This window comes from Tachypleus tridentatus, chromosome 3 (genome assembly GCF_004210375.1).
Source record: "Tachypleus tridentatus isolate NWPU-2018 chromosome 3, ASM421037v1, whole genome shotgun sequence".
NCBI lineage: Eukaryota > Metazoa > Arthropoda > Merostomata > Xiphosura > Limulidae > Tachypleus > Tachypleus tridentatus.
Genome location: NC_134827.1, coordinates 10,428,513 through 10,572,691, shown reverse-complemented (window position 1 = coordinate 10,572,691; position 144,179 = coordinate 10,428,513). Strand labels below are relative to the sequence as shown.

The following is a 144,179-nucleotide window of genomic DNA, read 5'->3' as shown; positions in this document are numbered from 1 at the left end:
AGAAGCATCATATTTCGAAAGATATCAGTATACTTTGAGTCTAAAAAACCTTACTAATTTACAGAAGAAAAAGGTTAATAAATCCTGAAGTTTTATTGCAAGTTCCAATTTCCTGGCAAGTTTTATAGTTTAGTTAAGATTTTCTAGATAATACGAGAATGTTATTTTGTTTTACTTACGTCATTCTCTGTGCCTAAGTGTCTTCATTTTGTTATTTATGTTTATTTGCACGATTTATTGTACTCAAAAATCATAGCAATAACTTTGGTCGAAACTTTATAATATTAATACATAATACAATAATAATGTAAGAAAGAATTAACCCGATGCATACCCGAATAGTTTATGATATTTTATCTACAAAAGATAAGGAATGAACTCTAAATCATTCACATGAAACTGAATATAGCTACTTTGCGTTAGTATGTTAAATAAAATTTTCGGTGTATGGTTTCATAGTTTTGTTTCATCTGTTATGAAATTCTAATTGTATCACAAGTCAAGTAAAGGGAGTAATTTCTGTTCAAACTTTAGTTTTACTGTATTTTCTCCATCGGTGTTATACGACTAATTGTTTATTTGTTGTTGTTTTTTTATAAATTTTTGGTTTTTATAAATGTTTGCTATTTGTGCTATCCATCCATAATTTAGCGCTGTAAAACTAGAAGGAAGGTAGCTAGACACTTCCCACCACAAACTCTTGGGCTACTATTTTGCTAATGAATAGTGAGATTGACGGTAACATTATAACGTCCCCACGGCTGAAAGTGCGAGTATGTTTGGTATGACAGGGATTCGTACCCGCGACTATCAAATTACGAGTCAAGCGCCCGAACAATCTAATCATGCCTGGGCCTGTGATGTTAAACACTAAAATATAACTACATTGTTTCATTGTAACATTTACAAACAAATAATATTAAAAAATCAGATGATGTGTTTGCTAAATTACTAATTTATGTTAACTTTTTCCCACCTTCTGTTACTGAAATCTAGTATATTTAATAATCGCGCTTTCCAAAATCCAATTTTACCACGTCTGCCGTTGCCCGAAACACTCACTAAAATAATTAGTTATAGTATTTTAATTAACTGCTCTAACATTACATCATTATACAAGAAAATCAGTTTGTTTACACGTTTAAAACAGGTGACCCGAACCTGTCATACTAACCCATAAACCTACTTGATGTGTATACATAACAAACTGTACATGCCTATTTTCAATACGTAAAGAAAAACATGCAGCCAAAACAGTGATTTAATCTAGATTCTCTGACTGCGGCTGTGTTAAATAACCTTGTAAGAATCGTCTTCTATGTACTGCACTATTTTTCTTATAAAGTTTTGCGTACTAGCACTTCAATTTCGGATACTGAAACAAGTTGAGGTCCTCAAACGTAATTGTACACATGCATACATTCTTTGCATGAAGCATATATGTATACATATATATACGGGTCAGTTTGAAATAATATATAATATACACATCTGTTTGTTTTTTTTAAATATATATTGTTTTCTTGCTATTTATCTGTAACCATGTGGACCAGTTGGTGTACGTGTGAAGAACAAACCAAAACGCCGAAGCAACTTGGAAATGTAAAGAAATAATACTATGTCCCATGTAATATAAGTATTTTGAAGTCGTTTATTATGTAACTGAACTTTAAATATGTTTATTTAGTATATATATTTTGTGATTTCAAGCACTTACACGTGCGGAGCTTATACTATTTATTATTAAAATATTTATGCGGCAAGTTAAATTCGTTATGACGAGAAACCCACTTGAAATTAAAATATATCTCAAGACAGCTAGAATGAGTATTAAAACTTTAATAAAATAAAGTGGAAAATACGTTTCGACCTTTTTAGGCCATCTTAAGGTTAACAAAGCGTTAGTTAAAGGCCAGTTAAATTGTTCTTACCCGAGCTAAACGGGTGACTGGCCGACAGAACTCCGTTGCTTGAAGTCAAGCACGAAGCTACACAATGGGTTACGTGTGCTTTGCTCACCATGGATATCGAACCCCATTCCTATCATTGTAAGTCCGCAGATATGCCATTGTGCCAGTCGGAGGTAGAATTTAATCTTAATACAACTATAATTATTTCAAATACGAAATGTTTCAATTATTTCCTGTTTTGTTTTGTTGTTGTTGCTGTTTTACACGCACACTTATTCTAAACTTTGGGAAGGCAATCGAAGCAATTACGTCATTGTCGTGTTTCGGAAGATATAATATGTTTGTTTTAGAATTTCGCAAAATGTTACACCGAGGACGCTCGTCAAAGGAAAGCATCTAGTCACCACGACCAACTTCTGACTCTTGGGCTAACTTTTTACCAACGAATAGTGAGATTTACTGTCACATTAAAGCGCTCTCACGGTGGCATGGAGGATTCGAACCCCCGACACCCAGATTGTCGTTAAGCGCCCCTAACCACCTGGCCATGCCAGTATAGATGTGGTATAGTTATGCTTTATCATAAAAATGATATATTTAATTATAATATCACAAATCTTACCACAATAGTTACCATTCTATAACACCCAAGTTTTACTATTTATTATTGTCTGTACTATTCCTCAGCAAGGTAGCTTATGATGAAGGTTAAAAAATGGAAATGGTAAAATTTTCAGTTCATTCTGAAAACAAAACTTCTAGTTTACTTTGCTTAATGTTTAACGTTTTCTCTTTTGCGAATTGCATTTTTACGACTTTTATAAAGTTGAACAAACTTATTCGAAATTTAGTCATAGCAGTTTTAAGGTATCTTCTCAACCCTATACTGAAGAACAGAAAAGAATACACAGCGAGATCAGTGTAATTCAAGTCATGATTAGTCGAGAAGTCCTCAAACCATTTAGTCAAGTTGCAGATGCTCTGAGTTTTGCAACAATAGAAATGAAAAGCAATTATCTGCTCGTTGAGTGTAGTTATGGAGTGAATTATAGAGATCACTGAATGTCATATTAGGTACAATAATTATGTTCCGGTTGTACTGTCACGAAAATTTACTTCTAATAACTTGTTTGGTTTTCCCCTCAACATGTTATGAACTGCTCGTGCGTAACCGAATTTTAATTGAATACCCCTTAGGTTTTTCATGATATTAAGATCATTAGAAACAGTCAGTAAACACGATTAATGTGTGTGTGTATATATATATATATATAAGCCCTTTCGAAATTTGCTCAATAAGTTATAAGACGGTTGTGGAACGAAAAAAAAAAACATTTTTTTTTTTTTATGGAAGCGTGAACGTAAGTGTGAGATATACTAGAATTACGGCGGCCCGGCATGGCCAGGTGGGTTCAGGCGTGCGACCCGTAATCTGAGGGTCACGTGTTCGCATCCCCTTCGCGCCAAACATGCTCGCCCTTTCAGCCGTGGGGGCGTTATAATATTACGGCCAATCCCACTATTCGTTGGTAAAAGGGTAGCTCACCCTCACTAATTTAGCAGGGTAAGACTAGAGATAAGGCAGCTAGTCATCACCACCTACAGCCAACTCTTGGGCTACTCTATTACCAACGAATAGTGGGATTGACCGTCACAAGATAAGAGCGTAATAGATTAAGTGATTTTTAGTTTTTATTTGTGTATATATGTGCGTGTGTCTATACATACTGGTCTTGCTTTTATTTAATTTCTTTTAATGAGATATGCTACAGAATTCCATCAGGAAATTCAATAAAGAAGGCCAAATAAATTATCCAAACTATTATTATTTTGCTTGTTAGGGAATAAAAACATTTTATGAAAAAATATTAAAATTAAATAAATGTTAACAAAATAAAAGCGAACTGAACAACAATGTAAAAGTTTATTGAGTTCACGCATTCACCATTACAACAGAATCAACTACATCAAAGATGGCCCAGCATGGGCAGGTGGTTAAGGCACTCGATTTGTAGTCCGAGTGTCGTCCTTTTTGCCCTGGGGTCGTTATAATTTGTAAATTAATCCCACTACTCTTTCGTAAAAGAGTAGCCCAAGAGTTGGTGGTGGGTGGTGATGACTAGCCGCCTTTCCTCTAGTCTTATACTGTTAAATTAGGGACGGCTAGCGCAGATAGCCCTCGTGTAGCTTTGCGCGAAATTCAAAACAAACCAAACGTCAAAGACTCAAAGATATTAGTATGTTACTCCTCACCCCCTCTAATTGGCTCAATGGTAGGTTTATAGACTTACATGCTTGAGTTTTTATATATTTATTGAGATCAGTTCAAAACAAAGAATAATACACAGAATTTAATTTTATCGAGGGACTATAAAGTTATATATTAGGACACTAATGTTGGTCGCAACTATCACGTGCTTCTATCGTATTAGTTAGTAGAGCCTTATAAGGTGTGATAAGGCATAAAATTTGAGAAATAAAAAGAAAACAGAGACCCACTGTGTCTGAACGTTCTGGAAAGTTTGTTATATCTCAGTCATCGGTGACGAGATTACAAACGGATAAGATCATCACCATATTAGAATGTCTGTGTATAATGACGTAAAGTATGACGCATTCCTGGGTAAAGTTCAAATATCGTGGCTTTATTATACGATGACCATACATAGGCTTGAACTTTTGTCTAATTTATAAAGGTTTCTATGTGTTTACGTACTTGTAAAAAAAAAGAAAAATCTTGAGGACGATAGTACCTATAAAACAGTCCATTAAAATAACTATTATATATATTTTTTGTTTTGACATGCCTTACAGCAAAACGAAGGAAAGACACACTCACATCATTCGATCATTGACCGTGGTTTTGTGTATACAAACTGAGAATAAGCGAAGTGTATCGGATAATAATTATTATTTCGCAATAACAGAAATTCGTAGAAAAACATTAGTGTATGTAAAAAATACTCTGATATATAACCTGATATGGAATTGAGACATTATTTGTCTGTGATTATGCAAGACATTTGCTAGCATTAGAAGATAATGCAATACTAAACTCATTTATCAAAGAACTGTAGTTCCTCAGGATACTGTAAATAATGGTAGTCAAGGTAAGGGAAGAGGGCATGAGCAATAGAATATGTTCTTCGGCGAAATACACACTTAGCACAGTTTGAGTTTGAGGCTTTTTTATGAGAAATATGTACTAAAACATACCAGATTGTGACCTTATAATACATAGGTGAGTTGGTTTCTGTGTACATAGATTCAACGTCAGTGACTAAAAGTTTGCAGGTAACTTTGCGAGAAAGTAAAAACTATCATTCAACACAGTATATATACAGTTAATAACAACAATACCGTTAATAACAACGGCAATGTCTGTAGATTCAGAGTTCTCTGTTACATACAAATACAATATACTTATATATTTTACATGCAAAAAAAATGAAATCTGTATTACTCTGAGTGAGTTGTCACATGGTATGTTTGTACAAAGTTTCATCTAGATTGATGGAAATATAGATACATAACAGGCTAGAAATCTTGATTCAGTCTATGGGTATCACAGTGTAAAATATTATCTCTGTCGTTTGAAATATAAAGAGATATCAGATTAAAAGCCCTAACACTAACTCTGCAATTATTTTAAACTTTGACTCCTGTAAAACTGTAATAAAAGCATAAATCTCACATTTCTCTGTTCCAATCTGTGGAACTTGTCGTAATGTACCTTTGTACAAAATCTCGTTTATTTTGGTCAAAATATAGAACAATGACAAACCAGAACCCCTAAATCTGCGATTTTTTGTTACCTTTGATTCCTGTAAAGTCGAAATAAATGTATAATCCATAAATCCGTCTGCTTTTTTCTATGGTGGTTATCGTGAAGTATCTTTGAGCCAAATTTCATTTTGATTGGAAATATAAAGGAACTGCAGACCAATATTTGTCTTTTGTAATGTTCTACTTTTGATCCTGTAAAATTGGAATGAGAGCCTAAATAAAATATTTATCTTGTTTATTGATCCAAGATATATACTCTCGAAGATTTAAGACGATCGGTCCATAAATAGAGGAGTGGTGAAAACTAATTATTGGGCTATTTTCTGTATCTATCGCGGGAATAGATACTCGTATTAGTGTTTCAAATCTGTAAATTTACTGCTGTCATATTGAAAAACATTGGAAACAAAAGAAAGAAACATGGAAAATACAATATGTTTCTCTCCTCGTGGGAGAAAATTTAAAACTCAATAAATAATGCAAAAAAGAAATCCCTAAAACTAATAAGTACATGGTCAATAGTATAAACCTCATGTTCCTTTTAATTTCAAACATGCTCACCCTTTCAGCCGTTGGTCGTTCGTAATACGATGGTCAATCCCACTATTAGATGATAAAAGAGTAATCCAAGAGTTGGCAGTGGGTGATATTGATTAGCTGCCTTCCCTCTAATGAGTTTAGTATATCATTGCTAGACTAGCAATGACTACCGCAGATAGCCTTCGCATAGTTTTGCGTGAAATTAAAACCAAACTTATTTATTAAATATGTTAAGTGAGAAGATTGTATATCTTTCCAAAATAAAAATTGTTAAAGTCACAATAAACTACAAAAGCAAAAGAGACTGCATGATATCTTGGTTCTTAGACATTTATGTCGGGGAACAAGACAAGAGTCTGAGTTAGAATTTGTATTTCAACCTCATGCAACGATTTTACCACAAAACTTGTTTGTAAAAGCATTAATATCAAGATCTTTTGTATAAGTGGATTTAACAATCTGCAACAATTCTTTTCAAAATTCTCTGCAAATAATCATATATAATGTTTCTTTATTAACGAGTGGGAAATATCCCCCTCCTTCTATAAGAGCTCTTATATAAAACGAATAGTCTAATATATGTACATTCTTATTAAAAATCACCTGCAATACCTATTATTTAAAATATTCCAAACTACAAATAATATGTAAAGTGCTTTTTTTATTGGTTGATTGATTATTATCTTTCAAAAAATTTGTTACCAATGGGCTTTTGGAACTGTATTCAAAGACTTTGGTTTGGTTTGAATTTCGCACAAAGCTACACGAGAGCTATCTGCACTAGCCGTCCCTAATTTAGTAGTATAAGACTAGAGGAAAAGCAGCTAGTCACCACCACTCACCGACAACTCTTGAGCTACCCTTTTACCAACTAATAGTGGGATTGACCGTCACATTATAACGACCCCATGGCTGAAAGTGTGAGCATGTTTGGTGTGACGGGGATTCGAACTCGCGATCCTCAGATTACGAGTCGAGTGCCTTAACCACGTGGCCATGCCGGGCTAATATATAGTTACAGTGTTAATTTGTTGAATGTTGATTTCTTTACCGTTAAAACTAACGTACTTGATAATGATCGCACCAGTCATTTGTGTTCAAGCATTAGCGTTGTCAACATCTCCCACTGACATGTCCTGTGCTACATTGGGTAAAAACATGGCAGAGGCTAAAAGTTGACAGAGTTTGAACGTGGCAGAATTGTCGAGCTGCAAAAGCAAGGTTTCTCTCAACGTGCCATCGCTAGGCGGAGTAAAACTGCTGTTGCAAATTTCTTAAAAGACCCTGAGGGATACGGAACAAGAATTTCAAGTGGTCAAGCCAAGATATTTTTTGCCAGTATTGAGCAGGAGGATTCGATGGGTTGTCCGGCAAGACACCAGCCGATCGTCGAACCAGATTAAAGTCTTTACGAACGCAGAATGCAGCTCAATAGCAATAAGACGGCATCTACGAGAGAAAAACTTTAAAAACCGTAAACGTCTTCAAAGGCCACGCCTCCTTCCACATCACGAAACTAGTCGGTTAAACTTTGCTGAAAAGCACCAAACATGGGACGTAAAAAGTGGACAAAGGTTTTGTTCTCTAATGAGGAAAAATTTAACCTGGATTGTCTAGATGACTTCCACGTTACTAGCGAGATAAGGATATCCCACTGGAGACATTTTCTACACGACACAGTGGAGGAGGTTCCATCATGATCTGGGGTGCTTTCTCCTTCCATGGAACAATGGATCTTCAAGTTATACAGGGGCGTCAAACAACAGCTGTCTATATTGGCATGTTGGAGAGAGCATCCTTATTGACTGAAGGCCCTCGCTTGTGTGGAAATGACTGGATCTTTCAGTAGGACAACGCTGCAATCCACAATGCCCGCAGGACAAAAGACTTTTCATGCGAATAACGTGATTCTTTTGGATCATCCATCGTGTTCGCCTGAACTGAACCCCATTGAAAATGTTTGAAGGTGGATGGCAAGGGAAGTCAATAGAATGGACGTCAATTCCAAACAGTGCATGATCTTCACCACTTGGAATAACATTCCAGCCAGCCTTCTGTAAACGCTTATATCGTCTATGCCAAAGCGAATGTTTGCAGTCATTCGCAATGACGGTCGTGCAACTCACTACTCGACCTCTTGTTGGGCATTTCCTACCCTGTTTAGGACTTATTTTTGGTATGGTCTTAAACTTTTGACCAGCTAGTATTTAGGCTAATTTCATAGTGTTTACATTTTACCTATTAAATGCTAAAAAAGTTTTTTATTTTTATTTTCCCTTTTCTTATTTTCATATTTCGAAGCTCTAATCAATTAAGTGGTTAAGCCTAACAACGCAAAATGCATATTTTTTCTTTATGTTCATTGGCCTTAAGACTCTGACCAGGAGTGTATATATACTCTGCTTCTAGCAGGTTGACCAATACGATTTTGTGTGGAATAGCATGAATACCTGTTTCGTTCTTTAGCTACTTGAGATACACGACAGTTGAGCAAATATATCGTAGAAAAAAAAATAGTATTTCGTACTGTTGCTGGGTCAAGTGGGCAGTTTCACCACTGTCTTTTGTGTTCGTTGCTTCTCACTTATGACACTTTGCTTACTACTACTAAGATACGTACGACTTATCGCAAGTCTCTTCTTTGACAGTTATAGCGGCCCAAAATGATCCATATTCTCTCCCTTGGAAAACCTAAATTCCAACTCTTAACTTACCTTTATGATCTGAGTGAATGAGCTTTTTAGATCGGAAGGAGCAGTTATATATCCTTGTTAAAAGTGATCAATTTTCGGTGCACCGAAACTACGTAATGTCGAACAATGTAAAGATATAGTGAATAACGTCTTTATCTCAGCTTTAGTACTCATGTGACTTGTTAATTTGCATACTTAAAATTTCATATAACTTACTCAACCGTTTGTAAAACCCATACATCAAGTTCTTGTGAGTAGTATAATCTTGTGTTTCTGTGTGTTTTTCTTATAGCAAAGCCACATCGGGCTATCTGCTGAGTCCACTGGTATAATCATACCGAAAGCGTTTGACATAATAATGCGTAATAAAGACTCACTTTTCTGTCTTCTTTTCTACGATACGTATTTTAAATCTGTTGTATTTAATTTCGTCGCAACACAATATTTTATCTTACTACATTTCACAGAGTTTACAGTAAGTAAGATTTGTTTCTAGAACAGGTACACGACTTTTCGTCTACTGGTGCGATCATTCTTAAGTATAAAACGTTTACGGTAAATAAATTTTAGTATTTAAATTAACATCCAGTAATATGACAGTGTATTCAATAAACTTCCTAAATATAGTATACACTACATGCACCGATAAAGAAGTTGCGCATTTAACTCAATGTTATACTAACGTTAAGCAGTTCTCTACTAAAATAGTTACAGAAACTTACAAAAATTTAAAAACACAGAGAGGGGCGCTTACCAAAAGAACTCAAGCACTCCATGAAACAAAGGAAACCCAATCACTTGTACTATCCCATATATCTGTGTATTTGAAGTAAAGTATAAAGTTACACAAGGAATTGTGTGAGCTCTGTCTACCACGGGTATCAAAACCTGGTTTCTATTGATTGTGTGTGCTCTGTCTACCACGGGTATCAAAACCTGGTTTCTATTGATTGTGTGTGCTCTGTCTACCACGGGTATCAAAACCTGGTTTCTATTGATTGTGTGAGCTCTGTCTACCACGGGTATCAAAACCTGGTTTCTATTGATTGTGTGTGCTCTGTCTACCACGGGTATCAAAACCTGGTTTCTATTGATTGTGTGTGCTCTGTCTACCACGGGTATCAAAACCTGGTTTCTATTGTTGTTTGTGCTCTGTCTACCACGGGTATCAAAACCTGGTTTCTATTGATTGTGTGTGCTCTGTCTACCACGGGTATCAAAACCTGGTTTCTATTGATTGTGTGTGCTCTGCCTACCACGGGTATCAAAACCTGGTTTCTATTGATTGTGTGTGCTCTGCCTACCACGGGTATCAAAACCTGGTTTCTATTGATTGTGTGTGCTCTGTCTACCACGGGTATCAAAACCTGGTTTCTATTGATTGTGTGTGCTCTGTCTACCACGGGTATCAAAACCTGGTTTCTATTGTTGTAAGTTTGCAGATATACCGCTGTGCTACTAGCCAGTATATCTCTATCAAAAATTTCGAAAATACTAGTACGTAAATATAACCTTAACATGAGACTAGATTTGTTTTGCACACCCGGAATGAAAACTAAACACATGCTAAGAAAATTAAATAACGTACCTATGCCACAAAGAAACGGTTATACGTGTACAAAGTTTAAAAGTTACAAGTGTTACAATAGCCCTGCCTCTTACACAAGTGAAACATAACATAACTTAAATATCAGGTTAAAAGAACACCAATAACTTTCCCAAGACCATGGACATACGAACAAATACAAACAGATTTTCTGAACAAAACACGCCACAGTACTGACACTGACAGTCTGACACTAACAGAAGGAAAATCAGACAAGCTTTATTAATAAAATTAACTAATCTCACTATTAACAAGTACGTCTATATATATTTGTCTTTGATCATTAATTCCTTCACATTTCCAGTATTATGCATAAAATGTTCCATACTTTTTTTTGTGCATTCATTTTTTGTTGTGTTTTTTTCTTTAGCCATACATAAATAACCTATCAAATTCACGCGGATTGATATGCACATGAACAAGTAATTACTATCAATTATAGTATTTAATTTGTTTGTTTGTTTGTTTTGAATTTTGCGCAAAGCTACACGAGGGCTATCTGCGCTAGCCTTTCCTAATTTAGCACTGTAAGACAAGAGAGAAGGCAGATAGCCATCACCACTTACAAGGGAAGTCTATAGAAATGGACGTCAATCCCAAACAGTGCATGATCTTCGTCAAGCCATCTTCACCACTTGGAATAACATTCCAGCCAGCCTTCTGCAAACGCTTATATCGACCATGCCAAAGCGGATGTTTGCAGTTATTCGCAATGACGGTCGTGCAACTCACTACTGAGACCTCTTGTTGGGCATTTCCTACCCTGTTTAAGACTTATTTTTGGTATGGTCTTAAACTTTTGACCAGCTAGTATTTAGGCTAATTTCATAGTGTTTACATTTTCCCTATTAAATGCTAAAAACGTTTTTTTATTTTTATTTTCCCTTTTCTTATTTTCATCTTTCAAAGCTCTACTCAAATAAGTGGTTGAGTCTAACAACGCAAAATGCATATTTTTTCTTTATGTTCATTGGCTTTAAGATTTTGGCCAGCAGTGTATATATATATATTTCCGTGCAATCAGGCAGTCGAAACCAGCGCTGGGAAACTGTTGATCTCGTACACTGGAAAGTAACCTAGGAGGAGGGGTCTGCTTTGAGCATGAAAGTCTTTACAACGAGTCTATTGTAAAGGGAACAAATCCATGGGGCTATCTATCTTTAATATACACGGTCGTCACATATGCATATCAAATGAACGTTTATCGTGTACCTTAAATTTGTGTTTAAGGAATATTTCAAGATTATAGAAGTATGCAATTATGTATATATATATACGTATAACTTTCCCTGGTGGTAATTGGTAAAAATATTACGATAATCATTCACTTCCAAAAAAAAAAAAAACACTAAATTAACATGTCTGTATTAAATAAGAAAATATAATTCTTCCAGTAGCATAAAAGTTATTACCACAATTTAATTTTCTAAAATACAATAGCACTCATTAGGAGCGTTACTGATGATTTACCCATAAATCTCATGTATTTCACAGTACCTGTAATATGTGTTATAAATATATAAAACACTTAACAAATCAATCAGGACTATAAGTATTATAACTAAATTAAAGTTGCCCCGTTGCTATAGAATTTTACTCATATGAACAGAACTGACAACTTTGATTACGACAACTGTTATAGCTGCTTCAGTGGGCATCAGTGTGAAACAACCCAATCAAAATATTAAAAAATAAAGTTGTTTTTAAGTAGAAAGTTAAGCATTGTTTCGACAGTTCTTCATGTTGACAAACAATTTTTAAAGTCGAGCGATAAATACGTGTCAACTTAGTAGGAGTCCTACAGGAGAATATGACAAAAGTAGAAAATTAAATGAAACTACAAATTATTATCAAGATAAAACTTACTGTTAAACTTACAAAACCCTGGAACGAAAACTTAAGCACAAATTAAGAGATTATGGATTATTACTGTTAACATAAAAAGACGAAATTTTATTTAAATTTTGAACTACATGTACAGTATTTTTTTGCCTTAGGAATTTCTAAATGTAATCCCCAGGTGGTACGGCGGTAAGTCTACGGATTTACAACGCTGAAATATAAAATTAGGGGGTCGTTTCCCCTCGGTAGACTCAGCAGATAGCCCGATGTAACTTTCCTATAAGAAAACACACATTATACATGTAATATGTAGGAATAATTTTAATTATTTCAGTCACTGTCACTCTCCAAATAAAGCAAAACTTAAATGGTAAAATAATTTCAATAATAGAATATTGAAACCATTATAAGCAAGTATTCAGACATCAAACTCTTAATGACAATATCATCTAAATTGTTCAATGAATAGCGATGGATTCCTCAGTGATTTAAACGATCCATATTTATCCAATGCTCCAAATAAATAAAAGTATAACAGGAATTTTGAAATATTGTAGCCTTGCAAGGTAAGACACTGGAATGAAATAACATAAATTCTCTCCTCATTTGCTTTTTTTTTAAAGGTGTGATTCGAATTGAAAATTGTTGTTCGATGGTCAATAAGCCTAAATGAACAGTTGGTAGATAAGGTCTTGCATCTTTCTAGCTCATGACATTCCACTTGAGTATGGAGAATGGTCACCTCCCTACATAGCAAAGACAGACTGTCAGCTAAATTGCATGCTTAAAATCACAGTGTTGATAAAGTCCTGAGTTATCTTCAACCAGTCCCCTGAGAGAGCTACTTTCAAGGCATGTTTATAATTTTTGGAGCCACTGGTGAACACAGCCAGACGAAGTCTAAATAGTTAGAGTGCTGCGCGGCGTGTCTAAATATGCTCAGTCCGTACTCAAGCAGTGAGGATGTTACAATTGTCTTTTGTTTGTTTGTTTACAAAATCGAAAATCTATGAAAATGACTTTCTCCACATAGCCATCCCTAACTTTGATCTGATAAACTAGGGGTTCGAAAACGGCTAGTCAAAATCATACAATTCCAACAAATTTTTGCCCAGTCGTATTTGACCATCACCTTCATAGCGCACCCTTGGTCCCAAAGTGCGAAGTGTTTTTTTCTTTCTTTCTTTCTTTATTTTTTACAGCAACTGATCACAAAACTTGAACCCTCATATTTAAAACCAGAGCATGTTGACTACGAGGTCTTCCCTGATACGTAATTGTGTTCTTCCATATTGACATGATTTGCTGATAAACTCCAATTAAAATGTACGAAGCCAGAACAATCTGAAAGAAGGCTCCAAAAATGCGAACGAAATGAAACAGAAAGAAACGCTTTACACACAAAATAATAACAATTTCTAAAATAGAATATATAAAACGAATCTCTTTGGAAAATGTTATCCTTTTTGGCCTGAAATATGTCCATTCGTACGGGTTTTACTTATTGTACCTAAAAGTGGTGATTATGAAAGCGCTACAATAAAGAAATGCAAATAACTTGTTTCTGTATGTGTAAAAAATAAGTCCATGAACCATTCATGGTGTCCTTCGCAACTCTGAGAATCTATGAAGATGATTCCTCATTGTTCCCTATTTTTTTGTTCCTGAACAAACCTTCTTAATTCACACTTATTGCATCCAATTCATTTTCTAATGTCAACGAACGAAGTGTGTTTTAACTTGCCTTTTACTCTCCTTTCTACGATTTTGTACATTATATCTGCTAACCTTCCCTCAAATATAATTATATGTTTATATCATAATAGCACATCTTACGTTTTCTAGAAGGCCTGGTATAACCAGGTGGTTAAGGTACTCTACTCTTAATCCAAGGATCGCGGGTTTAAATCCCCGTCACACCAAACATACTCGCCCTTTCAGCCGTGAGGGCGTTATAATGTGGCGATCAAACCCACTATTCGTTGGTGAAAGAATAGCCCAAGAGTGGTATGTGGGTGGTGATGACTACCTGCCTTTCATCTTGTCTTACATTGCAAAATTAGGGACGGCTGCCACAGATAACTCTCGTACAGTTTTGTGCGAAATTCTAAAAAAAACATACCATTTTCTACACTTATAAGTTGTATTTGAATATTTCACTAATTCCTTTATAACAGTTTTCCCCTTTTTGCTTATCCGACCTTCAGTATTCGTCTATAACACTATATTCCAATATTTCTAACTGTGATTTTGTTTCATTAGAGAGGACCTGAGTTTCCACCCCGTAAAATAGGACTGGTCACGTGTAACTTTTTCTTCCATTTTGTTTTGACAGCTCTCTTTGGTAATTTATTTAAAATTGATGAACATTTTCTATTGCAATCCTTCGCTTTATATATATATATATATATTTCTACATTTGCCATCCCTGCTAACTAATGTTCCTACCTAAATAAGAAAAAAACAACTTTTCTACTTGTTAGAGATATTTACATTCTGATTTGTTGTGTAATCTGAGAGACATCCAGTTCGTGAAGATAATATTCTCTTAGACGTGTTGGAGTTTATTCTGGATCCATCTACAGTTTTCCCTATATCAGTAAACCTAACAAGTAACGTTGTATCTCTCCTACAGATTCATCTGTAAGTGGTGTGTCATAAGTATACCTTTCGTTACAGATTCCATTTTTGGTTTAAACTTTATTCTTTCTGTATCAGAAATTTCCTCTATTCAACCACGCTGCTTACAGATTATATAATGTATGCCACAGCATGCTTAGTTCTCTATCAATTGAAACTGTTGCTTCCTTACTCCAATACAACATCGACCGATAGCTTAGCTGTAAGTCTCAGGGCTTATAACGCTAAACATTGGGTTTCGATATTCATAGCCGACAGAACTCAAATAGCTTATTGTGTTACTTTGTGTTTAATAACATATAAATAAACAAAATCCACTATAAATTATCTGATAATCGTATGATCTGCCCCAATCAGCTGCTGGATCTTTACTGAAGCAAGTTTTTCAATAAATAATTAAATTAGTCACTTAAATAAATAAATGTGGGAATTATTGAGAAAGAGTTTTGGTAAAATTAAAATTAAAACATCAACTTTCATATCAAAATGCTTGTAATTTATTTATTTCCTATGTAAAAAATGTTTCTTTACTCGTGTTTCTCGTTCCTTTTTGGTGATTAGGCATACACCAAAAAGTTTGTTTGTTTTGTTTGAATTTCGCACAAAGCTACTTGAGAGCTATTTGCGCTAGCCATCCCTAATTTAGCACTGTAAGACTAGAGGGAAGGTAGCTATTCATCACCACCCACCGCCATCTCTTAGGCTACTCTTTTACCAACGAATAGTGGGATTGACTCTCACATAATAACACCTCCACGACTAAAGGGGCGAGCATGCTTGGTGTGACGGGGACTTGAACCCGCGACTCTCAGATTACGAGTCGAGTGCCTTAACCACTTGACCATGAAGGGCCAACTACACCAAGGACTATCTAATTTTGAACCGACAGACTTAGAAAAGGTAGCTAACAAAGAGCATCCGTTTTCAACTCTTGGACAACTTACGTATGACTGAACAGTTGGATTTGACCATCGCTCTTATAGGTCACCTTCGGCTCCAAAGTGTAGAGCTCATTCTTATGGCTAAAGTAATCACATATCCATAACTGACCCAAAAGAGAATGAAGAACACAGTTTAGCAATAGTTATTAATATTTTATTCTGTTGTTGTTGTTTTGAATGAAGCACAAAGCTACGCTCTTCCCCCACAAGTATCGAAGCCCGGTTTCTAGCGTTATAAGTCTAGAGACATATAGTTGTGACACTGGGGGGGTATTTTGTCCTGACAAAAATATAAAAACTACATAATGAACAATGTGCAAATACAATTTTTTGCTAACTGTTTTTTAAGGGACTCCTCACTGACACAGTCTACTGACTCACACCGCTAAAAACCGGGTTTCGATACCTGTAATGGGCAAAGCACAGGTAAACGATTGTGTAGCTTTGTGTTTAATTCTAAAACAAACAAACAATTATTTAAGGGATAAGAGTCCGTCTCCTTATACATTTCAAAATTTTTTGGAAACATAATAACTACTCTTAAATAAAGGCTTTATATAGATGGTTGATATTGGAAACGACCTTTAATGAGTGCATAATTTGTAATATTCGATTGTATCTAACGTAAACATGCTTACATTTAACTCACACGTGTACACACATATAGCAGCATACATGCATGTATAACGATTTGGTAAATGTGTAAATGTATGGAAATAAATATCTTGATCATATCGGATGAGCTGGTTCCATTAGACAGCGCAATGATTTTCTCATCCATGATTAGTTGATATAGATAGTTACGAATTATCGCAATTGAAAATTTTTAGCTTTTGTCATCAAGGTATTAAAACAGGGATGGTACAAGTAGTGAAGTTTTCGATATATTTAAGGAGCCTAGAACAAAGTAAATTAAGATTTGAGTGTTGGTTTATTGAGAAAGTTTAATAAGACAGGCTGATTGCATAACATTCTTCGTATACAAGTTCTAAACTCGGTAGTCAGTTGTTGTATTAAATCCTGTCTTGGAAAACTGAAAACTTTGAATAATGTAGTATGCAAATTATGATGCACATCATCGTAAATTACCCAGTGATACAGAAACCTTCGTTAACATTGACTTTTAAGGTAACGGGAAAGCTGGAATAAACAGTGTCTCATTTCCTGTGAACTTTTTTCCTGAGGGGTCATTTTTGAAAGTGTGGTACTGTAGTTTCTGCCGTAGGAATGAATAATCATAATACACTTTGTAGCTTGTATTAAAAAAAATCCACAAATTGTGACTCTTAATATTTTTAGTAGGGAAGTGTCAATTTCGGGTTTACTTAACAACTAAAAACATTAATCGATGTAGTATACTAGCTGATAGGGACTGTCCACATGAGGTACAATCATATGCTAAAAATATGAATTAAAGTAATTTGTTTTTATTTTATAAACAACATTAATATAAAATTATAATTTTTATCCTATATTTCTATGCGCCTAATGCTTAGTAAACTAATTTGAATAACTGAATATAAAACCCCAACAAAAGGAATTTAGAAAATTGAGATATTTTTAAGTTTATACCTTCTAGAGGATTTTTACATCTTTATGATACAACCATCTATCCAGAGATTTCTGATTTTGAAGACCTTATGTGATATGGTGGTTAGGCACTTAATATCTTCATTCCACAAGTCGTTGTGATGTTAAATGTGATGTCTAATCTCACTATTCTTCTGTAACAGTTCAAGTAGTTCAAGGTTGGCGATGGGTGTAGTTAGTGGGTTTCCTTCTCTCTGGTCGCAAATTCAAAATTAGGAACAGAGGCAAGTAATTTTATTTTCCTTGCTATTAAAAAATAAACATTTTCCAATAATTAATTTAATTTTAAGTCAGTACATTTGTGTTTTATTCAATGTTTCAAGTACGAAATTAAAAATGCAAAGATCTATTGAAGGTCCTACTCAGTATACTCTTTATTCTTTTTTTTAACTGTATAATAAAACTTCCCTTTCTAGAAATACTGGGTAAAAGTGTTTACAATGTTATTTAATCAGTATTACAAGAATAAGTGGTAACTTCACAGAGGGCCCGGCATGGCCAGGTGGGTTAAAGCGTGCGACTCGTAATCTGAGGGTCGCGGGTTCGCGTCCCCATCGCTCCAAACATGCTTGTGGGGGCGTTATAATGTGACTGTCAATTCGTTAACAAAAGAGTCGCCCAAGAGTTGGCGGTGGGTGGTGCTGACTAGCTACCTTCCCTCTAGTCTCACACTGCTAAATTAGGGACGGCTAGCGCAGATAGCCCTCGAGTAGCTTTGCGCAAAATTCAAAAAAAAAAACAAAACAAAACTTCACAGATGAAATATCACTGAAATTATAACCAAAGTTGTATCCTGAAAAGTGAATATTGCTCTTAGTGTTCGTGGCCATTTTTATTATAACTGAAAAATAAACAATCTGGAACTTTGTGTCAGATTTTTTGTGTTTATTCTGAGGTTTAAAATATTCTTTTTAACAGCATTACTGAAACGTTGCTTTGAATATTCTAGAGTTAAAAACGACGAGTTAAATATTATTTAAATATTGTATGTCAGTCTTGTAGTTTCTCAAAGATGGAGATGTTTTCTTGCAAGTGTTCTCAGACAATGGTTTGTTTGAAGTTAAGGACAAAACGACACCGCAGGCTATCTGTGCTCTGCCCGCCAGGGATATCGAAACCCAGTTTCTAACGTTGGAAATCCGCATACATGCTGCTGTGCCACTAAGGGGAATAAAATCATCTAAGAATTGTTACAAATAATTTAACATTCATGTTGTTTCATTTTCGCTGTCTGCTTGTGTCTGTTTGAACCCACCCCAGGTTTTCGAATTGTCAGTCCGTTAACTCATTGTTGGTTTACGGAAGCGGGCATTTGTAGAATTGTATTGTGGGATTGTTTTTTTAAATCTCATGCGAAGCTACACGAGGGCTATCTGCGCTAGCCGTCCCTAATTTAGCAGTGTAAGACTAGAGGGAAGGCAGCTAGTCATCACCACCCACCCCCAACTCTTGGGCGACTCTTTTATCAACGAATTGACCGTCACATTATAACGCACCCACGAGCATGTTTGGAGCGATGGGGACGCAAACCCGCGACCCTCAGATTACGAGTCGCACGCTTTAACCCACCTGGCCATGCCGGGCCCTCTGTGAAGTTACCACTTATTCTTCTAATACTGATTAAATAACATTGTAAACACTTTTACCCAGTATTTCTAGAAAGGGAAGTTTTATTATACAGTTAAAAAAAAAGAATAAAGAGTATACTGAGTAGGACCTTCAATAGATCTTTGCATTTTTAATTTCGTACTTGAAACATTGAACAAAACACAAATGTACTGACTTAAAATTAAATTAATCATTGGAAAATGTTTATTTTTTAATAGCAAGGAAAATAAAATTACTTGCCTCTGTTCCTAATTTTGAATTTGCGACCAGAGAGAAGGAAATCCACTAACTGCGAGTCGAGTGCCTTCACCACCTGCCCATGCGGGTCTGTATTGTAGGAATAGAGCGTTAGTTATTCTCTGTTGAATTTTAGCTACCTGATAATTGGTAGGTCTTAGATATTGATGTCTCACTAAAGTTAGAAAACTGCTGTTGTGTTAAAAAAATATTTAGCATATTTATGAGTCAAGTCACATAAAAAAGGAAAGAAAATTATTTAATCACATTTTATTACACTGTATCTTTTCTTGAAACTCAATGTTTGTGTTTGGTTTGGTTTGAATTTCACGCAAAGGCTAAAGAAGGCTATCTGCGTTAGCCGTCCCTAACTGTGCAGTGTAAGACAAGAGGGACGGCAGCTAGTTATCACCACCTACTACCAACTCTTTTCGTTCTGGGTATGAGAACATTTACGTAATGATCATAATCGAAACTATTACATAGACATATACGAATTTTCAGTAGTGGATATGTTTCCAACAATAATTTTTTGTTTTGTTTTTTAATTTCGCTCAAAGCTACACGAAGACTATCTGCGCTAGTAGTCCATAATTTAGCAGTGTAAGACTAGAGGGAAGGCAGCTAGTCATCACTACCCACCGCCAACTCTTGGACTACTTTTTTACGAACTAATAGTGGGATTGATCGTCACATTATAACGCCCCTAAGGCTGAAAGGGCGAGTATATTTGGTGTGACTGGGATTCGAACCCGCAACCCTCGCAAAACAAGTCGAGTGCCTTAACCGCCTGGCCATGTCAGGCCTCAAGACTTTTGTGAAAACTATGTTATTAATTTTTATATTCATTATAAATTAAAACAGCGAAGCTCGTCTTATAATAAAAGTGGTAATTTTCTAAAATATTTTCTGAGACAAATAATATATCTTTCTCTGTAATTTTAAAAGAAATAAAGCAGCGTTAATTCGAAAGCATATAAGGTTATCTTATGAGTCAGCAGGCAAAACACATGTAACATATGGCATACCTCTAACCAGATGGTGAAAGTGAAGGCAACAGGAAAATAAGAGTCGAGGAAGGGTGCAGTAGGGATCGAATTAAGTCATTAATGTAATACTTGAAGAACAACGAACAATGAGTCATGTGGGGTATACCCAGCGGGTGGCCTCGACCATTCCATGTTTTACTTGTAGGTCACCAGGTCTTCAAAAAAATCTCGGTTAGGTAATACAGTATCCTTGATTTTTACTTTTTAAAGCTGCGTGTACATTAAGAGCTAAGAATTTATTGAGAAAATCAGCTTTCATCCTGACAAGTTTTCGAATTTGAGATATGTTATTGTACTTCACCGATGATACTTACATTATAGGTATTCCCTACTTATCCCCTTATTTAATTACTATCTTCGTATCATCATGAAAAAGCATCACGTTTGACCTTTTATAATACAAACGTGTTTGTGATCTCAATAAAGAGCCCTCATAATTACTTATGACCTTTTTCTGAATGAAGTGTGACAGTGTTCTTGGTGGGAAAGGGGGAGTGGGACAGCATTATAAACAGAATTATAAACAGTTGTTCGTTTTGATCGACAATTAATTAAAATTAAAATAAACAGTAACTTCTCCAGGATTTCTATTCTAAAATACCATAACGCACAGCTTATGCATATTTCCTTATTTCTTCATTATTAGTTATTATTTAAAGATTATATTGTATCTTTTGAACTAAGTTTTCGTCTTTCACTTATTCGTGTGGCCTGGTGGCTAGGGAGCTCGACTCCCAATATGAAGACCGCGGGTTTTAATCCCCGTCACACCAAACATGCTCGCCCTTTCAGCCGTGGGGGTATTATAATGTGATGGTCAATCCTATTGTTATTTGGAAAAGAGTAGCCCAAGAGTTGGCGGTGTGTGGTGATGACTAGCCGTCTTCCCTGCTAAATTAGGGATAACTAGTGTAGATAGCCCTCGTATATCTTTGCTCAAATTCAAAAATAAAACAAAAAAATTTGTAAAATAATTACAGATTTGAATAAATATGAAATAAAACGATGTTTTCATGTGTTTTGCCGAAACAAACAAACGTAACAGTGAGCCTTCCAGGTTTTACTGTGTTAAAATTTAGGATCTATTAATTTTGGAGGGCTCAGCAAGGATAACGATCATGTACTAAAACAGCGATCCTCAAACCTTTTCTTCTTCACAACATTCGGATGAGGCAAAAGTCCCCTGACTCACCTATTGATCCTACCCAGCCTGTTCTGTTCTTTCGTGCACGGTTTCACCCATGGCGTTTCGAGTCAGTAACTTACATTTTGGACCGGCCCTTTGACCACATAGAGGACCCTCTTAGCCCACCAGTAGGCTGCGGACCACACTTTGAGAGTTGCATCGCTGAAACTGCATGACGCACCAGTGAATAACGTGCTAAAAAAACACAAATACTTGACCTCAATTACTGTAAATACGATATTACATTTGCCAGCTCTGGATAGGGAGGTCAAAGTTCTTGATCATTTTAATTTTTTTTTTTTTTTTCCGAAGCAACGTGGGTATTTTGATTCTTATCCAGCCTGAACCTTTCTTTCCGATAGCAAAAAAGTTACCAAAAATGAATGATAATTACTATAAATCTAAAAAAAAACAAACAAAAACAACAAATATACATCCATTTTCAAAATTTCTAGCTTGTCCTCTTTTCTGCCGTTTGTTTAGTTTTGTGTTTAAAATCGCGCATTGCCGTCCCTAATTTGGCAGGGAAAGACTAGAGGGAAGGCAGCTAGTCATCACCACTAACCGCCAACTTTTGGGCTACTCTTTTACCAATGAGTAGTGAAATTAACCGTCATATTATAACGCCCCCACGGCTTAAAGAGCAAGTATGTTTGGTGTGACGGGGATTCGAACCCGCGACTTTCATATTATAAGTTAAGCGCTCTAACTATCTGACTATGCTGGGTCTCGTCAGATATAAGTACGAGATGTTCTACCAAATATTATAAATATATGTAAATGGCACCATCTTTCCCTGGTGGTTAAGTGGTAAGTCGTAACGGCTTTTAACGCTACAAATCTGGTTTTAGTATTTGCTCTGAGTAGAAAATTGATAATCAATTATATAAGCGTTTGATGCGGAAAAAACCTTGATTAAAGCTCAACTCAGGTTTTTTTCTACTCCAACTTAATCCACTTTATCGTTTATTTTATGTGTAGTATCATTTCTTTTGGTAAGAGTTAACTAACTCTGAACACACAAGATGTTATTTCTTTTGCATAGAGGAAAGTTTTTTTTTTGGCTTTTCTTTGTTTGATGTTCACTCGCTTTATGACAACCCATAGTGTCATGGGCTTCTCTTAGTTCTATTTATTTGAAGAAAAAAAAAGCACCTAAAAGCACTTAATATATTACTTTCATTAAAATCATCATTCGATGTGTTATGTTATGATTTCACGTGTTATTTTGTTTACATACCGTGAAGTCTATAGTCAGTCTCAAATGTTAATAAGCTACGACAATATCACATACCACACTTTTTATGAATTTAATTTTTTTTTTATCAACACTCACTTGTTTGTATTGAACAATATTTTCTTAAATAGTTGTATTGAAAAGCGTTGTCTTAAGCTCGCCCATGAAATTGTTTATTTAGGTAGGTTATTGCTTTTATTATTTCGTTTTTAATACTTTAACTGGTTAAATTCTTCAACGCGTACTTAGCTTGATACTATCGAGTAGAATGAAGCGATGTATATATAAGTAACATTTAAAATGTAGTTTAGAGTGTTTCAGAACCTTATTCATTTTCTATCCCTTGTTTCGGGTGTAAAGAACTGAAGTAATTGAACACAATAAAAGAAATAAAAAAAAAACTCTTGATGACGACAAACCCCCTTGAAATAAAAATGTATCTCAGAACGGCTAGTATGGATATTAACACTTTTACTGATAAGGATTTTTTTGTTTGGGAATTTCGCACAAAGCTACTCGAGGGCTATCTGTGCTAGCTGTCCCTAATTTAGCAGTGTAAGACTAGAGGGAAGGCAGCTAGTCATCATCACCCACCACCAACTCTTGGGCTACTCTTTTACCAACGAATAGTGAGACTGACAGTCACTTATAACGCCCCCACGGCTGGGAGGGCGAGCATGTTTAGCGCGACGCGGGTGCGAACCCGCGACCCTCGGATTACGAGTCGCACGCCTTACGCGCTAGGCCATGCCGGGCCACTGATAAGGAGAGAACGACGTCTTGACCTTCCTAGGTTTTAACCTTAAGATGACCTAGGAAGGTTAAAACGTCGTTCTCTCCTTATCAGTAAAAGTGTTAATATTCATACTAGCCGTTCTGAGATACATAAATAAAAAAAACTGTTTCCGCCGTCTGATGGGTTTTTAGCTTACAGTATTTAATTTTCAGAGTGTAATAGCCGAGAAAAATAAAATAGTAAAACTATTTTTTTCAACTCATCGAGAGTTAGTTTTCTATTTATTGGTAAACACAACCATCTGTTAAAGAGAAAGTAAATAGAGTGCTCTGTCATCTATATACTGCTTGCTTTAATACTTGCTGAGGCCCGGCATGGCCTAGCGCGTAAGGCGTGCGACTCGTAATCCGAGGGTCGCGGGTTCGCGCCCGCGTCGCGCTAAACATGCTCGCCCTCCCAGCCGTGGGGGTGTATAATGTGACGGTCAATCCCACTATTCGTTGGTAAAAGAGTACCCCAAGAGTTGGCGGTGGGTGGTGATGACTAGCTGCCTTCCCTCTAGTCTTACACTGCTAAATTAGGGACGGCTAGCACAGATAGCCCTCGAGTAGCTTTGTGCGAAATTCCAAAACAAATACTTGCTGATTTATCGCCTAGCTGGTGCTGCCATCTTCCATAGATAGTATTAATTAGACAGCAAGAGTGAAATTTTATAACAGTTTTTGCTGTCAATTCATAATTTGTGTTTTCGTTCATCAAACTTTTACTTCCAATTAACTGTGTTACTAAACCAGAAAGTAATCAATTGAATTATTTGCTGTCGCTTTATTTCTTTTTTACCAAACTTATAAACACTTTTCATTTTGTGAGTGTGGACTAAACGCGTATTTCTATTCACACAGAGACTAATTTACCGCACAATTTTGTCAATTCAAGCTAATCGCCGTGTGGCGCTGACAATAAATAAAATGGAAAAAAATCAGATTGAAACTTAACTTTAGTTTCCCTTAAATGCAACGAAATAAAATGTATACTAACCTGCAGAAACAACAATTCTAATGCGACAATTTTATGAATTCTCGCTGCATTAAACAAAGAGAAAATGCAAGCTGACATTTGCATGATTTCTATTGAACAAATCAAAAGAATAAAAACAGATATGAAAATCTGCGAATGTCTCTGAGGAACGTTTGTATCAAATCTGCCTTCCCAATCACTATTATTAGCTTAATTATACCACTAAACTTTGAAGTTCCTAGTACAGGAAAGCATTAGTTGGTTTCTTTGTTATGTCTGACAAACACATAGGTTCACGAAGTCTTAATATCAAAGACCCTATAATTTGAGCTCTTTTTATAGGTTCGGCCATCATTCCCAGTTTACCCCTGAAAATGTCCCCCACTGGTACAGCGGCAAGTCTACAGATCCACAACGCTAAAATCAGGGGTTCGATTCACTTCGGTGGATTCAGCAGACAGCCTGATGCGGCTTTCCTATAAGAAAACGCACACACACTCCTGAAGAAGAAAGGCGGAACCTATCCAAAGAGCTTAGATTAAAGGGTTTTTATCGTTTATATAAATGTGAAATTAGATTAACATAATAAACTACATAAAATTCAATATAAAATTGTATTAAAGAAAGAAATGTGCTGTCAATCGGCCAATAGTTGTTTATTTAATTAGAACAATAATTAGTGTATATTCCATTACAATGAAACATCTGCAATCATGCATCATTATTTGTGGTATGCTTGGTGAAGATAATGGAAATAAATTCTTAATATTTATTCTAATGTCTAACGCTGTCTTATATTTTAAACAATTGACTATAAATTTAGCAGTTTGCTTGGCAGAGTGACCTTTTAAGATTTCACTGAACTTTAAGTTAAAAATTAAAATCTTGCATCTGTTGATATACTCGTAAATGGTTAAAACCAGCAATGTAATTTTTACAAATAATTGTTTTTTCAAATAGATATAAAAAATAAGAAACTATAAACTACCATTTCTCCATTATGGTCTCAACTTTAGTGATACCACCAGCAAACGGACCCGGCATAGCCAGGTGGTTAAGGCACTCAACTCGTAATCTGAGGATCGCAGGTTCGAATCCCCGTCAGCCAAGCATATTCGCTCTTTTAGTCGTGGGAGCGCTGTAATGTGACGGTCAATCCCACTATTCGTTGGTAAAAGAGTAGCCCAAGAATTGGCGGTGGGTGGTGATGACTAGCTGCCTTCCCTCTAGTCTTACACTGCTAAATTAGGGACGGCTAGTACAGATAGCCCTCGAGTAGCTTTGTGCGAAATTTCAAAAAACAAACAAAACAAATAATAATATGAATATCAATAATTAATATCATTAATTATAATAAGAGCTCTCTCTTGTTTCCATTCTGCTTATTTTACGAATCATATGTTTTTACTTTGTTGGTCGGCGGGAACCCTGTAAAGCCAGGACCTTAAACCTAGGCCTAGGTGTCCTATATGTCCAGACTTATAACATTAAAATGTGGCGTTCGGTTTCTCAAGGCGGAAACAGCAAATAGCTCAATATGGCGTTGTTCTAAGCAAACAAGCCCGGCATGGCGAGGTGGATTAAAGCGTTCGATTTGTAATCTGAGAGTCGCGGGTCCGAATCCCAGTCGCATCAAACATGCTCGCCATTTCAGCCTTCGGGGTGTTATAATGTGACGGTTAATCCCATTTTTCGTTGGTAAAAGAAGTTGGTAAAGCCCAAGAGTTGGCTGTGAATGATAATGACTAGCTGCCTTCCCTCTAGTCTTACACTGCTAAATTACGGACGGCTAGTGAAGACAGCCCTCGTGTAGCTTTGGGCGTAATTGAAAAACAAACAAGTATTCTCATAATAATAGAACTCAACCATCTTCTTCTTGAGGGTGTTAACTGAACAAAGTCTGAAAACCCAGTTTACACCTGTTAGACCAGTCACATTGTTTGAGTTAAAACTAACCTCTTTTATAAATGTTCTTAAAAAATTACTTCATTATGTGTAAAGCCACAAGTGATAAAAATATATTAAAAAGTTCAAAAGTCTTGCTTATGACTGAAAATCTTTGTTTCCACTTATCTTTTCAAAGCGACCAACTTACTGCGCTTCTTTATATATCAAAAACTGAGTATTTGTCGAAAACAGTGATTCTATCTAGTCTTCAAACTCATGTTGGTTCATCTCAGTGGGTAAAATATATTCAAAATACCATAAATAGGTAGTCATCATGCTATTATTATATTTTAAAATTTAAAATATAAATCGTAACAGCAGAAAACTCAACTAATCTGGTTTGATAACACATGTAACAACGAATAGTAACTTGATCAATATTTTTGGATTAGAAATATGTATTATTTTCCAATCTTCTGTATATACTTCATGCGAAAATACAAAAGTATTTAAATACATGTTGTATATAGGCCCGGCATGGCCTAGCGCGTAAGGCGTGCGACTCGTAATCCGCGGGTTCGCGCCCGCGTCGCGCTAAACATGCTCCCATCCGTGAGGGTGTATAATGTGACGGTCAATCCCACTATTCGTTGGTAAAGAGTAGCCCAAGAGTTGGCGGTGGGTGGTGATGACTAGCTGCCTCTTCTCTAGTGTTACTTTGCTAAATTATGAACGGCTAGCACAGATAGCTCTCGTGTAACTTTGTGCGAAAATCACGAACAAACAAATAAATTTATTGTCTTTCTGTTTTCTGTTGTTCATTCCTCTCACTCTAAAGGGAAATGAAAATATAATAATTACTTGATAATAACTCTGCTGTTGCATTCTTATTTCACTTTTCCACAGATGTGACACATTTTTAACGCAAGGTATTAGTATTTTAAGACTGAAAAATCGAAAACAGTTAACATAATTTATTTATTCCTCTTATGTTCGGTAACAAATTAATTTAAAAGCATATTATGATCTCGTAATACTCGGTAGTAGACGAGATCGATCTTTTATATGGAAGTAGGGAAGTACTACAGAAGTGAACTCGGTAGGTACTGGATGAAATCTGTTTTCATCAGATAATTCATATACTTTTATCAACGTATATATGTATTTATTTAGTCATAGAAAGGTCACCTGTATTATATTTATATATTACTTCGCGTTTGATCAAATGAGTGCTTGATGTGCTAACGTATTTGAAAATTGTGATTGTAGTTTTCTCCTATTCTGAATGGTTAGGCCTAGTAGTTTGATGCTTGTTTTTTCTTGTATAGTGTTAGACCACATGCATTTACAGGTTGTCGTTAACAGTCACATTGTAAAAGTAATTAAAACTCAGCAGTAAACATAGATTCTGTAATTTCCTATACACAACCAATTGTGGGTACTAGCTTGTTGGAAACGTATTTTACTTAGCTATTTTAGTTGTATTCAAAAGCATTTTCACATATTTATGGAGTTACACTGTTAAGAGTATGAAGTATTCGTTTAAAGGCATTCATATAACAATAATTTATTAACTAGTAATTTTGTTATCTTTTTCCGAGAGATAAGATGCATTTCCTGTGATCCTTTAACAGTTTCAACAGTTGCAGTTATCACAGATATAGCTAATGCAACATCACACACAAATATCCTTTGACATCTTTAGTGGATATGTCCAAATCACGTAAATAATAATTATAATTAAATGAACATTCAAGTCTATACATTAAAACTGATATATGTTTTACAACTATATGAATCTACTGAAGTGCTTTGTATTTGGGGAACAACGTTTATAAATAATTTTTCACTTGATTATCAAACTTGTTTATCATTTTGAAATAAAAATGTAAATATTACAGTGAAAAGTAATTATATAAACATTTGATGAATATTTGATTTCACCCTTTTGCAGCTCTTTTGGTATAATATGCAGTAGTTTGTATACATGTTTGCATATGTTAAGTATTTACACTACAACTTTTAATACAGTATATGTATCTTCACAAAATTTGGTAGACTTTTAGTATATGTTACTTTGGTAGACTTTTAGTATATGTTACAAGATTTTTGTACACAAGAAATTAGACTTTGTAAGGAAATATTTTACTAAAGATTTGTGTGTTAAAATATTGAGTGTTTTATTACAAGTCTGTGTGTGAAGTGATTTCATGTTGTGATTAAAACATTTCTTCATCCCAAAAATCTTGGATGATTGTGTACTCTCTAAAACTTTCTAAATACATTTCAAATATTTGTTTTCAGTAAGACTATGTTTTATTTTCTATACTCAACCACATGGGGTCTGTCAATAGACAGACCTTGTAACCATGATATTTATATATAAGAAAAGGAAATACAAATCATACTTTTTAGTGCTAGAATGATTACATATTATAACGTCAAAATACAAATGTTTAATCTAAGTAGCTTAAGTCTCATAACATTATATATTTTTTGTTATATTGATTATTTGGTTGTGCTTATCTGATATTGCATAACTTGTATTGATGTGGTGCATGTACACTCATTGTTACTGTATCAAATATAAAACTGACTTAGTCTTTACAAAGTGACCCTGTGAGACAGGTTGTGTTTTAGTGGACTAGTATTTTGTAATATATAGTCATTTCAGTTATTATACATATGTACATAGGACGTTACTATTTAGAAGTATGTATTTGTTAAGACTAAGAAAACAAATTCTTGTTAAAAAGTAACAGCAATCTTAAACTTGTATAATTTTTTTTTTTAGTGTCAAAATGGGCAAAATTATGAAATCGGGAAAAGTAGTACTTGTCTTAAATGGCAAGTATGCTGGACGAAAAGCTGTTATTGTAAAGGTAAGGAAATGACTACAAGATTCATATTTATGTATTTTTTAACTGAATGCAAGAGGTTGTCCTTTATGATCATTTAATTTGAATCAGACTCTGGAGCATCTTTTTAAGTGGTGAGTGCACACTTACATATCAAATTTTTAAAAAACTTGAGGCAAAATAATAATTTTCACTGTGTTTAATAATTTTTCATTTACAAGTAGTACTTTGTAATTTATTTAGTATAATTTTCAAAGAAAAATGGGGGGAGGGTAACTTGCATTTTTGCACAGTTCCAAGGAGTCTTTCCTGTAAACAAGGCAATTAATTACTAGACTTTTTCTGTTTATCCTAAAGCATAGATGTTTGTTTACTAAAAACTGTTATCTCTAGAATATACGATTTAACTCTTCTTTTTTTTTATTCTGCAGGTAAGGATGTGTATGTCACTGTTTTACAGAATTGTTCTCAATTTAATTAACATATAGCTTATAAATCAAGTTTTAATATTACACAAGTTTTAATTTCTGAATTTTAAAACAAGTATTTCATCCTCCCCTCATGTGAGAATCATGACATTTGTTTTACTCATTCTATAGTATATTTACCACTTCTTTCTCAGGTACAGAGTTTAATGTAAATTATTTAATACAATGTAAATACTGTTAAGGCTAAATATAATTTTTATAATATTTAATTTTTTTTTTTTTTATGGAGACAAATTGGAAATTTAGGCATGCTTGCTCTGCTCACCTCTTGCATCCTCTTTCAAAAACTGTCTAGCTTTCTAACTATATTATGATCCATTATAAATTCATCCAAGCTAATCGTTATCTTTCCTATGGGAACAAAAGAGAAATTGATAGTTCTGTGTTCAGAACACAATGCATTATATATAATATGTCATTTGGTAGATAAAAACCTTGGCTTTCTGTTCATTACAGAATATATAGATTTAAATGTTTGAGAACTATTAATAAATGTGTAAGAGAGTGTAGTGACAGGGATTGGATTTTCTATTTGAGGGCATTGTAATCAAACAAAATTGAAAGCTATAAAAAATATTTTGAGTAGCAATGATTTTGGAGTGGGTAATTTATAATGAATTTCATACCAATTGGAGGGGCAGAGAATGAAATAGAAAAGGTGGGATGCCTGCAGAAAATTTGTCAACTTTTTCATACTTAGGGAAATTCTGGATTTTTTAAAATAGTCTCATAAAATGAAAAACTTGCAACTTGTATACCATTAAATATGGGTTATTATTAGCTATGATTTTATGCTATAACAGCTGGTGTAACAAATAGTATTTTATTAAAATTTTGAATGTGTGCCACTAAAATCTTGGCCTGCTGTAATGATGCCTGAACAGTTTGAGAGGCTACACAAATGAGATTTGAAATGTTTCAGATAAAAAAAGTATTATTAATTTGAACATGAAAATCAGTTTGCAATCTAAGAAGTTAGCACTGTGATTCCATGTATTCATGAATAAATGTTTAGTAAATGTTATAATTAAAAATTATTTTTTGGGAACAAAAGATATGTAATGTCAACTGAAGGCTTTCCTAGTTTCATAAAGATACATAAGTATATTAAAAATTATACTATAGTATGGAAACTGATGGTTGTTATGGTTTTCAGGTTGGTCTCTTAATCTGACCCTGTATTTTCAATTTATCTTTGTATCTCTTTTGTATCTGTTTTTTTCATATCAGCCTTTCTGAAGAAAACAAAGGATGTTTGTGAAAAGTTTTTTATTATTATTATTATTATAAGATCTTTGAACATTCTTTTTGTTCCCAAAAATATTGTTAACTTGCATTTATTTAAAAGCTACTGAAATTTTGTTTTGTAGCAAAACATAATGTATGTCTAGTTAGGTATTAGAGATTAGGTAAAGGCAAAATATTTTGATGATTCAAATCTTTGCATATTAAAAATAATTATTAGTTAGATATTGGTCTTGATCTCATTTTGTTAGCAAAAACATTGTTACTTGTGTCCTGATGCCATTGTGGCAGATCAGGTTATAGTTACTCAATATATCCTTTCAAATTTCAGAATGTTTTTTTTTGTGAATTGTAATTGTTGATTGTTGCTATCAGCATACTGAAAGTATAAAAAAAAATGTGTTAATTCTTTCACAGAGGGCTTGTGATATTATCCACATTTGCATATTAAGTATTTATGCTATAACTTTTGATGCAGTATGTTTATCTTTACAAAAGTTGGTAGTATTTTAGTAAAGATTACAGGTTTTTTTGTACACAAAATTTTTTGTAATGAAGAATTTTAACTAAAGATTTACTAAAATATCGATTGTTTTGATAATAGAATGCAAAGTGATTTTTCTGTTATGATTAAAAACTTTCTTCTCAAAAATCTTTGTGTAATCTCTGAAACCTCCTAAATACATTTCAAATTTTTGTTTTCAGTATGTCTGTTATTTTTATCTACCTAACTATGTGGGATCTGTCAATTTGATCAACCTCATAATTCATCACAAAGAAAGTAGGAAATAAATATAAACTCAGCTGTTTTTTGTTCTAGAAAGACTACAGATTATAACACAAAATATACATTTTTAGTCTAAATAGCTTAAGTGTCATAACATTGAATGTTTATTATTTTTTATTTTATTGACTTTCCAGTCATGCCAAGCAGATATTATAGAACTTACATTGACTCACTGTACATGCTCTCATGTTGCCAGTTTAATATTATTGGATATGACCTCTAGCCTTTACAAAGTGACTCTGTCTTGGATGTGTTTTAACAGACAAGTAATTTATAATATACATTCACAATTCAATTTATACTTTATATATGTATATAGATTATTACTATTTAGAGAGAAGTTATGAAATTTGTTTTTCTTAAAATATAGAATAATAAATTTATAAAATTTCATTTTCTTTGTAATGGTTATTACTAAATTACCATTTCTTTAGGTGTAGGTAACTAAAATAGTCTCAAGATTTTATCATATAGACTTTATTGGTATTTGTTTTTGGTAAAATGTAATTAATGTGTACTGCTGTAATCATAAATTTAACAATTACTTTTTATTAATAACAGAGAGGGGTCTGTTTCTAACTGCATAACAACTAAATTTTTAAAAATGACTATGGAGTATTTCTTGGATATACTTATAACTGGAATCATTTGAGTTCATAATTTGCATTTTAACCCTTTCCAGGCATGTGACAGTATATTGCCATTTGGTCCTTTGCATTAATAGTAATTAATAACTTATAACTGTCACCATGTGTGAAACATAATATAAAATATAAAGCAATCTAATCATTCAGTATTTCTGAATCATGCTTTTGTTAAGTCTAAACTTCAGAATGAAATACATCCATCTAAATAATGATGTGAAAGTCAGGTTTAACATCTTTCTTGCAGTTTTATGAATTAGTGATGCTGTGTAGACTTTAAAAGTCATAAGAAAAATTCTGAATTGATTTTTGCTGTAAGAAATGTCAAAAATTAAGATTTTATATAAAAGTAAACTACTGGTTGATAACTATAAAAGCTACTTAATGATTTACTTGTTTTGCATTGCCTAATTTTAAATTTATAAGTGAATATAGTAGTTTTCTGAAAAAAAAAAAGCATGTCAAATGTCCAAGTTTGTACTATAGTTTGGAATACATAGGCCTATATTTCAAGATGCTTCTGAATGATTCTTTAAAGCACTGCACATTTTTGTGGATGAACTATTTATGAAAATTATTGTTAATTTTCTAGTTAGTATCTTTTACAGTTTATTTGTTTAATTAATAAAACATTTGTCTTTATCAGTGTACAATTGAAAACCAGATCTAGCATGCACTCTATCAAAGTGTGTAGTGTGATTGACTTGCATGTTGTACTATAGAGATTATAATGTTTGAAAATGAAATAGTTAGGACCATTTTAATACATTTTGATAGTGGTACAAATTTTACTTTGATTTGCTGGGGATGCTGAAAATCATGTGTGTGGGGGTATGACAAATGAGATGCCTGAGGTATAATTTGGTAAACTCTTTAATTTTATAAGTTCATGAAAAATATTTAACCAGTATTAAAATCTAAATTAAAAAAAAGTATTTAATTATTATTAAATCATGGTGACTATCTTTTGTTGTACCCAACTTCTGTATTATGTGAATATTTTTTGGACATATGCTATTTGCCTTGAAGGTGTCTTGATTTCTCTCCCCTCTTTTGCCTTAGCCTCTCCATAGTTCAAGGACTGCACTAGTCCAGTCACAGCTTAATGTTTTGTTAGCTCAAATTATTCAGAAAATATTGGTGAAATATTAAAACCAGTATAAGTAACTAGCATGTATTTATATGTATATTTGGTTTAGCAACGGTGTAAAAGTGTTTAAAAACAGTTGAATGTGTATTTTATGTTAAAAAAAGTTTTAAGTTATTGGCAAGCTGGTTTCAGTAAGTATAAATCAACTAAAAAGTGTTTGTTGGCAATCACAAAGATTTTTATGTTAAAGGTTTAATATCTGTATGTTCAAAAGATAGCTGCTGTCGTTATGCTGACAATATGCCAAGTGGTATTAAACAGCAAAAGATGAATTGTTTTCTGTTGCTAATTGGCTTATTGAAAACTGCCTAGTTTTAAATATTTGTAAGGCACAATGTATGAAACAGATTAATGCCCATTTTAATGTGAATGGATATGTTTTATCTAAGGTTGATACAGTTAGGATTATTGGATTCCTCACCAATTATCTTGAGACCTAACTGCAGTGAAGTCCATTATAAGATTCATTAGCTTCACAGAACTAGTAGTTTCTATGAAATACAAAGCAACTGATAAGAAATTATTTCAATAAAATAAACCTTTGAAGGTAAATTTATTATCCTTGTTTAGTATACAAAAAATATAAATGGTATATTTGGAATATATGAAAGCATGTAGTAAAGAGAGGCCTATGTTATAATAAATTCAGAAATTTAAATTCTAAAATGTGAAGGAAAAATAATATTACAGGTATTGTTAAAAGGGAAATAGGGCTAGACTATGTATATATTTATGATTGAGATACTGTTAGAATTTGTAAATAATGAGGGAGTTCAGTGGGATTTAGTTTTTGACACTACCAGATTAAAAATATGTACTTTTTCCAGTTATTTAATGCTTTCACAATGACCTTGGTATAATATACCAAGCCAATATACCAATATATATAGTATTTGCATAATAACTTTACAGCATGTGTATCTTGACAGAATTTGGTAACTTTTAGTAAAGCTTACAAGTAATTTGTACAAAACAATGAGGTTTTTTAATGAAATATTTTTTACTGAAGATTTGTTTGTGGAAAATAGTCTTATTTCATTACTAATCTGAGTGCAAAGTGATTTCATGTTACAATTTAGAAAACTATTCCCCATTCCAAAAATCCTAAATATTTGCATAAACTGTAAAATCTGCTAAATATGTGTCAAATATTTGTTTTCAGCAAAATTTTATATTCTGTTTTCTATACTCTATGTGGTGTCTATCACTTAACCAACCTTGTATTCATCATAAAAAAATTAGGAAATACAAATTATGCTTTTTTAATGCCAGAATGACTGTATTACAACACAAAAATACAAACGTTTAGTCTAAGTATCCTAATTCTCGTGACATATGAATATATTTATTATTTTTTGTATTGATCTTCTTGTCATGCATACCTAACATTACATAGCTTGCATTGATGGGGTGCACATGCACTCGGGTAATGTATCCAGTAATATAAAACTGACCCTTTAGTCTTCCCTATCTTGGCTTTGTTTTAGTGGACTAGTATTTTGAAATATACAATTATATTTAAACCATTATACATCATATATATATATATACACACACACACACACGTAGAGGTTATTACTATTTAGAAATAAATTATGAAACTTGTTTATCTTAAAATGTAAAACCATAAATCAAGAAGTAAACAATTCTCTTCTTGCTATGACCTTTGAACCTGGTTGCTGTTGGACATAGGATGCCAAACCTTTTAAAATTTCACATATGATGGATATCAAAAAAAAAAAAAATTTAGGCTTTATGTATACAGTTGAATAACCAAAAAAATAAGTAACTGCACTGATACCAGAGAATTCCACTATAAAATATTAAGCAGATTAAAGACTAATTAAATAATTGAATTATTGGATTCAAAGAACTTTGACGTGTTTTCAAAGATTAAAATTGCATGGGATATTTTAAGCTGTTGATTGGTTATTCACATGTCATGTATTCAAGTTAGTGTATATAAGGAACCGTTTTAAAAAAATGGAAAGAGTTAAATGGGGCCACATTGTGCAGTTGAATATGTAAACCATATCTCAGCAAAGTATAAAGATATGAGATTCTAACTATATATTCTAGCTTGATAATATTAGTAAATTGATATCATAATTTGTGTGAAATTATAGATTTGGTAATTTGTCATCATATACGTAATTTTAAACAGTGCTGCATTCAACATACCATGTGGCTCACTGAAATCTATATTTAAATGTTCTTTTAATATTTACTTTTAAGAAATTAACTCGTATATAATAAAAGTTTGAATTAAAATCTATAATTTTATTCCAAAGTTATTGAATAAATTCATAAAATAGTAGTTTAATAAAATTTTCAATACAAGTCAAGAAGCACGATGACATGATCTTTGAACCTTGACTTGACTAGAAATAATGAAGTACAAAAAAAGTAACTGATCAATATTTTGTATATATGAAAGTTGCAATTAAGGGGAGTCAAAATTAATGTCATTTGTTTGGATTTTTTTACTCCTGTATTAAAAGCAAATGTTAATATAATTTATATGAAAATAAAATTCTAGATTTTAACAATTTGATCTTTTTTTTTAAATATAATAAAGTAGAATTTAGTGCTTGTGTCTCACAAATATTGTAATTTGAGTAAATAGGTTCTGAGATGCTAGAAAAATCAAAACTCATCCATCTACAAATGTGTCAAGTGATATTGCTCTATAATCATAAGTTCATCTTATTACATCTCCTCAGAAAGTACATTTATTTTTCTCTTAAGTTATGAGGTAGGTTCTGTGATATTTGTTGTGTTAAGAGTGCATAAATTTTTATATGCTTTAAAGTTTCTTGTTTATCTGGATGTGTGAAAAATCCAAAGTAATGTGTACCCCAAAATAAATAGTAATGGTTTAAGCTCAGGAGACCATGTAGAATAAATCATTTGCCCACTAGGGAATGGAAATTTATTTGTATTTATAACTGGTTTTTAAGAGTTATTTATTGTCAAAATCTGTTTTATTAAAATATAAAATGGTATCAAATCACACTTTTTTTTAATAAGGTTGTGAAGACCCTTAACACTGAAGTGGACTATTGGGTGTTGTTTCTTTTCAGTATATAAATAACTTTTATGATATTCTTTTCAGAATAATGATGAAGGCACATCAGATAAACCATATGGCCATGCTTTTGTGGCTGGTATTGACCAGTATCCTCGAAAAGTGACTCGAAGAATGAGTAAGAAACGACAGAAAAAATACAATAAAATTAAACCCTTTCTAAAGGTGTTTAACTATAATCATCTTATGCCTACAAGGTAAATTTTATTAATGTCTTGTTAACAAAATGTATAATCTTTGAAAGCCAAAATGTTTTCTTCATGATCTGATATGTATTTGTTGTAATCATTATAATATTGACCAGTGATTCATATAATTATTCTATACAGTTACTTGATTTAGTAAAATTTCAACCATTGATTTAAATTTTTGCAATATATTTTCTTGTGTGTGTTTGGTTGCAGGTTTTAAAAGTTTTAAGTATTGTTTTACTCGTGCATTTTTTCTTTCAAAATGTTGGCCATCCAATGTGTGGAGCAGTTTTGATTTTAAGATCAAAAATATTTTTATTCATCAAAACATTTTCAAATTTTATATGCAGAATCTTCATAACACCTAGATAGTTGTTAAACATTTTTTCAGAAAATACTATTTTATCTGTTATTTTAACTATTGTATCTATATGTCTTGGTCAATTTGCCTAACTTTGTAACCACCATAAAAATTAGGAAGCGTGTAAATTATGCTTTTCTTGGTTCTAGAATGACTAAAAATAATAACATTATGTATATACACACACACATATGTATTATTTTTATTTTATTAGCCATTAAACTGTGCCTGACTAAAATTACAGAAGTTGCAGTGATGTGGTGCATGTTATAATATCCAAGAATACAAAACTGGCCTCTACAAAAGTGCCTGTTCTGACTGTGTTCTGATAGACCAGTATTTTGTAAAATAGTCACATTTTAATTATAATGCAGTGTATATATTATTAGTATTTAAATTCTTAAATTTTTCTTGAAACATAACAGTAAGTAAAGAGCAATAGAAAACATTTCTCTTATAATTATGAATTTTATACTTATTTGCTGCTTGTCATAGGTTGCTAAGCCTTGTCAAATTTTGTACATTGATGAAACAAAATTATTTTCAGATTTTGTTGCATGAACTACACTGATTGATTTTTTTTCATGTGTAATAGCTTAGTTTCATGTGTTATAATACTTATAATACAAGTTGCAGATATATTTTTTGTAATGTGTAAAGTTGTGTTTTATGATGTGTCATCCAGACTGATTCCAATTAGTCTATTCTTTAGTGTTATTAAAGTTACTATTGACCAGATTTTAGTTATGATTATAGCAGTGAAATCTGTTAAGTTAACTTTAAAAATAGGGACAACTTATTGGGATTGCTGAACACCAGTGTTTATTTAAATAGGAAAGGGGTTGTGCATGGGAGAGGGTCAAAGTGTACATGCCCTGACCTTGTACAGACTGACATTTAACATGGTATAATGCATTTGATCTCAGTTATTAACATTTCATACTATCATATGTTGCTGATTTTAGAGCCTTTTGTGTTGGAGAAAATACTACGTAAGGTATACAGGGATAGTGAAAAACTACATGTAAATTTAGGATATTGTATAGGTTAAGCAGGTACAATTTGTCAGTGGTACAATGGATGAAAATATCTTAGTTCTACACCTGAATGTCACTTTGCACTTAGACTTGTCTGAATTGGTACTGGCATTTCATAGACATTTTTAGTACAAAAACTTTTAACACATCTGAATTTTCATGTATATCAGATTTGTACTGTTGATTTGCTCTTAACATTTCACGAAGATACAATTGGTAAATTTGGAATTACAGTAAGCTTTTTTGTTTCCAGTATAGTGTTGAGCTGACCCTGTGCTTACTTGGCTATAAGAAAGCAAAAATGGATTGTATATTTATCTTGATGGTAGGCATCAAATCATTATATCTGAAAATCTTAGACCATTAGGTTATGATGTCTAACTTTCAGCTTACTAATGAGTTACCAGAAAATCATTGTAGTGGTTTAGACCATTACAGTCTGAAGCCATACCTGCATTTTTTTTTTCTGGTAATTCACCACAAAAAATAACATTGGTATTATTTTAATATATACATATATATATATATAGAGAGAGAGGGGGGAGAAATAATTTCAATGCTTGGTAAATTTGTAGAGTTACACACAAATTTTCTTCTTGGTTTGGAAACATATATTGTTTTAAAGTTGAATAAAAGGTATGTATGCAGTACTATTTTTGAAAATGTCTAATAACATAATGTATACTGTTTCAGGCTAAATTCAGAAATGTAATGATTAATGTCAAAGCTTTAACACTTCGTGAAACAAGTCTTTGACATAGTCTGGATTGTGGTATTTCTGGGAATAGCAGGTCAAATGTGCATTAAGATCTAATTTTTAGCATTTCAAAACAGTTTCTAAATGGAGATATTTTTATTGTACTTCAGAAAGAATTTCTTTTGAAAAAAATTTCCCCCAAAACACCTTTCTGTGTGTTAGATGAAACATTTCTATTTGGCTGCAATATTTTTTAAAAAATTGCATCATTATCATATTTATGTGATGTTATTTAAATGCTATTTTAGAAAAACTTTGAAAATTTATTGTATTTTTCAACAGATATATGGTAGATATACAGTTTGACAAATCTGTAATTAACAAGGAAGTGTGGAAAGACCCAGCAAAGAGAAGGAAAGCACGTCGTGAAGTAAAGGCAAAATTAGAAGAAAGGTAATTTTAATGTGTGTATAAAGACAGCAAGAAAAATTAAATTAAGTGTGGAGTTACCATAATTTATAATTGAAGTTTTATATTATCTAAGTTTTAATTTCAGAATGAAATATTTAAGTAAATTTTCTATTAGCACTTCTCTGAGCCACATTATTTTGTGGCATTGTAGTGTCACATCCAACTATCATAAAAAGCAGGGTGGTCTCTGTGTGACTTATTAACTTTAGGGCAACTGTGTCATTACTTTATGTGCATGGGAATGACTGCAAATTATAACATGAAATCACAATAAATGTTTTTTTTAACTTACAAACTTTATCAAATTTTGCATATGGAGAATGCAAGACAAAATATTTTTATAGAATTTATATATGCAAGTTGAAATAACCAAATATTATAAATTACTCCTATCAAAATTACAGAATTCCAGTGTAATTTATCAGGTTTACCAACTAAATTATTTGACTAAAAACTGATTTTGGACAACATTTTCAGTTACGTTGTCCTTTTGAGATCTGGGACAAAAATATTCTTGGGTGCTTCCCACCTTCTATAGTGAGGGACATTCTGAACTTTGCTTTATTCACATGTCATGACTCAAGTAGGTGTACCTAAGGAAGCAGTTTTTCAAAATGGCAGAAGTGGGTGAGGCCCACTGTTTGATTCACTAAATGTGATGACATCTCAACAAATAAATAGGTGGTTATTATTTTAAGTTTTCACTTGTCAGTATTGGTAATTTGAGTTTTTAATTAATAAGAATCTGTAAACTTTGGATGTCACAAACATCTTATATTGAACCAACGCTGCATTCAAAATACCACATAATACTTAAAAATTAATGTTTAGGAATTATATTTTAATATTTACTTTTAAGTTAAGAAAGTAATTAATGAATCATATTAAAATTTGAATTATATTCTACAATGTGGTACCAAACATAGGTATACATTCATAAAATAGTAGATCAGTAAAATTTAGAATTTAAAGTTTGTAAACATGATGACATGCCCTTTGTCTCCAACCATAAGAACACCTGTAATGAGAGGATTAATATGTGCATAATAAATGTGTAATGTGTCTTTTGAAATTAGTACAAATGGAGCAGTGAGAATACCTAAAATGAGCAGTTCTGAGTAAAAAGGTGTCATGCGAGATGAAGTGAAAATTGATAATTCATTGTTTATTTTCTTTTGAAATCCAGAAATTAAAACATATTCATATTTATTGATTACATTTTGCTAGTAAAACTGTGTAATTATATTTTGAATGTTAACTATAAGAAAGTTGTGACTTGCACACTTTTGACATATGTATATCCAGATGGTTAATATCCTTTAAAAAACTATTTTTATAACTGAGCACTGATAAAAGTCTAAGTAGTTAAGGCAGCTATCTTACAGATATCTGGCTACAGTATTTTTTACATACAATTTTGCTTTGTTCAGTGGAGGATTTACTGTATTTTATCTTGCAATATTTGGCTATTGTTTTTTTGACATTGTGAAATTTTACAATTTTGTTTAAGGATTAAAGAATTCTAGTAGGTTATAATGTGTATGATTGATTGCTCAAACCAATGTGATTTCTTATTTTAAAATTAACATTTCTGTAGATTTGCATTTTCTAATTATGTTATTGGTAATGTTTTCATAATAATCTATTTTGACATTGTTTTAGGTACAAGACAGGAAAGAGCAGATGGTTTTTCCAGAAACTTCGATTTTAAAAAAGAACATTTTTTTGGAGTTAAAGAAAATTGTAAAACCCTTGATAAATAAATAAATAAAAAAAAGATTTTGTCCAGCCTATAGATACAAAAAATATTTTCTCTATTTTTTTTAAACATCCTAATTCAATTTAATTTATATCACATGATCTCTGATTCCAAAATATAAATTTCAAATTGTAACAACAGTCAAATGGCATAGTGAAAATATTATCAACTACTAACAAAATTTATACCTTTGAAACATACATTTGATGTCCACCATGTTTTGATTCATTAATTAAAATTTAAGATTATCAACAAACATCTATTTAAATATCTTATTTTGAGAGGTTTGAAACAAAAATACTTCATTGAGAGGTAAACAAAAAGTGACTTCATGTTGCATAAACTGAGAACAGTTTAGTTTGACTGTTATGTTTCATCAGCTCTGGTTTTCCATCATTATAGATGTAACAGAACCATGACATTGTCTAGATCAAAAATATAAACTATTACATCAGTGAAAAAAAATTGTTCTGTAATAGTTAATCCTATTCCATCATCTGCTGACATACTCTAATTTTTTATTTTAATATTTCTATGGATTTGCACATATTATTTGAAATTACTAGGCTTTTCCAGCAATTGTAGCACCAGGTAAAATTATTTTAATTCATACATGTCATTTTCTATGGCTTTATACCTAACTTAAATTTCAGCAGGAATATTTGTTAAAATATAAACATATATGGAGAAAGCAACTATTTTTAAAAAGCATTTTCTTGAGTAAACTTATGAAAATGCATTTTAAACATCAGTTTCACAATATTATTTTGATTATTTGCTAACAATGAAATTCACATGGTGTAATTTTAAGTAATATCACACACTTGTAAACAGCTGACCAAACAAATGGGTAAACATTCTCATTTTTGCTTTTAAGTACACAGATCCCAGTAGTAGTTAATGGGATTAATATTAATACATATTTTTGTGGAGCTTTTATATTATGAGGGACTTTGTAACAAACCAAATTGAAGATGCAGGTATTTAACGCATAAATGGTTCAGAAATATGTTTTTTGAAAAGCTGATTGGACAGTTTTAATTTTAAACCAGTGTTTGTTTTCCTTTATTAAAGTTTTAAAACAAACCTTTTACATGTAGTAGACATGTTTGTATATATTTTATTCATTAAAATTAAATTACCAAAATCCAGTGTATATTTTGCAAACTATGAGTTATCCTTGCTCTAAATTCACATCAAGTTGAATACAATATGGGAAAGTTTTCAGATATACAAGTTGCTGGTTTTTACTGTTATATGTTTCCCAGAGAGATGATTAGACTACTGGGGCAGACAAACCTGGAAAGTATTTTGGAGCTTGTTAAGCATAGAAAAGTGGCCATGTATTATCGGTCATATCAGTACACTACAAATAAAATATATGTAGAACGAAAGTTAAAGTTAACTTGAAAAATGTATTAGTTACAAACACTGATTTTGTGTTTTCGAATTACATAATTAGGCCTAGATGTAGGCTTTTTCAGTAGCCAAAATGTACATCTTTAATATAGGTGTGCTTCTAAGCTTTTCGATCTAAGCGATAGTTCGTAAGTATCAGTCAGTAGGCCTAAGTATACATGCAAGTATCGTGGTAACAAGATTATTCTGTGACTGCATGTTTACAGCTTTCAGGTTCACGTAATCAGAGATTACCAATTTGCAAATTAAACAGTCCACATAAGTAGTTGCAAAAATCATCCCCCCATTGGGTGTAAAAAATCTATGCCCCTGATATGAATGATGCATGAATATGGTGGATTAGTGAAGAATGTTAATGCAAAATCTCCAGTGAACAGTCATTTAAAATCACTGAAAGGGACTAAAACTGACAGACATTTAATTTTAGGATGGGGGCTAAACAAATTACCAGTCAGATCTCTTATCTTTGTAAAATTAACAAAAGAAACAGCTTGTAAAAATTCATGAATGTACTGAAAACATGAAGAAACCAGTTTTGGCCACAAAAGAAATAAACGTTTGTGTGGAAATCTGATGAATATTTTAAAGTGTTGGAAGAGGAATTTACTGTTCTAAGAATTCTGAGTTAGTCATAAGGTTGATTATTGTTTGAGCTGTTTACTACATGAATGCATGGGAAAGAACTAATTAAAAAAATATATGTGTAGTAAAAAATTTGCTCATTTTTTCACAAACTAATTTGGAAAGTGGGTTTTCAGTAAGTTGATAAACATCTTCCACAAAGTGGGGATGACCATCTAAACCATGTTGGTGATCTCTTAAAATACTTTCACCAATGACTGGTTGTTTTGAGCAGCTTGGGGAAACAGAAATGAGAGACAGTGAAATGTAAATAGGAAAGTTTTGTAAGAGACTTGCAAAGGTTCAAGAAAACACTAGTATATAGAAAAGGCAGTACATGCAAATCATATTACTTCATTATGAAGTTAAATTTCTTGTGAATAACTACAAAAAAGAAGAAATGTTGACATTAATATTGAAAAGTTATGGCAAGAAGTGAACATTGGATTACTAATAATTAATTCCAAGAAGACTACCTATGAAAGCTATCCATTTTATTTAGTAAAATTCATTTTGTAAAATGTTTGAAAATACATTTCTGCATTATTTTTTCGTGTGATGTTCACAGTATTGTTATACTGAAGAAAAACGTGATGGAAAAAGTTTTAACAGGTAATTGAAAATGGAGAAAAAAAGGTTTTGGAATTAGCTGAGCCATGAAGTATACAAACCCTGTAGGATTTTATTTTTTAACAAAATGCATACCAGAGAGAGAGAGATTTAGTAGTTTTAGTTTTACATTTCTTGGTGTCATTTTTACTGCAATGTGTATTGTTAGTATTTCCTAAGTGAATAATTATATGGTTGATTAAAAACACTCGATTTGTAATCCAAGGGTTGTGGGTTCAAAAAAAAAAAGGCACTATCCTTAAAAGTGATTTAACTCTAAACAGTTTTAATTTGCAAGGAAATAAGCCATATACTTTTACTAGCAAAAACAAAAGGTCAGTTGTTTAATTTGCATGTGCATGTAAATATGCATACATCACAGTCATGAATAGAAACTGACAATGAATATCAGGTCTTCCTTCAGTATGTAATTGAAAATTATTAGAAACAATAGTGTAGAGCAACTGTACTGGGGTTAAACATGCAGATTTTAAGGCAATGTGAAATTTTGATAGTAGTTAAATTTATTAAAACTTTTTTCAATTTTCATGAGTTTTTTATTCTCTTTCTCACTTTGTTTTTATATTTTTGACATTGTCTGTAGCCAAGTTTGAGGTAGTACTTTTGTATAAATTATTACTCTTCAGAATAGTAAGTCTACACAATGAATGTTTGTTAGGAAGACACCAAAGACAAACAAATTTCATTGTTTATGCTGATTAATCTCAGTAGGTGCGACTCAGAAGAGGTTAATATAATATTTTGTTTTTTTGGTGCAACTACCTATTAACAAACCAAAAGCCTTGTAATAATATAAGATCTTCCATGAGCCTAACTTATACAGAAAAAAAAATCAATTTTATGCACAGAGTCATGGAATCAAATGATTGATCATATCAGCACTCAATTTTATTTTAAGTAATGGATATTAACACAGATTTGCATGATGTGTAGAATATTAACTATTTTATAATACATTAAATGAAGACATACGTATATATATGTGCTATGAATGAGACAAATCAGCATTCAGTTCTTATTAAAAAATCTTAAAACTTCCAACTATGTAATCTGAAGTATTACCTAATACACATAAAAGGTATAAAAGAACAAAATGTTTATCACAGAGTACATGTTACCTGTTAATGGGAATGAAGAAAGTCTAGTATATTTAAAGACATCAATAAACATGTAAAAGTTATGCTGAATATTTAAATTTTGAATATGGTTTTGTAAGACTGTGCAACATGATTCTATGAAGAAAAATTACCACCAACAATTTTAGTAGAAATTATTTTTATAACTGAATTAAAATGGATGAAAACACATTACATAAAATAATAAAGATATTTTTTCACATTTACATTTCTTACAAAGGTTTGGTAAATTTACAAATACAAGTCAAATTTATTTGCATTTTCTTCAAACAATATTTTAATTGTAAGTAACTTTATTATCTGTTGAGATCAGTTTGAATATCACCCTCACATTTAATGTGTGTGTGTGTTTTCTTGATAGCAAAGCAACAGTTGGGTATTCTGCTGAGTCCACCAAGGGGAATCAAACCCCTAATTTTAGTGTTGTAAATCCATAGACTTGCAGCTGTTCCAGCAGGGAACTCTCACATTTAATGATTTTCTGTTGTAGCGATGTATATCTACTAAAGATATATCAGGGTATGAATTATGTGCTGTACAGGTGTTTGTTGCTTGAAGTGTGTATAATTAAAAAATTTTACAAAACGTGAATGAAGCTTATAAAACTACAAAATGTAACTTCCAATAAAATGAATAAATATAATTATACATAAAATATACCAACATAACATAACTTTGTTTTTAAATGTTGGGCCATAGTGGAAAGTGACAGTGTGCATGAACTACTTGCTAAACATTTAATTAATAAAAACCTTTTAAATATTATATAAAAATATGTATATGTGACCTACAGTGATAATATGTACAAATTTAAACAGTAACAAAAAAACTTGACAGATTTCCAGATGAGAATTTTTGCAAATCTTTGTCCCCTCAATACTATTCTACTCAACCAACCCAGAGTTACTTAAATAATGTATTATGAATACATATTTACAATATAAGCAAGTAATCACTAGTAGTATTTCTGAATATTAAACATATATGTTTAAAAATATATTTAGCATTAAATAAAATCCTTGTAAAATTTACAAATAATATAAGTTGTAAACTTACTATTTACTTATAGTTTGACACTACTGGTAGTTGCACAGCATTTAAGAGATTTATCATAAACAATTTTCTGTCATTTCTTATATCATAAAGTTTAGAAATTAGCTTGAGAAATAAGTGCATCAATCTCATTTCTAATAACACTTTGTAAGGTTGTATTTTACAAGTTTTTGCATAAAACTACATAATTACTTCTTACAATTGGTGGAATTATGAAAAATTTTTTGGTTAAACATGTAAAGTTTTCTAAGCTGTTTTTTTCTTTGGTGACATGGTCTCTCTGTTACTTAACCCACAACCAAAAAGTTTTTTTTGCACTGAACTCTTTTCTTGCATTTTCATGACTTGGGTATTTGAAACTATTGCATCATTCCTTTTATCTTCTATGCAGGACACTAAAACAACTTGATCAGAAAATGTTACACATTTTTTTGAGGCCTGTTTCTTTCTAGGTAATATTAAGGAGTGTGAAATACCATCACAGGTAGAGAAGTAAGATATTTTACACTTTCTACTACTTTTTCCTGGATGTGGATTTCCTTTTGAAACTTTGTTACCCAAAGATTGTATTCCATGTTTTTGTTTGGTTTGATCAGATAACTTAAGATTTTTTCTATGATAGTTGGAAACAAACTGTGTGTACTCTGGTAACATGTTTTTTAGATTGGAAACTTTACTCGTGCTTTGTCTGCCTGTACACATTAAAAAATAGTTGCATCAGTTGATGACCATTTATTTTGAAATAATTCCAGTCGTCTAAGAGTAGTTTCGTAATCAGGTGGTCCATCAAATAATTGTTTTTCTGGATGATTTATATTCTGTGATTCAGTTTGTTTTGACATTGTAAGTGGCATATCACTTGGTACTGATAGAATGATATCACCAGTCACTTGAAAATGTTCTGCTGAACTTTTGTTTTCATCTCTTAAAATACTTTCAGTTTGATCAGAAGGCTTGGTAACTATTTCAGTTCTTGATGCAGGGTCATTTTCTCGCTGAAAACATTTAACATATGATGTATATGCTTGATTCCTTTTGATATTTCTATTAAATTCCATCTTACTCCTTTGTAGCAGCTGGTGAAAGTTCTTAACCTGGTCAGAAAATATAACTCATTTTGAAATACTAACAATGTTTTTTATGTACATTTTCATATTGATAAATAAATAGCTGATAAATTTGCATTGTATATTACAGTAACTGCAATAAGCAATTGCTATAAAACTTCTTTTATGTAAGCATTTGAAATAAAACTATAAATGGTCTCAAACAAAGCAGGGAATTCTTCGTTTAATGTTTCGCCAGCTTATGAATTAATCAACATTGATTATTTATTTCCTGATACTAATGCATTATAAGCATCTACAGTGTATATTAAGAACAAAAGCATGAGCAGTGTAGAAGAAATTTCTACTCTTTGCTGTGTATTAGTCTGTAGTTCATAAATCTGGAAACTATTTTTACTTTATTTCATAAAAACTACCTTTAATTTAAAGCATAAAAATGCTAAAACTATTCAAGAAAACATTTTAAAATGAAATACTCAAAAATATAATACAATTATTTTAAAGTTGAGTGTCTTACTTCAGGAGTTTTCTGTGCTTCTGATAAAGTTTTGTAAGATGACCTGTTCTCAACAGATTGTGAATCCTCTACGGAATAAAAGTGACAAAAATAAAAGCATTTAAATTTTTGTGAATGTACCAGTAATAGTTCAATTTAAGCAAGTTTTTAACTTTTAACAATTAAACATGTAGTTTTTAGAAAACATAGATAAAATATTTAATTCTCTAGATAATATTTCATTTATTACTGTTTCCCTAATGAAAGAAAACATTGGATCTAAAAGTAAATAAGTCACTTTAATAATGTTAAATCAATGCAAATAAAGGGTGAATAATGTTTTTTAATCCTGCACAGAAATTACAGCCAAGACAAAACAATTGTCACTTGAAATGCCATGATATACATTAGGAAGCTTGTAAGTTTTCCATATTGCATAATGTATTAATGAAAACCTGTAATAAAAGTAAAATAATCTTACCAAGTCTAAGATTTCTATAAGGCCGAAGTCGTCTTTTCTGCAACAACTGAACCTGCTTTTGCTGTAGTTCTTTAAACCATTCCACTTCATCTGATGAATGATTTCTAAACAAGTCCTGTGGAATGGTGGTTTTCATTTCTTGATATCTACTGAGAGGTCCCTTAATTTTATTGTTGAAAGAAGTGATGAGCTCTTGCTGACTACTTGGAAATTTTGACGGTATTTTCTTGGTACTGTAGTTGTAGAACTGTGAACATTGTCTATCATTTTTCTGACTTTCATTAGTATTAGGCAAGTACCCAGAACCCAAATAACTGGATCTGTTTAAATGGTAAGAACATTTACTTGTTGAACTTTTATCTTTAGTAAAATAATAATTGACATTTTGTGAAGAATTACGTACAGATGCTAAATGATGTGTAAACAATGATTTACTTTCCTCTGGATAGTAATTACATTCTGCCATAGATGTTTCTTGTCTTTGTAAAATTTTGTTACTTGTGCTAATTTTGTTCTCATGGCTATTTTGATGGGAACTTTTACTGTCTGTTGGTTCTTGAATTCTTGTTGGAAAGTCATCAGGAGTTGATATTTTAAACTGTTGTGAGTTAATGAACTGCAGTGTATCAGAGATGTCAGAATCATCAAGTGGATTAGTTTGGACATCATCTTGAGTTGTTTTTTCTCTCAGATCAGGAAGGCTATAATTTTTTCTTTGCATAAATCCACTAAAACATTTCCGTTGTATCTTGTGTTGTTTTTTTCTAGGTTGACTAGCAAATGTCCGATTGGCTATATCACTACTTTTTTCAAAGTCATCATTCAAGCTAGTAGAGGGCACAGAGTTAGTTCTTTGAAGGGAACTTTTATTACTTTTTTTTGTACTAGTGAGAATTTCATTTTTGATAGATATCTGTTGATTAAGTAATTTTGATTGATCTGTTTTTTCTTGATATGATCGCTCTTTGTCAGAAATTAAATTGGTTCTCTTACTGAAATTCTCTGTTGTCAATCTGTTATCATTTTGTGATTTGGGGTGAAATGAAAATGATGAAATATGACACTTTGCAAGATCTTCTAATAAATTTTCACTTAACTGTTGGTTAACAGTTTCTTCAAAAACTTCACAATTATCATTACATTTTGAACTTTTCATTGGATGTGGTTTACTAACCTGAAGAGGTTTATCAACATTTTCATTTACACCTGTACCAAACTGTTGAGCTCTTAAAAATTCATTATTGTTCTTTTGAGGATTTACTGCTCTAGAATGTTTTTGATTTGCAACTCTATCTGAGTTTTTACTGTAATTTGTTTTAAAGACAGCATCCTTGTATTTACAGTCATCATTTCTTAGTTCTTTTGGATTTCTGTGAATAGTTGAAGATCTTATTACACATCTTCTGTGTTTCATTTTAGAAGCCATTGAAGATTTAAGATTGCTGAATGTAGCATCATTTGCTTTTCTGGCCTTTGCTACATCAATAAACAGAAATATAAAAGTTTCACTACACATATTAAGCCATTCATAAATTAATTAGTACATTAAATATTTGTAGAAACATACACCAAAATCTTGAATTTTAATTTATTCTATAATATAATTCAGTTTCTTCCAAGAGTTTTTACACACATTGAATCTAATCACATTAGTTCATAAATACTTTACAATTTAAATTGTATATTATAAAATGAATACCAAACTGACACACAAAATAGAAATGCAAAATAAATATCAAAGTGTGTTTTTAAATAATAGTAGTAAGAATGAAAGATTACAAAATTTATTTAACGTATTTAAAGTGAAAATAAACTTAAGAACAACAACTGAATTTGATGTACTTTAACATTGATGTTAAAATAACACAATTACTCTTAGATGGATGAAGTTTTGTCTTATACAAAAGATTGCTTACACCAGCCCAACACACCATCTCAGAGTTAAAAACTTAAATGTGGAAGGTATTAGCAAAATGTGGCAGAGCTATGGTCTCACATGACTGGTTAATCTGTTGGTTCATTCTAATTCACGCTGAATACAGCAAAAAGTTTAATTTGCTGAAAGTAAGAATTCTAGAACTATGTTTGTTTCAGGATAGATTTCAAAATCAACAACAATGTGAAGTTGTGATTATCAAAATACCAGTCTTTCAGGAACCTTATATTTCCTGATAAATCTGTATTGTTTGTTTCTTTGCAAAGCTACACAGTCCTGACTCTGTCTACCATGAGGAAATCAAACCTTGGATTTTAGTGTTGCAAGTCTATAAACTTACCACTGATCCACTGAGAGACCTATATATCTATAAAAATATGATCCTTCAGTTAAAGTCTAAATATAATTGTCTAATACATCAAACTCATGCTCGCCACCTTGATATGCATGTCAGACTTTGGGACCAATGCATTCTTTGATTCAATATTTATTGTAACAAACTCAGCTTATCTAAAAGTTAACCTATCATTATTCTCTAATGTCATTGCATATTAAAAGTCTGGTGTATCTTTTGTTCATAATAGATGATAACTGATTATTTATTTTTGGAAGTGTGATCTCTGTGATTTTGCAACTCTTCTTACGTTTCATTTTCCATTGGATGCATGCAACTGACTCAGCCCTTTGTCATTTAGTGTCAAAGTAATGAAATCAACCATTAACAACCACATGAAATTTCCATCTAAAATGGTATTATAACTTCATATGCTATAATTAAAACTAGTGTTTCTTCTTTTTACATTAAGCATAATTTACAAAATTGCATAATTCAAGTTCACTTGAATTTTGTTACTAGGTTCAACTGGATCATTGTACCCCAGTTAGTATTAGATATTGCATTAAAATGTTTAATTTTGTTTCTATTCTTTTACAATCCTATTTTTTCTATCACATTTACCTGACAAATGGTATCTATTATGATTTTTGTTCACACCTATTTAATAATGACAGTATTGTGTTTTGCACTGTTTATGCCTTATTACCAAGCCTGTTTAATGATATGTTTGTTGATAAATACTTGGTGCAGTAAGAATAGTTTTTATTGTTTCATACAGTAATTTTAAATGCTATATTTTAATGTTGTCGGTACACTGTTTTTACATTAACCAGAAGTATTTCTTTTTTTTCTCACTATAATGACATTGGTGTTTTTACTTTATCATGGCATTAATGATACATTTATAAACTGTTTCCTAAACATAAAGTAAACCCACTTGATGTTAATTGAGATAATAACTTTATTAAAACTAAAAATCTACAATTTCAGCACAGTTTTCTTGGTTTTCTTATAAGTGTGCATAAATGTGTGAGTGTAATACCTAAAACATTATATAACCCATGTTTTGCAAATTCATAAACCTTACCAGCTGCTACATCACTTGGCAATATGGCTACTTGAAGCTGGCCTTCTTTTTTCTGGGATTTGATCTGAAGAGCATCTGCTTGCACACAAAGTTTATTACAGTCATCTCTAAAAACTAGAAAAACATTATTATGATTAAGTGCTGTAGAGTTGGATAAAGCACTTTCATAAGACACTCTATGATTAATTTCTGTGTTAGATATTTTCATAAAAATTAAAATTATTTTATAAGATTCAATTACTATTCTAGATCATTGCAATTATTGAAGATGCTTATGAGTACCACAATTACTTTTTCATGCTTACACATTATTTTAGTAATTACAAATATTATATATAACAATTAAGCTATTAATAAATTTTTACAAATGTTACTGTCAGCACCAGCAAGCAATCTAAAATAAACATTAAATTAGCATCATTTAAACTAAATTAATTTTTACATTGGTGTTGATTACAATAAAAACTTATTTTTGTAATAAATATACATTTAGATATATATTATTTGTTCAAACATGGTTGGTCATGGCATGTAGTTGTACTTCAAAACAATTATTTGCAGCAATCATACCTAACATCATAACTAAAATTAAAAGTATTTAAGATTTTTGAAACTTATCTGACATATATACATAATGATTACAATACATTTGTTTTTATAAATATTTTTTTACAAAAAGAAAAATTACTCTTAGCTTGTTGTTGTCTTAAAAAGCATTTTTCTGAAGCTTCTACATTATCACTCTTAGGAAAATGCATTTGCTTGTCTTCATCAATTTGAATCAATTGGGGTTCAGGTTTTTCACTGGAGTTTGTTGTTGCTGATAGGCAACTCTCAGTACTTGAGATAGAATAGGAGTCATATCCATGGTCCCCTGCTCTAACCTGACCTTTGGAGTCAACATAAACTTGTTCCAAGTTCCCATATGCCAACATGTTGTTATTTAGCCTGTAATGCAAGTTTTTTTAATCCATCAATTATTTTCTTGAAAAACAAAACATATTTTTAATGCATTTATCAAATTACAAAAATGCAGATATGTTGACATATCCATTACTTTTAAATATAACAATCAATTATTGATACATGTATGTTAGAATATAAACACTTAAAACATGTGCTGTAATTTCTTTCAATCTAAGAAAAGAGAAGATATGAACTAACAGAAATGCTTAAGACCAATTTTCACTTTCAGTGTTTTATCTTTACTGATATTTGAATAAAATTTCAATGTCTGTTTACAAAAATATTCATGATTATAAGGACTTGAAACTGAGAATGCTCATGTTCCTAAGGTTTAGAGCAAGATGCAGATTTTGGAAATTGATGAGTATGCTTTTGGTGTGATTGAAATAGAACAAAAAAGCAAGATAAATCAGATATTTTCCTGTGTATTATTATTCAGAAGTGATTTTTATCAATTTTCATAAATTATGTGTTTAATTAAAAATAGAAGATTACATTATACAATATATATCTATTTCTCACTATATACATACCTACTATTTATAATCATACCAGGAAAGCCGTTATCTATGGATGAGGTACTCATTGAACTGGCACTGTGACAATCTCCACTCCAATTTCCAGAATCACGTCTTTCAAACGTTGATAAATCAGGAATGTCAACTTTCAATGTTATATCATTAGTTGTTGCAATTAGGTCTTGTGGCTTAAAAGTTCTATCACAGAATGTACTGGAAAAGCTGGTTATTCCACTCTTTGATAGGGATCTGAAGCTTTCATTCATTGTCTTCTGCCATTGAAGTTTCTGGGCCTTTAAAATGCTTTCAACAGCTTCCCTTCTGATATAAGTCTTCCCATTTTCACTTTCAGCATAACTAGAATGTTGTGACATTGTGTGTGAAGTAGGACAACTAATTCTTCTAATTTCTGGTTTCATTTCTGGGATTCCACCACTAAACATTTTATTTTGGAAGGATGAAATGTTACTTCTACATTTGAATGTTTCTTCAGTCAGCTTACATGGGGAAAAAGCTTCTAGATGAAATATTCTATTACCATAGTGTCCATCATGTTGATGCTGAGGCCATACTGAAGTCAGAGGATGTTTCAAATGGTTTTGAAAGGAGCTGAACATACAAGATGGATTTGCAGTAGAGAGATAAGGATGTTTTGAGGATGAAACCAGATAATTTGTGTCTATCATACTATTATCAAAGGAACATTGTGTTACTTGAGAGTCAAATTCATTCGTGTAAGATAACTCTCTACTTGGGGTTATAGCTCTTCTTGGTGGTATGTTGCTTAAGTTTTCACCAGAAGTTTCAGGGTTTGGAGTGAAAGCCCTTCTTTGGTTTCCATTAAATTGGTTTAAATGTATTGGAACAGTACAGATAGTTTCTTTGTCTTCTTTTAAGCCTTTTCCTGTAAAGAAAAATAATAATCAGATTATCCAGTGATATACTGTAATAAGTAAATTAGAAATCTGTATAGGTCACAAACATATTCATTCTCAATGCATTAGAAATTTTAAATGCGTGATAGAAATAACACTTTTTCTCAATTCAGTTATTAAAAAAATCAGAATATGACTTAATTTTGTTATCCACTTCAAAGACATTAAGTAATGCTGCATAACGAGTAAGCTAGATAATCTTAACAAGTGGTCAATGAGGTACCATCAGTGATGGTGTTTATTAACCTGGTCTAGCTGCTCCATTAAAGTAAAACTTACCACTTGTACACTTACTGTGGCCTGTAATTACTGTTACAAGTTTTTGAGCAGTTTCAGATGAGACAGGACTTCCATGTGGGTCAGCATACAAAAGTAAAAGTGGCTTAAAATAGCCTCTATAACATTTGTCTATTACCTGTTCCCATCTTGGTCCAATCTGGAAAAGAAACATTACTTGGTATTCATGGTGACAGAACTGGACCCTCTTTCCAATGTGGTGAATATTTTAAATTTAATATGATTAGTTATGAGGAAATATTTGTGTGTAAAAGTATGAAGGTTGGAAGAGCATAATATTGCAAAGAAAACTGTTTTTTAATCCTTCTATCATAAAGGTGCATTTGAAACATTTGTTAATGATAATGAAGTTAGGTTTACATACAACCACAATGTAATAAAAAACCTCTGATACTGCTTGGACAGTAGATTGACCATGAGTTAGAGAGTGGTATGTGTGTTGTCACGAGTCACTCTAAAATTTAAAATTTTTAAAACACCATCATAGTATATCATGATTAACTGTTCTATCCCAACAGCATTTCAGATCATAAAAAAAATCACGTTGCTTTATTATTAGATTGTTTGTGGTATCCAAGATGCATTGTTTCTAACTTAAAAGGTTTTAGTGTCTGTCAAAATGAGTGAAATTTATGGTGATAGATGAAGTGACATGGTTTTTATGATAGAATTACAGCTCAGTGATATAAATACTTTGAATGTATGTTTTGCTAGATTGTAATGGTTTACACCAAAAACTTACCACTGATCCCGCAGAAGGACAATATTAAAGTTATAAAAAAGCCTATAGTGTCAGATTTCTTGATTTACTTTTGTTTTCAACATTTTACTTAGTAAGCCTCTTGTAAACATTCCAGCAAGGACTGTGGTTAACCCTTTCACATTGAACTCGTACAATTTCCAAAAATTGAATTGTAAAATATTACTTATACAATAATACACACAGTAACTCTGAGATTTCTCAACTTATCCTCTCAAAAATTGGTAAGATTTTGTTAATGATCAAAAGTATCTTGTACACCAAGAATGACATTATTTTAAATAAAAATATGTTGTTTATTTACTGTATTTACTTGCACCGAAACTCTTAACAAATAAAATGGAAGATGATTTTTAAGTATAAAAATACTTTTCTTTATCATATACTTTTAATATTTCATTTGCATAATCCCTAGAACCTCCTAAAAGAATATCAAACAGAAAATACTGATAATTTTAATGCAATAGAGATTACAAGTACAAAAGATATGAACTTTAATGTTGAGGCATTTGATGAAAGAAAATTTAAGTGAAAGAAATACATTAATAGCATATTGATGAAGGTTAGCATTCAAAATAAATATGTATATTTGAATATAAAAAATATTTTCACTTATTAAGAGTAGTACATTATACTCAATTACTGTAACTTAAAATGATCAATTTCCTATAAATGATTACTGTACAAATTGGTAGTGTTTTGGAAATATACCTACAATTAGATAAATTGAAATCAATAATGTTTTAAGAATTTTTACTTCAGTTTTCTAAAAATTAAAGATATAAATATTTATATCAGTAATCATAAATAACTTGCATTACCTCAGAAACAGAAGCATCATCAAAATAAAGCCAACTCCACAGCTTAGTATGGAAGAAAAATGTTGAGTAGTGTTTATCATAATAAGTGACAATCCCTACTAACTGATGGGTGGTGCTATTAGCCCATTTATGATCAATCACAGAGTGAAACATCTAATAGAAAATAATAAAGTTTGATATCAGTAAACAAATTACATGAAGTAAGGTTTATATCATTGTTTACATGATGGCACAGTGCATATGAAAGTCATTTTTTTGTGTGAAATTGTAATTTGTTAAAATGTTAAACATGCTCAAACAAATCAAATTTATTAATTTGGCATTTTACAAAATTTTGCTCAAATGGTAAACATTTTTTCATGCTTAATAATTCAATAAAAGTCCACTACATTTGCAATGAGGATGTTTTTTCAAAATCTCATCTAAAATGCCAATTAATATAAATCTTCAATTGCCCAGGCACAGTAGGATATAAACTATGGATCCTTGGATTCAAAGTACATGGCTCATGTCCTTTTGTGCAAACTCATACACACTTCACATTTTGGGACCATAGGATCAAATTCCACATTTTGATTAGAGCAGCTAGGGACTTGGTAGTGGTGCTCTTGACTAGTTGTTGTCCCTCTAACTGGTGGTCCATGAACCTCTAGCAGGATGAGTGAACTGGAGGAAAAAAAAATTTTTTTTTCCTCCATTATTTTGTGTGTATGTGTGTGCATTTTCCTGGGGAGGGGTCCATAAGCTTCAAATTAGATTATCTTTAGTCTATCAGTTCTAAATAAGAGATGACTATCAAGGGTAGCTGTAACGTAGTTTTGCATAAATATACAAAGTAAAACAGTCAAAAAGCTCTAAAGTCATTTTATGGCATACATACACTTTCTGGAATTTATTATTTATCCCTTACTGAAATTAAGAAATAAAAAAAAAAGCTTTAGGTTTTTATTTCACTTACATCTTGTAGATTCACTGTTAAGCCTATTGTTTTGATAACATTCATAATATGATCTAAAGTTGGATTTTCTGACTCCCAAACTATTCCAATGCTCACTGTAAGAGAAGAAAAATATTTTTTATAAAATATAGCTCCTTTAAAAATGTTTAGATGTATTAATCATAAATGCACATATAACCAAAATAATATTTTATAATAAACAATACAACAATAATATTTTGCTTATTTAAAGCATGTAGTAACACAAGATTAACATAAAATCAATATAAATATATTTTTTTTATAAACAATAATACAACACCTGGTTATTATATAACCTAACAAGTATTCCTACACCATTTTTGTTGTTTATGTTACTGGTTTTGTGGAGATAGCAGAATTGTGTGCATTTGCCATGCAGGCCTACTAAATATTGATATAAAATATTCTATAAGTTCTCCTCAACTGGACAGCATCTTCATAGCAGCATAACTACTTTCAATATATTATATAACTTGTACCTTTAGGAGTCTTGGAGTTATGGGCCACACCCAAGAGCCCATTGCAATTACAATTTAAGAAGTAGGCTTTAAGGTAGTACTAGTAAGGAAGAAAATTAATATGGCTGCCATACTCCTAAATATGTAAAAAATGCATAAACCAGTAGCTTTAGAAATTTCTCTTGAGTATACTAAAAAAACCTGAAAGATCTATGATGATCAGAAGTCAGAAAATTTCAATTAGTGGCAGACACAGAAAAGAAAGTACAATATAAAGCACTTTCATCCTAGTAAGCTTTACAAATTATTACCATAATAATAGTAATTTTATTTCTTCATTAATTACTTTAAGTGATCTAATGAGGCATATAAATTGAATAAAGAAAAAGGGAGGCAGTTCTGAAAGAATTTATAACGTGCAAGATTTGATGCATATAAATACATTTCAAGAAAATTCAATAAGCTAATACATGTTTAAAAATTACACTCAATTGTAAACAATTATTTAATACAATTGCAATTTCTAGAAATATTCAGAACCATGGCATTATATACATGTAATGATGCAAGCATTTACATCTGAGGAACTCAAGTTAAAGATATATTCAATTAAAGTTTTAGCTACATGTATTTATTTCATTAAAAATATAAAGCTTATTGTTTTTAAGTTTCTAAGAGAAGTGAGTTTTAACGAAAAATTTACCTCTGTTAATTAAAGAACAACAAAATACCTTCCTTTCTCTCCACACAAAAAATATTTATATTCTCACTTATACCATAAAAATAAAAATTGTTACCAAATTAAAAAGGGCTAAAGGTAATATTTATATGTAGTAAACAATTGATGTTCTTGAACTCTCATGCTACTTCTATATTTCTTAAATTTGCCATTCCATTATCTCACTTCCTAAAGTAACTTTAGCTTTTTAATTTGAATTTACTCTGATACACAAGCAGTTGTTTTTTAATTTACCACAGTAAATAATTTTTAGCTGGTAAATTAGGATGTGGAAGTAAATATAATTTTTTATCTATAAACTACTGAGGCTGTATAAAGTATTATTATATCTATGAATACTAAAGACTTCAATAGAAGTTTCAGTTAAAATTTTCTCCTATTTTATTGGTGTATAAAACTTAACCCTACAATGAGGAATTCTACAAACAGATGGTCTAGCAATGGGATCACTATTTTCTCCAGTCCTAGCAGACATTTTCATGAAAGACTTTGAAGAAAGAGTCCTCTCATCTACAAACATATAAAACCTAGTTTCTATAGACATAATGTTGATGACACTTTCGTTATTTGGCCCTATGATCATGAAAACTTACCAATCTTCTTAAAACATCTTCATTCTATAGACTAAAGAATCCATTTCACCATGGAAATAGATAATTAAAACAGTATACCCTTTTCTTTACATACTCATCAGCACATGATAGATAAAGAAATCACTACAGCTGTAAATAAAAAGCCTGCCCAAAAGAACAGATAATTACACTTCCAGTCCTATAATCCAACATATAAATTAGAAACCAGAAAATGTGATAAGATGTTCATCAAAACAGAATGCCAAAATATCATAGTGTTTTACATAGAATAATTACACTTCCTCCTCCTTCAAAAACACCATGAAGAAAACCTCAACAGAAAGAAAAGATAAGTAAAACATTACCATTATTATCATTTACTTTTCATACCTGCAAAACTTCAATGAAAAACTCAAATGAATAACCTAAAAATTCAACACAGACATCTGGTGAAAATCTTGGAAGATATAAAGATCCATTGTGGTGAAAAACAAACAGAAACCTACCAATGAGAAACACAAAAATGTAATTTATGAAATACTGTATTCCTGCAATGTAAGATACAATGCAGAAATGGGAAGAAGACTCGTGACAAAAGAATATAAATACAATACAAAAATTATGAAAACACAAAATTCAGCCATTGCAGAACACACCATGCTAACTGAACACAAAATAAACTTGGAAAAAATAGAATCATTAACACAAACAAATTTTGGAAAACAAGAAAAAAATCAAGGAATTATTTTATATTAACACAATAAAACCTTCACTAAACAGAGATTCCAGATTACAGGTGAGTAACCTTGATTACCATTGGCTGAGTATACATGAAATCTCTCTATCATTCAAAAACAGGGATAAAACAACCAATCACAATACAATCTCTACAATCCACTAGAATAATATAAAGAACAACTACTCCATACGTACAGTAACCTGAAAATGAAAGGTAAAAGACTTTCAAAATGTTGTCCTCTACATTTGTATTTTTACAACAGGCAGTTGCTGTCCATTCAACTAAATTTCTATATGCAAGTTGTTTATACATTTCTTAATTACCCAAAGATTATCAGATGAGTTACCTATTTCTGGATGATTCATCAATGTTTTATATATCTGGATTTTGGCAACACAAGAACTCTGGAAATGATAAAATATATTTTATTCTGAGTGATGTAAATATCACATTAAACCCTGATATATATATATATATATATATATACATTCAAAACAACAAGCTCACATAATAACATATTAAAAAATATATTTATAAGCAATGTTAAAGTACACAAGTAAAGAAAAACTTTTGGAAAAAAGAAGTAAATATAGGAATGTCTAATTATCAATCCTTCAAAAACAATGCAAACAAGAGAGTAGGAATGGCATTTTTGTAATGCAGTGTTTCAATTGAAGGTTGTATTTATAACCAAATTCCAAATACAATGAAGTTCCAACTGTAATATTTATTGTTTATATATAATTAGCTGGTAATTCCTGCCTTGTACTCAAGCTAACTTCAACGGGCAATAACTTCATTTACATTAGAAGAATTAATTTTTTTAATTACAACTAGTTATTAATAATACTTATAAAAGTAGAATGACTCTTAGAAATCATGTCACCTCAATAAAATTTGTGGATGCCATTGCTTTTATTATTGAGTTGTGTAATTAAAATGAAGCAAAAGAAAAAAAAAAAACTCAAGAAATTCAACCACTTTGCTATTATATTTATATATTAGGTTGAGGAATAATTCGTGAGCATTTTTAAATAATTTCATTCAAGCATTACATGCAAGACTATACAATACTTTAATGCATGAACACATTACACCCAAAACATTTATTATGATACTTTATTTCATGTAATACCTAGGTATATAGTATGCATTGTTTTAAACGAAATTGCAAGAAATTAAATGAGAAAAGCAGCTGGTGTCGAAAATGCTCGATTTTGTCCACTTGACAGTCCATTTAATGAGCTGAAAATGAAAGCAAAAATTAAAGACATATGAAAATCAAACACACCTTCTATTAGAGCAAAAAATTATCTACCAAATGACATGAAATATTTTGCGAAAGCATTTCATTTATGAATATATTTGTTTAACTTGAAAAAATGCTCACGAATTATTCCTCAACCCAATACATTCCCAGAAATTGTGACTTGGTCATTACACAGATAATGTTATAAAAGGAAACCCTATTTAGTACTGTAAAGTTCTGATGGCATATTGAGGAGATATATATAAAATACCATTTCAATGAACAAACCAAGCCATCCCTACAACCATTAACTTGATAGGTTTTAATGTATGATTAAATCAGAATATAAATTTCACAGTAAGGTAACTAAATGTTTTATAATCTAAGAGCAAATATTTTAAAAAATGAAAAATATGATGTGTTATTCAGAAACATGCCCACACTTAATAAAAGTGATATTGATAATAGTATAATTGCTTCTTAAACATTAACAGAAACAGTTAAAAAATAGGTTGGGTCAGAGGAACTAATTAATAAGTACAAGTGGTTGACAAAGACATTTAAAGAAAATGGCCATAAATTAATTTGGTCAGGAATAATGCCCAGAATTAGCTGTGGGGATGAAATTATAAGCCAACCACTAGAGCTAAATGCTAAGCTAAGGTTAGTATGCGAGAATGAGCAGATTGGCTGGTTGGACTTGTGGGATCAGATCAGTGAAAGAAGGGAGCTTTTTTGGAATGGAAGGTTTACTTTTAAATAGGGTAAATGCTAGTTTGTTTGTCAAGGCTATTAATTCAGTGGTAAAGGAAGTCTTAAAATAGGACTAGACAGTGGTGAGGGTCAGGAAAAACTAAATGCAAAAGCAATATAAGGCAGAGAATAGCTTAGCATAGGAAATGAGCATAGAAGTAGTTATAAGGATAGATTTAGTTGTTAGATGATTTTAGGGCATTGATAGGAATAGAGGATTTTGATATAATGGGAATGCCTGAAATATGGTTAAACACAGATGTTTTTTATGACATGTTTCTCTGAAATGCAGGTTACATAATAGGAATACAGTATTAATGGTGTGAGTTACATCTTGTTAAAGTTGAGAATTTCAAAAAAATTAGAAAAGAGATTGAATCCATTTGGATTTCTACTAGTGGATATAAAGGGAAAAGGCTTTCAGTGAGAATTTGTTGAAGACCACCAAATGATATTGATGAAATTAGTGAGAAACTTTAGACTGAGATTAAAATTTCAGCTGTTAATGAAGTTATAATTGTGGGCAATTTTGATTTGAGGCATATTGATTGGGACTGATAGAAAGAAACCACGAGAAACAATGGTTTTTGGAAGCTGTTCAAGATGCTTCACCAATTAGTCAAGAAACTTACTAGAAACAATGCTATTTGAAATTTATTATTAACTTATAATATAGAAATCATCAAAATGGTAGAAACTGGGGAAGATCTGGGTGCAAATGATGAATGCTCTGTTAGGTTCGATGTTCTACTGCATATAGAGATAAGGAATAATGATTTTGGTTATAAATTTCAAAAAAGCAAATTTTGAAGGGATGCAACAAGAATTATCTGCTGTGGATTGGGCAGCTGAGTTAGTTGAAGACACTGATCAGATATGGAAAAAGTTCAAGATACATTTTTAAATATTCAAAGTAAAAATATTTCTCATAGAAAACAAAAAGTAGCTACAATTAAATCCAGGCTGGTTCACAAGGATATAAAATTAATATATAGCATAATAAATTTAAAATGTTTAAATTGACTGGTATGACAGGATATTTAGAAGATTAAGAAGGTTGAAGAAACAGGAAATTAGGACATCAAAAAGGATGTATGAGAAGAGGTTGACTGAAAATATAGAAATTAAGAGTAAGTATTTCATTAACTACATTAAGGGTAAAAAAATGTTAGAATGGAGCTAGGACCCTTGAGAGATGATAAAGAAAGGCTAGTATCTGATGATTATGAGGTGGCTGAGTTGTTAAATTTTACTTTTTCTTCAGTTTTTACTAACAAAGATTTAAGCATTATTCCACATCTCGAACAGTTGATGAATGGAAATAAGAACAAATAGAATGACTGCATTAATTCTGAGCTATATAAGAGAAAAACGAGGAAGTTTAAAAAAGGATAACCTTCATGGGCTAGATAATATTTCCTCAAGGACTTTGAGGGAGAATAAAGATTGGATATGTGAGCCTCTTACTACTATATTTTGTCAGTCCTTGAACAGTGGGCAGATATCAGAGGATTGGAAGTTAGCTAATGTAAATCCTCTTTTCAAGGGAGGTGATAAAAACTGTCCCAGTAATTATAGGCATATTAGTCTTAGATCAGTTGTGGGAAACGTTTTGTAAAATCTGATGGACAGAACTTTGCAAAGTTATTTAACAAAGTTCAGAATCCTATAGGATAGTCAACATGGTTTAACTAAGGGAAAATGCTGCATTACAATTTTTTTGACATTCTTTGAAATGGTTACTGCTTGTGTAGAAGAGGGTACAGGTGAACATTTGGTGTATCTGGATTTTCAGAAAGCATTTGACAAGGTGCCACATAAAACTAATAATTTTGTGAATCATTGCATATTTTTTATAATAACAAGTACTTATTTTGCACATAATTTCAATGACTACACTATCACTGTACATTTCATATATTATTTTCAATAATATGAGGTATAATATTGGTAAAACTGTTATACATATTATTCACAAATTCCTAATTTGTTTTATAATATGAAATGTATTAGTTGGAATTTGAAACAGAAATTTAAGGAAGGATTAACTTACTTGGCAGTTACGTATCTCTCCCATGCTTCCAGCTCGTTGTAGTAAATAACCAAAGGCTTGAGTAGGATCCCTTTGCTTTTTAATCATGAGGCTTGCCTCAGAACTAAGAAAACAACACTTTATTTTTATTACAATCTAACATTCAGTCTTTTTCAACTTTATATTCTTTTTTCTTTCTTTAAACTGCTATTTTCTTTTAATTAAGTTTCTAGTATTAAGATTGAAAATTGTAAATCAGATGTTTATAATCACAAAAAGTGATATTTTTACAACAGATTCTCATGCAGTAAACATACATTAAGTTTAAAGATAATTTTTAACTACTTTAATCATTGTTAATGGTATTTCTGTAGTAGCTACACGCAGTGATACCTTTCACTCTGAAATTAAATCTTTTTTTTTTTAGTAATTTTAATGATGGTCCTCTATGAATGATTTTCTAGTGTGAGTGAACATTAAGCTTGTACTTTGTTTATTTATTGTTAAGCGCAAAGCAACACAATAGGATATTTGTGACGTGCTCACCACGAGTATTCAGAATCCAGCCTCTAGACTTACTGCTACTGAGCCACTGAAGAGCAGGCCTGTTACATTGTTAATAGCAATATCAGCAAGATTTGAACAATTTCAATAATATTTCAGTACATAAATATTACAAATAATTTTAAAATTGAAGCATAATGAATAGAAAACCCTCTCCTGCCTAAAGCAAACATTTAATATGCTATGTCTCACAATGAGAAAGAGGTATATACAACAATTAGCTAATTAATGAAACATTTGTGTTCAGAGATGAAACGTGGAGCTATAAATAGAGGCAGCCTTAGAGCACAGCGAACAGAGGTGAGGTCCCACTTACATAAATATATGATATATGTATATATGCAAATAGATAATAGATATATAATAATAACAAAGAACCTACATATATATATGTATTTATTTTAGATGTTACCAAAGAGATTACAAGATACTGGTCAGAACTACCTCAGTGGTAATCAAAAAAGGAAGAATGCTGCAGACTTGAAACTGGAACTTAAAAATATGTGAAGATTTTGAACAATTTCTTCAAAAACCCAAGTAGACTGAGTCTGACCAAGAAGAAGGTGCAGTTAATAAGGATGAACAGAATAACAATGAAGGATAATGTAATGAATGATGATTGTGTAGTGTTGACAACTTCCTGAAGAAGGACCAAATGAATGATGAATAACCACATGATGCTACTATAAACTCAACATTCTGATCTGAGTTTACTGATCTAGACATTTTGCACTTTGACAATCCTGCATGTTGGCAAAAGTATATTGATATGGCTGTTTAAAATCTTCTAATGAGTAAAGGCCCAATAAGAAGAACAATACAATTCCTGAAGAGATTGCAATGGATGAAAGTTTTCAAATAGCAACTTTAAAAGAAAGACAAGTTTATTCTACATCAAAGAACTGAACTTTTTGCCTCTGCTGCAAGCTGTTTGGTAATTCCAACAATGCTTTAGGATGTGATGGATTTTGTGACTAGGTAATTATTAATTTGTGCCTGTCTCAACATGAACAATCAAACACAAGTGACTCTTGACAACTACTCTTCAATGAATGGAACTTAAGCACCATGGATCAAATTAAATAGAGTTATATCATCAACTCTGAAAAATGTCACTGGAGAAACATGTTTGATCAACTTCTAACTATAGTGCAGTACCTGGCTGAATACAACATGGCATTTGAGGATCTGTTGATAGACTATCACTGAAACAATGGGAATTTTTGTGGATTGTAGAATTATTCACAAAATTTAATCCAATTATGCAAGAACATGCGAGAAGATGAAATTCATAATCACTACCTAGGGAAACAAATCCAGAATTAATTTATCTCAATTATGGGTAAAAAGTGTGGACAACTATTGTAGAAACATTAAAAATGATAAAGTATTTCTCTGTGATACTAAACTGTATACCACATATAAGTCACAAAGACCAAATGCCATTATCTATCTAGTAAGTCTCAGATGGACCATCAGATATTTCAAGTGGAATTTTTGAACACTTCAGAAAGTTTATTGAAGTTTTACTGAATGAACTTGAAGAACTGGGCTTGGAAGTTGGTGTCAACTGTAAACAAGGTCATGACAATGGTGCTAACATGAGAGGGCACATTTTGGATTTTCAAGCACAACTCCTAGATATGAATTCAAGAGCATTCTTTAATCCTTGAGCATATCATAATTATAACCTGTCACTCAGTGACATGGGCAAAAATATGACATCAAGCTATCATTCTTCAGAGTAATTCAATGCTTGTAATGTTTTCTTTTCAGGCTCAATACACAGACAGATAGTCTTCTACAAGTATGTTCATGACTTCTCTGTGAAACCACTAAGTGAAATAAGACAGGAATGTTGTATTCAAAGTGTGAAAGCTGTTTGATATCAAACTGCTGAGATCTATGATGCTCTTATTCAGATTGATGATACAGCAAAAGATCCTCAAATAACAAGAAGAAAAATCACTACGAATGAAGTTGAAGGATATAAAATTCATCATTGCTGTTATACTTTGGTATGACATCATCTTTGAAGTTAACTGTCTTAGCAAATATTTGCAAAATGATAGTAAACAATTGATTAGGACCATTCAAAGTCTGGGGAGGACAAGTAAATGGGTGAAATAATACTGGAATAGTGACTTTGTCAATGCACTGACTATTGCAAGAGAAATTGTAAATGAACTGAAGATTGAACCAGTATTTACAAACACTAGAGTCTATAGAAGAAAGAAAACATTTTCCTATGGAGGAAAGAGATCAGCCAGTTGGAGAGGCACAAAAAGACATCACAATTTTCTGCTTCAACCAGATTATAGATACTGCAAAATCACTTTGGGTTGATGTTTCAAAAACTTCAAGAAGATAATGAAAATAAATCCAAAAATTTCAACTTCAGAAATCTGTTGAAGTCAGAATTGCAAAAGCATTCAAAAGATCTGGAAATACTATTAGCAGCTTTTTAACACTGCAATATTGATGGCTTAATTCTTGCATAGGAGACAGAAACCTTAAACACATTCTTCCTAACAAAATTCAAACTGATACTTTGAAGTTTTTATTTGTGGACTTTCCTAACTTCACCACTGCATCACATATCCTCCTAACTATTACAGTTATTGTTACTTTAGGAGAAAGAAGTTTTTCTAAACTTAAGCTCACAAAGATTTCTTTATAATCAACAATGCTGCAGAACTGATTGACCAACTTAATTATCCTCTTCATTGAGAATGATACTGATATAACTTTAAACCTACAGTAATATCATTTCAGAATTTTCATTCATTACATCTAGGAAATGTTATTTTTTACATAGTTACTCAATATTAACTACATCTGAACTGAAGTGTTTATCTGTATGTGTTGCAATAAATTGTTCTCGATATAATATTTTATTCTATATTTTTATTCTTTATTCAGTACTGAACCCTGCTTTTAGACTAGAATAAGCACTGGCCATAAAAACATTTTTGAGTATGTAATATCCTTTTGTATGAATGAAAAATTAATCTCAGCAAATACCTTCCACTCATGTATAATATTAAATTGGAGACTATAAAGATACCTTCAATTACATTGTGATGATTGGTCATTTCTTTTGTGCAACAAGTTGCTAACAACTGACACTTAATCATTTAATCAGCAGTACTTGGATAAAATTACAAATTGGACAAAAATTTCTCCAGAGTTTTTTCTCCAGAATCTAGTTTTGTTGTATTTCTTGTCTCTCTCTTCTTTTTTTTACTATTATTCTGAAATTTTGCCAAAATGGTATTTTAATGTTGAACTTGTTTAGATATGATATGAGCCACTTTTATCTCATTATTGGTAACCTGGGCATGGTGTATAATATGTGTCATCTTATTGTAGGGGTCTTCAGAGTTTTGTTGTTTTTTTATCTTTGTAACTCTTTAGCCTTTTGTTAAAATACTTACAGTCATCTAATTTAATTAGCTTCTAATTTTAACTTCTTTCTACTGTACATTTAATTTTGAATCAGAGCATTCCTGCTCTATACATAATGTTCTTAATATGTTTGATACACTGCATGTAGCAACCTCTTCAAATCATTCCAACTGATGTTATTACATAATTTTTTGTCTGGCCAGAATTTGCACTTAAGTCTGAATCTGTATCATTCTAATATAGTGCAAATAAATATATAAATTAGGAAGAAATATGCTTCATACAGATAACTTGCACTTCTAGGTACAAAGTGGATGTATTGTCCTATCTCTGTTAAGTTCCATAACTTAATGATTTTGGCAAACAGCAGTTTTAGTGAAAATATTAGAATAGTTTAAATGGTTATGTTCTGTGATGAATTTATTTAATTTAATATAAACTTCAACTAAATGCTCATTAGTTTTTTTAAAAAAGTGTTTTGGATAAATATAAAAATCATGGTATTATTTTTTTCACAATATACTTTTGAAATATTGTAAGATTTGAAAATTAAAATGAAAGATGTTTGATATTATGGTGTATATCTAGAATACCAGAAAATGTTTAGGATTACCAATTGAAATGGAGTTCAAAGATCATCCTATACAACACCAATTTCAAATATGGTTAATTTTTTGTTTGTTTATTTCAAAGTAGAAAGCTACACAATGGGTTATCTGTGCTATGCTCACAATAGAAATCAAAATCTAAATATTTGCATTAAAACATCCTGTGCCTACCAGTGAGCCACAATCAAAGATCAGTTGACAAGTAATTCTGAGAACATAAACCAATTTTGCAATAATAATATAATCAGTTATGTTAATCCATTAGTTTTCAGGCCCAATGGTCAAAATTTTTGCAATACAAGTTTAAATAAATAAAAAATCATAGGTCTATGATAGATAAATGCAATCTCTAATGAAAAGTTTAAAGAGTACATCTTGGCTGGGGTTTGAAAGATCAGCCACCCCTGATGGTTTGATCTCCTCTTAAATACAAACAGAAATATTTGAATCTAATTACTGTGTACAGCTTATTGCACTGGCTTGGTATTCAAGATAACTTTATTAACTGGAAGCTTTAAACACATTTAATGAGTCTGGGATATAACCTTTTCTTGTCATAGCACTATGGAGTAAGAATCTTGAAAGCCCATTCTCTCAGAAGAACTAGAATCCTAAATCTAATACCAATACATAAATATGTGGGCTGTGCAACTAAAACTACATATGCATACAAGAAAATAATATGGGGGGAAATGATGATAAACATTATCTACCCATTCATGAGAAACTGCAACCTTTTAGGTCAAATCCTGGGGTGTTTTTATCATGAATGTTTACAAATTTAACCAAACAATTTAATGTTTTAATTGTTGAAAATACATATACATCTTTGGACTATTAGGCCTTCGAAATAATGAGCCCTCAGACTAATGGACAGTCACCATTCATATAGCATATTCAATTTCAGTACCACTTTAATTATATTTTTTTCCCTTTAAGATAAGCCACATTACTTTTTCTGCATAAAATGGGATAAAACAAAAAGATTATATCAATTTTTTTAAGAGTGAAAACTACCAGTTTTCATGTCTCAGTAAGGAAACTGTAAAATTAAAACTACTGAAATGAAAATGGATAGATATCCCTTAAATAGTTTAACTCTTCTATTTTAATGTTGGAGAATACCAGACCAACTAATAGAGGTGTGTTTGAATCCCAATGAACTTAAAATTACAATCTTCAAAATCAAAATCTAATAAATACAGTGTGCAATTAAAATATGATAACATTCACATTGACTTTTAACTGTTGTAGAGGAAACTAGGCTAGCAATTTTGGTATATGTGCAGTATTTTATGTCTTTGTTTAAAGAAGCAGATGTATTATATCTTACTGAATAAGAATAATATGCTGAGATGCAGCTCAAAGATCTGAGGTTTGTATCATGCAGCTGCTAAATAAACTTTGCATGCTCAGCTGTAGGTACTTTATAAGGGTGATACTGTTAGATTTAAAGCCACACAAAATTTTGCAGTGACAAGTTCTAATGACTGCTTGCCTTTCTGCTGGCTGATAATTCAAAATTTGGGGCAGCTATATCTGAGCTCAGGGTTTCTGTCCTAGTACTTATCCCATGTTCACATAAAAGTGCCTTTTCGATTGAATGTATCAAATACTAAAAAAAATAATGCTTTATGAAGTTAGATATAAATATATTTAAAACTCACCACAAAGCAGAAGATGAAACATAATGTATCAGTTGAGTGAAAAGAAGTGGTTCAGAAGTTGCTCCACATTCATGACACACATTCTGAAAAAGATGTACATACTGGATATAATCTGAACTATAGTTTTGATATAATAATGGAGAACTATAGAAAGCTTGTATCAAATATCTGGTGTGCTGATGTTATAATCCTTATGGTAAAACTAGTGTTGGTGGGATGTGAGGAGATTTGACAATAAAGAAATGCTTAAAATACATAAATTTGATAAAAGTAAAGGTTGAAAACATTAATACTAAAAGATGAGATGAGTAGAAACAGCTTCAAGAAACATACAAGACTTTTTTGGAAGTATACAAACTTTCATTTGTAAATTAATATCAGGTTGTTGCATATGAAATGTTGGATTTTTAAAAGAAAATGTGAAACAAGTACATCTTTTTGAAGTTTAATTTATTTATCAAAATAAGCTTATTTAGACTCAAAACACCTCTGCCAACAAGTTGTAAGTTTATAAATGTCATCTTTACAGAATTGGACATTCTTTGATGCAATGAAGTATTCAAAGGCACTTTCAATTAACCTTTGGTTTGCAAACGTTTTTTTCCTTTAACAAATTGCCCAAATGTTTAAAAAGTAATAATCTGTATGGAAGAGAACAGGTGAATATGGTGGACAAGGTAAAGTTTCATACTGAAGTTCATCTAGTTTTTGGGCAGTAATGCATGAGACATGAGGTCAAACATTGTCATGAAGAAGTATGGGTCCATTATTGGTGGATGTTCTTGTGACAACTTTTGATGCATAATATCAAACTCACAGCAGTATTTCTCTGCTTTGATTGTTTCTCCTGGTTTAATAATGAATAGTGAATTGTATCTGCTGATGACCACCAAACATAAACTTCTTATGTTGAAGAGCTGGTTTTGGAACAAGTTTTAGTGCTTTTGCATAGTTAAGCCAATATCCAGATAGTTGTCGGTTGTCATAAAAATCCATTTTTCACCACAAGTGACAATTCAATGGAGAAACTGGTTGTTTTTGTTGTGAGTAAGGAGTGAGGAACAAATTTCAACTTGTCTTGTTTGATGATTTTCAGTCAGTTTGTCACTACCCATTTATCAAGCTTGTTTAGCCTTACCAAATGCTTCAAGATGTCAGGAAACTGTATAATGAACACTAAATTTGTCAACAAGTTTTCTCATGGTTTGGCAGGTATTTGCTTCAACAAAGGCCTTCAATTCTTCCTCATTGAAGGAGACCCCAAGGTTCATTTTCAGGGCTTGCGACAACAGAGCAAAATCTCCTAAACCAACGCTTAGCTGTGCCATCAGCAAATGCATGACTGATATTACGTGCTGCAGTATGAAAAGCAGGCAATGACTGAACTAACCTGATGAAGGTTATGTACTACTGATCCAATTAAAAATATCAATACAAGACTTGTCAAAAATTGTTAAAAATAACTGATTTTAGTAATAACATAGCCATTTCTTTTTTGCCTATAAAAAAGCAGACTAAAATTTTTACGTTAGATGACTCTACTAGATTGTTTACATGAAAGAAACAATATCCAAACAGCATTACCTGTTCTATTAAAATCATTGAAAATTTTTGATGAGGAATACAGTGGCTTGCAGTGCACATGTCTTCAGGTTCATGGTTAGCTAGGTGAAAGTGGATTCTCATCAGGATGTTCTCCTAACAGTTTAACAACAATAGCAACAAATTATAATTTGGAAATATTTATTTATTCATAGTAAACTAGAAGGGGGACTTCTTTACATTTATTACTTGTTAGAAGTAGATATGTTTTGAGTATTGTTTAAGCTGTTTAAGTTTTATATAAAAGATTCTTTCTAGCAGTTTAAGCTTAATATTTATCTGCGTGAGACTTCAGTATCAAATTTCAGACACTACACTTTTCCCAACTTCTATATACAACTTGATATTTAAATTATAACTCATGACAGTTAATTCTTGACTTTTATGCAATTTTAGGTAAAATTAACATTGATAATTAATCTTATAATTGATATGTAACTACTTACAAAACATTCTAAAGCATCATCCATAAAACCCAGCTGAAATCGAAGCTGGTCAAAAAATGTTTCAGCCAAAGCCAATCTTAAAGCATCAGGTGGAAGGACAGACTCTCTACTACACTGGAACTGGATAAAGAGTTCCTAAACAGAATTCTTAGTGGCTTTTATTTTTTAATTTATTTGAAATTAAATACTTAAGCTGTGATATTATGATACAGCTTAACATTTTCACAGACGTAAACATCCAGGATTTAGATAGAACTAATTTTGTAACTTCCTTTTCAAAATCATATTATAAATTGAATCTATAAATAAATTCATATAACATATGCTTAATAAACCAGGAAATATAAGATAACTTATTAGGATCTCATAACTCTATATTTGTTTTTCCTGTTAGACTTTTAGCTTTAGCAATTCTTCATGGGTATCACAATGTAAAAACATAATTTAATACAAGGCTTAGAGTGCTAGATTTGGAACATGTAACTTTCAATCTAGTACATTGTGAGACTAAGTATGCAGAATTAACCATTATTATATTTTTGTAATATTTACCCATACACACTGCTCCTTAAACCCTGTTAAAACAATATAAAAACTTTGTAAAATTAAAGAATAATGCAATCATAAATGTAATGTTACAGCAGTATTTGGTCAAGGACCACTCCCCTGTTTAATGGGGTAAAATTTTAATTTTACCTTTTTTTTCTTTATGTATGTGGGATTGTTCTATGACAGTCACGAGGAGCATTTTTGTTCAGTTTTTATTAGTCATCTATTATCATAATGTAAATTGTGAGATCAGACTGAGATTTCACTTTTAAAGAGTTAAGGCTTGCCAGTGAAGTTTAGTCTTTGTTCTACCTTTCCTAAGCATTTTCTTTTCAGACTGCTGATTGGGTACACTTTCACTTGCAACTGAATTAACAGTTCTCAATTTACTTCTATTTAACTTTACATTTAAATACACTTTATTTCTTCTACTTTTAATCTACCACAATGCAATATTTGTGATATTCCTTATAAAGTAAATTATCAGCCAATGCGTAATCCATTCTTTCAATAAAATGTTTCATTTCATTTTTCTTCGTTCTTAGTTTTGTCTCTTTGTCTACTAGATCTGCAAACTTCTTATTGGGCTTGGTTCATCCTTATAATGCTACAAAGTATTCTGGTAGTGTTGAAAACTCATCATTAAGCAAAGTTAACAAATTTTGTTCAGCTTTCAAATTACGTCTCCAAAAACAATGTGCAAACATTAAATTATTTTCAAAATGATGCCAAACCTAGAGATAGTTGTATGAGTATGCCTTCAAATTTCTATTAAGTATTAAAGTAATGTTATCTATTATAATTTATGTTGGCTGAGTCTCCGATTTATTATGTTACGATTTCAAACAGGTTGAAACATGAATTTAGAAATTGATTGAAATTTATAATATTTGCCAACAAGATTGATACACACAATTTTCATTTTTAACACAAATATATTTAAATATACAAAACAATGATACAATTTAATAATAACGGTCATTACAAGTAATGGGTTATATACAAGCGTCTTATAAACTTACAAACAATAGTGAGTCTTCTATCTGGTCTGGAACTGAATCTTTTATCAACGGTTCAAGGAGTGTGAATTAATTTTATGTTAATACACAGGTCTCTTGATGGGAAAGTTAGCTTGTTCTATTCTTGGCTGGCTGGTCTCATGCGGTTTATAAGCTCACTTTTCATCAAGGAAGATATCTAATATTATCATATGAATACTAACCTCCGAAGTTAATTCTCTGAAGTTCAACAATTTGTAATGTTCGAAATTATAAAAAAGTCCTGGTCAAATATTTGTAGTTTTCCGACTAATAAGCATTTATTACAATTATGATTTCCGAGGTTTGTACTATACCGAATGTTGCAAGCCAACAATATTATAACTGGCTCCCCGCGTTGCGTTTGGTCACCTTTTATAAGCTCGAGAGGAGATTTTCTAGAAATTGTAGCAAAGACAACAATACTGATATTTTACATGCATACCTTGTATATTGTTGATTCTTATCTTGCTCTCGAGAATCTATATATTTAGAATACAGCCGGGACTTTTGCAATACACATTTAACAATATAAGTTACATATATTTATAAATATATATTAAACTAAAACAAACATAGATATTAAAATAAATATATTATATTAAATCCATTACAGTAAAAAAGAAAAAAACGCATAATTTTGTAAACAGTAATTAGAAAAAAACTAAAACTTGATAACAAAAGTTAAAGCTGTGACATTTACCATAATGCAATAAAAACCAAGAGATTTTTGAAGGTTTGTCATAACTTTAAAATCTTACCTTTAATGCACAAAATATACAAGAATCTGACGTACATGTATGACCTTTAATATCTCGAAAACTCCTAAAAATATCCAAATGCCAAAGAACCTGTAAAGAACAAATGAGGGTCTTTTATATTAGCTAGGTGATGCTAAAAGTACCAATGGTATTTAAACAATGATATTTTATTATAAGTATGAAAGTGCGACCAAAGAAACATATATTTAGTTTTAAATGACAGTCTTTATCATGTCTCCTACTATAGATAGTTCAAAACTTCTAAAATGAGAATAGTTAACAACTATAATAGTATACAAAACTCAAATTACCATGCACTATTTTAAAATAAATACAAGGAGATGATAAAGTTCAAATAATAAAATTAAAAGCATAGACATAATTGAAATTAAATGAAGTTCAGCAGGGTTCTAAAAACTTTTAGTATGAGCTGTGATGCTGTGTCATCAGTTAATATAATTCCTTGGCCTGTGAAGTTATTAGAAGTAATAATCTGCTGTCATTTTTTGACATATAAATGAAAGTATTACTTAGAAAAAGAAATTGACATGAAAATAGAAACACCTCGTTTTCTTCCACAAGAGAATTTAAGTAGTACACAAACTACAGTGGACTAAATAAACTACATGAATGCTGTTTCAAATACAAAATTATGGTAAAAGAACAGCAGCAAGTTAATACAAAAGTACGTATTTGACAAAACATTGCATCATCGCTGCTTGCACATGCAAATCTGTGATCTAAAACACATTGGAGATATAAAAAGTAAATATCTAGGTTTAAAACAAGGACTGGAGGACTAAAAAACAAATCGTGGCAGGTATTCCGATTTAACACTTTGCGCCTCAGGATGAGAGGCAAAGCAATAGAGGGCTCTCAAAAGAGTCCTCCTCTTCGCCCTACTCACGAAGTTAAATTTGATGCTGGGCTCGTGATTCAGAGCTAAACCGAAATAATTTTAAGTTTACGAGATTGTACTGTAGGCTGGTGACACAGGACCATTGGTGGTCTGTGAGAGGTTAAATAGTGACCCCAAAAAAAAAGAAAAGAAAAGAAAACAAACAAGAGGGTAGGAATCTGTAAATCCTTATTCCCGGCAATTTAGATGTGGGAGAAAAACGTGAGTATCCCGAGAAAAACCCACTTTCACTAACCAGATGCTCTATGATGTATCTGGTTAGTGCCTGAACTGTAGACAAAAAAGATAATTAAACATAATAAACATTACTAAATTGGTTTAAGTGTATCAAAGGGTCAAATGTACATTTGCCAAGAGCAGTGTGTGGGGGGTCCGTATCATGGGCTTACGTGAGATATCTTGTTTAAAAATAAAAAAATATTCTATCATTAAAAAAGTACAGGAAACATGCCACCCGCTTCCTCTGTGAAAATTACCACTTGTCCAACAATCCCATTAATTTGATGACAAAACAATATTACCGGTGAAATAACACATCTTAGTATGAAAGACCTTACTTGCTTTGTTTTGAATTTCGCGCAAAACTACACGAGGATTATCTGCGCTAGCTATCCCTAATTAGCAGTGTAAGACTACAGAGAAGGCAGTTAGTCATCACCACCCACCGCCAACTCTTTGGATACTCTTTTTACCAACGAATAGTGGGATTGACCATGACATTATAACGCCTCCACAGCTGAAAGGGCGAGCATGTTTGATGTGACGGGGATTCGAACCCGCGATCCTCAGATTACGAGTCGAATGCCTTATCCACCTAGCCATGCCGGGCCACATTTACTCAGTTTTGAAACTAAAGTTATACAACCAAGTGTTTGTTATTTTATTATATAAAAGCTGTTTTAGATTTTTTTCTATTAACTACGGCAGAAAGTAAAGCATAATATTTTCTTAATTTAAAATGTATTCTTACTTACAAATGACTGGTACAGAAGTTAAAAATGTAATTCTACCCATTGAGAAAATGAAACACTCGCATCAAATAGAAGATATCCTCTCGTTTTTGTGTTGTTTTTCTCTGTGATTTATTTTAAATTGTATAGGACTGAGATTTCCGTATTGATCAAGAACGCGGTTTAGCTTTGAAGAAGATCTCTGATTTCCTCGCTGGCAAATTGCGTTCGAATCCGTGCAGTATCACAAAACACCTACCCACTTTAAGCTACGAGAGTGTCAGTGCCAACCATTTAGCATGGATGATAAGTGCTGCTGACCGATTATCTACCATCTAACCACTAGGTGACAGATTGCCTAAGTAAGTTCGTTATGAATTCAAAAATATTACAATAATTAAAATTATCAAAATAATTTATAAAACTATACAGAAATAGTGGAAACAAGTAATAATATTAATCTGTAAAAAGAAAGATATATAGAGAAATGAATAATGGCTGTACTGTGTTGTTGTAAACACATGTTGTTTTATCATTGTTGTTTGTGACAAAGCTCGAAATATAACTTTATTCTATTGTGTTCCTTCTGTTTTGTACACATTTTCTCTTACTATACTTCGTAATTATATGTTATAAATCCGACCAACAAACACAAAGGTTGTTTGGCTTTGATTGATTTAGACAGGATTTGCCCTATTGCAAGAATAGTGTTTAGCTTACAAATTATTTAAATTATGGCAATAGTGTATTAGAATATGTGTATATATGGTGTTTCTTTTCCTCAACACTTTCAAGGTAAAACCATTTTTGTTTCTCCAAATGCATGTTAAGCTATTTGTACAATTTGGCATTAGTTAATGAGGCGCTGTTTCATCATATTATAATAGATGAGCCGATGAAGACCAATTGTCTCGGTTCGATTTTTCACGAGTCACAAATGATTTTATTTAAATTCCAAGTAGACAGCTATGCAGGTAGCTAAGTGAGAACACAGGCTTCCAACTAAAGGAATTTACGCGTGAAACAAAAAATCGTCTCAGAGACTGCTGATACAAGCAACACACAGTACTTTATCCTACACCCATATCTAAAATATCTAAATATTCATTGATATAGAAATTGTATTGGAACAGTTCTGCATCAAACATGTCAAATCCTACGTTTTGCTCATGTAATTGTTGATTATGTAAACCTAACACTATATGGAATAAATTATCCACTAAGCTGTTATTCATGCACATCCCAGTTTAATTTAGAAACTTATGTGTAACATAATATACTATACGCTGTTAGACTAGAAAGGATGTCAGATGAAACTTACAAAGAGCTTGCTGGTTGAAAACGTTACAGTGACTGTACCACTGCTATCTTCCTCACCATAATAATCTGGTTGTTGGCTTCTTTTAAGGGAACTGATGTAGGTTACCTGGCCTCAAGAAACGCCGGAGAGAACTGGTACAGGTTCTTTGGCCTCTAGAAACGCCAGAGAGAACTGGTACAGGTTCTTTGGCCTCTAGAAACGCCGGAGAGAATTGATTTTGGGTCCACAGAATATTATACTTTGTAGTTTATACATACCTTCAGGTGTTATTGTAATTTATCAAGTAGCATTGCATGTCCAGTTTACAAGTTGGTCCTTCGTCGAATTGGCTTAATTTTGCTGAATAACTCCTTACTACTTACTGTTAAATGGCTTCTTCTTTCACGCATCTCTTTTTTTGTTTTTGTTTATTAGTTCACTTTCTATAACTTTTCCCTTTGCTACGATAGCGTCTGTTTAGATGAACTGTATAATGTCGCTATTCGACGACATATCTCAGTCATTTGTTTAAAACTTTTTCCTTATTTGGACAATAGTCTTTATGAAGCTTCTGTTGTACGTTTGTTCAATGTGTATATTCTCGCAACAACTAACAGGTACGTATGGCATACATAGACTTCTCACTTTTTATCCTAGAAGCATTTGTAATTTTTATAAAAATGCCTCAAATGGTTCAATATACATTTTCTCGTCCAGTTAATGATTTTCTTTTATCCATCGCAACTGTATATTCTCAGTTTAAATTAACTCACCGAAAAAAAAAGCAATATTTAGATACACACACATATACAATTAATCAACCAATATTTATTGCCTAAGCTAAACTAAGGGGTATCTGTTTAGTTCCATGATACCTGATGATCTTGCAGAGGCTAAGACATTTCAAACACCTCATAGAACATGATAATTATAAGCGAAAGTAAATATATTATTTCTGTTACTTTATTAATCGTATCTGTAGTTTCGTTCTGTTTGCTTTAGAGCAAAGTCACATTAGGCTAACAGCTGTGTCTATTGCGAGGAATCGAATCTTGAATTTCAGTGTTGTTAGTCCATAGACATCTAGTAAGCAAAGATCTCTCTTGTTTGTACAGAATTTGTATCATTTAACTTCTCACACAAACGACCAAATTCCTACCTTTATAATCTGTTGTTCGACGAGAATATTACTTTATTATAATGTTCTCCGCTTGTAATGCGGTAAGTCTACGGATTTACAACACTAAAAGCAGGGGTTCGATTCCCCTCTGTGGACTCGATAACCCGATGTGGCTTTGCTATAAGAAAACACACACACATACTTTATTAGAAACACCCAAATAAAATCTAGACAATGTAGCTGATGCAATAACGCACCAGAGATACCAAATAAATGTTTTATTTAAGTGTATTAAACATATACACTCCTCTTGTAAATTCTGATAAAATCAACAACCAAACCAGTAAAGTTAAAGTTTCAGGCGTCAATCTAGAGCAGTGGTTCTTAACCTTGTTGGAGGTACTGAACCTCGGAAGTTTCGTACATTCACTGAACCCTTTGTAATTGGAAAAATAAAATATGATTTTTTCAAATTCAAAACTTAAGTAGATATTTTATTAGTGCACAAAATGAACCATGCATTAGTTGCACACAATATCACTGTGTTCAAAGAACAAAACCAACAAAACATGAATTTCACACAAAAACAAAAACATAACTCAATGAATATTTACTGGAAATCAATGTGACTTTTACTGTTGCCTTTCAGAGACAAGTTCAGAAATGCGCGGCTTCACCTTAGCAAGTGCCATTCTCATATCATTTTCGCAATAAAGTCTGTTCCTTTTCTTCGTTTTTATGTCTACCATCCTCGAAAAGAATTGCTCGCAAAGATACGTTGTAACAAACGGTATGAGTATCTCAAAGGCTTTCTTAGCAATAAGAGGGTACGATACGATTTGGTGACACCAAAACGTTGAGAGCGTTGCAGTTGTGAAAAGTTACTGTTGAACCTGGCTCTGCTGAAGTTCAATGATTTCGTCGAGGTATTCATCATTGACATCTGCTGTCGCAACACTAAACGTGAACGGCTGTCTTACCCATGCTGGATATGACTCTCTGGTGAAAAAGTATCCGTTTGCTTCAGTTCCCTGGGTGCATAAATGTCTTCGATTTCAGATACATCTTCGAGCAGGGGAAAGTTTGTAAGGTTATCATTCTCTGTTTATCGTTTCCATAACGGTAGCTTTTTTTAAATAAACCTTCAGGTTTTCTTCCGCTTCGATGATGTTGACTCCACCGCCCTGCATCTATTGATTGAAATGATTGAGAGCATTGAAGATATTGGCCATGTACGCCAAAATGAAAATGAACTCAGATTTTTCGAAGCAATCTGCATGACAATGTTGGTGCTCTCGTAAAAACAGGGATAATTCCACACGCATGGCAAAAACACGATTCAGCACCTTTCCCCGGGATAACCACCGAACGTTAGAATGGTACAGAAGTACCTCAAATTCAGAGCCCATTTCATTACACAGCTCTTTGAAGATGCGGTGCTTCAGGCCACTATTTCGCACAAAGTTCACACATTCCACTACAATTTTTAATACTTCTGCCAGTTTTGAAGGCAAGGTTTTTGTTGCCAACGCATGGCTGTGCAGAACACAGTGCGTTACAATGATGTGTGGTGCATCGGCTTTCACCAGCGCACCAAAACCAGTTTCGTTCCAGCATGACTGAAGCTCCGTCCGAACAAACTGCAGAAACGATATCCCACGAAAGATCGTTGTCTCTGGAGAAGTCATCCTCAAGTTTCTTTACGTCGGCTGACTTAGTTGTTGTTGTAGGAGGCTTACAAAGTGAAAAAAATCTTTTATCTCATCGTTCTTCACATAGTGCACGAATACAACAAGCTGGCTTAGATTAGAAACGTCGGTGATCTCGTCGAGTTGAAGGCTGAATTTTGCTGGGCTTGAAATCAATGCAACTACTTGAGCCAAGATGTCATCGCTCATGTCATCTATTTTGCTGCTGATGGTATCATTTGAAAGAGGAATTTGGGATAACTTATTGTCAGTAGCTTTTCCCAGCATGATATTCGCCATCTTCAACGCAGCTGGTTTTACGAGTGCTTCACCAATGGTGTGTGGTTTGCCCTGCTTTGCGATCAAGTACGCAACTTCGTACGATACTGTGAGGATTGGTTTCTCGATGGGTACAAAGCCAAGAACAGGTACCTGGCTCTCTTTACCTTGAATTCAGCAAGCGTTGTGTTCTTGTATCTCCCATCTCCATGCAGCTTTAGGGAGTGTTCTCTCAGCTTTGCCGGTGCTAGACAAGAATTGCTTAACTTGGCATTGCAAAACATGCATTGAGGACACTGACTCTCATCATGTTCCGTTATACACGTGAATCCATATTGTACGTATTCGTCCGACCACTTTCTGTTTTTGCTCGACATAGTTAGTATGAAGGGATTGAAAGATTAGGAAAAAAATCATAAATGACGCATCGCATGATTACTACAGTCACAAGTCGACTGCTAAGCGCATGAAGTTTCCTGCAGTACAGATATCAAGGCCAAGTGATGTGACGTGATCAGCCGCAGCCAATGATGGCCAAGTGGAGCATGACGTCAAGAATCATATGAGTGGGGTGAATGGAAAGGACACATACACAGTGTGTGTGTCTTGACCTCCGCCGAACTCCTGAGACTGACTCACCGAACCCCTGGGGTTCGATTGAACCCAGGTTAAGAACCACTGATCTGGAGATACTTGGAAAGATTGCTCTACTGTCTGTTAACATTTTTAACAGAAACTTTGACAATTACACAGGCCCCCACTGGCACAGTGGTAGGTCTGCGGACTCACATCGCTACATACCGGGCTTCGATACCTGTGTTAGGCAGAAAAGATATAGCCCGTTGTGTAGTTTTGTGCTTAATTCTAAACAAAGTTGCCTAGTTTTCGTTTCATACATTATAAAAAACACAACATAATTTTCTTAGTGAAATTATTTATTATAAAATAAAGTATTTTTTTTCAAAACTGTTTGAAAAATGTGTTTACAACGTAATATCTTATTTTTAAAAAAATTGTTTAGGGAAATCAATAAATACAAACACTGAAGCAGATCTGAAAAAAATTATTGCTCTCCTTTCAAAACAGTGCCTGGCATGGCCTAGCGCGTAAGGCGTGCGACTCGTAATCCGAGGGTCGCGGGTTCGCGCCCGCGTCGCGCCAAACATGCTCGCCCTCCCAGCCGTGGGGGCGTTATAATGTTACGGTCAATCCCACTATTCGTTGGTAAAAGAGTAGCCCAAGAGTTGGCGGTGGGTGGTGATGACTAGCTGCCTTCCTTCTAGTCTTACACTGCTAAATTAGGGACGGCTAGCACAGATAGCCCTAGAGTAGCTTTGTGCGAAATTCCAAAACAAACAAACAAACATCAAAACAGTAGGCGCGGCATGAACAGGTGGGTTCGACTCGTAATCTGAGTTCGAATCCCAATTGCACAAAACATTCTCGCCCTTTCAGCCATGGGGGCGTTATAATGCGATGGTCAGTCCAACTATTCGTTGGTAAAAGATTAGCCCAAAATTGGCGGTGGGTGGTGATGACTAGCTGCCTTCCCTCTAGTCTTACACTGCTAAATTAGGAACGGCTAGCGCAGATAGCCCTCGTGCAGCTTTGCTTTGCGTGAAATTAAAAAAAAACACAAAAAAACAAACCTTTCAAAACAATGCCTTCTGGTGGCTCAGGATTAAGACTGAGGAATTTTAACTTTAAATATCAGGTTTCTGTATCTATGGTGAGTGAAGAACAAATAACTCATTGTGTAGATTTGCGCTTAGCAACAAACAAACAATTCAGAAGAATGAGTCACATTATAATGATAGAAAGTACTACATTCTTACAGAAATTGGCTTAAATGCTATAATAAGTGTATTTAGATGTAATGAACTGTATAATGATTATACAGTACTGTATTTGATACTTTAACTTTTTCCTCAACCGTGTCTATATTAGCCATTATTTCCTATAGCTGAACAACAGAAAGAGTTGTATAACCTGGAATATTACCATTTTTGCCAAAAGCAATGTGAATACCGGAATGTAATATCAGATTACACAACTATTTCTGAAGTGGCTTTGTGATAAGTGTAATTGTACGTGGACATCGTATGATGCACATTTGTCTCTTGAAGTGCATAGATAAAATTATCTTATCATCAGATCGCTGCTCAAATGTATTCTGTTACCACTTTTGTTTAGCTTTTGTTTTTATTTGGTAACCGACGTGTCTGTATGCGTTTTGTGGATTTAGTATTTTAACACATTACTCTTGTCACACAAGTTAGTCTTAGAGTGCTAATAAATACTCTTTAATTTTTGTTTGTTTGTAACTAAGCACAAAGCTACATATTAGGCTATCTGTGATTGATTTCAAGCATTTCACTTAAACTCATTGAAGCTGATTAATAAAAGCGACCTACCTAATTAATGAATGAATATTTGCTGTAACACCTTATCAATGCTCTTTATTTCACAAACCATTAAATGGTAAAATGGCGGTATGTATGGTTCAAAAATATCATAATAAATTTCACATCGCTTATAAACTTTAAATTGTGTGAATTCACTGTACGTACGCACATACACATACATATGTGTAACGCATTTCTTCGTATTATCTACTGAAATCAAGCATGAAAGAAAATTATTGTTAAAAGTGCACTTATATTCTGTTACGGATGGGTGACAACAATTAACTTTTTTGTAACTAACATAATGTATGACAGAAGTTTCACAGACCATCGCTGCATCAACTAATTGTAAACTTCAAATGATAACCAAGTGTTGTTTTGTTTTGCCAATAACAATAGGGCTACCTGTAGTCACGTTTTTAGTCTTACTGTTTCAAGCTAGGTTAATGAAGTACTTAATATTTATTCAATTCTGTGTGCACCTGTGTTTATGAAACAGCAGAAGGGGATTGTTCTGTTCTGTTGAAAACCTTAAGTTTTTTTCTGAATAGGAAAATATTATATCTTCACACACTCGGATTATACAGCCAATGTAATATCTTTTAGAGTTAATTTCATTTATATGCACAGAAGGATGTAAATATGTAAAGTGAAACAATGTTAAACTTTATAGCAAATTTTTACGATTGTTGTTTTTAAAGCAATTCACAATAGGATATCTGCTATGCTCACCGCGAGGAATCGAACCTCGTATTTCAAAGTTGTAAATATGTAGACACATCGCTCTCTCATCGGGGTACACAATTTTATGTTAAACTTTATAACAAAATTTTACCTTTGTTGGTTTTTTAGAGCAATCCAAATAGGATATCTGCTATGCCCACCGCGGGGAATCGAACCTCGGATTTCAAAGTTGTAAATATGTAGACACATCGCTCTCTCATCGGGGTACACAATTATTTGTTAACAAAATTCTCTTATCGATCAGAAGTATATTACAGTGACACTACGAGAATCAGGACAGGGTGAAGTCTGACATCAGAAATGGATTAAAAGTGTTCTGGAGTTTAATGTGTTAATAGTGGCATCGACTTACAATTTAAAATGGAGTACAAAAACTTATCTTTTAAAACATTGTCCAGTTAAATCTTAATTATATAATCTTCATAATTTTGAATATTTTATACAAAGCATGCCAAGACTGAAGCTTGAGGAGAAATCATACTTCTCAATGGACATGTCCTCAAAATGTGCGCATGTTTTACTATTAGTCCAACATAACCACGTTTGCTATAAACATCGACTTTAGAAAGCGGATTTCTTAATTCTTTGAAATGCTGTACATTTATGTTTTAGAACCACATCACATAAAGTTACACATGTTTCGCAAAAGTGAATGCAGTTCCATAAAGTTAATTAAAATGTGATATTACAAATGTATCATCTAAAGATAGTGTGTTGAAGAGTCAGTTGCCAGGTCTAAAAACTCAATCAAAATGCATAAAGTGTTATAGAAAGCATTTAAGTGCGCCGGTGTAAAGTTCTAATAACAAATGAAGCTTTTAAAAACTACAAAACTGATGAAAGTAGCACTATATTCTCTTTAAAGTCCTTAAAATCAGGACCATACTTTGAAACTTATCGTAATTTGTATAAATACATCAAACACACACACATACATATGTACATAATAACAAAACACTAACATTATATTTTTTTTCTGTTTCTCTTTAATAATTTCTTCAACCGGTTACGTAACTGCAAAGGTCACTTTTTGGGACATCTGTTGCAGAGAATTTTATTGTCCTTTTCATAATTCTTAGTAATAGAGCCCACAGTTTCGCAATTTCAAGTAACTTTACGCAGCCACTGCTATTTTTGCCTTCTAATTTCTATTAAGTAGAGCAAACAAACAAAATTCCGGTTGAAGACATTAATAAAGAAGAGAAAAAAAGCATAATAGTTTAATATTCTGGCGTTTTTTAGTGATTCTTAATAAAAATAAATGAGTAAAGATATGTTAAACAGTTGCCAATGTATCAGCGATAAGTCTGAAGGCTTACCACACACAAACAAACATTTACAATAAGATATACTAGATTTTATATCGAAATGTTTTATTGATTATTTATACTTATAGTCACAACTGGCTTTTTTGTTTGTTTGTTTCTGAACTATATTATTAAATGGTTATTCATATAATCTCAAATAGTTTAAACATTAACAGTCTTAGTAAAACTCATTCGAAATGAGCCTTTGAACTCCTAGCCTATCTTAAGCAAATGTTCCACTTAATAGCTGTTTGGTTGGGGTTTGATGGAAGACCTTTGCAACTGGTTTAGCTCACTTCTGGTTAGACAAGCTTTCACAGTTAGAAGCAAAATAACATACTGGGAAATACTCTGATATTACAAATGAATTTGTTTCAATTATCGACCTACTTAACTCATAGTTATTGCTTGTTTCGTTATCTGTCTACAACTGAAATGGTATAAAGATTGACGCTTCTGTAATCTCGTTCGGAAAACTGCGCGTTTGGGCCCTGAAATTTTTAAACACACTGTTCTTTCGTAACGTCGTTATCTGTTGTTATTCAATACCACAACAGGAGACTGAGGCTTGTGAAATCATATTAAAAAAATTGAATGTTGGGACCTCTTTGCAGAAAAAAAAGCTACAGAATAATGAACAATGCAAAACTTTCCTTTAAAAAAAAGCGCGAGTTTCAATATTTTATGTGGACCAGAAATCTAGAGAATTTTACAGATATGAATATTGTAATTTTGAAAAATTTGACTAATTTTCTCAGTAAAACATTGTATACTGGTATTTAGTTAACAGATGGAGAGAGGCTGAATACGCTATATTAAAACTATTTTGGAACTTTACTGCGTCGAGTCATGATCTGTGTGTGAGTGTGTGTTTTCTTATAGCTAAGCCACATCGGGCTATCTGCTGAGTCTACCGAGGGGAATCAAACCCTTGATTTTAGGGTGTAAGTCAGTAGACTTACTACTGTGTCAGCGGGAGACGTCATTCTCTATCAGACAAACGTGCATTTTGACAAAACCTTGCAGCTTCGTTTCTGTTTCAAAGGGTACCATCGTAAAGTTGCCATGGCTTCCTCCCTCCTAGTTTACTGTAAGCTTTTTGAGGACGACAGTTTTTAGGCGCCTGTTTTAACAATAAAATCAGACAGAAAACTAGAGGTGCTATTCCAACGTCTTGTCCGGTACGTCTTTGCAAGGAATAAAATAAATACTTGTTTCGTACTCCAGCTGAATGAGGTATGTGATGGTTGAACGGATATGTCATAGAAGCAAGTTGCGTTGTTGTTGCAAATTAAGGACACATGAATTATATATGCTGAATCAGTACTTAGCCCGAGGTTGCGTGGACAGCTTTTGCCGCTGACCTTTGTGTTCGTAGATTCTTACCTGCTCCCAAAATATCACACTCTGCTTACCACGACTGTGATATGTCTTGTTCAGGGTTTCTCTTTCTGGATGGTCCTGGTGATCCAAGTTGATCCATATTCTTTTATTATCCAATGCCGTTAAGTAATATGGATACCCCTCCCCGCTTTGAAAATTCTAAATCCCCAGTCTGAACACTGATCTGATTGTATGAATATTTTGTGTCGGAAAGGGCTGCTACTTACCCTTCCCAAAAGTGATCAATTTTGAGTGGCATCATACTACCTACAGACAAGGTCAAAATGTAGTTATGATACATGTCACTCCTTCGAAACTTTGTAGCGGATGTGACTGTCACGTGACTTGCTGATTTGCATACTCAAAAATGTTTTATTACAATGTATTCAATCCATTGCTTAATATTTTTTCCTCTTAAATTCGCCTATTCTCTTTGTACGATGCTAACAAACTTGTTTTGGTTTACATATTTAGTTTCACACACTCTATATATTTCAATCGATTTACTCAAATTCGAATAATTGGAAATAATTCGTTATATCGTTGCAAAATTCAAAACACGTGTGTATACTTAATCTAGCAATGAATATTGTGTGAATTCCAAGATGTTATACTGAAATAAGAACCAATCTAGCGTCTGTGCTTAATATTTTCCACTAGTATACAAATGTATCAAGCTCATTTTCTAAAATATAGGACCATATACAGAATATATATATATACATGCATAGGATTATTTTAAGCATTGACTCTTTCAGTTAGTTTGTTTGCTTTGACTTTTGCGCAAAGCTACACGAAGACTAACTGCGTTATCCGTCCTTAATTTAGCAGTGTAAGACTAGATGGAAGGCAACTAATCATCAACTTTTGGGGTACTCTTTTTACCAACGAATAGAGAGATTGATCGTTACATTATAAACGCCCCCACGGCTGAAAAGGCGAGCATGTTTGGTGTGACGGAGATTTGAACCTGCAAATTTCAGATTGCGAGTTGAGCCACGACTATTTTATGCTTGCTGTCAGTGTATTAATTTATTTTCATTCATTTAAGACATTTAAGTAAAACTAGAACTTTGATGTAAGATACACTTAACTGCGATTTATGAACATTGGCAAAATTTTGAGTCCACAAACAAATGTCAGTTGTTGCTGGGTTGTTTTTTTTTCTGAGAAACTTTCATAAATGTTTTAGAATGTATATTTGTAATTCTATTTATTGACATCAAGAGACGAAACTAAAGTGTCAAAAGCGTACATTGTGAATGGAAGTCACGTTATAAGTGGTCAAAGTTCTCTGCATATTCTGTTGTTCAACTGAGTAACAGAAGTAAATGGTACAGGAAAATTTCTATTTTTGATCCAGGTTTTGTAGGCATATGAAGTAGATAGCATTTAAAGTGAATTAAAGTGATTTACAAAAAGTGCCGATATTCAGGTATTTAGTGATTATTTTGTACTTACGTCTAGAGTTTATGACAAAACTATTAAGGCCATCTCCCACTATCCATATTTATTGCCATCCCTATCACTCCTATGAAGAATTTGAAGTACGTATGTGAGGGAATATAATGTGGTATCGCACGGATTCGAACAGAACTCATCAGCTACGAAGTTAAGCGCTGTAACGCAGGACCAACCCACGTCTGTGTTTGTAGGGAGGGGTGGGTTGGTGTTTCCGAGGGATAAGGACAGTGACCTCAGGTGAAACATCTTCACTATATAGTTGCAGAGTCATTAATTAAAGCCAAGTGTATTTTCGTGTGAAACCAAAGAGAGTTCTTGCCAGTATATCATTCCGTCATATTTCGTCTTATAAATATACATATATATACACATGTCTAAATGGAGACGCACACACCTGTGCATGTCTCTTTCCTTCCTTTTAACCACTGGAAATAAATAAGATGAACACCTCGAAAACGAAAAACAAAATATCACAGTTTATGCTTAGAAGTCTTTACAGTAAAGCACTTTAAGATAACAATAAATAAAAAATAAGTCAATTCCCTATTTAGGATTTAGATTTGAAATAGATGTGGGGGATAGAAACTGAAAAAACGAAATTCAGCTTTTGTTACTTCTACTCATAACAAAGCAAGTCAAACAAACACAAAGTTATATTATGCTATCCAGGGTGAAGATAATTCATATTGTGTACGTGTTTGTACCATCGTTCATGCGTCTTCCCTAAGAAACAAATTAGGTAAAACCAGTTAACACGCAAAGTAGTTATACCACGAGTTTATCACCAAATAAAACGGAAGGACAATGACCATCGCACAAAAACAAGTTACTAGTGATTTACATATATATGCAATTAAAAATACTTAATCCACAGAAAGAACTAGCTTTAATACTACTACTAATAAAGTACTAACTTCAGCACGTAATATTACCTGTACAGCACTGATGAGGAAACAGTTATTCTGACAATACATATTGAGAAGTCCTTCAGAACATAGAACTAAGTGAAGCCATTATTCTGTCAATGCTCCAGGCCCTACCATCTTCAGGAGAAATCAACACTGGAGTCATTATTTGCAGGAGTACTTGTCTTTTGTCACGTTCACATGGCTTTATTTATTATTTATACCTAAAACGGTTAAAAGTGTAGAATTGAAAAAGGGAAAAGATTGGAAAAAGTTCGAAATTAGCTTGATTAACTAAGACACCTCTTTATTACATAAAAATGGTTTGTTTTCTTATTAATTTAGCCATTAAATTAAATTAAATTTTCCATTTTACACATTGATTTTAAAAGCAGTCCAAATTACTATATTCAGATTTCATTACATGTTCCGTTTTTCTGTTGTTGTTGTCTTCCTTTTTATATATATTTTATCTCAATACACTTATAACGCATTAAAATCAGTACACAGAAACTGGTTAGTAAAACCTGATAAGAAAAACTAACACTATAAATTATAAAACAATGTTTTAATATTCTATTACAATAATAAAATGGATGTTTAATTACATAATCAGTTGAATGTCTAACTAAGGTAGAGTGGATGCAAACATCAATTAAATAAACTTTAAACTATTGAAGAAATTCATTTTATGAAAATTAATGTTTTTGACCATTTCAGCACTCCAAGCAATTAATATTTCCATATACCACTCATTACACACGTAGTTGTCTCTAAATCAATTTCCAAGTAATAATTTGTTTGTTTGTTTGTTTTGAATTTCGCACAAAGCTACTCGAGGGCTATCTGTGCTAGCCCCTAATTTTGCAGTGTAAGACTAGAGGGAAGGCAGCTAGTCATCACCACCCACCGCCAACTCTTGGGCTACTCTTTTACCAGCGAATAGTGGGATTGACCGTAACATTATACGCCCCCACGGCTGGGAGGGCGAGCATGTTTAGCGCGACGCGGGCGCGAACCCGCGACCCTCGGATTACGAGTCGCACGCCTTACGCGCTTGGCCATGCCAGGCCATTCCAAGTAATAAAACAATTGTGTTCACGTATTACATTAATATCATATTTTGGAGAGATTTTAACGTATTTACTAAATCAGCAACTTACTTATTAGCCTACACAGAAATGTATATTTCTGGTATTCATCTGAAACAAACATAATGCTGGAAAATACTGGCATTTTCAATAAGGGTAAGTTCAGGAGTGTATTTAGGTAGGGGCTAGAGGTCGCTCAGCACTAGGCCCCATGATTTTAATGGAGGTCTATTGATAATTTTATTCTATGTAAAATTACAGGGGATGTAGAACCCACAAAAATTATTAGCCTCTGGACCCACATAACCTTAAATCCGTCACTGAGTAAGTTGTAACGAAATTGTAAATATTTGTTATTCTTCGACTTCATGCGGGTTATTTAGTTAAATATGAATACATCTGCGTTGCTTCATGTGTAAGCACACATTTACAAACAGTTAGAAATGTTGAAAAATACCACATCAGTTAGTTCATTAAAGAATTTCCCAAAGTTCCTCTCTTTCTTTATCTCTCGAATATGTTTAATTTCCTGTGGTATAAAAAAAGTGAATGATTTATTTATTCTGTGAAGTATTATTATTTATTTTGTAAAATGTTACAAAACTTACACGATTACTATGGGGACATTGCACACAAACAAAACCTATTGATTTTACATTTCTACTTTTCTGATATGTCTAATTCCTTAAGTTAAGTTAAATATTATAATAGAAAATGAACATATCACAGACATTCAGTGAACGTCGTTTATCTGCCTTACCTTATTATTCTCTAGTGCTAACTAATCCCACCATAACGTGACTTAAAAGTTTAATATTGTCCAGGTAAGATGAAGTGTGCGACACTAATATATAAATTAACTAGAAAATCACGATTTGAAGTGCACGTGGCACACTTTTCTTAAACACACGATAACGATAGAGACTTCTCGCAATAGAAAAAAAATATTTAAGGAATTAAAATTTAATATAATAATAGTGCAAAAAGTTTCTTGGGATTTTAAACTTCAATATTCAGTTTTGCTAATTCCCGCCGCTGTTATTACAAAACCCTTTTTGCCGCTGGTGCCCTCTAGTGAGACGCCAGGTAGGACCTAAGACACCTGATGATAGGTTCAGGGTCGTATAATATAAGAACGAACTGGTCCAATCACAAACAGCGTAAAAAAACAACAACAAAAAAACAACGTTATACAGTATAGCTTGATTTTTTGTCTTAAGGCAAATGTGTACAGGTATAACTTCTAGGTTTTGACGTCGACAAAATAGCAAGAAAACTTAGGCTTTTCGTTGTAACTATTACGAGCTGAAACGACGCACGACTAACCTAACAGACATTCGCAATTTTGAAGACATTTTGTAGCACCTCAACAGTTTTACTTAAGGGTAAATAAAGGTTACATAAAAAATTATGTATGCCAAACAAAATCCAAAAGAGCTTCTACTTTGCATACAATTTTAATCTCGTACAGATAAATAGTTCTTATATAACTGAATATTTTTCTATGTATACCTATATTGTTTGAAATTCGAGTCCCTAATTTCGCAGTGAAAAACTTTGGGAATATAACTAGTCATCACCATACACCACCAACTCGTGGGTTACTCTTTAACCAACGAAGAGTGATATTGACTGTGACTTTATAACTCCCCGTAGTTAGAAAGGCCAGCATGTTTGGTGGGACGGAGATTCAAACCTGTTATTCGAAGACTGTGAATCGGTCGATCGCCTTGAATACCTGACTATTCCAGGCCCGAGCATTATATTGTAATGATTATAATTTTACCTCAAAAATTTGTCGTAAATTAAAAGCCTAGAACTTTGAGATCATACTGATTTCCCGCTTCTCAACTATCGAACTAAGCCTAACTTTGATAATTATTTCAAAATAGACTCGAACTAACGAAAACTCATTCACCGCACAATGTTTCAGCCCATTGACTGAAATATCTAAAACAATTTTTTAAAGTATTCTAGCCACACTCAACACAATGTCGATTAAACAAAAGAAATCGTAGTTCTTATTTTGTTTAAATTTAAAAACAAACAAATAGATACAAGCTTTTAAAATTTGTTGAAAATAGTTGAACAAACATACTTTAATATTGTACATATTGATGCAATAAATATATAAGTAAACAATATAAGTATACCAATTTTATACAGCTTAACTTACAAATATACTAAGCAAAAGGTGACTCGTTCATTATTGGAAGTTTAGTTTCATAAACTAAGATTGATCGTGAAAGGTCGGAAGAGGCGTTGTCTTGTTCGTGTGCTTTATTAACGTACTTGTACCTCTGCGAGTGTTTAATAAATGATTAGAACGCAAATCAAACTAGACTAGTGTTATATCCTAAGAAAAATTTCTGGTGATGGAAGGTGTGGTCTGAATACACTCTTTCACAAAATGAAAAAGTTATTTCTTCTTTCATCTTACTCTGAACAACAAACGATATACCACATCCAATAAGGGTAAACGGCATATTTTTACCAAAACGACACTAAAACATCCTATAATATCAATACAGTATCCGGTACTGGGCTTCTCGAGTCCAAGCGTAATCTCTTTAACATGCAGAGAAAACGAGACGGTTACGTAAGTGTCGTTCTTGCGTAACTTGTTTGTTGCCAAGGTACGTGAACCTATTGCTAAACTCAAGCAATAAAAAGTGGTCTGCCCAGAGCTTCCATTTGATAAGCACCTTGAACTCTGATTCATAAGTAGGGGCAAGATAACTTTGACAATTTCAAAACAAAGAAAACGATATCAGCCAGAAACCGTACGTACTTGTTAGTGTCTGAATGAGTGTTTTGTCGAACAAAGATCGGGTTACCGATTAGCAACTTGGCCAAAAAAGCACCAAATTATTATTATCCATAATATTATTATTAGTAGTAAAGAAACTTAATTATAATTATTTATTTAACTAGTTTTGTTTTAAATATAGGGAAGGGCTGTTTTAATTTTCACAAAAGCTGTATTAAAGCCATAACTTTAAAAGATATTATTATATTTTTATAGTTATTTAAGATTATCGCCATAAAGAAAATAATTCTTCATAAATACTAGCGCCCTTATATTTTATGTATCGTCAGGTGTTACAAGGGACGTCGACTTCAATTGAATAGTAAAGAAAGAATTATTTAAGAAAACTATTGGATGACATCATTAATTATAAAAAAATAAAAACTTACAGTGACCAACAGAGGGGGTCGTTTCACATATTTTTTTCCATACCTTAGGCAGCTTTGATTGCATCTAATAAAAATTGTTTGCAAAATTGCAATCTTTAACGAATTTACTATTAGATATTTATTTTAGTTAAATATATATATATATAAAATGCATGTAACTTTTATTGTTAAATGTGTATACACAAGTCCAGCGTGTTCTCTAAATTTGTAAAAGATTTTCGAGTGTAAGAATCGATAATGTAAAAAAAAATTATGAATCGACACACCAAAGACAGTTATAGAATATTGTTTGGTCACTACAGTCAGTATAGTATAAACCTCGAAAGCTATAACTGTGATAGGTGCTTATTAATCGGAAAGTACAAAATTTCACCAGTAACGTTTATAGATTTTGAACATTACAAACCGTTCAACTTCAGAAAATTAACTTCGGACGTTAGTATTTTTACGAGAATATTATATATCTTCCTCGGTCAAAAGTGAGCTTATAAACCGGGTTAGACCAGACAAGAAAAGAGCTAGCTAGCTTTCCCGTCAAGTGAAATGTACCTGTAAATTAACTCAGAATTAATTCACTCATCGTGGATCTGGACCGTTGATAAAATATTCAGTTCCAGACAAAAGAGAGATTGAATATGGTTTTTGAGTTTGTAAATTGTTTGTATATAAATCATTATTTGTAATAACCGTTATTACAATTTGTATAATTATTCGTTTGTTAAAATATATTTATGTTAACAAAGAAAATTGTGTGTATAAATCTCGTTGGCAAATATCGTAAATCTGATACATATAGACATTCAATAAACTTTTAAATTTAAATTACAATATATATATATATATATATGTGCCATTTCAACTTCTAAAGATGCAGGTAGACACTTCCCCGTTGCTTAAAGTGGGTAACTTATGGTGCTACTATCATTCCATACTATTTGTTGGGTATTGGGAGAACTGTTGGTTTCGTCACTACATTTTCGCTACTATTATTAAGTATTTTATTAATACGTTTCTACCCTGTCTTTAAAAATAATTGTTTTTCATGTTATAGGTTATTGTTATTTATTGAACATAAAGCTGTATAAAAGACTCCCCGTGGTATGCCCATTACGACTATCGAAACCTGGTTTCTAGTGGTATAAGTCTGCAGACAAACCACTGTGCCACTGGAGATTCATGGGGAAAGGATGCGAGATTATTTAACAAACTATAATAATACTTAAACAAACTAACAAAAACGAGAAACTGTTAATATTTATATTAAAATACCTTAAAGATCTCTTTTTTATGAGGCACTCGTGGTTTTTCGCAGCATGCATTAATTTATTCATATTAAATTTGAATATCTTGGAAGTGAAAATTCTTATCAACTTGGTAGGAGACAAAGGACTGTTAATCAGTTTATTAACATTTTAGAAGGGAGTACGTCTATTTTAATACCTACGCTTGTTTCCGTAGTTTTCTTTTTTGCATGTGACGTATATTTCTATTGATTGTGTATTGCAAAAGTCCTGTCTGTTCTCGAAATTTGTAGAAGATTTTTTAGAGTAAGAATCAACAATATTTGTTTTATGAAAACGCTCTAGAACATTGTTGAAACTTCAATAAACTTGTGTTATTTGTATAAAAGTAGCTAAGCGAGAGACAGAAGAAGAATATTATTGGTTAACTATAGTCAGTGTGCTGTAATTGTGATTAACACCCAATAATCGGGAAACTGGGTAAAATTCTTCGATAGTTTTATCTTTACAAAATTAGGGATTAGTTTTTCCTTTCTGCACCGTTGGATGAAATAAATGTCGTTTATTCTATTGATGATTTTTTTTATTTAAGTTTCTTAGTTTCGTTAGGATTGCACGAGTGTGTACGGTTAACAATGGCGTAATGTTCAAGCATAATGAAGTTTAAAACAGATACACAGTACACAAAAAACACAAAAAAATTACACTTCTTCTATAATCACTGCGGTGAAATAATTCTTATGATGAGAAACCCACTTGAAATAAAATGATGACCGTAGGAAGGTCGAAACGTTGTTCTTTCCTTATCAATAAATGTGTTACAACCAGTGGTGGGATTCAGGGGGTTCGCAGGGGTTCGCGCGAACCCGTTCTTAAAAATTTTTGAGCTTAGCGAACCCGTTGATGGCTTCAATTATACCGTCGAATTGTTGATGTCGTGGAAACATCTCCTTGAGAGAACCCCTTCTTAAAATTTTTGAATCCCACCACTGGTTACAACCCATAACAGCCGTACTGCGATACATTTTTATTTCGAGTGGGTTTCTCGTTATCAAGAATCGGAAAACTACAGAATTGGGCCAGTTTATAAACGTTTATAAACTTCGAACAATTCAAATTGTTCAACTTCAGTGAGTTAACTACGGACTTTAGTATTTTTACGATGACATTAAATATCTTCATCGGAAAAAAAATCAGCTTGTAAGGGTGTGAGGCCAAATACGAATAGAGCTAGCTAGCATTCAAGTCGAGTGAAGTTACCACTGTATCAACGTAAAAGTAATTTGTGCCTCGTTGACCTGGATCGTATATAAAATATTAAGTTCCAGATCAGATATAAGACTCAGTGTTGTTTCTAAGTTTATAAAATTTTTGTATATAGAACATCATTTGTAATAACTAGTAGTAATAACCGTTATTATAACTTGTATTGTTTATTGTTTGTTTATATACTAAAATATATTTGTGACGAAAAACAAAATTGTGTGTATCAGTCTTATTGGTAAATACCATGAATCTGATAAATATTAGCATCTAATTGACTATTAAATTAAAATTAAAATTTCCGGTTATTTGAAATAGTAATACGTTAACATAGTAATATAATGAATCGAAAACTCGTCTGAAGCAAATTATAGTACGTAACACGCGATACACTCTTATTAAAGTTTGAATTGCACTTGCTACATAAACAAATGACAATAATAATAAAATGTAGTTGTAGTTTGATAAAAGAGATTAATGCAATTACTAGCGAATTATAAACTTTACATACATAACATAATAATTCGGAGACTCATCCGAAATAAATTATGACACGTAACAGGGGTTAAAAAAGAAAAAACAAATAAGTTATTGTATTGTGATAATATTTAAAGAAGATTTTAAAGTGTTTAGGTTTTCTTTAAAATATTGAATGATTACACTTATAAAAAATGTTACTCTAACATTTTAATAAGTAGAAGTTATGTTTAGAGTTTGGATTGTGTCTTGTTAGGAAACGTTATTTTTAACGTTCAAGAGTCTCAGGTAACTAAATATAACCGTTCTGTTTCAACGGTTCCATTCTCTAAACTAAAGTAAAACTATTAAATAAATAAATTAAAAAAAATCTTAAAGCCAGTCCTTATGATTCATACAGTTATTAAATGTTTTTTTTTTTCTTAAAATCACTTAATTTTACTGCATCCACAACATTCAAAGGAAACCAATTTCAAAGACCAATCACTCAAGGCCAATTATTTTAGAAAATAAAACTATTTTAACCGAAGTTGACTCCTACTTTACAAAAATTTATACTTGTGTCAACTAGCCCTACTGGTTTCACTGTTAAGTATGAAGAAAAGATGATACATAAGTATGAAAAAACAGACATGCACCAACACTATCAATTCCCCTTACAATTTTAAATACCTCAATCATATCCCTCTCTGACTTTACTTTTTCAAGAGAAAAAATTAAAGATAGCAAACCTTTCTTGCATGACAACCCCTCCATTTCAAGCGCTATTCTAATAGCCTTCCTCTAGTCTAGGCTTGTTTTCCAATAAATCAATGTCTTTCCTAAGATAAGGAGTCCAACACCATACTTAAAATGAGACCTCATCAGACCTATAAAATGAAATTATAACCTCTTTAGACTTTTTTGTAATATTTCTGTAAATACAGCCTAAAATCCTATTTTTCCTACTACTAGCAATAGCACATTGCTTGAATGGCCTAAGAGACTGATCAACTATTACACACACATACATAACAACGTTTCTTTATGACACAGTTATTTCCATTCAAATTATACTTATAATTCAAATTATGATAGTCCACATGAATTATGTTGCATTTATTATAATTAAAATCCATTTATCATTTATTTGCCCAACTCACTTAATGATCTTAATTCTTTTGTAAATCAACAGAATCCTCTTCACAGCTAGCAACACCCAAGACCTTAATATCATCTAAACATTTAAGTAATTTATTGACAACTCTTTCATCTGTGTCACTGATGTGAATCAAAAAGAGCAAAGGCCCTATTAGTATTCCACTTGTATCATTAATCCAGTATGACTGAAGCCCATTTATAAAAACCATCTTCTTCCTTATATCCATCCACTCTTCGATCCAATTAGTTAATTTATCCCCAAGTCCCTAAACATCATTTTTCACAAGCTCTTTATGTGGCGTCTTGTCAAATGCTTTTTAAAAATTCAGATATGCAAAATATACATCCTTGTCCTTATTTATATAAACAGTAATATTTTCAAAAAATGTCAAAAGGTTCGTAAGGCAAATGTTTGTTTCAATGAGACTATGTTGAGTATCTAAAAAATAACTTTGCAAAGCACCTTTTATAAGATGCTCCAAAACGTTTTCCACAATCGATGTAAGATTACTGGGCCTATAATTACAGGGGCAACTGACTAACATATCTAATCCCTAGTCTTCTTCAGAACCCTTGGGGAAATATTATTTGACCCAAGAGCATTGTTATTTTTATAAATATTTCTTAACTAGCTCAGAATTAATTCAGTCATCTTGTTCAATTTCATTCCCATTTATAAACTATTCAAAATATGAAATACTGCTCAAGTCTTCGTTAGTACAAACTAAAAAGGGCAAAATTTTATAACCTAGTCTTTTCATAATCATCAGATACGAGCGTTCCTTTACTAAATTCCAACCTCATCCTAACGTTTTGTTCGCCCTAAATATACGTGAAGAAAACTTCACTGTTATATTTTAACATTTTCGACCAACTTTTTCATACACTCATTGGCCACTTTATTAGGTACACCTGTCTTGTACCGAGTAGGACCTTCTTTAGCCTCCAGCACAGACTGAATTCTTCTCGGCATGGATTCAACAAGGTGCAGAAAGCATTTCTTAAGGATTTTGGTTATGCTGAGTCAATAGCATCAGGTAATTTCTGCAGATTTGTCGTTCACACATTTATGCTGTGAACCTCTTGTTCCACCTTATTCTAAAGGTGTTCTATGGGACTGAGATCTGGGACTGTGCAGGCCATTGGAGTACACTGAAGTCATTGTCATGTTCATGAAACCAGCTTGAGATGATGCTTGCTTTGTGACTTGGCGCATTATCCTGCTGGAAGTATCCATTGTAAAATGGTCAGACTGTGTCCATAAAGGGATGCACAGGGTCAGCAACAATGTTCAGGTACGTTGCGGCATTCAAATGATGCTCAATGGTATTAAGGGTACTAATGTGTGGCAATAAAACATTTCCTGCACCATTATACTACCAGTAGCAGCCTGTACCATCAATATAAAGCAGGATGGATCTATGGATTCATGTTGTTTACACCAAATTCTGACCACACCATCCACATGCGCAGCAGAAATCGAGATTCGTCAGACTATTCGATGTTTTCAAATCTTCAGTCGTACAGTTTTGGTGACCCTGTGACCACTTTAGCCTAATTTTCCTATTCTTAGCTGACAGGAGTGAAACCCTGCGTGGTCTTATACTGCTGTAGCCCATCAACTTTAAAGTTCGACACGTTGTGTGTTCAGAGATGTCCTTCTGCACAACACTGTTATATAGAGTGATTATTTGAGTATTTGTGGTCTTCCCCTCATCTTGAACGAGTCTGACCATTCTTCTCTGATCTCTCTTAGTAACAAGGTGTTTTCGCCCAAAAACTGCCGCTTACTAAATGTTTTTATTTTTCTCACCATTCTTTGTAAGCTCTGAAGACTGTAGCGCGTAAAAATCCCAGGAAGCCAGCAGTTTCTGAGATGCTGGAACCACCATGTCTGGCATCAATAATCATTCCACAGTCAAAGTCGCTTAGATAACGCATCATTAATATGCCTGCAATAGCTTTATATTTACAGCAACTAGTGGCAGAAATTTATGAAGTAACGATACATTTGTTGCATACTTGGTGAGAATTACCAAATGAGTCTCTTATCCTGTAAACATATTATTGACCATTGGTAATGATGGGTAATTATTATCTGGCCGTTGGAAGCATGCTACTTTTTATATAATTACAAAATATTCACAAATGCCTTACAACAGTAAGTGTGTTATAAACCCTTGACAGGCATAATTTTCAGAAGGAATCTGAAGTGTCAAGTCCAATTTGTGCTTTGGATATTATTACACAAATGAGTAATACTTATAACTTTGTTTAAAACTAAATTCCAGTTTGATACCGAATTTTTTGTGAGGCTATCAAACTGATGGTTACTGTTACGCATTTTAGAAACAAATTTTCTCTGATGATTTACCTATACGATGAAAACACTGCAGATAAAGTGAAAAAAAACTATATGTTTTACTTTGACCATTTGATATAATATTCGTGTTAACTAGACAGAATCTTCAAAGCGATTTATTTGGGAAAAAATAATTCAGGTTCATATCCACAAGTTAGCTAATTTTTCAGATAGAGTTCGATCATTTAATATCATTAAACTTTACCCTTTTGTAATTAGTAAATACATCTTCATGAGAATATATTCTTCTGATGAAAAAATAAAATATATGAACTTTTTAAAATGTAGTAAATTAAATCCATAGTCATCAGATGTAGCATGATCGCAAACATGTACTAACCCTTTTACATAAGGAAAGGTTATAATTAGTAGAAGAGTAGCCCAAGAGTTGGCGGTGGGCGGTGATGACTAGTTGCCTTCCCTCTAGTCTTACCCAGCTAGCGCAGATAACCCTTGTGTAGTTTTGTGCGAAATTAAAAAATAAACAACAACAAATTCATCACCTCTCTCACTCTCTGATAATAGCTAACATTTTTTCCTTCCAATACAATATCTTACATTTATTAAGAGCTTGGGTATAGCTTTGTGCCTTCATCTGTGAGAAAATTAATAGGAGTTGAAGTTTCGTGGTACAAGACTCACGAAGTGAATTCGTGTTTAATGCTTAAAATTAAACTAGGTTTATCTACTACTGTTTAGTTTTGTACATGAACGACCCATAGACTGCACTTTGAAACAAAATATTAAAATATTTCTCATAACATAAATTATACTTCTTTATCCATAAAATGGAAGCACTTGTCTCATGAGTAGCTCTAAAAATAAGAGATTTCTGAGATAACTCCTGCGTGACACATGGTCTGATACTGTACCACTAATCTTGAACAAACCCAGGTTTTGATGTTGGCTGGTGGATTCAGCGATGGTATACTAGTGAAAGCAGTGTTCAGAGCTGGAGCTACTTGTATCAACCACTTGTACAGTACACAAAAGGAGGTTGGTATGTGTATTTTGATACCTGGAGAAAGTGTAACGATGTAATTTTTCCACCAGACACAGTTCTATTAACACTTTATTTTCACAGTTTTAGCAGCTAATGTTTTTACGAAGTTGAGTAAAGTGTTGGTTATGATGTATCATCTCACAGTCTGATGGTTTATCACAATAGGTAATACATACGATCAGTTGGATACTTGCAACGTTTATAAATCCCAACAAAATCAATCGGAATGACAACTTATCATTCATTATAGTGGAATTTCACGATGTTGGTTGGGCCTTTGTAAAACTTACAGGAAATACAGTTAGCAGTGGATGTGATGTATGATCCACTCTTAGAACAGAAATTCTGCAGTGCTCACAACAACACATGTAGTTGTTAAGGTACGCATTAGCTTATGCACGTTATCAAATTTATATACTACGAGAACTACGCTTGTTTTGCACACTTCTTGATTCAAAACGAAATCAATTTTAATTTTTGTAATTATCTTTTCATTTTCTTCGAAAGCAGCTGGCAGGTTTCAATTAAGCACATATAGTCATCTTGTAAGGGAATCAATTCTGTAAGTTACATCGTTCAATCAGTTAAAAAACATGACACGCATCAACTGCGTCACTGAGTGCAGCAAATATGTTCTTTCGCAAAGGCATAAACTACCGAAACGACAACCAGAAGTGTAATCTGTTACCTTCATTGTTCAGACTCTACCAGTGTATTCTAACTTACCTGGAAATGATGTTTATGTTAAGGTAAGATACAATAACGAAGGAGGAATTTTTAGAAAAAGAAAGCACAAATGAGAATTAATACTGTGGTATTAGGTATCTGCTTTCTTGTTCAATAGCCATACTATTAGAATCATTCGATTGTTTACAGTTTGTACGTTGCGTCAAAAAATTACTAACTAAAATTTATTCTTATAAACAAAATGTTAGTGTGTTTTGTGGTGTGAACTTAGTTTTATCTTAATTCATTGTGGATATCGATGTGTAAAAATTAAGAGATCAAAATTAGATAAATAATTATGTAAGAAATTAACTGAACTAGCGTAGTAAACAATGTATCACAGTTCGGTTAATTGAGACTTAATATTTGTGGATGTTTTCATTGTTGTAGTTCCTGACTTTAGTATGTACTTAGCACTTATCATTATAATCGTTCATTTCATTTAGTTATAATGCAATATTACTAGTTATTATTTGGAACTGTTCTTCCTATTTAAACCTCCCCCTCCATTCGTATAGTGGCAAATCTTGAAGAGCTTCTAATGATAAAAATCTGGTTTCAGTAGTCGTAACAAACAATGGTTAAGAAACAACATAAGACCGCTATGTAATATTTCGAACTGTACAGTCCTTTTAACAATAATGATAAATCACTATTGATGATATCAAAAACCTTATTCCATTCAAAGCCATAATGAAACGTCACTTATTATTATACTCTATTCATGATTAAGTACCACTGATATTAATATCAAATGCTTGATGGTTTTTTTAGAATAAAGTACTTAAGATGAATATTTATCAGTAAAATTTCTTTGAATAAATTTTCAAATAGCAAAAACTTAGGATTAATATTAACTTTACTGCAAAAATACTGTCACCATTTCTAGACCACATGTTGAAGAATTAAAGTTTACTTTCTAACTTGTTCGTGGTTTATTTAACTATATTTGAAATACTAGCATAAAGCATCCGCACTTCTCTGAAGGATCTAAAGACACTTCATAATTAACAGAGGTCTCAATGTACCAATTAAGCTCCATCAGTTTCCCCAATTACTTATATTTCTATATCAAAGAGGGCTAGTTCCGAGACAACCGTTAGGGCACTAATCCATATTTGAACACAGTTCTGACTCACTAGCTTGTGAGATCCACGCTAGTACAGTGGTAAGTCTACGGATTTGCAACGCTAAAACCTGGGGTCCGATTCCCCTCGATGGGCTTAGCAGATAGCCCGATGTGGTTTTGCTATAAGAAAACACACACTAACTTGTGAATAGCGGATTGACCACAGTTTTAAAAATGGGATCTCGTCGTTGCCAGGAACACAAACTCTGACGCAGTGTTTGAAATCAACAACAATGCATATCCACTCCTAGAATCTCTGCATGACTAGATGGTCTTCTTGCCTGTGGAATTGCCTTCTATTCAGTAGGCAAGGCTATAGCTAGTCCAAAGAGAGTTCATAACCGAGAAACTCGTAAGAGCACTCATCCGTGGTACCTTAGCACGTTTGCTAAGACTATTTCCGCTAGCTTGTGGGCGGGAGTAAGAACAAATTTTTAAACAAGGCACTTTTTAAATCCCTAATGGAACTACGCACATAAAACCGACACCTTCTAAATCTTCTTTTAGACACCTTTGGTAAAAGGTTATGTCTTATAGGAAATGACATCTTATAGTTAATCCGATTCCACCTGTCACATTTGATCTTTAAAGCTCCAAAACTGTTAGAGTTAGCTAAAATAAAAAGAAAACACAACAAAATCACACAGATGTGAGTTCATGTGCGTTGCAAATCCATATATGTCGTATATTTGCGGGTTAAAATCATGGATTATGTTTGAAATGATGAGGTAAAGTTTCTTGTTTATAAATGTACTAACATACATCTCAGTTAATTACAATTCCTTTTTTTGAAAATTTTCTTTACAGGTAGTAGGTTGTTCTGATAATGTATGTCAAAACCAAGGTTTCTGCGAAGATAATCTTAATTATCTGTACATGGCATATTGGTGTTTTTGTAGCCAAGGCTACTGTGGAATGGACTGTGAAAAGGTACATTTAAATGAATTGTTGTAATATTTTAATCTAACGTTATACAGAATCCAAAACGTTTAAAACTATGAAACTAAAAAAATTAAATTAATCGCTTCCACGCTCGGGCGGTTTGTTATGTATATCATTATGATGTCCCATTTGATACTGTGGAATACTTGATACGTTCTGTGGGATAGCTCTAAGTCTGCGGAATTGCAATGCTAAAATCCGAATTTCAATTCCAGACGGTAGACAGAGCAGAAAGCCCATTGTAGCTTTGTTATAAAGCAATCAAATAGTATGAATAATAGGAACCTCAAACATATTTTAAATAATTAATAAAAATTATCACTACATCAAAAATAAATTGAATTACTCAATAAAACGTCCAACTGTCAACCTCCGCCGTGGGTCAGTTTACTGACTTACAATGCTAAAACGTGGAGTTTGATTCCCCATGGTAAATGGTGAAAGAGCGTAGATAGTCTAATATAGAGTTTTATGATAAAAACAAACAAACCTAACATTTCAGGATATAGCCTTTTATATTTGGTTTGTTGTGAATTTCGTCCAAAACTACACTATAGTTATCTGCGTTAACCGTCTGGAATTTAGCAAGAAAAGAATAGAGTAAAGGCAGTTAGCTAGTCATTACCGCCAACTCCTAGGCTACTCTTTTACCAAAGAACAGTTCGATTGACCGTAGCATTATAATGCCAAGGTAGCTGAAAGAACGAGCTCACTTGGTGGGACGGGGATTCGAACACGTAATCCGCAGATTGCGAGTCGAGCGCCCCAAACCACTCAGCCATGTCAGGTCTAATTTTTATGTAAGTTGACTCTTTTTGCATACAATTTATTCTAATATGGTTGTTTTTGTACATCTAAAAAACGTTTTGATCCGATAATATTATACAATTTACACTCTCTGACAAATTTCGTGTCCCCTTACCACAAAATCTCGTCTCACACTTTGAGTCAGTGAGTGTTTTCCAAAATGTACGATTAAATCTCGCTATTCGATTAAAGTGGTGGCAAGTATTGATGACTATTTTTTATTTCCTCTGGCCTGTCTGTTTAAAATTACAGACGTTAGTTTTAAATTTCCCGCAAAGGTACTCGAGAGCGATCTGCGCTAGTCGTCCTTAATTTAGCTGTGTAAGACTAGAGGGAAGGCAGCTAGTCAACACCACCCACCGCCAACTCTTGGGCTATTCTTTTACCAACGAATAGTGGGATTGATTGTAACGTTATAACACCCCCAAGGCTGAAAGGGCGAGCATGTTTAGTGTGACGAGGATTCTAACCCGCGACCCTGTAATTACGAGTCGAGTGCCTTAACTACCTGGCCATGCCAAGCCATTACGGACGTCTAACGCAGACACCTTTTGGTGTAGCTTTGTGCGAAAATCTGAAATTGTAAAACTTGTCTTTTTTATTTTGTTTACGAAAACAAGTGCATTATTTTATTACAATATTTTCGCGGTGTTTTTCAGTTCTTGTTTTTACCTAAACTGAGAAATATTTTCTCTTTTATTTTTCAGAAAATTAAGAACCTTCGGAAAAGAAAAGTTGGCGTAATCATGAGCTACTTGGAAAATCAAAGAGTAGATTATCCTTGAAAGAATGTGTAAATTACTGCTTGACTTTAGAGGATTGCAAGTCTGCTGTCTTTGTAAGTGATACTGATAGAGGAGTAAATAACCAGTGTAGAGTACATAGTGAAGCCAATTACAAATATAATCCTTTGGAAAATAAAGATAATATACCGACATATATTTATACAAAGGCTTCTTGACACAAAACGTTTTTTTTTTTTTTTAATAAATGAGAAAACAAAATATTTTGCTTGTTATATTGTGTGCTTGTTTGTAATGAGATTTCATTTGCTAAATATAACACTTTGTGTATGTGTATACATATAAAGTGTTGTTTAGATATTACGTTTTGTTAAATTTGTGTGCCCCACATATTAGTATGGTTGTACTGAAATTTATTTATCAACAGAAATTGGGTTAACTTTTCTCCTGAACTCAAAGCAAGTGATCTATTGAATAGATAAAGGTTATAAAAATGTTAATATTTTAATGTTTAATGTAGATTAATTTTCAGTGTTTGTTATTTATTTACTGCATTTTTTAAACTTGTGGCTAACGAGTCATCTATTATTGTGCTTTTTGAAAAAAAAATGTTTTATCGCAATTTTTGAACAATATTTATAAATATTTAACCATGTATTTTGATCTGTTAATGCGTGAGATATCTATACGGGATTTTGTCACTTAAACAAAAATGTATATTGTATGGATTCTCAAAATTGTGTAATATTCTTGCCAATGTCAGAGGGGCTTCCAAGCTTTCATTGAAAATAAACAAAGATTCCTTCCGAGTGCCATATTTTGTGTATTTATATGTGCATGATTTTCTTCATCGGCCCGGCATGGCCAAATGTGTTAAGGCGTTCGACTCGTACTCCGAGGGTCGCGGGTTCGAATCCCGGTCGCACCAAACATGCTTACCCTTTCAGCTGTGGGGGCGTTATAATGTGACGGTCAATCCCACTATTCGTTGGTAAAAGAGTAGCCCATGAGTTGGCGGTGGGTGGTGATGACTAGCTGTTTTCCCTCTAGTCTTACACTGCTAAATTAAGGACTGCTAGCGCAGATAGCCCTCGTGTAGCTTTACGCGAAATTCAAAACAAACAAACAAAAATTTTCTTCATCGACTAGTGTTTGTGCTGTTGCTTACATGATTATTTCTTAGCTTTCGATCAACCATAGATCTATTTTTAGGATGCCCATGAGATAATCATTTTATAGAAAGGGTATGCTATGCTATGAGGAAAAGGCACTGCTTTGTGTTAAATGTTCATTTAAGAATGGTAGGTACTTTGCGATATAGGTGCATGCTGTTCAACAATTAAATTTAAAACGAACGGTCATTTTATTGACAAAAATGAAGACATTTTCAGGAGTGTTAATTCTAAAAGTCTTCGAATAGAGCAAAGAAGACTGACCTCGCAAGGACCCCAATTTAGCTGAGGGCCATATGCTATGATTTTACTAGAAATGTTTCGTAGGAACTATCATTTGGGTTCCCCATCCGAGTTTGAGCGAGGTTACCGCCTCCCTTCATCACCCATAATGATACACCTGAGAATGTTTAGTACAAATGAAATGATGATTTAAGTAAACAGTACATGGAGTTTTATGTTACTTTAGATGTGGAAAATGGTTTGTTTAGAGTTTTAGCTACTTATCCATAAATATTAAATTCAATCAGGTTACAGTACTTAACTCTGAAAAATGATTTTATCGAAACTAGTTTTTGATATTTAACATCGTATCTAATTTAGTACCTGTTAAAAGCTTCTATAATTTGATTACACAACTAACCTTACTGTTTTTGAATTTAAATTGACTTTACTGAGACGAGAAGAAACTACTAGAGCTGAATATCCTCTATTTTGCTGTCGTTATTTCGACACATACAGATAGATGTAACTATGTCTATAAAATATGTCAAGCCATTTTCCATCTAAAGTCGTACATAGAACCATTGTCAAAGGTAGTTTAGCAGGTGACAGTTGAAGGTTCACAACCTGACGATGACCGAAGAAGGTTGAAACGTTGTTCGCTCTTCTATGTAAAAGTGTTTTCTCAGCCCAAACGAGCCGTTTTTGCATATAAATTTCTCAACAAGTGGGTTTCTCGTCATCACTGATTACAACCACTACACTATTTTCTTCTCGCTTCTGCGAAGTCATTCTGACGTGTTTTAGAGCATGCGCATTTGATTTGAATAGGTCATAGCTACGGATATTACACTCCACGTTTCGGTGAGAGTTCCTGTATTGGTACGGATATATGTCGTAAGCACTCTTGTGATTTCAGCTTCTTCGAATTTTTTTTTTTTGCCACTAAAAAATTTATTTTATTGTGGAGCTGAAAATTGGAGCCTTTTGTTATATAAATCCTACAGAAATTTTTTCCAACTGTGGACATAAGCAACCCAGAGTTTGTTGAGACGTTATTGCAAGGTAGTCAACAAAATTTTCTTCAGAACCTTATCTATTGAATTACTGTAGACTTCTAGAACACGTATTTGAAAATGACAACCAAACCAATAGATTTCTACTATTTGCCGATTAGTCCTCCATGTCGAGCGGTAGAGATGGTCGCCAAACACTTGAACGTTTCTTTGAACAAGAAATTGGTGAATGTGATGGCTGGCGAACACATGAAGCCAGAGTTTCTAAAAGTAGGTATAATTTCACTTTAATTATCATTGTTATTGGAATGAAGTTATGCTTAAACGAAAAAGCGAACATGTATACAATATTTTAGCAGCTTCGTAGTTTTAATGTCACTAAAGTGAAATAGTAAAATTTTGTGTTATTGACACAAACATTAGTTTTTGTTATTAGACTTTTCTAATATGCTATTAAAATTCCTAGATCAACCCAAACCATACCATTCCAACAATTGATGACAACGGTTTCATCTTATGGGAAAGGTGAGATAATGTTTTTGATTTATAGAAACGTCTTTTCGAACTTTATTTAAAATCTATTAACACAGGCCTCTTAGTTATTAAAAGTTGGCGTTAAGCAGATCAGAACGCCACGTGCGGGTATTTGACGTACAAAGCTGTTAACCTCCTGCACAGTATTGGCCCACAAACAAATATGTATTATGATCCTTTTATGATTAGATTAATGATTAGATAAAATAATAATTTTCTCAAATATATACGTTTAGATTCACTTAAGTTTTTGAGTATTAAAAAGAAATATTTACTCATCTCTTACTATTTAAATAACATAAAATATAATATAGATCAGCAAGCCATGGTGAAAACTATATTATTAATAATTAACCATTACCTAGTAATTAAAGTGCAAACCCGGAGCTCTATAGACCCAGTGAATAAACTATTACTAGGCCATCCGTTTTGGAAAACTTTGAAATATTAGCTATCCAGTACAACGTTTTATTTAGTGCATCCTTTATACCAGAAAAGAAAGAGTCGCGATCTCGTTTGACACGAAACATTCGAACAATCTTGGAGTCGGGTAATTTTGCGCGAGTAAAGAGTTCGACATATCCATCTCTCCCTGATCCACCTAACTATAGATAATTAGTTTCAGTATTAAGCCTGTGCGATGGAAATCAGTTTTTGTATAGAATCGCATGTTAGTCATTGTAGTTCCTTTAAAGGATTTCAGTTATTTTATAGTATTGTTTCAGTCAGGGCCATATTATGAGTGGAGAAGGAAAAACTGTACCAGGGGCCCTGACCACCTGTTGGCCTCCAACGAAAATATATTTTCAATTTTTTTGGCATTTTATGTTCTTGTATTTATTAGAGAGAGCACGTGCTATTCTAATGTCCCAGGCCCTAAATTACCTAAATTCGACCCTGATTTCGGTTCCCATTGAACTCTTGTTTCGTATAACACTAGAATAGCTCTCCTTAGCGATTTTTTTAGCTGGGGAGAGGGCGCTGGCTTCCCCTGGCCCAGAAATACTTTAACAATTCTGTAGTTTCTTTAACAATGAATGAAAGTAATAAAGCACTGTATTTCTCGGCGTCAAGGACTTTTATTTTTTCCCAAAAAATAAGTAAAAAATTTACACTGCGTCTTCCAGGCCTATGGTTACGTTGCTCATAGGCCTGAGCCAAGAGGAAGCGTTTCCACACTAGACAGTAAACCAAGCCCCTCTATATGACCCAGAATGAAATGTATAACTTACTCAGTATTAAATAACAAATAAATAAACAAGATAATCATAAATGATCACAAAATTCATTGGCACTTCCGCGGTAGGTTAAGGTAAATCAGTCGATGGTCAAATTTTTTTGTTTTCCATCAAATAATGGCATTTTTACTCACCTCAAACGATACTGATATTAAGGCAACATTATGAAAACATTAAGGAATACATGAAAAGTAAAATTGCGGAAACCCAACCCAATACCGGCAGCCGTTTGCAAAATATCGTTAGTTTGTTTTGGTTCCGTTCAGACCATTCTGTTCAGTTATTGTGTAACGACTTCAAACACAGACCTGTTCTCCGTAGGAGTTATCTGTGACAATTCAGCTGAATCACATGTTTGTAAACACAGCCCACATTGACTTCTACAAAAAGTAAAAAGACACTCCTAGAACAATAGAATAGGCTTATAATAACGATATTACTGGTAATAATACAGATATTCCAGTGGTGTAATATAAGGTATACACTTTCAAAGGTATATACGATAAGCATATAGCTAAAAAAAAGAACGAGAAGTGGACAAGAGGACTTGTGTACTATAATTCACTAAACAATCCAAGAAACATCTAGGTAAGATTGGTGGAAGTGCTGCGACCTTATTCTTATGTTTATCTTCTTTTTTTCTTTTTTGCAAAATTCAACAAATCAAAATAGGGATGTCTTCGACGCCGATCTTAAATATTTAGTCAAACAACAATATTTATTAGGATAAGCCTTTATACTAAGTTAGGGCTTGTTTCTGTGAATGTGATCTTACTAAATTATACCACCTCCTAAAGTTGGTCGGACGCTGTTGATGCAAAAATTATTATCGTAACGTTGTCTTTTGTTTTTTTTTTATGTTAGACAGGTTATTTCCAAATTCCTGGTGAATATAATGCTAAGTTCAATCCATTTAACTGAAACAAATTAGTTTTTTCTTTTTAACGTTTACTACAGACTACCAACACTATTACTTGCTCATAGTTCTACTTGTAGGCCTAAATTCAACAACAACGATTTCACTTTTTCAACTGAAATTGACTCTAATAGAACTATGACCAACTGACAACTTCACACTTCTCGCCCTTTCATCCGTGGAGAGCGTTGTAATATTACGGTCAATCTCTCTATTCGTTGGTAAGAGTAGCTCAAGAGTTGGCGGTGGGTGGTGATGACTAACTGCCTTCCTTCTAGTCTTACACTGCTCAATTAGGGACGGCTAGCGCAGATAGCCCTCGTGTAGCTTCGCGCTAAATTAAATAAAATCAAACGAAACCTAACTTACAAAACCTAACTAATATATGCCATAAATAACACTGATCTGAATACTCCACTTTGACCAGCACTCTAGTGATTCAACGATTCATTGATTATAAAGTAACCTTGTTTCTAGGCGCTTCAGAAGTTTTTTGGCCACTAATATTGATGAACATTCCGCTGGTTATTCTGGGACTATTTTTGTAAATTTGCTTGATCTTATCGTCATGTACTCTTCAGCTAACTTTTAAATTATATTTAAATTATAGCTTATAATATCACAAAACTGTAACGTACTGTATAAAGAAAATTGTGTACATACCGAGTAGGACAGTTTTAATATACCTTTTACTGCAAAAACGATAAAATTATAAACGGATGACACTACTTTTGTCAAATAGTTATTGAAAGTAGTTCTGTTAGTGCCTGTGTTGAAACTTTACAGGAAAATTATTTCAGAATGTTGAGTATAATTCCTAATGTAACGGATGTTATTGGAAAAAGTTAAATCCCCAAATTCGTAGAAAAAGCGCCCATATTTTAGAAATAAAATAGCGAGTTATTTTAGAAAAAAGATAAAGCAAAAACAAAGTACTCCTTTAAAGTCATTTTAATCATTAAATGATTGTAAGTTTTGTATTCTAAGTCTTTTAATAACACTGGCTTAAAACGGCGAAAAATTTGAATTTCTTACATGGATCTAGTAACGTGTTTTTTATTGTTTTGTTTTTATGCCGTTTAACATAAATTTTATTTATCAGGTTCAGATTTCCAGACTCAAAATACGTCCAAATCAAATGTAGTTTATCAGCGATTAGAAGTAAAAACTTTCGATTTAGTGGCTTTTTTTTTTTCTTATTGGGCGTATATAATTGTTTAAGCATTCCATGCACATCCTACCCGGACAGCAAACTCTGTTTAGATGTATATGTTGTTTCCTTTTTTTTTTTTTTTTTTTTATAAACGTTGAGACATTTATACCTCTTTGTTGTGCTCGATGTCATACAACTGTAACTAGACCCATTTTTCTGGGAGAATAAAACGAAACTGCTCTTTTATTTCTTTTGATAAACAAAAATAACTTGTACTGAAGGTCTGTTTGTTCCGTTGCTTCTAATAAAAAAAACAGGCATGGATGTTTATTACTTAAGTCTCTCGGTAACATGAATCAAAACTGGGATTATTGTGACTGGACTAAATATTTTAAACTTGTATTATTGTAAGTAATAACACTCTCTAACGTGATAATCCATATAATCAAAAGTAGGACAGAAAACCTGGAAGAGGAATGTTATATTTGCCCATTGTATTTTTATCTTTCTCTTCAAGAATGTCTCAGTTCTGGCTCTCAATACTGCAAGAGATCCTTTGCCTTATATTCAAAGTAGGTTATGGACTGTAGCCCATCGCTGAAATCGAAAGCCGTTGAGCTTTGCGCACACGATGGACGTGATAAGCTGTAGTTATTGGTAATGGACTTAACTCGCTTACAATTTTGTTTACAAATACATATCCAGTGCCAAGGAGCGATTAATTTTTACAATATTACCTTTCGGTACATCATGCAGCCGTATTAATATTACCCGATAGCACATTCAATTACCTTTCTACTTTTATCAGTGCATTACCAAATGTGGAAATAGGCATAAGTAGATCAGCTGACATGTGTGTGGTATTTTGACTCTCAGACTCTCAGTGAATGCCTATGGCAAGGACTGAGAATGAAGCATGGCATTCTCATTGAAATTCCCCCTCGGTGTGGAATCCTGTACGTGGTGAGGGGACCTCCCAGAGAAGGTTCTGGGATCTAAACATTTACTCACGTGTTTGCCGTGTGTACTGACCTGTGAAGGGAAGGAAAGGATCCTGGTGGTTGAGGGTCCAACCCTAATACACCACTTTGGCCTTGAATTCCTGTAAACAGGCAGCCTTGGGGTGGCCCCTAGGTTCAATCAGCTGGTAAACTTGGCTAGGAATAACCATGTACCAGTGTTGGATGTTCTCAACAGGTGTTTTGTATATTATATCTGATGCTGGCGTTTGGTTATAGTGCTTACGAAATCCTGGTGTTGCTGTAGTGTCTTTGTTTAGCATGGTAGGGTTCCATGGTGAGTGGAGCAGTGAGCACCGAAAAAAATGTTTTTTTTTATTACGGATCCTTCAAATAAAAACTTTAAAATAGTGAAAAAAACAGTCCACAGGTAAACGACCACGTCTTGGAGATTCTGAGCAGCAATTTTCAACATCTGTAACACCTGTACCTCATTTTCTTATACTACATTCTCTTTCAGACAAACCTTTAGGGCAAATGTCTCCCTGTTTCATTCAGAAAGGACTTGAGGAACTTACTGGCTCTTCAAAGTCAGTCAAATGTCTTTGCTCTGGTGACCCATTGGTGAAAACATCTACATCTTAATACAGTGAACTCCTTTTACATTTAAAGGCGATTGGGGATATACCTATTGAGGTTACGCCTCATGCTACTTTGAATTTGTCACGGAGAGTTATTGTTGAGAGGGATGTGAAGAACATCCCTATTCAGAGATTCTTGCTGGTTTCTCCACCCAAGGGGTTTCTGCAGTGAGGCATATCTCCACTCTCAAAGATAGAATTATGATGCCGACCAGTATTCTCATTCTGACATTTACATCATCACATCTACCTGCCATCATAGAGGCAGATTATCTAAATTGCAGGGTACAGCTATATCTGCCAAACCCTCTCGGATGTTTCCAGTGTCAGTGGTTCGGTCAATCAAAGACGCAATGTCGCCGTCTCTTGACGTGTTTGTTGTGGTGGCAAGGACCACAATGTCTATGAGTGTGAAACAGACCCTCATTGCATCAATTACAATGGCTATCATCCGTCCTACTTTCGTTCTTGCCCTAAATGGTTGGAATAAAGAGGTGAAGCGTTTGAAAACGATTCATAACATTATTTACCCTGAGGCTTCAAAGTTACTGTCCACTACTACATCTCGGACGTATGCTGCTGCAGTTCTTTCCACTACTACAGTGGGAGTGCAGATGGATCTCTCTGTGCCTCCAAAAGAATCGTTCTCAAACCAAATGAAAAGTCGTTTGACCTCCATGGTTAAAACGGTTGACGGATCCACGTTAACATCCATCTCTGTCCCTTACATACATTCCAGCAAGCCCCAAGATCCACTTCCTTTGGTTTCGTGTACGGGCATTAACTCGGGTACTTCTTCCTCTCCCGCACGAAGTTGCAAAACGATCATTCGTTCACGTTTTCAGTCGCTGAAATCCTCTTCTAACGACAAAGACCTGCCCATTCATCCCAGAACAAGATCCATGGAGGTCAACAGACCTCCCTCGAATAAAGACAACAAAAAAATAAGACGTGGTCGTGAACAGAAGAGCTTTCCACCCAATTCGCCTACACATAAAAACGGCCACCTTGATACAGTGAAACTGTGGAGGTTTACATTCTGGTATGAATGACATTAAAACACTGATTGCTTCCTACCATCCTGTATGTTTTTCCTTACAGGAAACATTTCTGAAACCTGCCGATACAGTCCATGTTTCGGCAGTTTTCTTTGCACAGAAATGACAGGCTGTGTGATGAACGAGTGCATGAAGGGGTCTCACTGTTGGTTGAACAGCATGTGCCCACCCTAACTTTACCACTCGACACATCCTTGGAAGCCATAGCTATCCGTGTTTCCTTGGGTCGTATCATCACTGTTTGTTCTCTCTACCTGTCACCTCGAGAGATCTATGATCAATTAAACCTTGATGTTCTCATTGAACAGCTGCCGTCTCCCTTTTTTAATTCTGTGGAACTTTAATGGACGTCATCCCCTCTGGGGAAGTGCTGTTAATGATAGAGGGGTCACTCCGTAGAGCATATGTTCTCTGATCACAACCTTTCTCTTTTCAATACTGGTTCATGCACCTAGTCAGTCCTTTATTGCTATTGATCTCTCAGTTTGTTCCCCTTTACTATTCTTCGACTTTTTATGCAGGGTTGACAATAAGTCACGAGACAGTCATCATTTTCCTATAATTTTGAGAGAGACTGCCCATGGCAGATACCACCCGACCCGCATGTCCAGTAGAAACTGGATTAAGGAAACTGGCTCTTTTTCACTGCTGTTGCAGAACTTCGTCTTGCCATCACCTGTAAGCCACCAATAGACGACTTTGTGGCAGAAGTAACTGACTGTATTATATAGGCAGCTGCTCAATATATTCGTAAAATCTTGACACGTTTTCTACGATATCCTCGTCTGTGGTGAAATCCTGCCTGCCACAGAGCATGGAAGGCTCAAAAACGGGCCTGGGATACGTTTTGTAGGGATTCCACGCTCACGAACCGCATCCTTTTCCAGCAGTCCCGTGCAAACGCTCGGTAGGAAAGACGTCAAAGCCAGAAGGATTCTTGGATTAAATTCACAACCAACATATATCTACCATCAGTTCCAAAGTCATATGGGACAATATTCAAAAGGTGAGTGGGCAATTTATTTCTGTACCTCTCTTGATCTTGCTCTCTGATGGTCAGGAAGTAGCTGATACCCAGAGCATCGCTAATACTCTAGGTGAATTATTTTGCTTCTGCTTCATCCTCCACCTTCTTAGCCATCAAGACTCGGGCAGAGCCATCACCTCTTTCCTTTCAAGCTGATTGTTTCTATGATTGTAATCGTCTCTTTACACCAGTGGAACCCAAACTGGTCCTTCATCGGTCTGGCAGTACATTGGTTGGATCTGCTGATGTACACTACAAAATGCTGCACCATCTATTTACTGCTTCTCTTGCTATTCTTCTGATTTTTTTTATTCAGATCTGGCAAAAGAATGTTTTACCTGATGTCCGGCACCAGGCTATTGTCATACATTTCTCTAAGCCTGAGAAGGATCCAAGATTCCTTCAAACTACTGTCCAATTGCTTTGACGAGCTGTCTCTGTAAGACCTTGGAGAGGATAATTAATGTTCGTCTTGTTTGGTTTCTCAAATCAAGCAACATCCTCTCGCCCACTCAGTGTGGCTTCTGACGACAGCGCTCTACCATGGACTATCTAATTCGACTTGAAACGTCAATCAGAGAAGCTTTTCTCAATATTCATTGACATTGAGAAGACTTATGATACAACATGAAGGTATGGTATTTTGCAATACCCCCTTTATATGGGTTATGTGGCCTTTGCCTATTTTTATTAAAATGTTTTAATGGACAGGCGATTCCAAGTTCGTGCGGGTTCGACACTTTCCTTTATTTTCTACAGGAACTTGGAGTCCCTCAGGGCTGTGTTTTGAGTGTCACACTTTCAGTATAAAGATTAGTACCATCACTGAATAACTCCCTCTTACTGTTTCAAACGGACCCTGTGTCGACGACTTTCACATCTCATGTAAGTCGTTCAATATAAGGTATATTGAGTGGCAGCTACAGACTGGTCTCAATCATTTACTGAAGTGGATCACAGCAAACAGTTTTAACTTCTCTCTCTCTAAAACTGTTTGCATGCACTTTTACTGCCAACGGTGTATTCACGCTGATCCTGAACTCAGTATCAGTAAAGTTGTGCTACCTGTGGTCCATGAGACAAAGTTCTTGGGGCTTATCTTTGACCATAAGCTAAATTTTATACCACACAGCAAGCAGCCATGGGTCAAATGTACAAGAGCACTGAACATCCTTCGTGTCTTGTCTTCCATCGTGCTCTTATTCGATCAAAACTCGTCTATGGCTCTGCCAGAACCTCGGCCTTAAAGATGCTAGACCCTATTCGTCATCAGGGACTTTGGCTATGCACTGGCGCTTTCCACACTTCCTCAGCTAAGAGCTTATACACAGAATCACATGAACCTCCTAGACTCGGCATGGCCAGGTGGGTTAAGGCGTTCGTCTCGTAATCTGAGGGTTGCAGGTTCAAATCCAAGTTGCATAAAACATTCTCGCCATTTCTGCTGTAGGGGCGTTATAATGTGACGCTCAATCCCACTATTCGTCGGTAAGAGTAGCCCACGAGTTGATGGTTGGTGGTGATGACTACTTGCCTTCCCTCTAGTCTTACACTGCTAAATTATGGACGGCTAGCACAGATATCCCTCATGTAGCTTTGTGCAAAATTCAGAAACAAACAAACAATCATGAACCTTCTTTACACCTCTGCCATTTGCAACTGTCTTTACTGTATATTTCAAAACTTCGTTCCTCACCAAAGCATCCCACCTGGGGTTGTTTTTTTTTCCTTGGTAAGCCATGCTTTTTCAGAACAGACGATCTGCCATTGCACCTTTTGGCCTTCATATCCAATCGCATTTGGATGAATTGGGTCTGTCCTTGGATAACATTGCTGTATCCACTGGTCAGCCCATCCCACCACGCCTTATTACAGTCCCCAAATGTGACCTATATTTAAGTCATCTGAGAAAGACAGACACTCCCGATTGGAAATACTGTCTGTTATTTGCTGAACATCTTTTGAACCATACTCCCATTCCTATTTATACGACTCTCAACGCCGGCACCATTTTGAACATGTTTTGTCCCAAGGTTTATCCATAACGTTAGACTGTATTATTGGTGATGATGACACTGTCCACCATAGAAATGTTTCTAGTTTTTAAAGGCCATTAATCTTTTTAATGTTATTTAAGTTTTTTTTAATTTATATATTACACCTTTTTACCGTGATTCCCTTTTAAAAATTAAAGTACATCTAGTTCAATTTGAAATTTGAAAATGGCTGTAACGTCAAATAACTCAAAACCAGGGCTGGAAAGGCCAACTTCAGGTAACTAATGCTGCTGTTTGAACTACCTGTTAGTCTTCCTGGGAGTTCTGATAATTACAATTATGCTACAGAAAGTCCTTTACAACTTGTATTACTGTAATTTTTCTCTTACCGCTGTAGACTAGATGTAAAAATTCGATTTAATGTTATTTATGTTTTTAATTCAAAAATTAAACATTTTGTTTTACCTTAATTTCCTTTCATGAATTTTAATAATTTTACTTTAATTTTAACTTTTTTTTTCCCGGATGTTTGACGCAGATAGCCTTGTTGCTTTGCGTCATAAAACATCAAACCAACCGTGTACCAAATAACTCATTGAAATTCGGTGGAAACGGAAGTATTATTAGCTTGGATAGAATTATTGCACTACTTTTAATAATGTAATGTACAGGCTGAACGTGGTCAAATGGTTAGTGAGTTAGGTGAATGATAAATGGATCCACTCCTCATCTCCTGTAACCCTTCCGCACTGTGGGACCATGTGTGCGTTATAAAGGTGACAGTCAATTACCTCTATTCAGTATGACAAAAATAAAAACGCCATTTAGAAAATTAATATTATGGTTTTAGAATATAGTTAGAATACGATTCGATTGAGTCCAGTGAAATTACCATTTTTTTTTTTTAGCTCCTCACTCGTTACCTCGGGGATTGAGCGTTAAATCTGAAAGCTCATAACGACTGGAAATTGGGTTTGGAGTGTCTTATCTCTTATGTAGAAACAAGAATGATTTATATCACCTTGTTCATTTTTAACCTTTCAGACTCCATTGTGCAAACTTTCAAAATAACATTCAATTGTAAATATTTTACTGTTATTAAAAGTGTGCATTATACCTTCCAGCCGTCCAATTATGACCTACCTGTGGAACCAATATTCCACAAATGACAGCTTGTATCCAACCGACCCGAAAAACAGAGCGGAGGTAGAAAAAATGCTGCATTTTGATATAGGAACGTTATACAAGAGCATTGCTGAATATATAGTAAGTTGTTATGAGGCACAATCTTGTATTGTTTCCAAAACTGAGTTTTAGTACAGTAAAAGAATATATTACTGTGAATTTAGCCACACTGTGTGATAGTGAGAAAAACATGTAATAAAAATAACTTTTAAACATAAACTCTTTTCGTTGTTATACTCAAGGTTTATTTTGTCTGCTCAATTTTTAGTATAAACTAAATTAAAGTTTAATTTATTCCAGATTTTCATAATCAACCGTTTAGGCTACTACAACAACTTATGTTTCGGTCCGAGTTCACCTCCTGAAAGTTTCTTTTGTCTGATGAAATTTGGGGAATTGTAATCATGATACTGTGAACACAACTTATTTTAACGAGCTTTGCCACGCCAAGTATTCTATTCATTTGTCAATACTGTATGATACATATTTGCAAACACGCAGAGATAACGGGTACGAATTTGTTTCCATTTTCGTTTTAAAAACTTTTGTATGTTTTGAATACTTGTACGCTTTATTTTCGACATAGCTGCCTGTGCTACTACATGGAGAGCCTCCAAACACAGAAAAAGAGAAAATTATGAGACAGAAAATAAAAATACTGGATGATATTTTGGAGAAACAACCGTATGTAGCTGGGCAAAACCTTACTCTAGCTGACCTCTCTATTCTTGCAGGGATAACATTTCCTGAAGTTAGTTTCGCGTGTAATATTTTGTAGAACTAACAGATTAAGTATAAAAACCTAATATATAATACTGGTAATTATTTTCTTGTGTGTGTGTGTGTATAAAACATGCATGTCGTGTTATTTCAGTTAAGGTTTCAGTGAAAAGCTTTGTTTTTAATTATTTATTCTTACAATATAATGAAGAATATATATAAATAGCTATAACGTAAATATTGGAGTTAAAAGCATTTTTATAATAAGCAAATGTACAGAATTATGTTTGAGAACAACTGTTATGATTTAATTTGTATGGAATTGTTTTAAGAACTGAAATAACTTATTGATAATTTTTATACAAATAGAAAATCAAAAATATATACAAATAACAGGTGTTCAGTTAATTACATTCAAAATATGAAAACTTGACTATTGTGTTATTTGATGTACGGTAACTGTTTACATTTAATATATAAGCCATGTCAGTGAAAGAAAATTGTGGTTCTATTGCAGGTGATTGAGTGCAACCTCGGAGAATTTTCAAACATTCAGTTGTGGATCAAAAAAATGAAGGCAGAACTTCCATACTATGAAGAATTCATCACCCAGCCAATTGAAGAGTTTAAAGGCTTAAAGGCTAACAAATAAACGTTTTTGAATAAACTACAAGTACTGATGGTTTCTTAACAGTTTTCTTGTATTAGATTGAAAGTATAAACTAGTTCTAAAATGTCTGTGTAGTTTATTTGTTTGGATAAAACAATCAGGATATTGCCGAATAAAGAAAAATGTTTAAACATAATGTTCATGTTGTGAAACCAAGAGCAACGCCTAATTTAGTGTTATTCTATAGAATAACGAATTAGGACTATGAAAATGCAACTATCGTTGGAAGTGTTAAACGACAACGATAATTGTTCACTTATATAAGAAGGTGGCTAAATATTACCGGTGGGTGCTGTTGATTAGATGACTTCCCTATCAGTTCAAAATAAGCGACGACCTTGCGTATACAACACTTGACTTGCTTTGCGCAAAAGTCCGAAACAAAAAAATAATTTTAAAAGAAAAATAGAATGCACACGAATTTTTAGTTTTTAGATTTTATGCATGTGGCGAAACGTAGTGTCTGTCCCGAGAGTTCGTCTGTCTTCTGTTTAAGGCGGCCACTTCAAGCGCTGTATTTGTAAACTACATACACAGACAAAGCTATTATATAGAAACAATTTTAGAGCTTTTAATAAAAATGAATGCACTGTCGTCTGCTTTCTCGATATCGAGAAAGCTTTCGCCATAGAGCGGTACAACAGATTAAGATGCCATACGACAAAAATGGAACTATTCCAGGAAATTATTGGCTGGCTATCCAACTTACTGGAAAATAGAAGTTTTAAAATAAATGTCGGGTGAACTTCCTCAAAGTCATTTACTTCAGAGGCTAGTGTCCCCGAAAGAGGGGTAGTTAGCCCTATTTTATTCATCATGTATGTGAGCAATATGCCTTTTTAAAAGACCTAATTTATGGGTACCCGTTGCAATTCGTGGACCATGTAGCGCTCTGGAAAAGTGCCCCAACCCCATCCATGGCAGCGACAAATCTACAATCACTATTAAATAACTTGAAAAAATACTGCTACAAATATCGAATAAAAATAAATGTACCTAAAAATCTGTAATACTCGCAAGAAAAACCAAACATAAGAAAGATTACCCAAAATAGTACATAAAGGGAATACTTCTTGACGCTACGACATCTGCAAAATCCTCGGGTTTAACCTACAATACGAAGATAACATGGATTAAACACAAATATAAAATACTTACCAAAACTTGGAAACGCACAAATTATGCAAAAAGTCTAACCAATCAAAACCAAGGAACCTCTCCAGACAATATAATTAGAATCTACAAAACATATATAGGACCAATCGTAGAATATGTATTCCCGACGTATTTAAATATAGCACCTAAACACAAACAAAATACAGACAATACAAAACTCTAATTACTACAGCATACAAAGTCCTTCGCAACACTTCATCAAAATTCATACACAAATATGCAAATATTCAAACCACAACAGATTGACTTTTGCATAATTCTCTAAATTATTTTCAGAAAATTTGGAGAAAATGATGTACTATGTGATCTTGATCGCTATTACATACATGATAAAAGTAGACCTAAGTACCTCTCTTCCGTTAATACCTATTTTAGGAATAAAAATGTCCTAAGCCCAACTGTTACTAGACTATAAAACCCGCACCAGTTTAAGGTTGATATCTCGACACTTAAGAAAAAATGTTTTATTTCTATGACGAATGTTATTGAGTAAAGAGCTGGTACGTACATGGACATTTGACCTGAAATGGGTTGCAGCAAGTGCTATACTCTTTGACCCACACATAGTTTTACCATCAACATTCCACAGTAAACAAATTAATAGTATAGACATGAGGAAGAGGTCCAAGTCAACATGACCATTCCTAGTATATAGTCCCCCCACGGCCAGATGGTTAAGGCACTCGACTCGTAATACGAGGGTCGTGGGTTCGAATCCCTGTCACTCCAAACATGCTCGTTGTTTTAGCTGTGGGGGCGTTATATTGTTACTGTGAAACCCACTATTCTTTAGTAAAAGAGTAGCCCAAAAGTTGGCGGTGGGTGGTAATGTTTTCCCCTGGTCTTACATTGCAAAATTAGAGACGGCTAGCGGAGATAACCCTTGTGTAGCTTTGTGCGAAATTCAAACCAAACCATTTTCTACACTTATATCTCGAAGTTGTCTTTGAATATTTCACTAATTCCTTAATAACAATTTTCCCCTTTTTGCTTATCCGACCTTTTGTATTCGTTCATAACACTATATTTCAATATTTCTTTGGTTTTGCGCGAAATTCAAACACAAACAAACATGGTATATTAGACCAGAGAATCTGACAAGGAGCAAGCAAGTTAAATATACAGTCTCAAAAGTATCTCACAGTTCTAGAGGTTACATCCTACAATCAGTGTTTTACATACAGTCTTAAACTAACCCGGTTGTACAAATTTGTGCAATGTCTGTTTGAACAGATCACCCTCCAATACGTTTATACAAAAACACATGCAAAGTATAGTTTGAGGCTAAAAAATAGTAGTTGCAGCGTGGTATTCTAAAGTGCCCTGACTTCCTTTTAAAAGTAATGAGGTAGGATTTGTAACTAACAGCAGGTTTCGAAAGAAATATGTATTACAACGTAAGTTTGAATTATCAGACCTCGACTGAATAAAAAACAAAGACATCACTGGGAATGATGTAAAATACTGTGAAACATATTTTACTTAATGATCACAGATACAATCAAAGTCAAGGCAAAACCTCGATCCCCAATTCGTTCAATTTTTGGAGCGTCGTCCTTGACAGGTCTCATAACACTGATTTTGTTAATCTTCAGTCAGCTCATGTGGAACCCACTTATCTAACTTTTAGTCCTTTTAATCTCACTCAGGTGGTTGGCAATGCTTAATTTGCTTGTGCCTAGCGTTTCTATAACCTCACAAACCGTTGTGCAAGAGTCTGTCTCAAATGCTTCCCTTAAAGTGTTTTCATCTAAGGATGGTTTCCTTCCACGACCTTCGTGGTCTTCAAGACTTTCATCTCCATGTCAAAATCTTTGGAACCCACGCTGGACTGTTCGTTCAGTAACAGATCCATGGCCGAATGCCTGGTTGATATTCCGCGTAGTTTCGGTAGCTTTTCGTCCAAATTTTAAGTCATAGAGGAAAGCAAGACGAAAGTTATTCTTGTCCATGCTGCTTTGGAGGTTGCGAAACTTACTCTAATGTAGAGTTAAAACAGTAGACAATTAAGACACTTTGTAAGCGACAAACGTTGGATTAAACCAACCAACCAACGATACGTTACTCAATATTCAGCTTCTAAATGTCATTGTGAGAATTCTGACATTTATTTATTTTGGAGTGCCTACATACATTTTTCGTTGTTATTGTTAACTTGAAAATGACCCAAGAAAATCGAATCGTTGTTCTGTACTTTATTTTAATTAAAATGCTAATACACATACAAGCCGTCTTGAGATGGCGCTTAGGTAGCGTTAATATGTTAGGTGGGACAGTCGTATCGTTCAGCATGTATGTAATTAGTTAATGTTAAATTGGGTATGATATGGTCAACTATTTCAAACTTTTAATAATTATGATCAGCATTGATCATGATATTTTAAACAGTTTCTTGTCCAAACTGATGAAAAGATAAATCTTGGCTCATTTTATTTTTCCAAAAAGTACCATAATAATTGTTATTAATAGATCATTACATTCATTTAATCTGTATTTAGAAAAGATTACTTGTGAAAATTCACATATATATGTTTGAGACCTTGAACTTCATTTAACATTGGTGGTAGTTTACACGTAATTTTGTTTTTCTAAACTTTCTAATACTTTTGAACGCAGTTTTAGTTGAATTATATATGTTAAAAGTTTTGTTTTATTGTGTAACTTGTTTTACGTTGTGCTGACTTGTAAAACCACAGTAACATAATGTAGATTTGCAGTTATTTTTAATATGAACAAGTTACGAAGTTAATGTTGTTGATAATATTTTGATTAAAACGTTAGAGAAAAAGATCTTCAAGTTCCAGGTAGTCTCGGGTTCCAAGCCCCATGACACCAAACATTCTCATCCTTTCAGCTGTGGGGGCATTATAAGGTTATGGTCAATCCCATTATTTATTGGTAAAAGGGTAGACCAAGAACTTGCAGTGGGTGGTGATGACCAACTGCAAAATTAGGGATAGCTTGCACAAATACCTCTAGTGTAGTTTTGTGCAAAATTAAAAAAAACGGTTTCAGGTAGTTTTCAAAGAACTTTTGATTTGAACAAATGTTTCATGTTTGTGGCTTCATTGTGGTTAGTACATGCAACTGAAAATGTTAATAATTATTTTTTGAGTGAAAGTTTAAATATGTAGAAGATAATGGTCTGATATATTTGTTCCTTTAAGTGGGAATGTCTGATGTATCTGTAATGTGTAACTTCTGGCATCAATGTGCAAACTTATTTTGTCACATATTTGTTTTAGTTCACAGCTGAAAAAATTTAAAATCATCATGTGAATAGGCATTTTCTTACCATGTAACACAAGCAGAATTTTCCAGTTAGCTTAATTCATTGACAAAGGTTAAGCTACATACATATTGATGTAGCAGACATCAACATAAATTGTAAACAACATTAATCTCGGTGTTGGAGAAGAAAGAAAAAAAATATTCGACCAATGCTTGCTTGGAAATGAACTAATTGATTTTAGATATCCTTAGAGGTTTTCTTTTGATAAGGATGTGAAATTTTTTATTACTTATTTATTCATTTTAGTATACTATGGAGTAGGACATTAAATTTATATTCTGAATTTTTGTCAAAATGGAAGTGTATATTTACATTTTAATTTTATTTTAATTTCTATGCCAGCTTTAAAAATATTTATTCACATTTATTTTTCACGTGTTTAACTTACTAAGCCAGTATACGTATCATTTAATTGTTTCAAAGGAATATCATTTTGATATTTTCATACTGTACCTTTCTCTCTCTCTCTCTATATATATATATATATGTAAATCTGATGGCTGGTATGAAGTCTATTTTGCTAGTCAGTAATTTATTTGCTTTTTAGTTATAGATTGTTTTTTTATTAAATATTTATACTTGTGTGTTTAAGAAATGAGTATGTAAAAAATGTTCTACTTACTTTTCACAAACAGTGGTCATTATTGGTCTGTTGGTAAAATTTCTTTATGACTGTTTTACACATACTACTCATGTAAAAGCTGTATATTAATTTAATTACATAATTAAATTTTTATATCATTCTCATATAAAATTGCCGATTCATTTTAGTTTGTAAGGTACAGTCCTGTAAAGACTTTAATGGATGTAACTATTTTTATTATATTTAAATCAAGTAATAAATCACAAAAGAAAAACCATAAAATTCTCAGGAAAAAAAGAACTTTTAACACTATCTATATTACATACTTTTTAACTCAACAAATAATGGTGTGAACTTTGTTATTATTAAATTTATATGTCGAGAAATTCATTACACACAGGATACTTTCACATCACAATGCTTGATAGTTGAAACATTCACATCTGTTTATTAACAGATCATTAACTTAAACAAAATGAACTGAGTACTTTTTTTAATAAAAGTATAATTTTAACTTTACATAGGAACTTGTGTTATTCATCAGATTATATATATATATTTTATTTTCCATTGAAAACACCAGTTTTTTTAAGACATTGAATGGATTAAAACTTTGTTTCTTGCCATTTAAAATAATTTTTATACCAGTTGCATGCATAGTAATGTAACATTTTTACACCGAATCACATTTCTTGAGATATATTGTGTAAGCCAAGTAGGATTATGTATAGTAATTTTTAAGTAATGTGTTATTGAATTTTGATATCATGGTAATGAATTACTTTCCAATATATTAGGTGAAAGAAGAGATACTGGCTCCAAGAATATGTAAATGTGAAGCATGGGTAAAATAGCTTGTTACCAGAACATCTTGATGTGCTACTTTATGGATGTAAGTCATGATAAATTGAAGAAGGTGATTGAAAGTTTGTTTATATGGTTCTTAGTTTAAGAATTTGGGATATTCGTTATTACTACTTTGATAACTTATTCAAAACTTTTTATGGAAACATCTATACCTTTGTAGATCAACTGTGTACTGCATCAGTATTGATTGTTTGTTTGTTTTTGAATTTCGCACAAAGCTACTCGAACGCTATCTGTGCTAGCCATCCCTAATTTAGTAGTGTAAGACTAGAGGGAAGGCAGCTAGTCATCACCACCCACCGCCAACTCTTGGGCTACTCTTTTACCAATGAATAGTGGGATTGACCGTCACATTATGAAGCCCCCATGGCTGAAAGAGAGAGCATGTTTGGCACGACAGGGATGCGAACCCATGACCTTCAGATTACAAGTCACATGCCTTAACACGCTTGGCCATGCCGGGCCCAGTATTGATTGATATCAGTGAGTTACAGAGGTATACTAATTCTGGTAATAGTAAATTTAAGATCATATCTTAAATTATGAAAATGATTTAATTTTACAGAATTCTTTTAAGTCTTACTTATATCAGTTGTAAAAGATTATTATCTTAATGAAATGTCAAGAAAGAAAAATGTGCGACATATTTATATACAACCTATGATACAAAGTTGTGTAGATGTATTCAAGATAGTAATGTATTAATTTAATGTGATAGCAAAAATAAGTTTTTCCCTCTGTCATGTAAACAATTGACAAATTACATGCTAATGCATCTATCTAAAAAGGTGAATTACAATCTGCCCTGTGTGGGACTCAGCTTTAGGAACCCTATCTCATTTTAATATCTTGGAAACAATGCTTTGCTAAGTAAAGTGCAGGTTTACTCACCTAAAATAGTCTATATTTCACCAAAGATGAGTATTATTTGTAGAAGATAAGTTGGTTTGTAACAAATAATATTCATCTTTAGGAACCCTAGCTCATTTTAATATCTTAGAAGCAATGCTTTGCTAAGTAAACTGCAGGTTTTCTTGGCAAATGGTTACTCACCTAGAATAGTGTAAATTTCACTAAAGATGAATATTATTCTTAGCAGATAAGTTGGTTTGTAACAAAGTTGTGGACATCTCTAAAAACATTAATTTCCATTACAATAAGCTACAGCATCTGAAATCTTCCAGAAATTTATCAAAAATAACAAACTTCAAATCGTCAAATTCAGAACTTAACCAGCTGGAAGATAAAAGTGTGTTTATTGACATAAAAGAATGATATCAAAATGATTTCATTATAATGTTTAAGACTCCACAGATTTTTCATTACAATTGTTTTCATTAGCAAACAGTTCATTTTGTAGAAACATAGGTTGTGTGTGTCATATAATAATTTATTTTATCTCTTGTCAGGAATAAGCTTTTAGGAATAGGTGATATTTGGAAACAGATATACATATATATTAAGGCAATTATTTTTGTGTGTTAATTTTTTCCTTTAAGTAACAAAGTTTTTTGTTTTATTTCAAATTTAGATAATATGTTCAACTATCAAGTTCATTCAGTCTGACTCCTATGAAACAGAAGTATATTTGGGAAAAATGCACTTCATGATGAAGTGTTTTATAGGTAAATATTGACACCAACATTTGAGGATTGTATTAAGAGTGATTGTTATTGGTAAAACTGTGATAAGTTTAAGTAAACATATGTTGTAAAAAGTACTGGTGTATTTTAAAAGTTATGGAGTTTTTATAAACTTTGCATATTCCTACTTAGGCCAATTTATTAAATCAGCTACATCATATATTGGGTTACTTTTTAGTTCTGACTATGTAGGGAGTTTCTATTAATCAAAAGTAATGGATAACTATTGTACAGAGGCCAAATATGCAATACCAAAACAAACTTGAAGCCTTACCACATCATTACAGTCCATGCTACCATGTAAATGGTCATATTCTGTCTGATGACTGTGAATTTTAACAACAGCCTTTCAGTGCAGTTTCTATTGAAAAACATACCCATTTTCTTTGAATATATATACAAGGCCATTCAATGTGTGATAACAAAGGTTTTCCAGTGACCATTTTAATAGTTTAATTGCAAAGAAATACATAGGTGCTTTGTTCAGTGACTTGATCAATATGTATGTTTCTGAATAGCATGAATATATGTTTCATTTTCTAGTTTGTTGAAATTGGATGTTTGAAGAAATATGTCCTGGAAGCAACTTGTGTGCAGATAATTGCATCACCTTTCTAGACTTAATTTTTCTTTCTTATGTTGCATGTTGTTGTTGGCACATGGAAGACTTTTACCACTGATATTTATACTCTTGGATTTTCATGTGTTATAAGATACTACATTTTGGCTAGTATATGACTTCTTGTAGGTTTCTTGGTTCCCTAAACTGAGCTGTGTTTATTTGTTTTCCAGTCCCATTAACTACAAGGAATATTTTCCATTTGGAGATTCGAAATCCTCGTTCTTAATAACTCTTTATGATCTGAACGTGTGAATATTATGTGTCATAAAAGAGTGTTACAAACCTTTTCCTAAATGTAACGCTACGTACAAAATGTAAAAGAAGGTGAAACTACAAGACATTCCACCACAGCTATTGTTTTGGCTGTGGTTGTCACTTGATATGCATATTCAAAGTTATTTTAATATTGTTATTTTCTGATTGTCCCTATAGCTTTTACTTTTAAACAAGATACTTCATATAAAAGGTTTACGTCTAACTTAGTAACAATACATTTGAAATACAAGTTATTGTGAAATTACACAAGAACTAAACATTCTTTTTCAATTGTAGAATAACACGTTTCATGTGGAACTAACTTCCAACATGTATAAACAACTAACTACCTTTCTTTTCTTTAATAGTCAGCTGGAGCTACAATAGCTCCTAAATTTTCCCAACTAGCATCTACTTAAATAACATTACCTCCAAAAGGATCTGGTGATAGACTTTATGACACGTTACAACATTTTTTAAATATATAAATGCTTAATGACATTTATAAGTCCTCTGAACTAATCTTTGTTGACCCCTTTTGGATAAGATATTTTTCAGGGGCAGCAAATACAGTACAGCTTGATATATATAAAAAACTGTCAATAATACTTTGAAATGCTATTAAGAAATAAATTAACTATGTTCTTAATCAGTGCCAATTCACTCCACATCTGGTTCTGTTTCCCCCACCTATGATGTTATTTTTGAATTGGCATTCAAAATATTGCCATGGTCAATTTAGCTTTACCCACTCACATCATCATCTCAGATATTGTAAATGCTTTCAGTTGAAGTTTCACACAAATAACAGCCATATTGTCTACTTAAGCAAGGTTCATCAGCCTTTAAAATGTTACTGATTACATCTTTTATATTTATAAAACATGTCACTGAATTGGAAAAGCTCAAGAGGCATCCTTTTTCTTTAGTGCTAGGGTATTAGCAGTAATTATCAATCTCGTTTTATATTACGTTACTCTGCCTGCTGTTCATATACATGTCCATTGACATTTACTTAATTATATGACAGTTGTAAGCATAATACATAGAAGAGACACTTCAGCTAAAGAACTCATCAGTTATTAAGTTTGAAAGAGAGTATTGACGTATCTTATTATTTTCCTGTCTTTCATGGTTAGGTAAGAAGCACAGGACTTACTGCATTGCTTCAAAAGTGGCCTAAACAATGACCTATAGTATGACACTGTAATCTATTTAGACTTGTATTCATCATTTCTCTAGCAAAAACCTAAAATTCTATTTCTCCTGTCTTCACCAATAGCACATTGCTTGGATGGCATAAGAGACCTATGAACCAAACACCAAGGTCTTTTCTTTCTACAACACTGTGAGGATTATCCCCTTTTAAATTGTACTCATAATTCAAATTGTAATATCCCATATGCATTATCTTGCATTTATTACAATTAAGTCATCTACTATTTATTCACTCAACTCACTGAATAATCCAAATCTTTTGGTACAGCAGTAACATCCACTTAAAAGCCAACAACACTTGAAACTTTTAATGTCATCAGCAAATTTAAGCATTCTACTGACCAGTACTTCATTTATGCCATTGATATAAATCAGAAAGAACAAAGGCCCTTACAATGAGCCTCAAGTCACGCCTCTTATTACATTAATCCAACAGACTGAACTCCACTTATAACAACCCTCTGCTTTCATCCATCTAGCCATACTTCTATCAAATTTTTAAAGTGCCTGAAAAGGCATGTGGTAATAGTAAACTACATAACTTCCCTTTTTCTTTATCAATGAATTATTAAACAATTAACACATTGATTATTCTACATGCATCTCAAATGTAGGCTGCATACAAAGACTAAAAAAATGTATTATTGGAAATTTATGTCAAAATAATGCTGTATACAAATTCAGAAATATAAAGTCAATATATTAATCAGTTGTTACTTAACATGAAATTTTAGCAAAAATGTTGAAAGTATTAATATGAGGAGATGAAATGTGTTTTCAGAAGAAGCCATTTTTCCTTTGTTTAATGCACGATTTGAATTGGTACAGTTCATTACAAAATAATTTAAACCCACTTCTTTTGTTATAAATATATAAAAACGTTCTATCACTCTTAAGGCATTCATTTATTTGGTTTAGCAGCATAACATTACTCCATAAATTGCAAATCCCAGATTTTAATTTTTTTTTTCTCAGATTACACAGATATTTCTTCCTGTATAATAACTTGTACTAAAAGATACAATTTCAAAAATCCAAAGTATTTACTACAAAAATTAAAAGTAACAAGTGAATTCAAAGAATAGTTTCATAGCTCTCTGTCTATAGAGAGCTACACTAGCATTCATTGATAAAATCATAAGCAATTACAAAACAAAAAAAATTGCAAATTGTATTTATGAAACACCTGTTCTATATGTTATGGTCTTCCCAATAAATATAATATCTACTGTACAAAATTAAGCAAAATATATCCATTTTATCCTAAAATATTATATTCACAAGATTAGAGTACGACTTTTAATGTTGACCCTCAAAAGTTAGTTGAGTCTAGAGCATTTTATATAATACCTATTATACAAGTTTGGTCAAAATCCATGCATCAAGGTCAGATTGGATGGATAGAATAGACAGATGAACAGAGGCAAACCAATAAGTAATACACTGCTTTGAAGTAGTAGCATAATGAAAATTATAATAAAGGATTGTTTCTGATAGAACATTTCACTTTACAAGCCAACAGATAACAAGGCAACACTAAACAATATCTAATTTATATTCAGTAATATTAGGAACAATTTTTTGTTTTATAAAAACAATTTAATCATCTAACCATAAAAAAAAACGATTTCTGCTTCATACTGTTTCTTGCATTACTACATTAATATCTACCTAAATATTAACATCTGCAAACAAGAGGGTTGAATATATTTATTGTGTTACACAAAGTTTACTTCAGTTATTAAATACATTTTATCAAAATTTCTGTACATATTCTAAGTTAGCCTTAATATAGAAATTCTTTCATTTCTCCTTCCTCAAGTTATTCATTGGACTGGGTAAATTATCAAGGATGTCACATATGCTTCCCATTAGTCAATAAATTACATATATTTGCAAATGATTTTAATGTCTTAGGTGTTGCTGGTTGTGAAGAGGATGCTGCTGATTTACAAAAGGGTTTTGATCATTTATTGAGTTGGGCAAGTAAATGGCAGACGAGTTTTAATCATAACAAATGCAAAATAATGCATGTGGATTATCATAATTTGAATTAAATATATAATTTGAGTGGAAATAGCCTTAACAATGTTATGAACAAAATGGGTCTTAATGTAATAGTCAATCAGTCTCTAAAGCCATAGAAGCAGTGTACTGTTGCTAGAGGTAAAGCAAAGGAGATTTTAGGTTGTTTCTATAGAAATATTGAATACAAGTTTAAAGAGGTTATAATTTCATTATACAGGTCTCATGCAAGTTTAAGGAAAAAATATTGTTAAATAGAAAAGGTATTTAATGCATGCTATTGAATGTGAAAATAGGAACCAAGAAGATAGGTATGAAAGTAGACATAACACTTGATCAGCTAATAATTACATAACACACTAAGTTGTGTCAACTTTACATGGAAAATAAAATCCCCACATAACTGTCTTTCCTACTTTCCTGCTGAAAGCTTGGTGTTCAAATAGAACCTTAGCTTTGATCGTTATGCCTCTTCTCTGGTTAACCTTAAATTACTGCTTTTATGATTATTTTAAAATAGGGTAAAATTTTACAATTTGAAATTCTGGTTCTATTTCATTTTTCCAGTGAAGTTGCCAGATTATGTGATTACTGGCTTTATAAATTTTGCATAGAATAATAACAAAATAAGTAGCCAAAGATTATGAAAACCATTTAGTTGTATCAAATAATGATAACACTAGTTACTGCTAGAAAGTTATTTTATTTTGGTATTAGTATACATAAAACTATATTCATTTGTTTGTTGCTATACAGGTAATTCTGTCATTCTGGGTCAAAAAATTGTCTGATATATTTAAGTATGTTTTTAGATCCTTAAATATCAGTATTTGTCATAGTGATTTAATGTTTAAGTTGAATTTCTTGAAGTGTATTATCATTTTTTAATCAAATGTTTGATGGGATTTATTATAAATGCTGTAATAGGTTAAAGTTGTAATAGTATATATGTGAGTACTCACTAAGATATTATTAGGGTATACTTGGTATATGCTCAGGATATTTCCATATGAATAAGTAATATATTTACAAATCACGTTGACTGTAATGTAATGTTTAAGAATTTTTTGTTATTGGTCACAATGACAAAGTAGAATAGGATGATAAATGTGGTATCTATTAACTATAAAATTCTGATATGATATCTTATGTCTTCTCATCAAAAGCTTTTTTAGCTCATACTGTTGTCTATCAGTACAAATATTTGCTTGCCACTATCCATGATACTCCCACTTACTTTTGCATACTAACATGCAAATGAATATGCAGCAACCCTCCATCAAGAGGAGTGCAACACTGCCCTTATCCACAAGTTTTTACTTAATTTTTCTACATTATTTACATTGTTTTTTACCATTTTTGTCTTTAGTGGAGAGTTATGAATTATATATCTTTTCTTTCAATTTTGTGAGTTATGTATTTGAAGTTTCTTGTGGTCATGAAACTGCTTCAGTAGAATTACCAACTAAGTCCAGTGGATGAGAATCATAATTCTTCACCCATGAAGTGATGGCTTTTGTCTGTTGGGAGTTGACCAATTTTGTGCAGCAATCAGAGTAAACTGATAATTGTCCTATCACAGCTCTCAATGATTTGGAAGTTTTGGATTTGGACAGCCTTTTCCCACTCTCATATATTCCTCTCAATTGCATATCATTTTGGGGGAATTCCTTAAAACTTTATCCTTTGATGGATTGGATTATTTAGGTATGTTTTGTCCATATCTGCTGTCTCATATGTTCCATCCTTGCTCTTCTCAGGGACTAGGCTTTTTGTCCTGGTTTTTTGAATGAAACCTTTTGATTTCCTTTGGGTGGTGTTATCTGCCACTTTTTGGTCTACAGACTTTGTCTTGTTTTCCACTTGCCAGTCTTATCCACATTATTTCATTCCTTCCATTTTTCTTATTCTCTCTACCCTACTTTCTTGTCTAATTAGCATCTGTGTGGTACTCCATTGGATCATTTGTCTTTGTGTTCTTGAAGTCCCTGTTTCTGCTGTTGTTAAAATATGTATATTGTTCTGATATATTTTAATTAATGTTTGCCTAATTATTGTTTTTTTAGTTTCTATGTTCTCTTTCCTGATCATTCCTTTATGCCCCAGACTTCACTGCTCAAGAAGGTACTTCTCTCTTCACACCTATTTTTCATTTCTATGACCATTCTGTTCCCCCTGCCTTTTTCACCCAGTCAGGGCTCTCCAATGGTATACAACAGGTAATGCTCTCTTCTAAGGTTCCTGAGTTTGTTTATTTTTTCTATGAAATCCTTACCTTTCATGTGACCTTTATACATGCTGCTATGTGTTGGTTGATTGAGTCTATCAGTGTGCCCTCTATGCATTAAAATACAATATCATAATACATAATTAGATCATGTTACATGCATTGTTGTGCTGGTGTGTTCCTCAAAACTGCTTGTAGCTATCCCTCCCAGTTTGTTGCTGTGTAAATATTGTTACACATTAAAATTAACCTTGAACAAGTCTCTTATTTATTATGTTACATACATTATGCATTCAAACTTCAAATAGCTAGAAATTTTAATTTTAGTTTAGAAGTTAGTTGAACTTAATATGTATCAAATTTATGATATTTGCCAACAGGATTGATACATACAACTTTATTTCTTAACACAAATATATTTTAATATACACATAATAATGAAATTTATAATAATGTTTATTACAAATAATGATTTATATATAGAAAAGTTTTACAAAATTACAAATAATACTCAGTCTTCTATCTGATCTGGAACTGAATATTTAATTGACATTTCATGGGGAGCAAATTAATCCTATGTTGATACACATGTACAATTCACTTGATGGCAAAGATAGCTAGCTACTTGACCTGCACGCTGCTGAAGTTATACAACTTCTTCGTAGAAATATTAACACCTGAAGAACTTTACGATGAGTCTCTAGAAAATTCAATTGGCAACAATACTGGCAATCACTAGTATTTTACATACATTGTACATTGTTGATTCTTATGCTTGAGAATCTTCTACAAGTTTAGAGAATGGATGGGACTTGCCCAGTACATATTTAACAATACAAGTCACATATATTTCTAAATATTTTTATTTAACTGAAGTAAACATCAATATTAAAATAAATATACATTAGTAAATCTCTTACAATATGTTTATCCCAGACCATACACTAATGGAATAACATCAGTAAAGCAAGCAAAGATCACTGCCCCTCTCTGATGATATCCCCTCGGTGTGGATTTCTGTATGTGGTGAGGGGACCTCCCAGGAAAGGTTCTGTTCTTTTAGGTTACGTCCTTTGGGATCTAAACATCCACCCACGTGTTTGCCATGCATGGCAACCCATGAAGGGGAGGAGAAGATCCAACCCAAACACATCACTTTGGCTTTGAATTCCTGTAGACAGGCGGCCTTTGGGTAGGCCCCCTTGGGTCATTCGGCTGGTCCATTTAGGCTAGGGTCAACTAAGTACCAGTGTTGGAAGTTCTCAATGGGTGTTGTGGACATTGTGTCTGATGCTGGTGTTTGGGTATAGTGCTCATGAAACCCTGGCATTGCTGCAGTGTCCTTGTTTGACAATGTAGTGCATCCCCTCATAGGGCTCCATGGTTGGTGGGGTCAGTGGGCACCAAAATTTTGTTTTTTCCTACGGATCCTCCAAATAAAAATTTAAATAAAATAATGAAAAAACAGTCAATAGGTAAACAACAACGTCTTGAAGACTGAGCAGCAATCTTCAACATCTGTACCACCAGTTGTACCTCATTTTCTGATACTACATTCTCTTTCAAACAAACCTTTAGGACAAATGTCCCCATTTTTTATTTAGAAGGGACTGGAGGGACTTGTTGGCTCTCCAAAGTCAGTAAAGAAGCTTCAATCTGGAGACATATTGGTTGAAACATCCACATCCCAACACAGTGAACTCCTCTTGAATTCAAAGGCAATTGGGGATATACCTATTGAGATTACTCCTCATGCTACTTTGAATTCATCATGAGGACTTATTGTTGAGAGGGATTTGAAGAACATCCCCGAGTCAGAGGTTCTTGCTGGTTTCTCCACTCAAGAAGTTTTTGCAGTGAGGCACATCTCCACTCGCAAAGATGGAGTTACACTGCCGACAAATATCTTCGTTTTTTCATTTACATCACCACATGCACCTGCCACCATTAAGGCAGGTTATCTAAATTGCAGGGTACAGCTGTACATTCCAAACTCTCTCCGATGTTTCCAGTGTCAGAGGTTCGGTCACTCAAAGACGTCATGTCGTGGTTCCCTGACATGTGCTCGTTGTGGTGGCAAGGACCACGATGCCTATAAGTGTGAAATAGACCCACATTGTGTCAACTGCAATGGTTCTCATTCTTCCTACTTTTGTTCTTGTCCTAAATGGTTGGAGAAAAAAAGAGGTGCAGCGCTTGGAAATGACTCATAACATTAGTTATCCTGAGGCTCGGAAATTGCTGTCCACTACTTCATCTTGGACATATACTGCTGCACTTCATTCCACAACCACAGTGAGAGTGCAGACAGATCTCTCTGTGCCTCCAAGAGAATCATTCTCAAAATAAATGAAAAGCCTTTTGACCTCCATGGTTAAAAACGTGGATGAATCAACTTCTACACTCATCTCCAACAAACCCCAAGATCCACATCTTTTGGTTCCATGTACAGGGATTTCTTTGGATACATCTTTTTCTCCCACCCCAAGATGTAAAACAATCATTCATTCACATCCTCAGTCACTGGAATTCCCTTCCAACAACAAAGACCTGCCCAATCAACCCAGGGCAGGATCCATGGAGGTTGATAGACCTCCCTGAATAAGGACAGTAAGGAAAAAAGACATGGTCATAAACAGAAGGGTTCTCCAGCCAATTCGTCTACATGTTATTAAAAATAGTCACCTTGATACAATGGAACTATCAAGGTGTACATTCTAATCTGGATGACATTAAAACACTGATTGCTTCCAACCATTCTATATGTCTTTCCTTACAGGAAACATTTCTGAAACCTGCCAATACAGACACCTTTTGGCAGCTTTCTCTGTACAGAAATGACAGGCTGTGTGATGGACAAGTATGTGGAGGGGTGGCGCTGTTGATTGATCAGCATGTGCTCACCATGTCTTTGTCACTCAGCACACCCTTGGAGGTTGTAGCCATCCATGTTTCCTTGAGTCATACCATCACTGTTTGTTCTTTCTACCTGTCACCTGGAGAGACATATGATCAATCAGTCCTTGATGCTCTCATTGAACAGTTGCTGTCTCCCTTTTCTAATCCTGGGGGACTTTAATGGACATCGTCCCCTCTGGGGAAGTGCTGTTATTGATAGGAGGTGTTGCTCTGTAGAGCATATGCTCTCTGATCACAACCTTTCTCTTTTCAATGCTGGTTCTTCCACTTATTTTCATGCACTTAGTCAGTCCTTTACCGCTATTGATCTCTCAGTTTGCTCCCCTTCATTATTCTCCCTTTTTCATGAAGGATTGACAATAATCCACTAGGCAGTGATCATTTTCCTATACTTTTGAGAGAGACTGGCCATGGTCAATCCCACCCAACCTACGTGCCCAGTGGAAGCTGGATCAGGCAGACTGGTCCACTTTCACTGCTCTAGTAGAACTTGAACCTGCCATCGTCTGTCAGTCATCAATAGACGACTGTGTGGCAGCAGTAACTGACTGTATTATACAAGCAGCTGCTTAATGTATTCCTAAAACCTTGACACGTTTTCCACTATATCCTGGTTAGTTGTGGAATCCTGCCTGCAACATGGCATGGAGGGCTCAAAAACAGGCCTGGAATACTTTCTGTAGATATCCCACACTTTCTAACCACATCACTTTCCAGTGGGCCCATGCACATGCTATGTGGGTAAGGCATCAAAGTCTGAAGAAATCTTGGATTAAGTTCACAACTGGAATATCTTCTACCACCAGTTCCAAAGTCATATGGGACAGGGTTTGAAAGGTCAGTGGGCACTACAATTCTGTTTCCCTTTCAATCTTACTCTCTGATGGCCAAGAAGTAGTTGGTATCTGGAGCATCGCCAATACTTTAAGTGAAAGCTTTTGCCAGGTATCTAGCACTTTTGCTTGTTCCTCTACCTTCTTGGCCATCAAGACTCAGGCAGAGCATTCACCTCTTTCCTTTCAAACTGATTGTCTCTATGATTATAATATCCCTTTACACTGGTGGAACTAAAACTGGCTCTTCATCAGTCTGACAGTACATCTGTTGGACCAGATGATGTACATTGTGACATGCTGCACCATCTATTTCCTGCTTCTCTTGATATTCTTCTACTTGTTTTTAATGGGACCTGGCAGGAGAATGTTTTTCCTAATGCCTGGTGCCAGGCTATTATCATACCTTTCTCTCAGCCTGAGAAAGATCCCAAGATTCCTTCAAACTAATGTCCAATTGCTTTGACGAGCTGACTCTGTAAGACCTTAGAGAGGATGGTTAATGCTCATCTTGTTTGGTTCCTCGCTGCCTGTGGTCCCTGAGACAAAGTTCTTGGGGCTTATCTTTGACTATAAACTGACCTTTATACTGCACATTAAGCAGCAATGGGTCAAATGTACAAGAGCACTGAACATCCTCCATGTCCTCTCTACCACCAGTTGGGGAGCGGATCGATGTTCTATGTTAAAGATATATCTTGCTCTTATTCGATTGAAACTCGACTATGGATCACTGGTCTATGGCTCTGCCAGACCCTCAGCTTTAAAGATGCTGGACCCCATTCATCATCAAGGACTTTGACTCTGCACTGGGTCTTTCTGCACCTCCTCAGTTCAGAGCTTATAAGTAGAATCTCATGAACCTTCTTTGCACCTTTGCCGTTTGCAACTGTCTTTACTATATTCTTCGAAACTTTGTTCCTTACAAAAGCATCCCACCTGGGGTTGTGTTTTCCTTCCTCAGTGGGTCATACTTTTTTAGAATAGACGATCTGTCACTGCTCCTTTTGGCCTTCGCGTCCAGGCACAATTGAATGAATTGGGTCTGTCCTTGGATAACATTGCAACATCCACTGGTCAGCCCATCCCACCATGGCTTATTACATTCCCCAAACATGGCCTTTTTTTAAGTCATCTGAGAAAAGCATATATTCCCAATTGGAAGTATTGTCTTTTATTTACTGAACATTTTTTGAACGATCTTTCCATTCCAATTTGTACGGTTGGTTCCAAATCAGGTGACTCTGTGGGCTCTGCCATGGTTTGTTGCAGTTCGGTGGTTGTGCGCAGAATCCCCTCTATAGCTTCTGTGTTCACTGCTGAACTGTACGCCATTTCTCTTGCCCTGGATCATGTTGAAGCTAAGCAGTACTCCAATTGCACTATTTATACTGACTCGCTTAGTTCTCTACTGGCCCTGAAATTGCTTCACGTTGGTTCACACCCTGTTCTTGTTAATATTCAAGATCGACTGGCCCATTTCTCATTAACATCCACTTCTGTCCAGTTTTTCTGAATGCCAAGCCACATTGGCTCGCGGGAACGAGCTTTCAGACACGGCAGCTAAATCTATCTGCTCTGGCACTATCACCACTGTGCCTATTCCATACATGGACTATGGTCCTGTATTCAAGACTTGGCTCTGTGCCAGCTGGCAGTCAACTTGGAGTGAGCAATGCAAAAACAAGCTATTTGAAATAAAACCCCATATTGGAATTTGGCCGTCTCTCTTTCGTAAGGATTGGAAGGAGGAAGCTTTTCTTACTAGACTATGCATTGGTCACAGTTTTCTAACTTATAGTTTTCTTTTATAACTGATGCACCAGTGTGTAGTCTATGTAACACTCAGATCACTATAAGTGATATTTTACTTTCTTGCCATCGTTACGAATCTCAATGACGGCACAATTTCAACACTGTTTGGTCCCAAGGTTTGTCCGTAACATTAGACAGTGTTATTGGTGATGCTGACATTGTCCACCTTGATAAAGTTTTTAGTGTTTTAAAGGCCATTAATATTTTTTAATGTCATGTAAATGTTTTAAATTTATACATTAAATCTTTTTTAATGTGATTCCCTTTTAAGAATCACAATCTCTCTAGTTCGATTTGAAATTAGGAAATGGCTGTAATATTGAAAACTTGACACCAGGACTGGAAAGGCCAACTTCAGGTGACTAACACTGCTGTTTGAACTAGCCTTTAGTCATCCTGGCGAGTTATTATTATAATTTTGCTACATGTCTTTTAAAACTTTTATTACTTTACTTTTTGAAAATGGCCATAATAACACATAACCTGGAACCAGGACTGGACAGGCCAACTTCAGGTGACTGATGGTGGTTCTAGTACTTACCTGTTAGTCTTCCTGGTGGATTATGATAATTACCATTATGCCACAGAAAGTCTTTTATAACTTTTCTTACTGTGGTTTCTTTCTTAACCACAGATTAGATGTCAACATTAGTTTTATGCTATTTATGTTTTTAAATGCTGTTTTGTTTTACCTTCATTTCCTTTTATGAATTTTACTACATTTACTGTATTTTTACATTCTTACCAGATGTTTGGTGCAGATAGCCTAGCTGCTTTGTGCCATAAAACACTAAATCAACCAACCAACCAACTTTGATGATTTGTGGCATTGACGTTCTTCCTATTGTAAACCTGATGTGCAATTTCAGATGTCGCCAGGTGTTGATTTATTTATTCTGTCAATATGATAATTCTGCTTTTTAAAGTAGGGTATCTATGTCACCTGTTTCACTGTGTCTGGTGGTGCTGTTTTCTTGTCTCTCTAACATGGTACTCTCTTTCATCTTCTATTGGAGTATTGGAGTCCTTGCCATTTACCAATTTTTAGCTGCTGGGATGGTGGACCATAGTAACCTGTCCTCTTGAGCATGCACAATACCACTTAGTTTAGAGTATGGCAATAGTATTCTGCTGGGGTAGATGGCATGATACTCTTCCTGCTGTGGACTTCACATATAATTCAAGATGTTGGCAGATGTTGGAGGTAGCACTCTGCCACATATTGCAGTTTGTACCTCTAGCTTAGGCATCTTCCTTTCTGTTGTCTGCCAAATGCCAGTTTCTAGGGATCTGGCATTGGTTGCAGCTGGAGCAGCCACATAAATTCTCACTTGTGTTTGAATGGTTATGTTCCTCTTACTGCTGACTGAACAATAAAATTCTAATTCTGCCAGGTTTTGGACTGGTGATGAACACTAAGCTGAGCCTCCACCTTCCTACCATCAGTTGGATGTTGATTTCTGGTGGATCTGGTGTTTTTTGTGTTGAAAGTACATGGGTTATTAGTATAGAAGCTCCTCTTCCATGCCTGTACCTTTCTTTGATGTGAAGTGTGGGGTATCCTCTTTTATCTGTAGACCCTATGTTAAATACTGCCAGCTGTTGGTTGAGGTTGAACTCCCATCTATAGTCTGTTGTGCCATAACCACAATACACCAGAAGGTCTTATAATATTTGAAATTTTATTTTTCTTAAGGTTTATCCATGTTTTCACCCTTTTTGGGAACACAATAATGGGCAAATAACATACCTGACTCAGAAAGTAGTGTATTCTCCCAAGAGTATGTTGTTTTTAATTCCTTCTTCCATCCCATGGTTTTCCTTTGGGTGCTAAAAGGATCATATCTCACTTTCTCTCTACCAGTTGAGTCTGTGATTCTAGATTTTGTGAAAAGAGATAAGATATTGTATTGGAAGTTACCATTTTCCTAAACTGAACATGTATTTCTGTTAGATGTTACTATGCAGAGAATAAATGGAAGTTCTAAGGCTAGTGGTAAGCATAAATTTGCAGTGATAGAGGGCAGTATAAATCAAGAAAGATTTTTATGAACACAGCTAAATATCAGAAATGTGTTTTCAGTTTAGGAAAATGTTAATTTTTGTGTAAATATAGTTAAATGTGCATTTGTCAAGTATGCAGAAACTTTAAATTTAAAATTAAACACAATGGTACAGGTAAACAAAATGTTAATGAATCAACTTTATTTGAACATATTATGACAATCATTCATTGTATCAACTGACATTCAGTTGTTTTATCATATTGTGCAGAAAAGCTAATTAAATATAAGAGTATTTGTATATTGTAGAAATCTGTAATATTATTTTAAAATAAAGGTTTTAGTCAAAGTGTCCTATAAATTAATTATGATATTCCTAACTTTGTAAGATTAGTTTGCACAACTTATAGATCAACCAATTATGTTTGTATGCATACACCTTTGTTGTTTAGGTATACAAGTTCTCTTTTATTTTAACTTCTTGCTTCTCCTGATGATAGATATAGAGAATGTTCAACTGGACTTAATGTCCTTTTTAATAAATTGTTACGAAGCAAATTTTTTTAACATTATGATAAGGTTTTAGTTCAGTTGAAAGCATTGTTGCAGATGGAGGGATATTATATCAAGTGATTTTGCTGTATTTGTATTTACCTTTTCTATTTATTGTATAAATATAAAATTGTAGATTGTGAATAATGTTTTTATTCATATCCTGACATGTAGCCATTCATCCACATTTATACCACATTTTATATGAATCATTTGGAGGAGAGAAAAGAAAAGGAAACAGAAAGAGAGGTGGTAAAATCAGAAAGAGTTGCTTGTCTGTGATTTTCATTTATGTCTCAAGTTAGTCCTAGTTGTGTGAGTTTATCTATCTCTGTGATAAAAGTAAACTTATAAATTTTGATCATTCATAGCTTGCCATATCTACCATTTTATGTGTTTTGTTGTTTTTAATTTTTATCATTCTAGATGTAATAAATTTTTTTTTATCTTTGTCAGAACATAGAAACAACACTTATTCTGATATATGTGCTAAGTCAAGGAATAAAGTAACTGTACAAGCTACTGTATATACATTTGAGAAAAACTATTTTTGTGGCCAACAAAAGTTTCTTTCAACCCTGACATGGCACAATGCATGGAAATCTGATTTGGTTACCAACATCTTGAAGCATAATATTGCATTATAAAAATAAATTTGATGAATAAAAATGTTTGAAAATAATTCAGAGTTGGTTAACTATTCGATCTGCAGTAAAGTTATTTAGTTAAAAGCAATTAATTAATAAGCTTAATGATTATTTTAGTATCACATTCTACTAATTGACAAGCTGTTATAATTGTAATTAGTTAAAAAAGACATGTTATTATTCAGAAACACACAGCAATCTTTATGGTGTTTTGAGCCATAGAACTAATTACATCATTCTTATTTCTCTCTGAAGTATGAAATACTTCAAATATATACATTATAGAAAAAGAATTGGAAGCCTACAACATTAATATGATTGTGTCTGATATTAAAAAAGTAATATTCTTAGAACCCAGTGTCATTAAAAAAATAAAATTAAAAAACAAAACATATTCAAATAAAAATTACAATGTTTCTGATATGTTAGAGAATTTGAAATGTTTTGAAAGCAGGTTTTTTTTATTGTCACAAAACATTGTACAATCTGTATGGATGGTGAATGTCTTTGATTACATACTTATGGGTTGAAGTTTAAATTTAAGTAACCTATTATAAGGTTTTAGACATGGAAGATTACATTGCATATAAATACGTATATATTTGGAACCTTTACATTTGGAACAAAAACTCCATTAAGTACAATCTCTAATGTAAATTTTATATGTTTTCATATTATAGTTCAATCCACCAAAAGGTGGAGAAAATGGGAGTGTTTAAATTTTGGTGGAAAGTCAAATAGCCTCCACCTATCGTTCAAAAAATAGATATGGTAAAGGTGTATAAATGCCTTATTTTTATATTGTACTTTTATTTATGCCAATAAATTATAACCAACTAGAAATATGAGTAGTCCATAATGTAAAAATAACCAAATAAAATAAACAGCATATGTTGTCAATGTAAACAAAAGACAGATAAATACAAGTGAGTATAAAAGGATAGGATTGGAAAATGCTGGCTGAGCTTTAAATATAACAGTGGTTTTAGTCAGGAGTACAAGAATAGATACAGTTTGTTAGTTTCACCAAAATTAATATAAAACTAAGCATTCATAAAAACAAAAACATTCAGTATTTTACAAGGGTGAGAGACTAATTCTAAGGATTTGAGTTCACCAAATATAAAGATTGAACAAAAGAAATTTTTACATAATAGTGTAAATAAAAAGGCTCAAATGTTTCCACGTAAATGAATTTATATTAATTCATACAAAATATGATGATGTTTTTAGCACCCACAGTTATTTTATAATACTTTAATTTAAATGAGATTTTTAAAGCTAAATTTATTTAAATGAACCTTAAGTTATTTTATTAACAAAAGTTATTTATGAAAATTTATTAATTATAAATTTGCTCATATCATTGCATTTAAGCTCTGTAGTGTTTATTTTAAATTATGAGGTGGTACAATGTACAAGGGAATTATTCTGTAGCTGTAATGATTACTTAGTGAGGAATTGGCAACATAAGAGTAGCCTGGAAATATGAGTAGATGTTTTATAAAGTAATTTCATAATTTTGTGTTTTGAATCATTATGGTATTTGAAGCAACAACTGTTTGTAAAACAATGAATAAAAATGGCAAAAAATAAACTCGGATATTAAAACAAGAGTAGTACTGTTTTTAATTTCTATTTTGATAAACATAGATTAATTTTTATGAATATATAGAACTTCATTGAGCATTAGTATGATGTTAACATAATATTGTCATTTTTAATTTTTTCTTGCTGTTTGTATTTCAGGTGGGTTTATTTATTTGCCATTAAGCACAAAACTATAAAGTAGACTATCTCTGCTGTGACTGTTGCAGATATCAAAACCCAGGTTTTATCATTATAAGCTATCAAGTTAGAGTCACTCAACCCACCTGAGCATATCATGCGTGTATAGAAGCATAAGTAGGTATTACTGTTTACTTTTGTTGTAGGTGTTTATCAATATTTATACTTTATGGTTTGAAAATATTTAAGACACAAGAATACATAATTTGACTCATATCCTAAATATTACAGTGCTGGAAATAATTGTGGAAAAGTACAGTTGTGGTAGTATCATAAAGTATGAGAATAACAACTAACTGGTCAATTTATCATTAGTAAAATATCTTATTACAGGAAATACAGAAGAAAAAAGAAAAGTACAGTGCACTAATATTTTGTATTTTGGGGTGAACTTTGTCAGATTGCCTTACTTTACAATTTTCATCTCCTTAAATCTCCTCTCCAGAACCTCTGCTTTGCACCTTTCTTTCATGATATGTTTTTAGGGTATTTCTTGTATGTTGACATTTTTAGATGGTGCAGCACTTCAGCAGTCATCTTTACTAACTATGGTTTCTTGAACTAGGGAGGGGCACCCACCAGGTTTCCTATAGTATACAGCCTAATGTAGTCACCC

The 144,179-nt window shown here is 33.1% G+C and overlaps 3 protein-coding genes across 12 annotated transcripts; 2 read left to right on the top strand and 1 right to left on the bottom strand.

The window, feature by feature from the left end:
• Positions 1-27,467: 27,467 nt before the first annotated feature.
• On the top strand, positions 27,468-41,489 carry RpL27 (ribosomal protein L27). The gene is made up of 5 exons (XM_076492891.1): positions 27,468-27,604; positions 29,300-29,387; positions 36,793-36,962; positions 39,394-39,504; positions 41,185-41,489. Exons 2-5 carry the CDS (start codon positions 29,307-29,309, stop codon positions 41,231-41,233), a joined length of 411 nt encoding a protein of 136 aa, XP_076349006.1. The 5' UTR covers positions 27,468-27,604; positions 29,300-29,306; the 3' UTR covers positions 41,234-41,489.
• Positions 41,490-44,732: 3,243 nt separating this feature from the next.
• Positions 44,733-90,616, bottom strand: LOC143246336 (uncharacterized). 5 transcript variants are annotated; one of them, XM_076492889.1, is made up of 17 exons: positions 90,320-90,616; positions 88,496-88,692; positions 74,005-74,094; positions 71,658-71,792; positions 71,194-71,307; positions 69,610-69,692; positions 63,384-63,486; positions 59,675-59,732; positions 56,800-56,894; positions 55,842-55,994; positions 54,243-54,399; positions 53,044-53,932; positions 52,233-52,492; positions 51,545-51,658; positions 48,185-49,660; positions 47,725-47,792; positions 44,733-47,135 (listed from the first exon to the last, which is right to left on the bottom strand). In XM_076492889.1, the coding sequence occupies exons 2-17, from the start codon at positions 88,535-88,537 to the stop codon at positions 46,842-46,844; spliced, it is 4,131 nt and encodes a 1,376-aa protein (XP_076349004.1). In that variant the 5' UTR covers positions 88,538-88,692; positions 90,320-90,616; the 3' UTR covers positions 44,733-46,841. The 5 variants fall into 5 exon arrangements, with proteins under 5 accessions (XP_076349004.1, XP_076349001.1, XP_076349003.1 ...); XM_076492886.1 differs by having other exon boundaries at positions 44,734-47,234; positions 90,320-90,615; XM_076492888.1 differs by having other exon boundaries at positions 44,734-47,234; positions 54,258-54,399; positions 90,320-90,615.
• A 16,225-nt stretch (positions 90,617-106,841) lies between these two features.
• On the top strand, positions 106,842-143,389 carry LOC143246334 (glutathione S-transferase 1-like). 6 transcript variants are annotated; one of them, XM_076492882.1, is made up of 9 exons: positions 106,842-107,270; positions 107,467-107,525; positions 117,648-117,789; positions 118,295-118,459; positions 118,946-122,566; positions 124,947-125,041; positions 126,548-126,641; positions 141,303-141,377; positions 141,585-143,389. In XM_076492882.1, exons 1-5 carry the CDS (start codon positions 107,121-107,123, stop codon positions 119,078-119,080), a joined length of 651 nt encoding a protein of 216 aa, XP_076348997.1. In that variant the 5' UTR covers positions 106,842-107,120; the 3' UTR covers positions 119,081-122,566; positions 124,947-125,041; positions 126,548-126,641; positions 141,303-141,377; positions 141,585-143,389. The 6 variants fall into 6 exon arrangements, with proteins under 6 accessions (XP_076348997.1, XP_076348994.1, XP_076348998.1 ...); XM_076492879.1 differs by having other exon boundaries at positions 141,303-143,389; XM_076492883.1 differs by having other exon boundaries at positions 124,947-125,065; positions 141,303-143,389.
• The last annotated feature ends 790 nt before the right edge of the window (positions 143,390-144,179 follow it).

Bases quoted from the DNA above. Each gene is read 5' to 3' on its own strand.
- LOC143246336 (XM_076492886.1), bottom strand. From the start codon at position 88,537: ATGTATTGTCAGAATAACTGTTTCCTCATCAGTGCTGTACAG. The intron at 69,693-71,193 runs GTAATGCTGTTT...CATCTTTTTCAG, and splicing joins CAATGATTTTAATAGAACAG to AATGTGTGTCATGAATGTGG. The intron at 52,493-53,043 runs GTATGTATATAG...CTTGCATTACAG, and splicing joins GGTATGATTATAAATAGTAG to GCTAAATAACAACATGTTGG.
- LOC143246334 (XM_076492882.1), top strand. From the start codon at position 107,121: ATGACAACCAAACCAATAGATTTCTACTATTTGCCGATTAGTCCTCCA. The intron at 107,526-117,647 runs GTGAGATAATGT...TATACCTTCCAG, and splicing joins GGTTTCATCTTATGGGAAAG to CCGTCCAATTATGACCTACC. The intron at 118,460-118,945 runs GTTAGTTTCGCG...GTTCTATTGCAG, and splicing joins CAGGGATAACATTTCCTGAA to GTGATTGAGTGCAACCTCGG.
- RpL27 (XM_076492891.1), top strand. From the start codon at position 29,307: ATGGGCAAAATTATGAAATCGGGAAAAGTAGTACTTGTCTTAAATGGC. The intron at 36,963-39,393 runs GTAAATTTTATT...ATTTTTCAACAG, and splicing joins AATCATCTTATGCCTACAAG to ATATATGGTAGATATACAGT. The intron at 39,505-41,184 runs GTAATTTTAATG...ACATTGTTTTAG, and splicing joins AAGGCAAAATTAGAAGAAAG to GTACAAGACAGGAAAGAGCA.